Source organism: Phyllobates terribilis, unplaced genomic scaffold (genome assembly GCF_046119375.1).
Source record: "Phyllobates terribilis strain yellow unplaced genomic scaffold, ASM4611937v1 Scaffold_1__5_contigs__length_1240528914, whole genome shotgun sequence".
Taxonomy (NCBI): domain Eukaryota; kingdom Metazoa; phylum Chordata; class Amphibia; order Anura; family Dendrobatidae; genus Phyllobates; species Phyllobates terribilis.
The window spans coordinates 352,548,057-352,692,235 of record NW_027362761.1 but is presented as its reverse complement, the minus strand read 5'-3'; the positions used below and the strand labels follow the sequence as shown (position 1 = coordinate 352,692,235).

Here is a 144,179-nt window from a genome sequence, read left to right as displayed (position 1 = left end):
ATCCTCTGTAATCCCCTGCTGTAATATCTGTATTGTCTTTTGCTTCCTCCCCTGCCCAGGAGCTGTGGTATGTTCTGTACACGAACAGACACAGACAATTTTTAAAATTAACTTTTGTTCATTGCAAAACCCCTTTAAAGGAGTTGTGGGGACTAACATATTGATGACCTATCCTTGGTGGGCATCCGACAACCGGCACTTCCACTGATTAGCTGACATGGGAAATAAATTACAGTACTCAGTTTCAGCCATTAAACTATATATTGAGCTGCAGTGTTCATCTCTTTACATTGCTGATAATCAGAGATAGCTGACAATCACTGACTAGGGCCGCCCACTGAACTCGGGTGTACAGGGTGGGCCATTTATATGGATACACCTAAATTAAATGGGAATGGTTGGTGATATCAACTTCCTGTTTGTGGCACATTAGTATATGGGAGGGGGAAAACTTGTCCAGATGGGTGGTGACCATGGCCCTACAGCCAGGCATGGTCGTGTGTGACAATGGCTGAAATCAGGTGGTGGCTCTGAGGCGAGGCGAGCTCACACAAGTACCATGCCTGGCCTATGTGCTTAACCTCGTGGTTCAGCGGTTTCTCAAAACCTACCCGGATCTGTCGGATCTGCTTGTCAAAGTACGCCGCCTGTGTGCCCATTTTAGAAAGTCAGCTACAGCTTCCACCGCCCTTGCCGTGCTTCAGCAACATTTGCAGCTTCCAGCTCACCGACTGGTGTGTGATGTCCCCACTCATTGGAACTCTACATTGCAAATATTGGAAAGGATTTGTGAGCAGAAGAGGGCAGTTGTTGACTACCTGCATCAACAAGGCCGTCGGTATTCAGGTCAGACTCCACACATAAAACCTCAGGAGTGGATACGCATGTCAGAGATCTGTACCATCCTCCAAAATTTTAAGGACTCCACCAAGATGGTGAGCGGCAATGACGGCATAATTAACATCACCATCCCGCTTCTCTGTCTTCTGAAACGCTCTCAGCGCTCAATTAAAGAGGATGCATTGCAGGCGGAGCATGATGAGATGGAGAAAGGAACCATACAGGGTGATTACACACAGCCCAGCCTCATCTCATCCCAACGTGGATTGGGTGACAATGAGGAAGAGGAGGAGGAAGAACAAGAGCTAGTTTCCTGTGCTATAGACGGTACTACTGTTAGAACCCTCCTGTTTGTTTTATCCATCTTGTGTTTTGCGGTCACGTGACCATCTGCCTTTATATTCCAGTTCCGCCCTTCTGGCTGTGCTGGACTTCAGTGTTTGACTGTTTCTCTAGCCTGGTGCTTCGGTGCCTTTCTCTGTCAGTTCGCTTGGTCCTTCTGGGACCTCTAGTACCTTTTGGTCAGTTTGTCTTTTTGTGTTCTGCAACAACTTCTCTGTTTAGGAGGTGTCCCATTTTGTCCCAGTCCTTAGTTCTTTTAGGGACCCCTCCCTTAATGCTATAGGTCTTCGTTCAGACTAGCCGAGGACTAAGGCAGGTCTGTTCGCTAGGAACATGCAGCCCGCTACATCGTAGGGATTCAGCTTAGTCTTACTGTAGGGACAGCTTTCCCCTTTCTTTCCTTAGTACATGTTGCAGATCATAACAGTAATCCCAGCCCAAAAAACTAAAAGGAAAGAAATTCGGGGATCAGTATGGTTTCCGTCCAGGATTTGGCTCAATGCCTGCAGGGATGGTCTCTGGAGGTGGCCGAGCTTCAGCAACACATGAGTAGCTGTTCTGGAGCGCATTTTGTTGAACCCAAGGTAGGACTGCCTGATGTTATTTATGGTAAACAGCAAGATTTTTTTTCCTTTAAAAATGCTTGTTTGTTATATTTTCGTTTCAGACCAAGGTCCTCTGGGAATGAATCACAGCGCATTGGTTTTATTATGGCACTTTGTGCAATGAACCACAGGGGTGGGTCTTTTCTCTCCAACCTAATGATCTGTGTTTAAGGTATGTAGAAAAAAAAATTTCTGCTATGGGTCTATTATATGATGAACCTGACCAAGTCTCATCTGCTGAGGCAGAACTCAGGCGTTTGAATCAGGGGTCAGGTGATGTTGAAAATTATTGCACACACTTCAGGAGATGGGCTTCAGAAGTCTTATGGAATGATCCTGCGCTGAAATGTTTATTTCTTGCTGGTCTGAGTGAAAGGGTTAAGGATTTGCTAATTGCATTCCTCACACCTGAGACTCTGCAGGATGCCATGCAGTTAGCTGTTCCTGTGGACAGGAGACTGAGGTCCAGGGTGAAGGAGGTAATGTCAGGTTCTAGTCCCCAGAAAATCTGCTCTGATGGCGGAGAACCGATGGAGGTGGGGGCGAAGTTGCTCTCCTCTCAGGAAAGAGACCGGAGGTTCGCTGAGGGATTGTGTCTTTATTGTGGTAAAGCTGACCATTTGATTAAGTATTGTGAGCTTCGTTTAAGTAAAGAAAAAAAAAGTCAGTTACGCCCGTATAGCTTGTTTACGCTCTGCAGGAGTATTTATTTCTGGAAGTACTACTTTGCAGGAAAATTTGATTGAATTTCAGGTATTTGTGGATTGTGGTTCAATACTTAATGTGATTGATAAAGGGTTTTTGGAAAACCTTAAATTGAAATCCAAACCTTTGTCATCACCTATTTCTGTGATTGCAATTGATAACACTCCCTTGAAATGTATTACTCACAAGGTTGCTGCATTTCCCCTCACTATCAATGGAGTTCACCAAGAAATTTTTTGGTTGTATTAGATAATTTACCCTCTCCGGTCGTTTTAGGTTTGCCTTGATTAAAACTGCACAATCCTTTACTGGACTGGTCTACTAATGTGATTAAGTCTTGGAGTCCGAAGTGCTATGATAATTGTTGTAATGGTCGCACTGCGGCTGTGGAAAAAAGGGAATTACCTGTACCTATTCAAGATTTTTGGTTTTTTTTCAGAGGAGGAGTCGCAAGTTTTACCTCCTCATAGGGATTATGATTGCGCCATTGAGTTTGTTCCTGGAGCTACTCTTCCCAAGAGTCGCTTGTTTAATCTGACTATTCCTGAAAGAAAGGCCTTGGAGGATTACATACAGACTAGCCTGGCTGCTGGTCACATTAGACCTTCTAAGTCGCCAGTGGCAGTTGGATTTTTCTTTGTTAAAAAAAAGGACGGGGGTTTACGTCCATGTCTGGATTTTCGTAAAATTGATAAGATTACCGTATGCAATTCGGGGCCAAGTGGTTCTCTAAAATTGATCTCCGGGGGGCATACAATTTGTTACGAGTGAAGGAGGGTGATGAATGGAACACTGCTTTTAACACTCCGGTAGGTCATTTTGAGAATCTGGTGATGCCTTTTGGTCTTACCAATGCACCTACATTTTTTCAGAACCTTATTAATGACATCCTGAGACCTTTGATTGGTAAGAATGTGGTTGTGTATTTGGATGACATTTTGATTTATTCACCAGATTTAGAGTCCGATTGGCAGAGTGTACGTGAAGTTTTGCAGTTATTGAGTGATAATTCACTCTTTGCAAAGCTGGAGAAATGTCAGTTTGCTGGGCAGAAAGTTCGTTTTTTGGGCTACATTGTCTCCAGCGAGGGCTTTGAGATGGACCCGGCGAAGGTTCAGGCTGTGCAGGAATGGCCTAGGCCTATTGGTTTGAAATCTATACAGAGATTTTTGGGTTTTGCCAATTATTACAGGAAATTCATTAAGAATTTTTCTATAATTGTTAAACCTCTAACCAATCTCACCAGGAAAGGTGCGAATATGGCCCAGTGGACTACTTAGGCCATTGAAGCGTTTGAGTATCTCAAAGAGAGGTTCAGTTCTGCCCCTATCCTTATGCAGTCTGATGAGACCAAGCCTTTTTTGGTTGAGGTCGATGCTTCATCGGTGGGGGTCGGAGCAGTTTTGTCTCAGGAGAACAAGGGTGGAGTACATCCTTGTGCCTTCTTTTCGAAAAAAATTTCGGAAACCGAACTGAATTATGATGTTGGAAATCGGGAGTTGCTGGCTATTAAACCCGTGTTTGAACATTGGTGTCATTTTTTGGAAGGCGCTAGATTTCCTATTCAGGTTTTCACAGATCATAAGAATTTGATCTATCTGGATGCTGCCAAGCGCTTGAATGCCCGTCAAGCTAGGTACGCACTTTTTTTTTCTCGGTTTCATTTTTCTGTTACCTATATCCCTTGTACTAAGAATGTTAAAGCCGATGCTTTATCTCGCAGCTTCTCTCATACCGTCGGTGCCGAGGAGGAGGACAGCATTTTACAGAAAGGAGTTGTGGTGGCGGCATTGGACTCCGTTTTGGAGAATGGGATTCTGAAAGCTCAAGATGATGCTCCATCTAACACTCCCCATGGGAGGTTGTTCGAGCCTAGAGCCATTAGGAGAGATTTGTTTGTGGAGTGTCATGAGTCTCGGTTGGCAGGTCATCAAGGAATTTTGGAGACTAAGAGACTTATCAGTCGCAGTTTTTGGTGGCCTGTATGGCAGAAGGAAGTCATCAAGTGGGTGCGTCAGTGTATTGTGTGTGCTAGGTCAAAGGCTTCACATACTCCTGCTGCGGGGTTGCTTTGCCCTCTGGAGGTTCCTAGTGTGCCTTGGACGCATCTCACAATGGATTTTATTACTGATCTTCCTGTGTCCGAGGGTTTTATTGTCATCTGGGTGGTCATGGACCTTTTTAGTAAGATGTGTCATTTGGTTCCATTCATTAAGTTGCCCTGTGCCAAGACACTCTATAAGGCGTTTGTTAAGGAGATTGTCAAGCTCCATGGTGTTCCTACGGATATTGTTTCTGATAGAGGACCTCAGTTTGTGGCTCGCTTTTGGCGTGCTTTTTGTGACAGGTTGGGAGTCCATTTGTCAATTTTTTCTGGTTATCATCCTGAGTCTAATGGACAGACTGAAAGAAAGAACCAGGATGTTGAACAGTTTTTGCGTTGTTTTGTGGCGGACAATCAAGAGGTGTGGTCTGAGCTTCTGCCTCTCGCAGAATTTGCTCTTAACAATCATACATCCTCCTCTGCTGGGTGTTCTCCTTTTTTTTTTGTACTGGGAGACATCCGTCTTTTTGTTTGTTGTCCAAATTGGGGTCGGCCGTGCCGGAGAAAGAGAATTTTTCCGGTGATTTGGAGAGAGTTTGGACTAATGTACGTTGCAACTTTCAAGAGGCTAACAAGAAGTCCAAGAAGTATTTTGACAGGAAACGTAAGGAGGTTTTGCTTACTGTGGGTGACATGGTTTGGTTGTCCTCAAAGAACCTGCGGTTGAGGATTCCCGCTAAAAAAATGGGTCCTAAGTTTGTGGGTCCATTTAAAGTGCTTCAGGTTGTTAACCCGTCTGCTGTTAGGTTGGATGTCCCTACTTCTTGGAAGATTAATCCTGTGTTTCATGTTTCCTTGTTGAAAAAGGCTGATGTATCTGATAGGGATGCCACTGTCACAGTTCCTCCTGTGGTGGAAGACGGCGAATATGAAATTTCTCGTATCTTGAATTCTAGATGGCATAGAGGGAGATTACAGTATCTTGTCTCCTGGAAGGGTTTCGGTCCCGAAGACAACTCCTGGGTAAGGACGGATGATGTCTCTGCTCCTAGGCTTGTTAAAGCTTTCCACAGGAGGTTTCCGGATAGGCCTGGGCCTGGAGGATCCGGAGGATCCTCATAAAAGAGGGGGTACTGTTAGCACCCTCTTGTTTGTTTTTTCCGTCTTGTGTTTTGCGGTCACGTGACCATCTGCCTTTATATTCCAGCTCTGCCCTTCTGGCTGTGCTGGACTTCAGTGTTTGACTGTTTCTTTAGCCTGGTGCTTTGGTGCCTTTCTCTGTCAGTTTGCTTGGTCCTTCTGGGACCTCTAGTACCTTTTTGTCAGTTTGTCTTTTTGTCTTCTGCAACAACTTCTCTGTTTAGGAGGTGTCCCATTTTGTCCCAGTCCTTAGCTCTTTTAGGGACCCCTCCCTTAATGCTATAGGTCTTCGTTCAGACTACCCGAGGACTAAGGCGGGTCTGTTCGCTAGGAACAGGCAGCCCGCTACATCATAGGGATTCAGCTTAGTCTTACTGTAGGGACAGCTTTCCCCTTTCTTTCCTTAGTATATGTTGCAGACCATAACAACTACCTGCACAACTGTCATACCGTCTGTTCAGCATGGATGGCCTGAGAACAGGGAGGAGGAAGAGGAGGAGGATGAGGAGGAGAGCATGGTCAGTCGTCCTCTTGATGAGGACACGGAAGTCTTGCCTCTTTGCAGTCTGGCACACATGGCTGAGTTTATGTTACGCTGCCTTTCCCGTGACCCTCGTATTGTCCAAATTTTGGGTGACAGTCATTACTGGTTGGTGACGCTTCTAGACCCACGCTACAGGGAGAACTTTCTGTCTCTTATTCCCTTGCAGGACAGGCCTAATAAAATGGTAGAAGGCCCTTGTTGCGGAACTATTAAAAAAATTCCCATCTGAAAACGCTGGCGACAGTGGTCACAGTTCGTTGGATAACCAAGCAGTAAACACTATGGGAGACCCACTTCCTGATAATGGGAACATTGTTTTTAGGAGGCTCTCTGACCTCTACGTCTCTTGCAAAGGGCATTGGAGTGCCTCCAAATTTTTGGCAGCCGTTGCTTCACTGCATAGGAAAACAGTATGGGAGACACGCTTCCTAATAATGGGAGCATTCTTTTGCAGGAAGCCCTCCGACCTTAACGTCTCTTGCAAGGGCATTGGAGTTCCTCCAAATTTTTGGTAGCCGTTGCTTCACTGCATAGGCAAACAGTATAGGAGACACTTCCTAATAATGGGAACATTTTTTGCAGGAGGCCCTCCGACCTCTACGTCTCTTGCAAGGGGCATTGGAGTTCCTCCAAATTTTTGGCAGCCGTTGCTTCACTGCATAGGCAAACAGTATGGGAGACACACTTCCTAATAATGGGAGCATTTTTTGCAGGAGGCCTCCGACCTCTACGTCTCTTGCAAGGGGCATTGGAGTTCCTCCAATTTTTGGCAGCCGTTGCTTCACTGCATAGGCAAACACTATGAGAGACCCACTTCCTAATAATGGGAACATTGTTTTTAGGAGGCTCTCTGACCTCTACGTCTCTTGGAAGGGGCATTGGAGTGCCTCCAAATTTTTGGCAGCCGTTGCTTCACTGCATAGGCAAATACTATGGGAGACACACTTCCTAATAATGGGAACATTGTTTTTAGGAAGCTATCTGACCTTTACATCTCTTGCAAGGAGCATTGGAGTGCCTCCAAAATTTTGGCAGCCGTTGTTTCACTGCATAGGAAAACACTATGGGAGACCCACTTTCTGATAATGGGAACATTGTTTTCAGTATGCCCTCTGACCTCTACGTCTCTTGCAAGGGGCATTGGAGTTCCTCCAAATTTTTGGCAGCCGTTGCTTCACTGCATAGGCAAACAGTATGGGAGACACACTTCCTAATAATGGGAGCATTTTTTGCAGGAGGCCCTTCGACCTCTATGTCTCTTGCAAGGGGCATTGGAGTTCCTCCAAATTTTTAGCAGCCGTTGCTTCATTGCATACGCAATAACAGTATAGGAGACCCACTCGTTAATAATGGGAACAACAAAGCATAGCCGGCTGATGGCTCTCTAACAATAGCGAGGGCCGACTGCTGTCCCTTTAAGAATAGTAAGGGCCGCCTGATGGCCCTATAAAAATAGTCTTTGTGACTTTCAGAGTCCCTCCATCATAAATGAAACAGGATGTTTCTGATGATGTGTCATACACCACATGACCAGATATGGTAGTAAAATGTTAACCCCTTAAGGACCTTGGGTTTTTCCGTTTTTGAGTTTTCGTTTTTTACTCCCCTTCTTCCCAGAGCCATAGCCTTTTTATTTTTCAATCAATATAGCCATGTGAGGGCTTATTTTTTTTGAGGGACGAGTTGTACTTTTTAACGCCATCACTGGTTTTACCATATCATGTACTGGAAAACGGAGAAAAAATTCCAAGTGAGGTGAAATTGCAAAAAAAATGCAATTCCACAGTTGTTTTTTTTTTGTTTTTTTTACCACGTTCACTGAATGCTAAAACTGACCTGCCATTATTATTGTCCAGGTCATTACGAGTTCGTAGACTCCAAACATGTATAGGCTATTTTTTTATTTAAGTGGTGAAAATAAAAAACCAAAGTTTGCTAAAAAAGAAAAAAAAATGGTGGCATTTTCCGAGACTCGTAGAGTCTCCATGTTTCGTGATTTGGGGTCGGGTGAGGGCTGATTTTTTGAGTGCCGAGCTGACGTTTTTATTGATACCATTTTGGGATAAATCCGATGTTTTGATCGCCCATTATTGCCTTTCATTGCAATGTTGCGACGACCAAAAAAACGTAATTCTGGAGTTTAGAATCTTTTTCTCGTTACGCCATTTACCGATCGGATTAATTCTTTTTTTATATTGATAGATCGGGCGATTCTAAACTCGGCGATACCAAATATGTGTATGTGGGAATTTTTTATTATTATTTTATTTTGAATGGGGCGAAAGGGGGGTGATTTAAACTTTTATATATATTTTTTTAAATATTTTTAAAACCATTTTTTTACACTTTCTGCATGCTTCAATAGTCTCCATAGGAGACTAGAAGCTGCAGTTTCCTGATCATTTCTACTGCATACAGGCGACGAGCAGATTGCCTGTATACAGGAGAAATGCTCCTGTGCTATGAGCACCGATCACTAGGTGGCGCTCATAGCTAGCGAGACATGACAACCACAGGAGTCTGTTGCAGACCCCGGGTTGCCATGCCCACCCATCAGTGACCCGCGATCACGTGACGGGGTTACTGATGTGCGGGGCTAAGGTCGCTCTTTAGGCGCGGCGCTGTTAAATGCCGCTGTCAGAGATTGACAGCGGTGTTTAACTGGTTAGCAGCCACGAGTGGATCGCGATTCCACCTGCGGCTGTTGCGGGCACATGTCAGCTGTAAGAATCAGCTGACATGTGCCCGGCTCAGTGCGGGGCTCAGCACCGGAACCGGTGCTGAACCGGGGGTGGTGGCCTGGGGCGTACTAATACGCCCCAGGCTTTAAAGGGGTTGAAATGACATTTCCTGGTGAATGAATTTGTCTTGGTTGAAAGCAATGCAAAAGTGCAAAAACTCATCAAAAACGCTATGTGTTAATATAGCCCAAGGTGTGGAGGAGCATTTTTGTTTTTGGTTATTTATTTTGCCTTATATACAAGTCATTACCCTGGAAAGGATGTTCCTTAACATATTGCCCAGGAAAATCCATTTTGATTTTGTTTTTGTATGTTTTATTGTGAGTCCGCAAAAGTGGCGTAACACCTCTGACAACGTTGTTGACAGCAGTGACCTGGGAATCAGAAATGCTTCCAGGGGTCTTCCCCATGTTGTTCCTATGTCATTTGAGCACTGTTCCCATCAATTTGGGCAATTTTTAGGCCCTCTACAGACCGCCAGGAGGAGCCGTCGGAAAAATGCTCGAGTTTCCCATAGACATTGGGCTCGTTACTCGGACCGAGCACTCGAGCATTCCAATTTGCTCGACTCGAACAACACGTACCCGAGCATTTTATTGCTTGCTCATCACTAATGTGGACAAGTGCTTGTGGGCAGGGACAGTACATCTCGCTGATGTCACACTGGCAAATTGTTATTGGGGTTTTTCCCAAATTTTGGCAGCCATTGGACTCACTGCATACCCTCTAACTGTATAGCAGACCCGCTCCTTTCTAATGGGAACATGTCATTACTGTGGCCCAGCTGTATGTGTCTTTAAATTGTTATTGGGGTTTTTCCTAAATGTTGGCAGCCGTTGGACTCACTGCATACCCTATAAATGTATAGAAGACCCTCTCCTTTCTAATTGAAACATGTCATTACTGTGGCCCAGCTCTATGTGTCTTTAAATTGTTATTGGGGTTTCTCCTAAATTTTGGCAGCCGTTGGACTCACTGCATACCCTATAACTGTATAGCAGACCCTCTCCTTTCTAATGGGAACATGTCGTTACTGTGGCCCAGCTCTATGTGTCTTTAAATTGTTATTGGGGTTTTTCCCAAATTTTGTCCGCCCTTGCATTCACTGTGTGGGCATTACCACTATAGGAGACCCACTCTTTAATAATGGGAACAAAAAAGCATCGGCGGCTGATGGCCCTCTAACAATAGTGAGGGCCGAATGCTGGCCCTTTAAGAATAGTAAGGGCCGCCTGATGGAGCTATAAAAATAGTCTTTGTGACTTTCAGAGTCCCTCCTTCATAAATGAAACAGGATGTGTCTGACCATGTCTCACACACCACATGGCCAGATAACGTTGTAAAATGTTAAAATGATATTTACCGGTGAATGGATTTTTCACCGTTGAAAGCAATGCAAAAGTGCAAAAACGCATCAAAAACGCTATGTCTGAACATAGCCCAAGGTGTGGAGGAGCATTTTTGTATGTTTATTTTGCTTATAGACAAGTCATTACCCTGGAAAGGATGTTCCTTAACATTTTTCCCAGGGAAATCCATTTTGGTTTCGTTTTTGTGAGTCTGTAAAAGTGGCGTAATACCTCTGACAACATTGTTGACTGCAGTGACCTGGGAGTCAAAGATGCTTCCAGGGGTCTTCCTCATGCCACTATTATGGATTTAAAATGAAACAACTCAGATGCAATTGAAGTGTAAACTTTCAGGTTTATTTAACCTCTTCACTTCCCAGCCTGTTTTCACCTTCATGACCAGGCTAAAATTTACAATTCTGACCAGTGTCACTTTATTTGGTAACAAGTCTGAAATGCTTCAATGTATCGAAGTGATTCTGAGCTTGTTTTTTGTGACACATTGTACTTTATGTTAGTGGTAAATTTAGGTCAATAATTTTTGCGTTTATTTGTGAAAATATCAGAATTTTGGTGAAAATTGTGAAAATGTTGCACTTTTCAAACTTTTCACTTTTATGCCCTTAAACCAGATAGTTATATCACACAAAATAGTTAATAAATAACATTTACGACATGTCTACTGTACAATTTTTGAAACATAATTTTTTTTTATAGGAAGTTATAAGGGTTAAAAGTTGACCAGCGATTTCTCATTTTTCCAACAAAATATACAAAACCATTTTTTTAGGGACCACATCACATTTAAAGTGACTTTGAGGGGTCTATATGACCGGTCAAGATGCTCAAGAATCACATTCAAAAGTTTATTAACCATTCAGGTGCTTCACAGGAACTGAAGCAATGTGGAACAAATAAATGAACATTTAACTTTTTTTCACAAAAATTTTACTTTAGACCCATTTTTTTTTATTTTCACAAGGGTATCAGAAAATGGACACCTAAATTTGTTGTGCAATTTCTCCTGAATATGCCGATACACCATATGTGAGGGAATACCACTGTTTGGGTGCACGGCATGGCTTGGAAGGGAAGGACCGCCATTTGACTTTTTGAACGCAAAATTGTCTGGAATTGAGAGCGGACGCCATGTCGCGTTTGGAAAGCCCCTGATATGCATAAACAGTGGAAACCCCAAACAATTGACAGCATTTTGGAAACTACTCCCCTCAAAGAATTTGTTTAGAGGTGTGGTGAGCACCTAGGACCCACAGGTGCTTCACAGAATTTTATAACGTTGAGATGTCAAAATGACATTTTTTCCCACAAAAATGTTGGTTTTGCCCCATTTTTAAATTTCACAAGAATAACAGAAGAAAATAGATCATACAATTTGTTGTGCAATTTCTCTTGAGTACATCAATATCCCATATGTGGTGGAAAACTACTGTTTGGGTGCATGGAAGGGCTCAGAAGGGAAGCAGCGCCAATTGAATTTTTAAGTGCCATTTTGGCCGGAATATAAAGCGGACGTCATGTCAAATTTGAAGAGTCCCTGACATGCCAAAACAGCAGAAACCCCCACAAGTGACCCCATTTTGGAAACTATACCTCTCAAGAATTTCATCTAGGTGAGTAGTGAGCATTTTTAAACCTCAAGTGATTCACAAATTGTATAACATTGGGCTGAGTAAAAGGAAAATCACATTTTTACACAAAAATGTTGTTTATTCCCAAAGTTTTTAATTTTCAAAAGGGATAATAGGAGAAAACAAACTTTACAAGTTGTTACGAAATTTCTCTTGAGTACGCCAATACTCTATATGTGGTCAAAAACTACTTTGAGGCACAGCGCAAAGCTCAGAAGGGAAGGAGCGCCATATTGGAGGGCAGATTTTATTGGAATAGTTTGAGGGTTCCATTTCACATTGGCAGAGCCCCTGACATGCCAGAAAAGCAAACCCCAACATGAGTGACCCCACCATGGATGTGTCACAGAATTTTACACCATTGGGTGGTGAAGAAAAAATAATTACATTTTTACCACAAAAATGTTGTTTTAGCCAGAGATTTTACATTTTGACATGTGTTAATGGGTAAAAATGGCACCAAAATTTGTCACACAATTTCTGCTGACTGTGGCAATACCCCATATGTGAAATCCTTCCCTCCCGAGTCTCTCTGTGTAACTAAGCATACTGCTTAGTTACACAGAGAGACTCGGGAGGGAAGGATTTCTGTTTGACAAGTTTTCATAGAATAATTTGCGGACTCCATATACAGGACCCCTAAGTGCCAAAAGAGCAGAATTCCTCCCTCAAGTGACACTATTTTTGAAATTACACTCCTCTGGGAATTTATCTAAAGATGTAGTGCCAATTTTTACTCCATGGGTGTTTTCCAGAAACAAGTAGCAATGGATGTTGCTGAGTGAAAATTGCAAATCTGCCACGTACATTGTGCCAGCTTGTGTTTCTGGAGACATTGACCCCATAAACATAGCTCTCAACCGTCCCGGATTCGGCAGGACTGTTCCGATTTGAGGGCTCAGTCCCTCGTCCTGTCACGTCACTGCTTTTTTGCTAGCTTCTATATTCACCTCTCCATAGCTCCTATTCGGGGGCAGGGCTGCTCTCTGTATAAATTAAATTGTATTATTCCCTTCTTCTCCCTCCTGTGATCAGATCTCTCCAGACTTGAACTTGCTTCATGCTCGCAGGCTGTTGCTCTACCCACGAGCCACAGCCCACAATTATGTAGATAGCCCTCACTATAACCGCCCCTCTGACAACTTCGCCTGCCAGGGGAAAAAGAAATGGTAAATTGGCGTGGATTGGGTGTGGCTAGAGGCATGGCCAAAATTTGCTACACGCTCCGCATCATCTGTCCCTCTTTCTGTTCTTCAAAAGTTGGGAGGTATGATATAGTAGTTGTTACGCTCGCACCCGGACTGATTGGCGTGAGCGTGATTAGTGATCCCACTGTACCATGAACAGAGGAGTGCCTGGAGGGGCGCAACTAAGTATCAACCTGGTCCGACCAAGGTTGCACGGCGGCTCAGTCGACTCCGTGAACCAGGGAGGAACCAAGCAGAGGGACCAAGTGCTACTCCAGGTCAGACCCCGGTCACAGCTGTTGACCCACACCGGGGAATGCAGGAACAGGCAGGTTAGCTGGTATGCAGACAGGTGGGTACTGGCAGGTACGGCTGGTATGACGGCAGGTGGGTACTTAGCAGGCACGGCTGGTATGTAGGTAGGTGGGTACTGGCGTGCGCGGCTGGTATGCAGACAGGTGGGTGCTGACAGGCACGGCTGGAATGCAGACAGGCTAATACTGGCAGGTATGAAAGCAGGCTGGATAGGGACCAGTACAGACTGGGATACAGGAACAGAGCCGCAGGTGCGGTGGACTAGCAGAGCAAAACCGCAGGAGCGGTGAACAAGCAGAGCGGAGCGGTGAACAAGCAGAGCGGAGCAAAACCGCAGGTGCGGTGAACGAGCAGAGCGGAGCAAAACCGCAGGAGCGGTGAACAAGCAGAGAGGAGCAAAACCGCAGGTGCGGTGAGCAAGCGGAGCGGAGCAAAACCGCAGGTGCGGTGAACAAGCAGAGCGGAGCAAAACCGCAGGTGCGGTGAACAAGCAGAGCGGAGCAAAACCGCAGGTGTGGAGAACAAGCAGAGCGGAGCAAAACCGCAGGTGCGGAGAACAAGCAGAGCGGAGCAAAACCGCAGGTGCTGAGAACAAGCAGAGTGGAGCAAAACCGCAGGTGCGGTGAACAAGCAGAGTGGAGCAAAACCGCAGGTGCGGTGAACAAGCAGAGCAGAGCAAAACCACAGGTGCGGTGAGCAAGCAGAGTGGAGCAAAACCGCAGGTGCGGTGAACAAGCAGATCAGAGCAAAACCGCCGGTGCGGAGAACAAGCAAAGCGGAGCAGAACCGCAGGTGCGGTAAACTAGCGAAGCAGAGCGGAACCGCCAGAGTGGTGAACAAGCAGAGCAGAACAAAACCGCAGGTGCGGTAAACAAGCGGAACAGAGCGGAACCGCCGGAGCGGTGAACAAGCGGAGCAGAACAGAACCGCAGGTGCGGTAAACAAGCGGAGCAGAGCGGAACCGCCGGAGCGGTGAACAAGCAAAGCAGAACAGAACCGCAGGTGCGGTAAACAAGCGGAGCAGAGGGGAACCGCCAGAGCGGTGAACAAGCAGAGCAGAAGGTGAAGGCAGACAGGACAGGGCTTTGTTCACATGGAACAGACCGGAAAATACAGGAAGATGGTTAGAACACAGGAGGTAGATATGGGGGCAGGGAAAGGGGACAAGCAGAACCAGATACACACAAGGTACTTACAATGAAGTAGCGAGTGGACACAAAACTCACAAACAGAAGTACAGAGACAACGAGTTGGAGTTAGGTGCGGGTTCAGACACTGCAGGCAAAGGGAAGGTACGGACATAGAGAGAAACAAGTAACGGGCTAGGACACTGCTCAGACAGGAACTGAACTGGGAACAAGAAACAGGAACGAGCCAGGGAACTCAGCCCACAGGGTGGCGGAAACAGACTAGAAGTCAGAGATACAGGTAGCGGCCCTGGGTGCTCGGCCCCCAGGGTGGCAGAAACAGACTAGAAGTCACAGGTACAGAAAAAGGCCCGGGGTACTCAGCCCCCAGGGTGGCAGACAGACTAGAGTCAGGACAGGACCTCGCACCTCAGTTGCAAAAGACAAACTGAGTGAAAGTGTTGCTCAGGCACCTCCTACTGGGTGGAGGGGGTTTAAGTATCCAGTGACTCACAGCAATAGGCTGGGGATGCATTAGGACTGTGCACACAGTAGCTATAAGAAACAAGCAGAAAGCCGTGCCGACGCCCTAAGCAATCAGACAAGAGACATGGACAGAGCAGGTACTGGAGCAAAGAGTGCAGCATGGACTGACAGGTAAGATTGCGGTCTTGCATGGTGGGAGTTGGTGCACCATGCAAGCATGTCGCCAGGGATGTTACAGTAGTCATCTGACAGTAACTTCATATATGCATTGCCCAATGGCCCCAGCCCAAGTTGCTTCATAATTATACCTGTAATTGACACAAGATGGAAAGCTTTACAATGGAACCATGATGGAAAGAAAAAGAGAAAAAATAATGGTTTGAAAACAAGGTTGTAGCATATTAGAGAAAAGTTCACAAGCAGAAGATAAAAATGTACTCACTGTCTCTCTTTCTGATTTTCAAAAGTTGGGAGGTATGCATAAATTAAGCGGGCTCTCATCACTATAGAAATGCCAAACTATAGCTAACTGCGGTTTAGGCACACTGTGAGGCTCAGAAGGGAGAGGGGGATTTGAATTTGGGAGTGCAGAATTCACTGGATTTCTTACGGGGGGTGAGGAGCCATTTTGCTTTTCCAGAGCCTTTGTGCTATCAGTAACGTAGAAGCCCCCTATACTTCCATTGACAGATGACGGACATGAGTGGGGACTTTTTTGTGGATTGAGTGAAGCTTTTATTGGGAACATTTTACATAACATTTAGGATGACATTTATCCTGTGCTCTACGCTGAGCACTTGCATTGGGGTTTCCATCTAAATCTCCAAATAAGATGATTCAGATGAAATCCTGGAGAGATTAATTTACTATAATGAGCCAGCAGAGTTACTCTGGACTCCATCTGGCCTCTGTTTAGCTGTGTCCTTCTTTTCACAAGTACGCAAAACTGTGGTCGACCACGCATTTGTGCACGCCTAAAACGACGGACACCACCGGATGATAGACCAGACTGCGTCCACAGTGCCCCCATCTGCCTGATTATAGTGAATTTTCCTTTGGGGGTTCTGTCTAAATCACGTATTCATAGAGTTACACAGAAATCTCGGTGTAAGCGCTGAGCATAAAGCACAGGGTTGATGTGAGCCAAGTCTTACTGTGATTTTGGGAAGCAGAATAAACAAAATTTAACAGCAGGTCAAGAATTGGTTTTATTTTTTTACACTGTTCTTTGTGCGGTTTAAGTGATTAGACAAATGTATTCTTTGGGTCAGTGCTAGTGTTGAGCGAGCACTAAAATGCTCAGGTGCTCGAAGCTCGGGCCGAGCTCACTGTGATACTCGGGTGCTCGACCCGAGCAACGAGCCCAATGTTAGTCTATGGGAGACCCGAACATTTTTGCGGCGGCTCCCCCGGCAGTCTGTAGAAAGCCTAAAAAGTGCCCAAAACGATAGTGACAGTGCTCAAATGACATGGGGACAGCATGGGGATCGCCCCTGGAAGCATTTCTGACCCCCAGGTCACTGCTGTCAACAACGTGGTCAGAGATAGCCACTTTTACAGGCTCACAATAAATCGTTCAAAAACGAAAGTGAAAGTGCTTTCCTGTGAAATATGTTAACCCCTTAACCAGGGCCGGCGTCAGCACCCGGCGCACCCGGGCAAATGCCGGGGACCTGAGCAGGCAGAGGAGCCCACTGGGGGTCGCGCACCCCGCTGGACTATGGGCGGAGGAGAGCGGTGTCAGCGCCCGCCCTTCTCCGCCGCTTGCTCAGGGCCCCGGCAGCTGGATACTTACCTCTCCCCATGCCTCTGCAGATCAGCTGTCTTCCTGCTCTGTGCTCCCTGTGACGTCTCAGGTCAGAGGGCGCGGTGACGCCTTTACACCGTGCCCTCCCCTGAGCCATAACAGGGAGCGCTGAGCGGGAAGACGCCGACAACGCTGGAGACCGGACCCGAGCAGAGGGCAGCAGGCAGCAGGTAGCAGGTAGCAGGTAGCAGGTGAGGAGAAGGGAGGTGAGTATTTGATTTTTTTTTTTTAATGTATGGAGGCATGGGGCAGTATAAAGAGAAGGGGGGGGGCATCCTGCATGGGGCATTATAAAGAGAGGGGGGGACATCCTGCATGGGGCATTATAAAGAGGAGGGGTGACAGCCTGCATGGGGCATTATAAGGTGGGGAACAGCCTGCATGGGGCATTATAAAGAGGGGGGGGGACATCCTACATGGGTCATTATAAAGAGGAGGGGTGACAGCCTGCATTGGGCATTATAAGGTGGGAAACAGCCTGCATGGGGCATTATAAAGGGGGGGGCAGCCTGTATGGGGCATTATGTGGGGGGTAACAGCCTGCATGGAGCATTAAAAGGGGGGGGGCCTGTATGGGGCATTATGTGGGGGGGAACAGCCTGCATGGAGCATTATAAGGGGGGGGCAGCCTGTATGGGGCATTATGTGGGGGGTAACAGCCTGCATGGAGCATTAAAAGGGGGGGGCCTGTATGGGGCATTATGTGGGGGGTAACAGCCTGCATGGAGCATTATAAGGGGGGGACAGCCTGTATGGGGCATTATGTGGGGGGTAACAGCCTGCATGCAGCATTATATGGGGGCCAGTATCCTGTATGGAGCGTTATAAGGGGACCGGTATCCTGTATGGAGCGTTATATGGGGGCCAGTATCCTGTATGGCGTTTTATAAGGGGACCAGTATCCTGTATGGAGCGTTATATGGGGGCCAGTATCCTGTATGGAGATTTATAAGGGGACCAGTATCCTGTATGGAGCGTTATATGGGGGCCAGTATTCTGTATGGAGCCTTATATGGGGGCCAGTATTCCGTATGGAGCCTTATATGGAGGCCAGTATTTCGTATGGAGCCTTATATGGGGGCCAGTATTCCGTATGGGGGCCAGTATTCCGTATGGAGCCTTATATGGGGGCCAGTATTCCGCATGGAGCCTTATATGGGGGCCAGTATTCCGTATGGAGCCTTATATGGAGGCCAGTATTTCGTATGGAGCCTTATATGGGGGCCAGTATTCCGTATGGGGGCCAGTATTCCGTATGGAGCCTTATATGGGGGCCAGTATTCCGCATGGAGCCTTATATGGGGGCCAGTATTCCGTATGGAGCCTTATATGGGGGCCAGTATTCCGTATGGGGCCTTATATGGGGGCCAGTATTCCGTATGGAGCCTTATATGGGGGCCAGTATTCCGTATGGAGCCTTATATGGGGGCCAGTATTCCGCATGGAGCCTTATATGGGGGTCAGTATTCCGCATGGAGCCTTATATGGGGGTCAGTATTCCGCATGGAGCCTTATATGGGGGCCAGTATTCCGTATGGGGCCTTTTATGGGGGCCAGTATTCCTTATGGGGCCTTATATGGGGGCCAGTATTCCGCATGGGGCCTTATATGGGGGCCAGTATTCCGTATGGAGCCTTATATGGGGGCCAGTATTCCGTATGGAGCCTTATATGGAGGCTAGTATTTCGTATGGAGCCTTATATGGGGGCCAGTATTCCGTATGGGGGCCAGTATTCCGTATGGAGCCTTATATGGGGGCCAGTATTCCGCATGGAGCCTTATATGGGGGCCAGTATTCCGTATGGAGCCTTATATGGGGGCCAGTATTCCGTATGGGGCCTTATATGGGGGCCAGTATTCCGTATGGAGCCTTATATGGGGGCCAGTATTCCGTATGGAGCCTTATATGGGGGCCAGTATTCCGCATGGAGCCTTATATGGGGGTCAGTATTCCGCATGGAGCCTTATATGGGGGTCAGTATTCCGCATGGAGCCTTATATGGGGGCCAGTATTCCGTATGGGGCCTTTTATGGGGGCCAGTATTCCTTATGGGGCCTTATATGGGGGCCAGTATTCCGCATGGGGCCTTATATGGGGGCCAGTATTCCGTATGAAGCATTATATGGGGGCCAGTATTCCGTATGGAGCCTTATATGGGGGCCAGTATTCTGTGTGGAGCGATTCACCGGTTTCTGAGCTATTGTGGAATTTACAATAGATATCACTCATGTAATGTAAGAAGTGAAATCTTTGCATTGTACTATATATATATATATATATATATATATATATATATATATATATATATATATTTCTCCGCCGTATCTCTGCATCATGAATCGTGGTATGTGTTAAAGGGGCCCACTGAGACTCTTTCGCCGGGGGCCCAGAAAAACCTGGAGCCGGCCCTGCCCTTAACGACCATGGGTCTTTCTGTTTTTGTGTTTTCCTTATTTGCTCCCCTTCTTCCCAGAGCCAGAACTTTTTTAATTTTCGTTCAATATGGCCATGTGAGGGCTTATTTTTTGCGGGACGAGTTGTACTTTTAAACACCATCACTGGTTTTACCATATCGTGTCCTGGAAAATGGGAAAAAAATTCCAAGAGCAGTGAAACTGCAAAAAAAATGCAATTCCACAGTTGTTTTTTGGGTCCTTTTTTTACCACGTTCACAGATTGCTAAAACTGACCTGCCATCATTATTTTCCAGGTCATTACGAGTTCATAGACACCAAACAAGTATAGGTTCTTTTTTATTTAAGTGGTGAAAAAAAAATCCAAAGCTTGCTAAAAAAACAAAAAAAAATGACGCCATTTTCCGAGACTCTTAGCTTCTCCATTTTTCGGGATCTGGGGCCAGGTGAGGGCTTATTTTTTGCGTGCCGGGCTGACGTTTTTATTGATACCATTTTGGGGTAGATCCGATGTTTTGATCGCCCGTTATTGCATTTTATTGCAAAGTTGTAGCGACAAAAAAAACTTAATTCTGGCGTTTAAAATTTTTTTCTCGTTGCGCCGTTTACTGATTGTATTAATTCTTCTTTTATATTGATAGATCGGGCGATTCTGAATGCGGCGATACCAAATATGTGTATGTGGTTTTTTTTTTATATATATATATATATTTTATTTTGAATGGGGCGAAAGGGGGGTGACTTAAACTTTTATATATTTTTTATTTTTTTTATTTTTTTAAAAACGTTTTTTTTACACTTTCTGCTTGCTTCTATAGTCTCCAGAGGAGACTAGAAGCAGCAGTTGTCTGATTGCTTCTACTGCATACAAGCGATGAGCAGATCGCTTGTATGCAGGAGAAATGCTCACTTGCTATGAGCGCTGACCACTAGGTGGTGCTCATAGCAATTGAGACATGACAACCACAGGCATCTGCTGCAGACCCTGAGTTGTCATGCCCACCCATTGGTGACCCGCGATCACGTGAAGGGGTCACTGATGGGCGGGGCTTAGGACTCCCGGAAGCGCGAGTTAAATGCCACTGTCAGAGATTTAACATGTTAACAGCCGCGGGTGGATTGCGATTCCAATAATCAGCTGACATGTGCTCGCTTCAGTGCGGGCTCACCGCCGGAGCCCCCGCTGAACCGGCCTTCCCGACCTGGTGCGTACTATTACTGACCAGGTCGGAAAGGGGTTAAGGAACATCCTTTCCAGGGTAAAGACTTGTGTATAAGGTAAAATAAATAACCAAAAACAAAAATACTCCTCCACACCTTGGGCTATGTTCACAAGTAGCACTTTTTATGCGTTTTTGCACGTTTGTATTGCTTTCAACCATGACAAATGCATTCACCGGGAAATGTCATTTTAACATTTTACAACCTTATCTGGCCATGTGCTGTGTGACACATGCATACAGTGCTAAAAAGACATGGGAACAGCATGGGGAAGACCCCTGGAAGCATCTCTGACACCCAGGTTACTGCCTAAAAGTGTGCCCATCAGAAGTGATCCTTGCCGCATCAGAAGATGCAGACTTGCAACTATCCCCGTGCAAGTCCTTGTCCCAGGGCAGTGTTCAATTGTACCTCCTACATAACTTGCAATACAAGCGCAAGTATGCAGCCTGCCACCCACCCACCCCCAGGCTGCAATACCATACTGCTAGCTTGCTTGCACTTGAAATTGGGCCTTTTAGGCATGTGGAGGTGGAATCTGGCCACCACGTCATGGCTGCGTCGGTAGCCTGGTATTCATACTCAGTCCCCAGCCGCCCGGCGGCCGGGTGTCCACGCTTGGTCCCCAGCCGCCAGGGGGCGGCCGGGTGTCCATACTCAGTCCCCAGCCGCCCCACGGCCGGGTGCCCACACACAGTCCCCAGCCGCGTGGGGGTGGCCAGGTGTCCATAAACGGTTCCCAGCCGCCCCTATTTGTCCCGGTGCGCCTTATACACAAGCGCGCATACCAAAACATTACCTGTGCCCTCCCCAGTGCATTTAGTGGGAAGGACAGCCTAACCACAAACACGTGGACAAGTGAATGTGGCCAGGAATGGTCTATCTCACTGACGCCTTCACACTGGGTTAATATTGTGGAAGCCGGGACACAGTTGGACACTGGGATGCAACACGTCCTCCAGACATAGAGGATTGCGGGTCCTGGGTCAATCAGGCTTCAGCACAAAGTTCAGAAGGTAGACAGCAGCAGTGGTCGGCCTCCTACACAACGAGCAAATTATTCATGATCATGAGGCCATCCACCTCCTTAGCTTTCTGTTCCTTGGAATGCAAGCGCATGTATGTAGTAGCAGCTAGGCCTGAGGTGGTCAGCGTTTTGGCGCATATTCTACCTCCTTCGAGGATTGCTGGATGTTTTCCTGCTACTATCCCAGTTCTATGACTCCCGTTAAAACAAAGCTTCAGGTGATGAATGATGGATGAGGTGGTGGCAAAGGAGAAAGAGCAGGAGGAACAGGGACCATTCACATCAATATCAGGCCAGCCAACCACACATGTCTTGTAGGATATGTTTCTGTACCAAAAGGAGCGGTTCAGCTACACAGTTATAAGGCATACAGTGAATGCAATACCTACCAAAAATTTCGAGGCACTCCAATGCCCCTTGGAAGTGACATGGAGGTCAGAGGGTCTTAACTAAACCGTTTTTTCCATTTATAGCAACTGGGTCTCCTGTACACTGTTGGCCTAAGCAGGGAATGGAAGGCTTTCCAAAAATTATTAGGCACTGCAATGACCCTTGAAACAGACGTGGACTACAGCGTATTAAAAACCTTCTACCCATTATTGGGGAGTGGGTCTCCCTTAGTGTTCGCCTATGCATTGAAAAGCAAAAGCTGACAAAAATTAGGAGGAAATGCAATGCCCGTTGCAAGAGTCGTGGAGGTTAGAGGTAATTAAAAACAACATGTCAATGCCCCTTGGAAGAGCTGTGGAGTTCAGAGTGGTTTAACAAGACGGTTTTAATGCCCCTTAGAAGAGATTTGGAGTTCAGAGTGGTTTAACAAGACAGTTTTAATGCCCCTTGGAAGAGATGTGGAGGTCACAGTAGCTTAACAAGATGGTTTTAATGCCCCTTGGAAGAGACGTGGAGTTCAGAGTGGTTTAACAAGACAGTTTTAATGCCCCTTGGAAGAGTGGTGGAGGTTACAGTGGAATAAAAAGACAATATCAATGCCCCGTGAAAGAGACGTGGAGGTCACAGTAGCTTAACAAGACGGTTTTAATGCCCCTTGGAAGAGTGGTGGAGGTCGCAGTGGAATAAAAAGACAATATCAATGCCCCTTGTAAGAGTGGTGGAGGTTACAGTGGAATAAAAAGACAATATCAACACCCTGTGGAAGAGACGTGGAGGTCACAGTAGCTTAACAAGATGCTTTTAATGCCCCTTGGAAGAGTGGTGGAGGTCGCAGTGGAATAAAAAGACAATATTAACGACCCTTGGAAGAGACGTGGAGGTCACAGTAGCTTAACAAGACGATTTTAATGCCCCTTACAAGAGCCATGCAGTACAGCATATTAAAAACATTATTCCCATTATTGGGGAGTGGGTCTCCCATAGTCTTTGCCAATGCCTTCCAAGCAAAAGCTGCCAAAAATTAGGAAGGGGGAACTTGCAATGTCCCTTACAAGAGCCATGCAGTACAGCATATTAAAAAGATTATTCCCATTATTGTGGAGTGGGTCTCCCATAGTCTTTGCCTATGCCTTCCAAGCAAAAGCTGCCAAAAATTAGGACAGAGGAACTTGCAATGCTGGCAACATGGACCACGGTCACCCTGGTGGTATAGTGGTCGTGGAGGCTGAGGATAAGGAGAAGAGCAAAAAACAGCCGAAATGAGGAAGCGTATACCCATGTGTGGGTGTGAAGCGATGCATGGGAATACACCTCCCGAAATAACACAGTGGATTTGACTTTATGTTACTCTGCTGTCATTTGGTGTTGATGAGAAGTCTGGCCCAATCCAGCCCTTGTTCATTTTGATAAGGGTCAGCTTGTCAGCATTGTCAGTTGACAGGCGAGTGCGCTTATCAGTTATAATTCCCCCAGCGGCACTAAAAACACGCTCCGATAACACGCTAGCGGCAGGGCAGGCCAGGACCTCCAAGGCATACAGAGTGAGTTCATTCCAAGTGTCCAGCATGGATACCCAATAATTAAAAGGCACAGAGGAATCACGGAGGACGCTGGTACTCCCTCACCATCTTTTGAAACTTTCCACTCCTTGTGAGAGTACCCTGCGCCTCAGGGCCTGTAAGCTGGGCAGGTCTCAGAAAACTGTCCTAGAACATTGACAGGTTCCCCTGCCTCTGCTGGATTGGAGTTGCGTCTCTCTCGCCTGTATGCCTTAGTTGGGCAGCGAACTGTGACCTCTGCCGCTACCGTGTTCAGATGGGAATTTTTTTAATAGTTCTGCAGCAAGGGCCTTCTGGTACTGCCCCATTTTTGTAGACCTCTCCAACTCATGAATAAGAGAGTGAAAGTTCTCCTTGTAGAGGGGGTCTAAAAGTGTCATCAACCAGTAATTACTGTCACCCAACATTTTGACAATGCGAGGGTCACGGTTAAGGCAGCGTAACATAAAGTCAGCCATGGGTGCCAGACTGGAACGGGCAAGACTTCCGTGTCCTCACCAAGATGACGACTGATAGTGTTGAGCGATCACTAAAATGCTCGGGTGCTTGAAGCTCGGGCCGAGCTTACCGTGATACTCGGGTGCTCGACCCGAGCAACGAGCCCAATGTTAGTCTATGAGAGACCCGAGCATTTTTGCGGCAGCACCCCCGGCAGTCTGTAGAAAGCCTAAAAAGTGCCCAAAACGATAGTGACAGTGCTCAAAAGACATGGGGGCAGCATGGGGATCGCCCCTGGAAGCATTTCTGACCCCCAGGTCACTGCTGTCAACAACGTGGTCAGAGGTATTAAGCCACTTTTGCGGGCTCACAATAAAACGTTCAAAAACGAAACTGAAACGGTTTTCCTGTGAAATATGTTAAGGAATTTCCTTTCCAGGGTAAAAACTTGTGTATAAGGTAAAATAAATAACCAAAAACAAAAATACTCCTCCACACCTTGGGCTATGTTCATAAGTAGCATTTTTCATCCGTTTTTGCACTTTTGTATTGCTTTCAACCGTGACAAACGCGTTCACCGGGAAATGTCATTTTAACATTTTACAACCTTATCTGGCCATGTGCTTTGTGACACATGCATACAGTGCTGAAAAGACAAGGGATCAGCATGGGGAAGACCCCTGGAAGCATCTCTGACCCCCAGGTCACTGTCTAAAAGTATGCCCATCAGAAGTGATCCTTGCCGCATCAGAAGATGCAGACTTGCAACTATCCCCGTGCAAGTCCTTGCCCCAGGGCAGTGTTCAATTGTACCTCCCCCATTTCTTGCAATGCAAGCGAAAATATGCAGCCAACCACCTACCCACCCACAGGCTGCAATACCATACTGCTAGCTTTCACTTGAAATGGGGCCTTTTAGTTTGGAGGAGGCCGAAGCTGGCCATTACCTCATGGCCGCTTCGGCAGCGAGGTATTCATACTCTGTCCCCAGCCGCCCGGCGGCCGGGTGTCCACGCTCGGTCCCCAGCCGCCAGTTGGCGGCCAGGTGTCCATACTCGGTCCCCAGCCGCCCTGATTTCTCCTGTCACCTTCCCCCACACTTTTCTTAGCCTGGCCTGCTTTAGGGCAGCATTGGACGAGCCCACCAGAGAACCAGACTCCTCCGGTGGGCCCTGGCTTCTCCATCAGGGGAGTTGAGAGTGCCAAGGTGAGGAGCATGATGATGATGATAGAAGTTAGCATCTGCTTTGTTTTCTTGGAATGCAAGCGCATGTATGTAGTAGTGGCTAGGCCTGAGGTGGTCCACTTTTTGGCGCATATCCTACCTCCTCCGAGGATTGCTGGATGTTTTCCTGCTACTATCCCAGTTCTATGACTCCTGTTATAATAAAGCTTCAGGTGATAAATGATGGATGAGGTGGTGGCAAAGGAGAAAGAGCAGGAGGAACAGGGACCATTCACATCAATATCAGGCCAGTCAACCAGATATGTCTTGTAGGATATGTTTCTGTAACAAAAGGAGTGGTTTGGCTACATAGTTATAGGGCATACAGTGAGTGCAATGCCTACCAAAAATTTCGAGCCACTCCAATGCCCCTTGGAAATGACATGGAGGTCAGAGGGCGTTAACTAAACCTTTTTTTCGATTTATAGCAACTGGGTCTCCCGTGCACTGTTGGCCTAAGTAGTGAATGGAAGGCTTTCCAAAAATTATGAGGAACTGCAATGCCCCTTACAAGAGCCATGTGTGGCACCCCAGGGGTCTGGTCACCACAGTAATAGAGATATTACGTAGGAGAGCAAGTGGGAGGTTTCCTGGTCAGGATCCCTTAAACATGCAACATCCTCCTGCCCCAGTCCTGGGAGGGGAGAATTCTGCCCTTAGAATCTGGATCTGGGGCAGGGTTGAGTGAGTCAGAGAACAGTCAGAGTCAGAGTGAGAGCAAGGGAAAGTAACAGCAAGGAGCTCTGTAGGAGCTAGGAGCTAAAGACCAGGGGCTGGAAGCTGAGCAGAGCTCGCCCTGGCAGAAGACAATAGGAACCGGACACAGGAGTCCGAAGCTGTGAGGACTTATATATCCAGCAGCAGAAACCAGCCGGCAGGGGATTTCAGGTCCTCTGGCCATAGAAGCCCGGAGGCTCAGTCACAAGCAAGGGACCAGCACCGCCGTCGTGGAGCGGAGGCTAACAGAAGGCCCCAAGTCACCAGCCATACGGGTGAGCACTACACGGTACACTCAGGGACGTGGGCTACTTCTGCCCGCTTACAGCAAGGTAGCCAGGAAGAGTGCAGACAGACGGGGAGGCCTACAACTCCACCTGGCCAGGGGAACTCCTGCTTGCTCACAGACTGACCAGGCCTCTTATGCTAGCCAGTACTTCCGGGAGTGTCTACCTTATAATCATCAGTAAAGACCCTGAACTGCACTGCAAAGACTCTGAGTCATTCCTGCTGCGCTCGTGCACCATTACCCCCATCATCCACACTCACTGCCCTGAGGCTATACTCCTCCCGAGGGGAGTTATCCCATTCTATGCTGCGCACACAACACCAGCCTCAGCGGTCTGCCTCGCAGCGGTGGTACTCCCTTACCGCAATCCACGGGTGGCGCAGTCGGACAATTAACCTCAAAACCTAAGAAAGACTGCCACTGGTTTGACCAGCCTGAGCCACGGGACCAGGTCACCGCCACGGAGACTACAGACCCCAGAGACCCGGCACCGGGTATCCCACACACGTGTACACACGGCCCAGGGGGCGCGTCACATGCAGTACAGCATATTACAAACATAAGTCCCATTATTGGGGAGTGGGTGTCCCATAGTATTTGCTTATGCCTTGCAAGCAAAAGCTGCCAAAAATTAGGACGGAGCAACTTGCAATGCCCCTTACAAGAGCCATGCAGTACAGCATATTACAAACATAAGTCCCATTATTGGGGAGTGGGTCTCCCATAGTATTTGCTTATGCTTTCCCAGCAAAAGCTGCCAAAAATTAGGACGGAGCAACTTGCAATGCCCCTTACAAGAGCCATGCAGTACAGCATATTACAAACATAAGTCCCATTATTGGGGAGTGGGTCTCCCATAGTATTTGCTTATGCTTTCCCAGCAAAAGCTGCCAAAAATTAGGACGGAGCAACTTGCAATGCCCCTTACAAGAGCCATGCAGTACAGCATATTACAAACATAAGTCCCATTATTGGGGAGTGGGTGTCCCATGGTATTTGCTTATGCTTTCCAAGCAAAAGCTGCCAAAAATTAGGACGGAGGAACTTGCAATGCTGGCACCCTGGTGGTATAGTGGTGGTGGAGGCTGAGGATAAGGAGAAGAAGATTAAACAGCCGAAACGAGGAAGCGTATACCCATGTGTGGGTGTGAAGCGGTGCATGTGAATACACCTCCCGAAATAACACAGTGGATTTGACTCTATGTTACTCTGCTGTCATTTGGTGGTGATGAGAAGTCTGGCCCAATCCAGCCCTTGTTCATTTTGATAAGGGTCAGCTTGTCAGCATTGTCAGTTGACAGGCGAGTGCGCTTATCAGTTATAATTCCCCCAGCGGCACTAAAAACACGCTCCGATAACACGCTAGCGGCAGGGCAGGCCAGGACCTCCAAGACGTACAGAGCGAGTTCATTCCAAGTGTCCAGCTTGGATACCCAATAATTAAAAGGCACAGAGGAATCACGGAGGACGCTGGTACGATCGGCAAGGTACTCCCTCACCATCTTTTGAAACTTTCCACTCCTTGTGAGAGTACCCCGCGCCTCAGGGCCTGTAAGCTGGGCGGGTGTCAGAAAACTGTCCCAGAACGTTGACAGTGTTCCCCTGCCTCTGCTGGATTGGAGTTGCATCTCTCTCACCTGTACGCCTTGATTGGGCAACGAACTGTGACCTCTGCCGCTAGCGTGTTCAGATGGGAATTTTTTTAAGAGTTCTGCAACAAGGGCCTTCTGGTACTGCCCCATTTTTGTAGACCTCTCCACCTCAGGAATAAGAGAGTGAAAGTTCTCCTTGTAGCGGGGGTCTACAAGTGTCACCAACCAGTAATGACTGTCACCCAACATTTTGACAACGCGAGGGTCACGGTTAAGGCAGCGTAACATAAAGTCAGCCATGCGTGCCAGACTGGTAACGGGCAAGATTTCCGTGTCCTCACCAAGATGACGACTGACCATGCTCTCCTCCTCCTCCTCCTCCTCTTCCTCCTCCCCCCTGTCCTCAGGCCACCCACGCTGAACCGACGGTATGACACTTGTACAGGTACTACCGTCTATAACGCATGATAGCAGCTCCTGTTCTTCCTCCTCCTCCTCCTCCTCTCCCTCATTGTCCCCCAATGCACATTGGGATGAGATGAGGCTGGGCTGTGTGTAATCGCCCGCTACGGCTTTTTGATCCATCTCATCATACTCTGGCTGCAATGCCTCCTCTTTAATTCTCTGCAGAGAGCGTTGCAAAAGACAGACAAGTGGGATGCTGACACTAATGATGGCGTCATCGCCACTCACCATCTTGGTGGCCTCCTCAAAGTTTGTCAGGATGGTACATATGTCAGACATCCAGGTCCACTCCTGAGGTCTTATGTGTGGAGTCTGACCTGAATATCGACGGCCTTGTTGCAGCTGGTACTCCACAACTGCTCTCTTCTGCTCACAAATCCTTTGCAACATGTGGAGGGTAGAGTTCCAACATGTGGGGACATCACACACCAGTCGGTGTGCCGGAAGCTGCAAACGCTGCTGCAACACAGCAAGGGCGGCGGAAGCTGTAGCCGACTTGCGAAAATGAGCTGACAGGCGGCGTACTTTGACGAGCAGATCTGGCAACTCGGGGTACGATTTAAGAAACAGCTGAACCACGAGGTTAAGCACATGAGCCAGGCATGGTACGTGTGTGATCTCACCTCGCCTCAGAGCCGCCACCAGGTTACGGCCATTGTCACACACGACCATGCCGGGATGTAGGTTCAGCGGTCTCAGCCACAGATCTGCCTCTTTCACAGCTGTCCACAACTCACAAGCAGTGTGAGGTTTATCACCTAAGCTTATGAGTTTCAGCACAGCCTGTTGCCGCTTGGCGGAGGCAGTACTGCAATGCTTCCAGCTTGTAACTGATGTGGTGATATCTGAGATGGAGGCTGAACATAAGGAGGAGGAGGAAGAGGAGGATGCGCAGGAGCTGTACACTGTGGGGGCAACTCTGACTGACATAGGGCCCACAATCCTCGGTGTGGGGAGGATGTGTTCCTTCCCAAGGTCTGACTGGGTCCCAGCTTCCACTATGTTTACCCAGTGTGCCGTCAGAGAGATGTACCGTCCCTGGCCACAAGCACTTGTCCACGTGTCCGTTGTCAGGTGGACTCTCCCAGTAACTGCATTGTTGAGGGCACGGCAGATGCTTAGGGACACGTGCTTGTGTAGTGCGGGGATGGCACACCGGGCAAAATAGTGTCGGCTGGGGACCGAGTACCGAGGGACGGCCACCGCCATAAGATTGCGGAAGGATTCCGTCTCCACCAGCCTAAGAGGCAGCATTTCCAATGCAAGCAGTCGTGAAATGTGCGAATTTAGGACTGTGGCCTGTGGGGCGTTAGCTGCGAATTTCTGCTTTCGTTCAAAGGTCTGGGATATGGACAATTGAACGCTGCGGTGGGACGTGGACGTGGACGTTGATGCTGTTTCTTGAGAAACTGCCATAACAAGTGAAGACTGAGAGGAGGGGGCATCTTTGCATGCAGTATGGACAGGGGATTGCCTTGCACACACAACAGGGGGTTCTATTGCACGCACAACAGTGGAAGAAGCAGTGGTGACACCCGCTGACACTGGTCGTGGACCCTGGGTTTCGCCCCACAAAGTCGGGTGCTTTGCTGCCATGTGCCTGATCATGCTGGTGTTGGTCAGGCTGGTAGTTTTGTCACCCCTGCTGATGCTGGCATGGCAGGTGGAACATATGGCCTTTTTGGGGTTATCAGCAGAGTCTTTAAAAAAATTCCAGACTCTGGAAGACCTACCGCTTGTACTGGCAACGTCCCTCGTGTTGGTGTTACGGGGAACGGTTGCCTGCCTTCTGTCTGCGGCCACCCCACTGCTTCTTCCTGCCTGTTGGGGTACTCTGCCTCCCTCCCCCTGTGTGCTGCTGGCCTCACTCTGCATGTCCTCCTTCCACGTTGGGTCAGTTACTAGATCATCCACCACCTCCTCCTCTTCCACTTGCGCACCACGATCCTCCTCCTCCCTTCCTGGCAATTGTGTCTCGTCATCGTCCACCTCTTGTGACAGATTGCCAACGTCGACTTCCTGTGGCCGTGGCTGTTCAAATATTTGGGCATCGCAACATGGGATCTCCTCTTCCACCACTTCAAGCGTATCAGGCTAGGGGCCCAAATATGGAAATGTACCAGTGAACAGCTCTTCAGAGTGTCCAAGTGTGGGATCACTTGCTGTCTGACGACACTCGGCATAGTGGGAGGAAGGAGCATCAGGGTGAGGAGGAGTATGCGGTCGAGACTCACGGCTACTAAGAGTTGACCGTGTGGAAGACAGACCGGAGGTGGTGGTGCCCAGGTAACTTGAAGTATTGTCTGCTATCCAATTAATAACCTGTTCACACTGATCAGTTCTCAATACTGGTGTTGTTCTGTGCTTCCCTAGTAATTCGGTCAAGAAGTGGGAGCGAGAAGATGTGGCTGTTGGTTGCTGCACATTTTCACCTTGGCCACGGCCCCGTCCTCTGCACGAACCATCACCAGAACGTCCACTTCCACGTCCCTTGCCACGAGCCTTGCACATTGTAAATGAAGTAAAATAGCTTACACTTGCACTATCAATGGAAAAAGGGTAATAAAGAGTAGATTAGAACCGTGGAAGAGGAAAACCACAGTTATTGTTTACTGGGGTATACCACACTTTTTTAAATAGAGATATTTGTGGCTGAACAGTGAGCGACACACTCAAACTGCTTTTTTTTTAGATACCAAAGGCCCAAAACTGGATAGTACAGCGATTTGACCCGTGGAACTGCAAAACCACACTGGGATGTCGGGCCTACACAAGACTATTTTCAACAGATATATTTTTGTGTCACAACAGTCAGGAGACACTACTGTTTTTCTTTACGGAAAAAACTACCAAAACCTGAATAATAGAGATTTTTTACCGTGGGATGGCAAAACCACAGTTATTGTTTACTGGGGTATACCACACTTTTTTAAATAGAGATATTTGCGGCTGAACAGTGAGCGACACACTCAAACTGCTTTTTTTTTAGATACCAAAGGCCCAAAACTGGATAGTACAGGGATTTGACCCGTGGAACTGCGAAACCACACTGGGATGTCGGGCCTACACAAGACTATTTTCAACAGATATATTTTTGTGTCACAACAGTCAGGAGACACTACTGTTTTTCTTTACGGAAAAAACTACCAAAAGCTGAATAATAGAGATTTTTTACCGTGGGATGGCAAAACCACAGTTATTGTTTACTGGGGTATACCACACTTTTTTAAATAGAGATATTTGCGGCTGAACAGTGAGCGACACACTCAAACTGCTTTTTTTCTAGATACCAAAGGCCCAAAACTGGATAGTACAGCGATTTGACCCGTGGAACTGCGAAACCACACTGGGATGTCGGGCTTACATAAGACTATTTTCAACAGATATATTTTTGTGTCACAACAGTCAGGAGACACTACTGTTTTTCTTTACGGAAAAAACTACCAAAACCTGAATAATAGAGATTTTTTACCGTGGGATGGCAAAACCACAGTTATTGTTTACTAGGGTATACCACACTTTTTTAAATAGAGATATTTGCGGCTGAACAGTGAGCGACACACTCAAACTGCTTTTTTTATAGATACCAAAGGCCCAAAACTGGATAGTACAGCGATTTGACCCGTGGAACTGCGAAACCACACTGGGATGTTGGGCCTACACAAGACTATTTTCAACAGATATATTTTTGTGTCACAACAGTCAGGAGACACTACTGTTTTTCTTTACGGAAAAAACTACCAAAACCTGAATAATAGAGATTTTTTACCGTGGTATGGCAAAACCACAGTTATTGTTTACTAGGGTATACCACACTTTTTTAAATAGAGATATTTGCGGCTGAACAGTGAGCGACACACTCAAACTGCTTTTTTTATAGATACCAAAGGCCCAAAACTGGATAGTACAGCGATTTGACCGTGGAACTGCGAAACCACACTGGGATGTTGGGCCTACACAAGACTATTTTCAACAGATATATTTTTGTGTCACAACAGTCAGGAGACACTACTGTTTTTCTTTACGGAAAAAACTACCAAAACCTGAATAATAGAGATTTTTTACCGTGGGATGGCAAAACCACAGTTATTGTTTACTGGGGTATACCACACTTTTTTAAATAGAGATATTTGCAGCTGAACAGTGAGCGACAAACTCAAACTGCTTTTTTTTTTAGATACCAAAGGCCCAAAACTGGATAGTACAGCGATTTGACCCGTGGAACTGCGAAACCACACTGGGATGTCGGGCCTACTTAAGACTATTTTCAACAGATATATTTTTGTGTCACAACAGTCAGGAGACACTACTGTTTTTCTTTACGGAAAAAACTACCAAAACCTGAATAATAGAGATTTTTTACCGTGGGATGGCAAAACCACAGTTATTGTTTACTGGGGTATACCACACTTTTTTAAATAGAGATATTTGCGGCTGAACAGTGAGCGACACACTCAAACTGCTTTTTTTTTAGATACCAAAGGCCTAAAACTGGATAGTACAGCGATTTGACCCGTGGAACTGCGAAACCACACTGGGATGTCGGGCCTACACAAGACTATTTTCAACAGATATATTTTTGTGTCACAACAGTCAGGAGACACTACTGTTTTTCTTTACGGAAAAAACTACCAAAAGCTGAATAATAGAGATTTTTTACCGTGGGATGGCAAAACCACAGTTATTTTTTACTGGGGTATACCACACTTTTTTAAATAGAGATATTTGCGGCTGAACAGTGAGCGACACACTCAAACTGTTTTTTTTTAGATACCAAAGGCCCAAAACTGGATAGTACAGCGATTTGACCCGTGGAACTGCGAAACCACACTGGGATGTCGGGCCTACACAAGACTATTTTCAACAGATATATTTTTGTGTCACAACAGTCAGGAGACACTACTGTTTTTCTTTATGGAAAAAACTACCAAAAGCTGAATAATAGAGATTTTTTACAGTGGGATGGCAAAACCACAGTTATTGTTTACTGGGGTATACCACACTTTTTTAAATAGAGATATTTGCGGCTGAACAGTGAGCGACACACTCAAACTGGTTTTTTTTTTAGATACAAATGGCCCAAAATGGATAATACAGAGGTTTGAACCGTGGAAGTGCAAAACAACACTTCTGTTTCTCTAACCTACACCAGACTATTTTCAACAGTTATATTTGTGTCTGAAAAATCAGAGACACGCTTTTTTTTGGGGGGGGGGGGGGGGACACACCAAAAGGTTAATAAGACGGGTATTTGTACAGTGTGAAGGAGGAAAAAAAAAGGAGGATTTAGATGGAAAAAAAAGGATTTTTCCTGGCCCCCGACACCTGGTGCTAAGTCCAGCAATTTGAGCAACAGGAGCACACAGGACTGTAATGCAGCGTTTGCTGGTATAACCACTGTGTCTCCTATACAGCCTGCCTGCCTGGTATCTGGGATGGATATTAGTCCTGAAAAGGACTGTTTGTTTGTTCTAGCAGCCTTTACAGACCCTACACTAACTATTTTGCAGTTTATATCTCTCCCTAAATCAGCAGCGCTGTCCCTACACTGTCTAATCCGGAGCGACTGTGTCCAAGATGGCGGCGCCCAGTTTTAAATACTCGAGGTGACGCTGTGCGGCCAGCCAATCACTGTAATGCCCACAACCAATATGGCTGCAGCATTACAGTGACTGGCTGGCAATCCCTGCATGTTCATTGGCTCTGTAAAGAGCGCCAAACATGCAGGGCGGAGACCCAAGCTCCCGCCCGAGTAACCCGGAAATGCTCGGTGCTCGCCGAACATCCCGAGTAGCATGATGCTCGGGCGAGTACCGAGCAGTGTCGAGCATGTTCGCTCAACACTAGTCAGTGTTATTACAGAGATACCAGATTTATATAATTTTTTATGTTTGGCTGCTGTCACACACTAAAAGACGCTTTCTTTTTTTACAAAAAAAAGTTTGTGCATTGCCATATTCTGAGAGCTATAATTTTTGTATATATTTCTGCCAACAGAGTTATGTCACGGTTTGTTTTTTGTGGGATGAGTTGACGTTTTTAGTGGTATCATTTTCGGGCACATGACATTTTTTGATCGCTTTCTATTCCAATTTTTGGGAGGCAGAATGAACAAAAACCAGCAATTCAGGAATTGTTTTTGGGGTGGGGTTTTATGCCATTCTGCGTGTGGTAAAAGCGATATGACAGCTTTATTCTTCGGATCAGTACGATAGCATCGATACCACATTTATATCATTTTTTAAACAATTTTTTAATTTTTTAAGAATTGTTTTTGCATCGCTATATTCTGACCTGACAACCCTATACATTCTCTGAAATATTCTGCAATGACCAAGTAAATCACCAGAGGGTTGTCTGGTCAGAATACATAGGGTTGTAGAAATCAATCGCAGCACTACTGGACCAATGTGCACGAGTAGGGTCCAAAACCGTAGTGTAATAAGAAAGAACCTCAGCACTCAAAGGAGATACTTATGCAAAGAAATTTAATTGCAGTCCACAGCAATAAATGTTTAGGGCTGCATGACCTTCATCAGTGTGCTGCAGTTAAGTGAAACAAAACACAAAACAAAATATTCAATAGACATCACAATATACATATATACAAAATGGTCAAAAAGTGTCATGATTAGTAGGTAATCATAAAATTTTTGAGAAGGAATTCATAGTATCAAAAACTACTACAAATTGCTAGGCGTGATAGTAAAAATAGGGAGGTAAGGACGCATTGTCTAAGGTACTTTGATTCCAGGTGATAGAGCAGATTCTACCACCATGCCGGGGGCGTGACCGGGTGCTCATTCTTAAGCGCAGAGAAGCTGCTAAAAATCTAAGGCATCCTCTATAATCCGAACCTCCCACTCCCGTCTGCAAAACTTCTCTCATGCTGCGCCATTTCTTTGGAATGCACTACAATAGACAATCTGATAGTGTCCACAATTTTAAGTATGCCCTAAAAAACACATCTCTTAGGACAAACTTAGCACATCATCTCACTAATCTAACGGTTCTGTTTTTCCTTAGTAACTTTTCTTCCGAATTGGGTCTTTTTTATCAACTGTTCTTATATCCTCCATACACTCAGTAACACTTCGTATCTGGACATACAAGTATACAGATACTGGCTGATGACAGATTCATACAGCTTTCCATGAATACCTTTACTTATTATAAAGATGTCTGGACCATACAGTGCAAGCATTTTTTACCTTTTGTGTCCCCCCTGATAACTCTTAGATTACAAGCTTTTGTGAGCGGGGCCCACACTCCTCTTGTTTGAATTGGGGAATTATGTGTAATGTTTGATATTGTTTGTACTTGTACCCTCTAATTGTAAAGTACTGCGGAATTTGTTAATGCTATATAAATAAAATGAATATTAATATTATTTACATAAGACACTTAGATCCTATTTGTCTTCATGAAAGTGTAACATAACCACTTGCATGGACTCCTATCCTCTTTCTTGGTTGACTCCATGGTCATTGTAAAAGTCATTTGTTTCATTATTTCTTAGTGACGTCTATCGTTTCAATGTTCCCTCATATGCATATACAACTTTTGTTTTATGCTGTGTGCCAATGATGAGTTTTTGATGCTACGTACTGAGACTGTTTTTCGTGACATATTGTACTTCATGATAGTGGTAAAATTTGTTCTATAGGGCTTGTATGGATTTGTGAAAATATAGGAAAGTTGGCGAAAATATTGAAAATGTAAAAATTTTCAAACTTTAAATTCTTATGCCATTAAACCAGAGTCATGTCACACAAAAGAGTTAGTAAATAACATTTGCCACACGTCTACTTTACATCAGCAAAATTTTTGAAACATTATTTTTTTTGTTCTTTTGTTTGGAAGTTATAAGGGTTAAAAGTGGATCAGCAATTTCTCATTTTTCCAACAAAATTTACATTTTTTTAGGGACCGCATCGCATTTGAAGTGACTTTGGGGGGCCTATATGACAGAAAATACCCCAAAGTGACACCATTCTAAAACCTCTAAAAGTCCTCAAACCCAAATTCAAGAAGTTTATTAACCCTTCAGGTGCTTCACAGGAATTAATGCAACATTTTACTTTTTGCACAAGAATTTTACTTTAGCCCCAATTTTTTTATTTTCACAAGGGTAACAGAAGAAAATGAACCTCAAAATTTGTTGTGCAATTCCTCCTGAGTAAGCCAATACCCCATATGTGTGGTAAAACTACTGTTTGGACACATGACAGGGCTCTAAAAGGAAGGAGCACCGTTTGACTTTTTTAATTCAAAAATGGCTGGAATCGAGAGCGGATGCCATGTTGCGTTTGGACAGCCCCTGATGTGCCTAAACAGTGGGAAAACCCCACTAGTGACCCCATTTTGGAAACTAGACCCCTCAAGGGATGTATCTAGATGTGTGATGAGCATCTTGAACCCCCAGGTGCTTTACAGAAGCTTATAACGTAGAGCCATGAAAATAAAATAAAAAAAACAACACATTTTTCCCTCAAAAATATTCTTTTAGCCCCAATTTTTTGATTTTCACAAGGGTAACAGGAAAAAAGGACCCCAAAATTTGTTGTGTAATTTCTCCTGAGTGCGCCAATAACCCATAAGTGATCAGAAACTACTTTTGAGGCACAGTTCAAAGCTCGGAATGGAAGAAACGCCATATTGGAGTTCAAATATTGCTGGAACGGTTTGAGGGTGCCATGTCATATTGGCAGAGCCCCTGATATACCAGAACAGCAGAAACCTCCCATAAGTAATGTCATTTTACAAACGACACCTCTCAATGAATTCACCTAGGGGTGCAGTGAGCATGTTGACACCACATGTGCTGCTGACCTGAAATCTGACCAGTGTCACTTTATGTAGTAATAACTCTGGAATGCTTCAACATATCCCAGTGATTTTGAGTGATGTTTTAAAAATTGCAATTTTCAAACTTTGAATGACTATCCCTTTAATCCCAATAGTCATACCACACAAAAACATTAATAAATAACATTTCCCTCATGTCTGCCTTACATCAGCTCCATTTGTAAAGTGTTGTTTTATTTTGTTAGCATTTTAGAAGGTTTAAAATTATAGCAGTAATTTTTCATTTTTTCAAGGAAATTTACAAAAATTAATTTTATAGGGGCCTGTTCAGTTTTGAAGTGACTTTGGGGGTCCTATATGTTGGAAACCACCCAAAAGTGATACCATTTTAAAAACTGCACCCCTCAACGTATTTAAAATTGCTTTCAGGTAGTTCATTAACCCTTCTGGTTGTTTTCAGGAAGTAATGGAAAGTGGCATGACAAGAATAAAAAAGTTTTTTTTACCACCTAAATTTTGATAACTTCTGAACAGGCCGTTGTGCCCACGATGCAGAAATGCTGCATATTTTTTACGCTTCTCCCTGGCAGGAAAAATGCATGTAGTTTTTACATGCGTTTTTCCTGCCAGGTAGAAGCGTTTGTCAAGCGTTTTTGCATGCATTTCTGCATGCGGGTTATAAAGCGCTTTTCCAAGCGATTTTAGCATCACTTGGAAAAGTGCTTGACAACTTGTTCACACTATATAAATCCATGCAATCAGCATGGATTTATAGTAGTGTGACCAAGTTAGTTAAAAAAAAAAGAATAAGAATGACTTACCTTCCGATGTCCTCCCAGTGTTATCTCTGCCGCGTCTGGTGTCTTGCATTGCTCGCGGTGGTGTGAAGGACCTGCGGTGACGTCATTCAGTCATGTGTCAGGTCACATGACTCAATGACGTCATGGCAGGTCCTTCACAACAGCGCGAGCAATTCAAGAGACCGAACGGAGCGGACAAAACACCGGGAGGACCTCGGAAGGTAAGTATAATCTTTATTTTTTATTTTAAATTCTTTTTTTCACAGTTTCTATGGTACCCAGGTCTGGATGAGAGTCTCCTCTCCTCCAGACCTGGGTACCATCCTCACATTGAACTGTGTGATATCCGCTTATCCACATGTAGTGATGCGGATGTCACGCGGTCCAATGCAAGTCAATGGCGGCGATTACGCTGCGTGTCCGCAAAATTAATGGACATGCTGCGGATTTTTGAGCGCAGCATAAATGCTGCGGAAAAATCCGCAGCATGGGCATTGACATTGCAGATTGTCATTGGGGACCATGGGGGCGGATTACCAAGCGTTTTCGCTGCGTAAATTCCGCAGCATAAACGCTTGGAAAATGCTTCGTGGGCACACAGCCTTATAGCTAGCAGACTCTAAGGACGTTATTTGGCCATTACCAGCCAAGGCAAACATCAGGGTGCCAATGAGGTTAAAGAGGGAGCCCCCACACTCTGTTAACTATTTAGATTCTGTAGTCACTATTGACAGCATCAATATAAGGGGTTAAACGTCCATGGTCGGTGCCAACACTTATCATGGCTGATGCAGCAAGTTGTCAGCTATAGTGTACAGGTGACAGTTACAGGATTGTCACCTGTCGGGGAACGCTAGTCTCTTATATTGCAGGTCAGTAAAAGACATCTATTGGTCACTAAGAGGTTAAAGTCATGACAGACATAGCATGTCATGGTGCGGGAACTGAAACCCTCTCATGACGTGCTATGTTCATCATTGGTCGTAAAGGGGTTAAATATGACATAGCCAAAAGACACAAGAAATGCAGGATCAAAAACGCATGTATAAAAATCGCACTTAAAAACGCAATGAAAAAACGCAAATAACCTAATTAACTTAAAGGTGTTTTCCCACGAACAAAAGTTAATTTTAAGAAATGGCTATATCTAACCGTGTACGGAACATATCACATCTCCTGGGCAGGGGAGGAAGCAAAAGACTGGGGTCCCCCTGTAATCTAGCCAGTAAAGGCTAAACAAACAGCTGTGGGCTGTTATTAATAGCCAGGGAACATTGTGGGCTAATGGCCCCTTCCCCGGCTACTAATATCAGCCCCGCAGCGGTTGGCTTTTCCTCTGCTGGTTATAAAAATGATGCGGAAGCCCACGCCATTTTTTTAAAAAAAATGTAGGCTCTGTGCCCCCGATCCGGACATAGCAGCGCTTTGGATGCATATATTTTGTTGCATCCAAAATGCTGCATTCTATTGAACACATGTAAATTCACATGTGTTCACTGAACCATGTGGATTTATCGCACTCAATACCTTCTAGTGGTCAAATTTCTGTTGCGGAGACTAGCGACTCCACAAGAGAATTTGACATGCTGCGGTCCTGAAAGACGCGATGCATGTCAGTGTCCACGGGTGATTCGCAGCCTCTAATGCACGCATAGTGGACATGGGATTGCTAGAGATTCTATCCACTGTACTGTAACATCTGGATGCTGCGGGTTTGACACTGTATAAACACGCAGCGTCAAACATGCAGCGGCTCCTGACAGGGGCCACATACCCAAACTCACCCGCAGCATGTCAATTTCTGTGGCAGACACGCTATTCTCCGCTGCAGATTTTGACTGATTGAAATGTCATTATATGCGGTGGATTCACATGTCCGACAACAAAAGTGCGGCATTAGAACCCTGTGTTTGGGCGCAGCACAAATACACTGAGTCCAAATCGCTGCTTCTTGCTGTTCGTGGGAACGTAGAGGCTAACGAAACAGCTGTGAGCTGTTAATAATGGCCAGGGACCATGTTTGCCTAATGGCACCTTCCTAGGCTAAAAATAGCAGCTCACAGCTGCCGCATAAATTACGTGAATAGAAATGGTAATGAAGATTGGGTGAATGGACTAGCTGACACCTAGCTCTTTTGTTTGGTGGTGAGAAGGTGTCAATCAGACCCTTTCATGGCCAAACCTAATTAAAGTAAAGAGTTAAATAAACACACAGACAAGAGAGCAAACACTTTATTTGAAATACAACATTTAATCATTTAAATTTACCAATATACTCACCCCAGTTCTGACAGTAATCCAAGCGTTTAAGCAATGTCCCACCAAATAACTTTATTTAGCTCCAAAAAGCATTCATGGATGTACAAAAACGTTTAAAAAAACGCTTGAAAAAAACTGCATCAAAATCCGCGTCAAAATCGCAGCAAAGCCGAGCTGTTTTTCCGCAGCGTTTTTCCTGCCAAGGAGATGCAGAAACGCTCAGGAAAATTCTGCTTCAAATCCTGATTGTGCGCACATAGCCTTAGAATTTCAAAGCAGTCAGAGTAGCATGGTGGGTGGGCAGCACATCTCCTGCAGTACCCATGGGGTCTCCAGTTGACCTTGAGGCTGGATGGGCAGGCATTTTTAGAAACTGAATGTTCAGAAATGTTTTGATGGTATAATATCATCCAATAGTTTCGATAGTCTGACATGCTCCTGACATTCCGGATTAATGATTTTTAACGGATTTAGGGCACTATAAAACATTTAATAGGGTAAGCAGTTGCACATCTGGTTGCTGGGATGCTTTTAGTCTGGAACAAATGATAATTTTTTACATTTCCTTTTTTTTCCCTTATATTTTGCATTTTCCCACTTTTGACATGGTCAAACTGTTATGAGTAAGAACACAACATTATGGGGTTTTCCACAACATCAATATTAATGATGTATCCTGAGGATAGGTCATCAATATCAGATTGGTGGGGGCATCCCCAGTGATCAGCTGCTAGCATCAATGGCAGTGGGTCATGTGGATAGTGCACAGTCCGATTCACCACTGCTCCATCACACTCTTTAGGGTTTGCTCCTGGGCACTTCATTCAATAGAATAGATCTGATAACAGTACAGTGGCACTGAGCAGTGGTGCTCCAATCTTCACACTGCTTACATCAGGCCACCGCTGCTGGAGAAGATAACAGCTGATCTGCGGAAGTGCGCTGGGTGTCAGCTCCCCACAGATCTGATATGAATGACCTATCCTAAGTAGGTCATCACTATCAGTGTAATCAAAAGCTCTTTAAGACACCTATACACATTAAATCAGGGGTCCTCAAACTACGGAGGATTTTTATCCGGCCCGCCGGGCTGTGGGCGGAGGAGAGCGGTGTCAGCACCCGCTCCCTCCCGCTTACTCAGGGCCCCGGAAGCCGGATACTTACCTCTCCCTGTGCCACTGCAGATCCGCTGTCTTCCTGCTCTGCGCTCCCTGTGACGTCTCAGGTCAGAGGGTGCGGTGACGTCTTTCCACCGTGCCCTCCCCTGAGCCATCACAAGCAGCGCAGAGCGGGACGACGCTGGAGTCCGGACCCGAGCAGCGGCTGCAGGTGAGAAGTGAGGTTTTTGTTTGTTTTTTTTAATGTATGGAGGCATGGGGCATAATATTAGGGGTGACATCCTGCATGGGGCATTATATGGGGGAGTGACATGCTGCATGGGGCATTATAAAGAGAGGGGGGTGATATCCTGCATGGTGCATTATAACGACAGGGGAGTGATATCCTGCATGGGGCATTATATGGGGGGGGTGACATTCTGAATGGGGCATTATAACGACAGGGGAGTGATATCTTGCATGGGGCATTATATGGGGGGTGACATCCTGAATGGGGCATTATATGGGGGGGTGACATGCTGCATGGGGCATTATATGGGGGGGTGACATCCAGCATGGGGCATTATATGGAGGGGTGACATCCTGCATGGGGCATTATATGGGGGGTGACATCCTGCATGGGGCATTATAAAGACAGGGGAGTGATATCTTGCATGGGGCATTATATTAGGGGTGACATCCTGCATGGGGCATTATATGGGGGAGTGACATCCTGAATGGGGCATTATAAAGACAGAGGAGTGATATCTTGCATGGGGCATAATATTAGGGGCGACATCCTGCATGGGGCATTATATGGGGGAGTGACATGCTGCATAGGGCATTATAAAGAGAGGGGGGTGATATCCTGCATGGTGCATTATAACGACAGGGGAGTGATATCCTGCATGGGGCATTATATGGGGGGGGGGTGACATCCTGAATGGGGCATTATAAAGAGAGGGGAGTGATATCCTGCATGGGCATTATATGGGGGGTGACATCCAGCATGGGGCATTATATGGGGGGGTGACATCCTGAATGGGGCATTATAAAGACAGGGGAGTGATATCCTGCATGGGGCATTATATGGGGGGGTGACATCCTGCATGGGGCATTATATGGGGGGTGACATCCTGCATGGGGCATTATAAAGACAGGGGAGTGATATCTTGCATGGGGCATTATACGGTGGGAGAAAGGGACATCCTGCATGGGGCATTATATGGGGGGTGACATCCTGCATGGGGCATTATAAGGGGGGAACAGCCTGCATGGGGCATTATAAGGGGGGAGCAGCCTGCATAGGGCATTATAAGGGGGAAACAGCCTGCCTATTGAGGACCTATGCTGCCTATTGGGGACATTTACCTGCCTATTGGGGACCTATGCTGCCTATTGGGGACATTTACCTGCCTATTGAGGACCTATGCTGCCTATTGGGGACATTTACCTGCCTATTGGGGATATTTACCTGCCTTTTGGGGACCTATGCTGCCTATTGAAATACCGGTTGATTTAACTTTACTTGTTCTTCATTTTAAATATTGTATTTGTTCCTGTATTTTTTTTTACTTCAAAATAAGATATGTGCAGTGTGCATAGGAATTTGTTCATAGTTTTTTTTTTTAAATTATATTCCGGCCCTCCAATGGTCTGAGGGACAGTGAACTGGCCCCCTGTTTAAAAAGTTTGAGGACCCCTGCATTAAATGGATTGTCCCTTGTCAACAACCCTTTGTCCATAGGCTCAGTTATGTGTAAAAAAACAATCTGAACTTGCTTCTGTGAGAGGTGGCATCAGGTTAAAAACTTATCCTCATAAAGAACATAAAGAACAGTCTATGAGAAAGCTGCATAGGGATATTTCTGTTTGATGGGGGGTGTGAAGATCAATCAGTGTGAGGGAATGGGAAGCAGTCTATGAGAGCGAGGGAGCATAGAGAGACATCCATGAGGAAAGGAGAGCATGCAGAGTAAACTGTGTGAGAAAGGGACCGTGAGTATAAGGGGCATGGAGAGCAGTCTGCAAGATATGGGAGCATTCTGTGTGACAGATGGGACTCGGAAGCATGGGGAGCAGTCTGCGTGACAGATGAGACTTGGAGCTTGGGAAGCAGTCTGACAGATGGGACTCGGAAGCATGGGGAGCAGTCTGTGTGACAGATGGGACTAGGAGCATGGGGAGCAGTCTGTGTGACAGATGGGACTAGGAAAATGGGGAGCAGTCTGTGTGACAGATGGGACTGGGAACATGGGGAGCAGTCTGTGTGACAGATGGGACTGGAAACATGGGGAGCAGTCTGTGTGACAGATGAGACGGGGTGCATGGGGAGCAGTCTGTGTGACAGGTGGGACTGGGAGCATGGGAAGCAATCTGTGTGGCAGATGGCACTGGGAACATGGGGAGCAGTCTGTGTGACAGATGGGACTGGGAGCATGGGGAGCAGTCTGTGTGACAGATGGGACTGGGAGCATGGGGAGCAGTCTGTGCGACATATGTGACTGGGAGCATGGAGAGCAGTCTGTGTGACAGATGAGACAGGGAGCATGGGGAGCAGTCTGTGTTACAGGTGGGACTGGGAGTATGGGAAGCAATCTGTGTGACAGATGGTACTGGGAACATGGGGAGCAGTCTGTGTGACAGATGGGACTGGGAGCATGGGGAGCAGTCTGTGTGACAGATGGGACTGGGAGCATGGGGAGCAGTCTGTGACAGATGGGACTGGGAGCATGGAGAGCAGCCTATATGACAGATGGGACTGGGATCAAGGGGAGCAGTCTGTGTGACAGATGGGACTGGGAGCATGGGGAGCAGTCTGTGTGACAGATGGGACTGGGAGCATGGGAAGCATTCTGTGCAACAGATGGGACTGGGAGCATGAGGAGCAGTTTGTGTGATAGATGGAAGCATGGGGAGCAGTCTGTGTGACAGATGGGGCTAGGAGCATGGGGAGCTGTCTGTGTGACAGATGGGACTGGGAGCATGGCAAGCAGTCTGTGTGACAGATGGGACTGGGAGCATGGGGAGAGCATTCTGTGTGACAGATGAGACTGGGAACATGGGGAGGAGTCTGTGTGACAGATGGGACTGGGAGCATGGAGAGCAGTCTGTGTGACAGATGGGAATGGGAGCATGGGGAGCAGTCTGTGTGACAGATGGGACTGGGAGCATGGGGAGCAGTCTGTGTGACAGATGGGACTGGGAGCATGGGAGGCAGCCTATGTGATAGATGGGACTGGGAGCATGGGGAGCGGTCTGTGTGACAGATGGGACTGGGAGCATGGGGAGCAGTCTGTGTGACAGATGGGACTGGGAGCATGGGGAGAAGCCTATGTGACAGATGGGACTGGAAGCATGGGGAGAATTCTGTGCGACAGATGGGATTGGAGCATGGGGAGCAGTCTGTGTGACAGATGGGACTGGGAGCATGGGGAGCAGTCTGTGTGACAGATGGGACTGGGAGCATGGGGAGGAGTCTGTGTGACAGATGGGACTGGGAGTGTTGCACCCCCGGTGGGGCCTTACTGTCTGGGGCAGTATATATGTATATCACGGTGGCTGGCCCAGGGCGGACAGTGCACCAAAAAAGGGGGGTTAATAATATGAAAATAAAAGTTCGTGACGCCACCTGTGGATTCTGGTAAGAGGTTACCAGCGCTGCGACAGTCGACTGACGCTAATGTTAGGGGCAGCTTTGATGGGACGGCTCCCCACAGGTGGAGCAGGCCTCAGGGAAGTGTAGAATGAATGGAGGTGGGTGCGCTGGGCATTGTGGTGCTGGTAGGGAACGATGGCGCAGCCGGAGTAACGGACAGAGACAGGGGGTTTTGCTTCGTTACCTTTACTGGTACAGCTGGTAGATATGGTCCAGGGTACTCTAGGTGAAGGGTGCACTTTTGGACTTCTCCCCAGTGGCGGGTATAAGGCCTCCTGTTCTGTGTCTGTCTCTGTGTAAGCTCCTGGCCAGCCTACAACTGTGCCTAGCTTATGTGTCTTGCTTTTTCTACTCCACCTGTTGCTCTGAAGTAGGACCTCTGGTTGGTAACCACTTTCCCTGGACGTCGGGGCCTTCGTGGTACCTGGTCCTGTGAGTCTAGCTTCAGGTCTGCCAGGGACTTGTAGTCCTCCTGGGATTCCGGTTAACCCTACTGGGTGTGAAGGGTCCCTTTAGGCTCGAACCCAGTGTCCTTTAAATATACTGGGGTGAGCCTGGTATGCTCCTCGGCCCCCTTTATCACTCCTTCTCTCCTCGCCGTCGGCCACGCTCGGGGCCTTCACTACAAGGCAACTGGTGTACTGCGTCTTCACCGCTCTCTGAGCGTCGGCACGCTCTCTGTCTGGCTTCAGAGCTGCTGGAGGCCTAGCTTGCCTCTAACAGCAGCCTGTGTGCTGCTCACAGTCTGAGCACACTGCAACACTATTCTCCAACTAATCCCAGACTAAAAACTCCAATCTGAGCTGCCTGGCTCCACCTTCCCTTTATATATCCCTATCAGGGCTCCCTCTGCTGGTATGAGGTGGAAGGTGGAGGTGTTTGCATGTAGTGAGGGCCTCTTGTGGAGAAATCCAGCCATGCAACCTTCTGGGTTCTGTGGCACCAAGCGCAGCAGGGCGCCACAGGAGCATGGAGAGCAGTCTGTGTGACAGATGGGACTGGGAGCATGGGGAGCAGTCTGTGTGACAGATGAGACTGGGAACATGGGGAGGAGTCTGTGTGACACATGGGACTGGGAGCATGGAGAGCAGTCGGTGTGACAGATGGGACTGGGAGCATGGGGAGCAGTCTGTGTGACAGATGGGGCTAGCAGCATGGGGAGCAGTCTGTGTGACAGATGGGACTGGGAGCATGGGGAGCAGCCTATGTGACAGATGGGACTGGGAGCATGGGGAGCAGTCTGTATGACAGGTGGGACTGGGAGCATGGGGAGCAGTCTGTGTGACAGATGTGACTGGGAGCATGGGGAGCAGTCTGTGTGACAGATGAGACTGGGAGCAAAGGGAGCAGCCTATGTGACAGATGGGACTTGGAGCATGGGGAGCAGTCTGTGTGACAGATGGGACTGGGAGCATGGGGAGCAGCCTATGTGACAGATGGGACTGGGAGCATGGGGAGCAGTCTGTGTGACAGATAGGACTGAGAGCATGGGGAGCAGTCTGCGTGACAGATGGGACTGGGAGCATGGGGAACATTCTGTGCGACAGATGGGATTGGAGCATGGGGAGCAGTCTGTGTGACAGATGGGACTGGGAGCATGGGGAGCATTCTGTGCGACAGATGGGATTGGAGCATGGGGAGCAGTCTGTGTGACAGATGGGACTAGGAGCATGGAGAGCAGTCTGTGTGACAGATGGGACTGGGAGCATGGGAAGCAGTCAGTGTGAGAGATGGGACTCAGAAGCATGGGGAGCAGTCTGTGTGACAGATGGGACTAGGAGCATGGGGAGCAGTCTGTGTGACAGATAGGACTAGGAAAATGGGGAGCAGTCTGTGTGACAGATGGGACAGGGAACATGGGGAGCAGTCTGTGTGACAGATGGGACGGGGAACATGGGGAGCAGTTTGTGTGACAGATGAGACGGGGAGCATGGGGAGCAGTCTGTGTGACAGGTGGGACTGGGAGCATGGGAAGCAATCTGTGTGGCAGATGGGACTGGGAACATGGGGAGCAGTCTGTGTGACAGATGGGACTGGGAGCATGGGGAGCAGTCTGTGTGACAGATGGGACTGGGAGCATGGGGAGCAGTCTGTGCGACAGATGTGACTGGGAGCCTGGAGAGCAGTCTGTGTGACAGATGAGACAAGGAGCATGGGGAGCAGTCTGTGTTACAGGTGGGACTGGGAGTATGGGAAGCAATCTGTGTGACAGATGGTACTGGGAACATGGGGAGCAGTCTGTGACAGATGGGACTGGGAGCATGGAGAGCAGCCTATATGACAGATGGGACTGGGAGCATGGGGAGCAGTCTGACAGATGGGACTGGGAGCATGGGGAGCAGTCTGTGTGACAGATTGGACTGGGAGCATGGGGAGCAGTCTGTTTGACAGATGGGACTGGGAGCATGGGAAGCATTCTGTGCAACAGATGGGACTGGGAGCATGAGGAGCAGTTTGTGTGATAGATGGAAGCATGGGGAGCAGTCTGTGTGACAGATGGGGCTAGGAGCATGGGGAGCTGTCTGTGTGACAGATGGGACTGGGAGCATGGCAAGCAGTCTGTGTGACAGATGGGACTGGGAGCATGGGGAGAGCATTCTGTGTGACAGATGAGACTGGGAACATGGGGAGGAGTCTGTGTGACAGATGGGACTGGGAGCATGGAGAGCAGTCTGTGTGACAGATGGGACTGGGAGCAGGGGGAGCAGTCTGTGTGACAGATGGGACTGGGAGCATGGGGAGCAGTCTGTGTGACAGATGGGACTGGGAGCATGGGAGGCAGCCTATGTGATAGATGGGACTGGGAGCATGGGGAGCGGTCTGTGTGACAGATGGGACTGGGAGCATGGGGAGCAGTCTGTGTGACAGATGAGACTGGGAACATGGGGAGGAGTCTGTGTGACACATGGGACTGGGAGCATGGAGAGCAGTCGGTGTGACAATGGGGAGCAGTCTGTGTGACAGATGAGACTGGGAGCATGGGGAGCAGCCTATGTGACAGATGGGACTGGGAGCATGGGGAGCAGTCTGTGTGACAGATGGGACTGGGAGCATGGGGAGCAGTCTGTGTGACAGATGGGACTGGGAGCATGGGGAGCAGCCTATGTGACAGATGGGACTGGGAGCATGGGGAGCAGTCTGTGTGACAGATAGGACTGGGAGCATGGGGAACATTCTGTGCGACAGATGGGATTGGAGCATGGGGAGCAGTCTGTGTGACAGATGGGATTGGAGCATGGGGAGTAGTCTGTGTGACAGATGGGATTGGAGCATGGGGAGCAACTCATCCAGCAAAAATCAAGCCCTCACACTGCTCCATTGATAATATAAAGTAAATAAGTTATGTCCCTGACTAAGGCGACACAAAAATATGATTGTTCTATAAGTGTTTTTAGAATTGGAAAAGTAGGAAACATAGCTAAAAAAGATAAATTAGGTATCGCTGCAATCATTCCGACCCACAGAAAAAAAGTTAACATGTCCCGTATTCTCCATGACGAACACTAAAAACAACCCCCTCCCCCCACAAAAAAAACAATTGTGAGAGCAGAATTTTTTTCACTCATATAAAAAAATAATAAAAGCTATACAATATAATGTATGTGCCACTTGAAAATACAACTGATACAGAAAAGAACAAATCCTCATTCATACGCCTATGTTAGCGGAAATAAAATAAAATAACAATATTGGCAAGATTAAAAAATTAAAAATCGCTAAGTCATGAAGGCTAAAATTAGATTTGTCTTTAAGTGGAGAAATTCTGCATTCTTAAGAAAAAAATTACTTCGCATTTAGTGATGGATAAAGGCAGAACAACAGAACTGTGCTGGAAACGTGTCATCCATGAAAAATCCAGGACTTTCCAGGGTCAGAGGGTTCCAGGCACATCTGGGAGACCCCCGGACAGAGGGCAATCACTGGCACTTGTCAGCCTTGATGTGGCACTGTAGGGAGCACACTGGGGGTTGCTCTCATTGAGCTCCACATCACCTGGGCAGCGGACGTTGGTGGCCTGTGCCCGCTGCCCACCCGCCTTCAGCTGGTGACAGGCTGCTCCTGACATTTGCAGATCAGCTGTGCTGCCTCCACCTCTGTCCCTCCCTCAGCAGGGCAGCCTGGAGTGGAGGCTGGATTCCCTCCAGATCTGAGAGCAGCAGCTCCAGGGAGCACTCTCCTCCAGCTCTCAGCTCCCAGCTGCCTGCACCGACCCCTGGAAGGAGAAGCCGGAGCCCGGTAAGTGCTCTGCACCCTCTCTCCCTGCTGCCTGTGCCAGCCTCTGCATGTTCTGTGCCAGTCATACTTCCCGCTTTCCTTCTGCACAATGCTGTGTATAGTATTCTGTAGCCTGATTTAGCAGAGCTGAGTGTGTGCTGCATTAGAAGTACCTTGTGATTGCTGTGTGACTTGTGATTTCCTGCAGTCCCATGTAAAAAAAAATCACACTGTAAGTCGCATGCATGTAACGGATGAGGTATAGCGACAAAGTCAGCTCTGCTACATTGCAAATAGGGGTTTATAGGTTGTTCCAGTCTTCCCCAGTACTAATGATTGTGAAATTCTGTAAGATGCAATAGGCTGTGGTGTGGCAGGGGGAGAGTTAAAGGCATATATTGTATACGTTACTGATGTTAACATTATGATAGATAAAGGATATAATAGAAGCAGAGAGTTGGTACAAGGTGTAAAGGAAACCAGAGAATTAAAGGGGCTTTCCAGGCGAACACTCAGACATGACAATCAGACTTGTCATAAACCACATAAACCAGTTTCTCAATGCCATGAATTCAGGTGGGCATGAATAATTTTTGAAATATGCTTTCCAATCATTTTTTTAGACTGGTAACCCCGTAGTTATCAACCTGACCCAGTCCTATCAAGTGGCACCACAGTAAGCCGTACTCCTTTCCAGAATGTCCCCTCCATAGAGTTGTTTTCTTTAGAATACTTCTCTTCTTCACACCTTTATCCTTTACATATGGGCGCTCTAGCCCGTACCCCTTTTTTCCTGCTGGTTGTGGGAGAGAATGAGTTAAGTAATGGATACAATGATATTCTTTTTCATATGGTTTGAATTGATGTACTGTAAAGGCAGTTTGTGTTAAAGAGTAGAATGGGGGCATTGATCCCGCGCTGGAATTCCCATTTGGTCTACCTATGTTTACAGTACACTGCTTCCCTAACATTGCACAAGCTCAGGTTACTGGTCCTAGAGATATTATACCAAGTTAACCTCTTACTGGCACAGTACTGGATCACCTGGATCTCTTCACAGTAGAAAAAATAGAGCACCTGCATAATAAGTTCCTACAGCAACCTGTACAGTCACAGAGGGCAATTCAGTTGGAAAAGACAATTTGTATTATGGGGAGTAGCAGTTTTATTTTGCTGTGAGTTGAACAACTTTTTCAATTTATACTACTTTTAGATAGTCTAGAGAACGGCAGAAAATACAAACAAATGACAAATTGTTACAAATGTACAAAAACGGCTCAACTCACAACTTGGTGTACACACTTCTCTTCCTACAGTCATACCTGTAAGTTTATAAGAAGTTTGGCACAACCATTATAAGTTGTTACTTGTCTATCAAATGTCAAAAAAGGGAATGTGTCATCACAAAATGACCTCTTGTTTAAATCATTTAAGTTTTTGTGTTGCATAATTTTTAATATTTTTTCCATATCATGGTCTTTAATAAAATCAAGATCACAATAGCCCCCAGGGATTTTTTTAGACTCATACTTCCTTTCCTGTCAAGAAGAGTTTTCAGTAGACTCATTTTCATCAGAGGCAGGATTACACTTACAGATAACACCTCTATACACAGCTAACAATGGATCCACCAATCCCAATAGGTGATGTTACTGCTGACCCTGCTCACCCTTCCTTCACAATGATATTAGCACACACTTATTAAACACTTGAAAAAAAGATAAGATCAGAGACTGTTCAGTGCTGCTAATGTACATGTAGATATCATGAAACAACAGGACATTAGAGTCTAAAAAGCCCCAGTGGCCAGTGTGAAAATTGCAAGATTTCTTATTTTATTTTTAATAAATACTGTGATATGGAAAAATAATATACTGCCTTAAAAATACATTTAATACAATAACCTGATTTAAACAATAGATCTTTTCCGATGACAATTCCCTTTAAAAATGCATTCATAAATGTGTAATTTGCATTAAAGAAATGGTGCAAATGACAGATGACATAACTTCTCTGGTATATTTCGTTCAACTGACATGTCCTAGTGGAAAATGAGGCAATCATCTCTGACAGCCATTATACATCTAGTTAGCCACAGGAAAATTGTGATGGGGTTAGGCATAAAGGGGCACCTGTACTTCAACGTATTGAGGAGCTGAGTAACGAGGATCAGTTAGAATTGGTGTTATCAGTAATGGGTCAGTATTCATAGTTACAGTATGTTCAACAATTCAAGGGAATACAGTTCCACTTTGCAGTCACTTAAGGCTACATTCCCACGATGAGCTTTTGGTGAGTTTTTGACGCTGCACCCATTATTTCAATTATGCTATTTGCATTTTTTAATTGTGTTTTTGTGTGTGTTTTTTAACATATATTTTTATTGCGTTCGTCTCTTTTTGATGAGTCATGTTTTAAATAAAGCTTCTTTGTTTCTAATACTTCCTGGCTTGTTTTTGATATTTGGCTTTGACAAAACATTATTGATATATTTAGGTGAGGATTACATGCGTTTTTGATGCGCTGTCGCTGATTTTCGGCACTTAATGCATGTCTATGGGGAAAATCCACACCGAAAAACTTAGCGTACCCACAAGAGAACTTGAAATGCTGTGGATTTGAAACACACACCGCAGATCAGTAAAATAAAAGCACAGTGGGCACAAGATTTCTATAAATCTCAGCCACTTAGCTAGAACTGTAAGACGCTGCGTTTTTGCCGCAGCAAAAATATGCAGTGTCAAAAATGCACCAAAAACTCATCGTGGGAACATAGCCTAATAGTGTCCTGTTTGCTAAATCAGTAAATCAGCACAATGCTATTATCAGCTGTTTACTACTGGAAATGTCCTTTAGGAGACCTTTACTTGCCTCTGTCTGTGTATAGTAACCAGTAGCTCTCGGTGCGGCGAGTCTACGCATGCACGGTTTTACCATCCTCACTGCACAGGGCAAACATGCGCTGTCTAGACCGCTGTCATATTTCTGTGTATGCAAAAGAGTATCCACTGTAACCACCACTGAAAACATTTCTATAAAATGTAGCTCATAAATATTTAGCAAAACCATCAACGTGAGCAGTACAAGGGGAGGACAGAAGGTGCGTGCAGCGTTAAGGAGATGCAATGCGCTTCTGAGAACTGTAGTTTCTTAGAAGTCAAGTGGGCTGAGCTGCAGAACAGCCCAAAACTCACCGTGAAAAGCATTTCTAGAAATGAAGAACCTTTGTAAGATGACACACCATGAAGGAAATTATGTTTTTACCTGAATGAGGACCAAATCGCTCATTGTTAAAATATAACTTAAAGAAAACCTATCACGTGCAGATATGGGGTTAATCTGCAGGTTAATGGCGTCCTGAACCTGTCCGGTGCCAGCACTACGACCCCGCTGCCAGGAGAAAATGAACTTTATTCCCCTCAACAGAGTTCGGATTTCAGTCACGGGGGAGGCGCCTGCGCAGGTTCAGTAATCGCTCTGTGCATAGAGAGTGGTGGCTGTAACTGACTGACAGCCAGCACTGACTGACAGCCAGCTCTAACCTGCAGATTAACCCCATATCTGTAGGTGAATAATGTTTTTTCATGTGACAGGTTCCCGTTAAATAAATTGTCCAGTTAATACACCACACTCCTAAAATAAAAATGTGTTCATCCTTACCTTTACTCTTGGTTAATGGGAACCAAGGTGAGTGGAGTATGTGTTATAATAGTGTAGCAACTAACTCAGGAAAATAGGTAACACACTGAAAACTGAAACTGCCCCTCCCGGTTCCTGTACAGACTAGAGATCCTGACCCCGCTAGTGGTTCCAGCGTGAGCTGAGATAGCCCTAACCACAGTCTAGATGATGGCAACTCAGACCTATGCTGCCTGTAAGGTCGTGGAGCACTTAACGTTCCTACTAAAGAACTGGAGGGCAGAGCAGAGTGCAGATTACCTACAGAAGAGAAAGTGTGCTGAAATAGAAAGAGATCCAGAGTGAGTAAAACAAACCACGAAATATAAAATAAAGGATTAAGTACATACTGTTAGAGAATATGCCGCCTACTTCCTAAAAAGAAACAGAAGATAGGTTCAGGGTAAAGAACATAAACTGCAGAGAGGTAAACCCTAGCTGGTCTTTCACTGTCTGGCTTAAACTACAGCAGTATGGCTGGACATCCAAATGAGACTATCAACAGCAGGAAATACCAGCAGGGGGAAAGCTTATAAAGCCACACCCGAAAGGTGATAGGGCAGACAAATAAGTAAATGAAGAAACCTGTTACTCTACAAAGAATGAAGCAAAGATAACAGAAACTAAACAACCGGAGAAAAGATCTATCTGCTGTGGCTCGGCGGACAGAGAAGCCGACCACAAAGCACAAGCTCAAGGGTTCAAACCCAGACGCATGACAGTGTGATGACCAGCTAGGAAAAGAAAAACTCTTGAGTTGCTCATGATGTTTGTCAGAATAGTGGAAAAGGTTTTTTTCTTTAAAAATAAATGATCATCTAATGCTACTTATCTTTTGGATATAATAGGAAAGTATGGAAGTACACAACTGCACATTCACCTTTCTGCAACTTGTGGATATTATCGGTTATTTGTCAGAGGATGCTGCTGGTCCCTCTTTGCTGCAATCAATGGCTGACCATGTAAAAGCCTCTCAGAGAGCGGGATCCTAAGATAATGTATAACAAGTGTTGTCCTGCAAATCCTATCTGCCTGTATGCATCACATAGGGACTGCTTACTCCTGATCAAGTAATTTAACACCTTCATGGTACTCTATATATGGCAATTAGGGCTTCAGGGTCTAAGTGTTTAGCCTGAAATTTCCAGTGCCCCTAAAATTGGAATGTACTTCCGATTAGGAGCTGATGCATATTTGGTGTGCTTAAGTGTTATCAAAATGAGTCCAAGAGAGTTGGAATACTTATAGCATAGATTATTTTTCCAAAAGTCCGCTTAAAGATGAGAGTGGCAATCTGATTGGCCATTAGGTTGCCAACTACTACAGTTTGGCACTTGTTTTATCAAATCTTCCCCCAATGTCTTAAAACGCAAGTAATATTAGTACTTTGTGTAAAGTAGAAACAGCAATTCTACATTTAGAATGAATATTGATCCAGTTATATGTTTGTATGTATTCATAGACCAAACATATTGTATTGATTCTTACTATATGTGACGCATGATGCACATGACGTTCTTAAAGTTGTTTTACCTTTACTGCTATAGAACTCTGGGCATCATCATTCATGGTGGTGTATTAAAACACAAAACAGTGCAGTGATCTGATTTGTATTAATTTGAACCATAGAAGTAGAAGGGGGAAGAGAGATGAGAGGCAAAACAGCTGGGTTTATGTGTTTCCATGAAGTCTTAGTGACTATATGACAAAATTGTAGTAGTTCCAAAGATTTTGTAGTAGTTCCATAGATGCAAAAATTATTGTTGCAAAGTAGCAACTTCCTGTACTCAGATGCAAGAATATGTGGCCAAGAGCATAACTGGTTAACACCAGAAGAAGAGTTCTCTGTACAGTGTAAAGTTTCATTTTTGAGTAAAGATGTGCTTTAACTGCAGATGACTTTTGACCATAGAGCAGGACAATGTATAACTTGTTCTTCTGAGCACTGAGCTGCCACCTAAATTTCAGGCCCTGTAGGGCTTCCGGCACTGGCGCTAAAACAGGGATTCTACAAATACCAGAAACCAGAATAAAGATATATGTCATGTAGTGTTTGTATATTTGCTAGACGGATTAGCAAAGTCATCTCTGAAAGCACACGTTCTTCCCTGGTGGTGCCCTCAGAACATCACACTGCTTTGGGATAGAAGTATTCAAATAAGGGGATTTCTTTGACTTTGAACTCTTTCCTAAATGCCTTTTCGAGAAGCATTTCATTCATGGTGAGAGCAGAATTATTTGGTTGCAGAACAACATGTAGCTTATAGAACAATACAGCCACATTGTTACACTACTACCACTCCTGCTGAGTCAAGCACTACGGTATAGCTGTACAGAGGTCCATGCCTCTTGTAGATTGACAAATGTATATAAACAGTTATATGATTGATAAAGTATCTTGGATTTTAATATTAATTTTTCCTTAACCTAGGGCCTGATCTTAGGGTGGTCTGCATGTGCACGGTGGGAAGATCCCAGAATTGCGTCTGATCTGTGAATCCATCGTGTGGAAGAAATAAACAGAAATTGGATCAGGTTTTCCTGGGAGTTGACCGAGGCTTTGCCAGACATGGTAGGACATCTGAATTTGCAAGGGATGGAAGACAGTTTAAAGGACAAGAATCGGGAAGGGTTATTGGATAGTCCGGATTCTGGCCTCCCACCAAGCCCCAGTCCTCCTTTTTATTCTATCTCTCCTGGCATTACTGAGGGCAGAGCAGAGGGCAGCATTACACCAACACAATACCCGGGATATGCCTACAAGAAGGAGACCAGAGAGGGGAAAGTGGTACGTACTTTATTCTTGCTTTCCTAACTAAACTGTTTATTTGACTGCAGTTGCATTCCTCTATTCCAATATTCTAAGGATGCGTCTTGTGATAACTTGTTCATAGCTTTTCAGCTTGTATCTATTGTGTTTACACCCTATTAGAGCATGTTAATGATCGCAGGGTGGGGTGTAATGTACGCCATAGAATGCACTTGAGGTTTTAATGTAAAAAATAAGTGGTTTACTAATCTTTCAGTTTTTTCTTAATCGTAACTTCTTTCTGTAATGTACTAAAATAGTAATTCGGATGTTTCTGACCAAAATCTGTCTTCTTTTACTGCCATGCATATGCTGCTATTTCTTGTATTGATGAGAAACAGATTTGTATCTCTCGTATATTTGTCCAGGACATATGGACGGTGAGAAGAATGTCAGGAGCTTAGTGTTAATAGTTTGTAAATAATTACTGCGGCTAGGAAAAGTATTAAAGCTTATTTGTAGCCTGGCAAGTTTAGTACCAGGAAACATCAACACCTGTAGTAAAGAGTACACCCATAGATTGGAGCCACAGAAAAGGGAACCACATAAATAACTCAAAATAGAGATCCTGTCCTAGTGCTTCTTTAAATCAAAACATTTCCTTGGAACGCTTCCTTCCCGTTCTGCCTTTTGCAGGAGAGAAATATAACTGTCATTTGGGCTGATTTAAAGGGGTTTTCCCACGAGCAAAGTTAATTATAATCAACATTTTAATCAATAGATCTTGGAATAATAATACGTTCCACAATTGGATATGTTTAAAAAAAAATGTTCCTGTGCTGAGAATCTTATAAATGTGCCCCTGCTGTGTACTGTGTAATGGCTGTGTCTGACCATACAGGAACATGATCTGATCATATCACAGCTCCTGGGCAGGGGGGGAAGCCAAAGAGTGTACAGATATTACAGCCAGCATGGGATCACAGCTGAGTCTTTCTTTGAGGTAGAACATTGCTTATAAGCAGGTTGGGAAATCTTTTGCCTCAGAAAAAGAATCAGCTGTGATCGCATGCTGTAATGTCTGTATACTCTTTTGCATCCTCCCCTGCCCAGGAGATGTGGTATGATCAGACCATGTTCCTGCAGGGTCAGACACAGCCATTACACAGTACACAGCAGGGGCACATTTATAAGATTATCTCAGCACAGGAACTTTTTTTTTTAACACATCCAATTGTGGAAGTTATTATTCCAAGATCTATTAATTAAAATGTACTTTGTTTGTGGGAAAGGCCTTTTAATCCCATCTCTTTATATGCTAATATTGTGTTAAACAGGTTGTCTATGCATACAAAGTTGATGATATATCCTAGGATAGGTAATTAATATCAGAATGTTAGTTCTACACCCGTCACACCCAGCAATCAGCTGTTATAATCTCATGTGACTCAGTGATGTGTAAAATAGCAAACTGAGCTTTACTTACCCTTTGTGATTCCAAGGGTCCAATGCTGTCTCTCCGCAGCTGCCCCAATCTTTGTTGTTTGGCTGCACCCAATCATTAACGTAGCCAATCATTCAGCTTGTCACATCTACCGTATATCACTAGAGATGTTGAGCTTAGTGACTGGATGTAGTGCTATCAGCTTGATGTTACCGCTGCAGCCGATCAACAAAGCTCGGAGCAGCCGCGGGTAAGCAGCATTAGACCTGAGGAGAATAAGCACAGCTCAGTTAGTTACTTAACACATTGCTGAGTCTTTAATGTGTGCTGAGAACTACAGATCAGCTCCTACTCTCAGAGGTGTTTCATTTACACTTTTTCAGACGTATTCTTCTTTGTATTGGTAAAACGGAGTAAGCAGTAGACTGAGATGTTCCTCTTGACTTTATAATGTAGGGACTGAAACTGGAATTTCTCTAGACACATGGTTGCAATTAACTGTTTCATTACAGCAGTTATGGACTAGGTTGTCGGTACACCAGGTGCCCTCTCAAGGCCACATGGCTCCTCTGCTTTATCTTCTCTGTACTAGGTATGTCCTTCTCTTCAGAATCTGCCTGGCCCTCTCTCTTAATGGATATCACCTAAGTTCAGCCCGCTTGGGGATGCTGCAGGAAGTCGCTAGTTGCTGACACTTTACATAGCAGGTTCCCGGAGACTCTCTCCACTCTGCTCATATCATTGAGCTGTTTTCACTTTGTCACCTTTTTCCCTGCTGCTCCAATTCTCATACAGTGCACTGACTACACAATGGAGCCAAGCACATACTGTAGCTCTCCGCTCTTCTTCTGGTCCTTCCAAATCTCTTCACCGGGAAACAGCTCTCCAGTTAACCTCTTTAATAGGTGTTTGATGATTGATGTATGTTTAGTTTTACTGTATGTTCAGAGCGAGCATACAGACTGTGACACTATGCATTTCGTATTTTATTATCTGTCTTTTTGTTATAACTGATTATTATTTTCTGGCTGCTTTACCATTATATATGATGCTTTTAAACTAACATATTATGAATATGATAAATATTGACTTAACCCCTTCGCGACCTTGGGATTTTCCGTTTTTGCATTTTTGTTTTTTGCTCCCCTTGTTCCCAGAGCCATAGCGTTTTTATTTTTAAGGCAATATGGCCATTTGAGAGCTTATTTTTTGCGGGACAAGTTGTACTTTTAAACGCCATTACTAGTTTTACCATATCGTGTACTGGAAAACGGGAAAAAAAATCCAAGTGCAGTGAAATTGCAAAAAAAATGCAATTCCACAGTTGTTTTTTGTTTGTTTTTCTTTCCACATTCACTGGATGCTAAAACTGACCTGCCATTATTATTCTCCAGGTCATTACAAGTTTGTAGACACCAAATACGTATAGGTTCTTTTTTATTTAGGTGGTGAAAAAAAAATCCAAAGTTTGCTTAAAAAAAAAAAATGGTGCCATTTTCCAAGACCCATAGCGTCTCCATTTTTCGGGATCTGGGGCCGGGTGAGGGTTTATTTTTTGCGTGCCGGGCTTACGTTTTTATTTATACCATTTTGGCGTAGATCCGATGTTTTGATTGCCCGTTATTGCATTTTATTGAAATGTTGCTGCGACCAAAAAAACGTAATTCTTGCGTTTGGAATTTTTTTTCTCGTTACGCCGTTTACCGATCGGATTAATTCTTTTTTTATATTGATAGATCATGCGATTCTGAATGTGGCGATACCAAATATGTGTATGTGGGGTTTATTTTTTATTATTTTATTTTGAATGGGGCAAAAGGGGGGTGATTTAAACTTTTAGTTTTTTTTAGTTTTTTTTAATTTTTAAAAACTTTTTTTTAAAAACTTTTTGCATGCTTCTATAGTCTCCATAGGTGATGAGCCTCTATGTAATAGCAATGCTCCTGTGCTATGAGCGCCGACCACTAGGTGGCGCTCATAGCGAGCAGTACATGACAACCACTGGGGTCTGCTGCAGACCCAGGGTTGTCATGCCCACCCATCGGTGACCCGCGATCACGTGACGGGGTCACCGATGGGCACGGTGACGCGCTTGATGACGTGATGACGTAAGTGACATGATGACGTAAGTGACGCGCTTCCGGCGCGACGCTGTTAAATGCATTGACAGTGGCATTTAACATGTTAACAGACGCGGGTGGATCGCGATTCCACCCGCGGCTGTTGTGGGCACATGTCAGTTGTAAGAATCAGCTGACATGTGCCCGGTTCAGTGCGGGCTCACCGCCGGAGCCCGTACTGAATCGGGGGTGATGGCCTGGGGCGTGCTAATACGCCCTGGGCCATTAAGGGGTTAAAAAGTTGAGCAACTTTGCAAATACCTTACATTAATTAGCTTTTATATACCCAGAATTGATTATATTCCAGAGCTGCATTCACAATTCTACAGGCTTCAAACCTAAAATCTCCAACATTCATTGCTTGTTTGGTATCTGCACAGTTTGCTATGGCGATTTGCATTTTGAGAAGTGTAGCTTTCATACTGAGGAGTGTACAGTAATTTGACTTTACACAAGATAATGTGCTGTGGAAAACAATGATTATTAAGATGACGTAAAAATTAGAACACTCAACATACGAGCGCTTTGCTGATTCCTGGAGAGACAGGCCGATCACTGGGAATGAGTGCTTCCCTACAGTGTCCATTAGAATCACTTGTCAGAATCACTTGTCAGAATCACTTGTCAAAATTACTTGTCAAAATCACTTGTCAGAATCACTTGTCAAAATCACTTGTCAAAATCACTTGTAAGAATCACTTGTCAAAATCACTTGTCAGAATCACTTGTTAAAATCACTTGTCAGAATCATTCGTCAGAATCAGTTCTCAGATAGGGTATTTAGACTCAAAGTGACATCATTCTGATGTTTGATTTTGATATCTGATCATGTCCTAAAATGGACACTGTACTCCCCAATTTTTAGACTTACCACTGTAATCAGGGTCTCTCTCCCTACTTTAAGCTGATGGGGCAACAGAAATCTGACCACAGATCCTCTTTAAAGTAAGCGTAAAAGCTAAAAAGTACTTTAAGTCCAAGTTCATATTTTGACTTTTCTTGCTGCGATTCCGCTGCATTTGATTGAAAAATGAGCCTCTATGTTATATTAATGTAAATAAGATTTGTCACAATTTTGCATTTGGAAATCATACATGAGCTGCGTTAAAGGAAACGAATCAAATATATTCTGCACTTGTTTTTTATTTAATTTTCTAAATTGGGCAAGAGATATAAGAAGCGCTGTCTAATTCTGTTTCAATGATATTTTCAATATCTATTTATATTCAGGCTGAATTGCACATGGCTTTGAAGCAAACGTCTGTCCCTTACTGGTGTTAACCAGAATCGAGCAACTCAGGCATTTTAACTCATTTTCTGAATTTACAAATAAAGTAGTTAATGATGTCCATTAGCGGACCTTGTGCAGCCTCTACTGAACGCCTGGTTACTGTTAATATCTTACAGGCATCCATGAGGCACAAGATGAAAAGGAGATGGAGATTTAAGATGAGACACATGGGGAACGTTTATGTCTGAAATGTACGGTATCTGTATATCATACTCCTGTGTTGGCAGCAGAGTAGACTAGTGGAGAACTAGGTGAGGTGGTTGTTTAGTAGTCTAGTGTATATTGTATGCCTAAACATAAAGTTCATGACATACCATCAAGATGTGGTACAATTCCTCATAGCTTTATCTTTCTTTACATGTTGCAAATATTTTTTTTTACAAATTCTGAGTATTTGTAGTGTTAATATCTAAAATGATTAATAATAAATGGTTAAAATATTGCTAAATCGATGGAGAAAACATAGCATCTCTTCTAACTTTTTGGATAGTTAAAGAGGGACAGTTATGTTTCATTGCGTGAAAGATCCACTTATGGTTCACATGCTCGAGTGGTTTTTCATTTAAACGTAACCGCAGCGCCCACGCTTGATTGACTGTTTCTGTAACTCCCGTAGAAAGGGGAGTCCCAATCTTGGTGGCACATTTACAGTCACTCTCCACCTTGATGCCGCAGCTGGTGAATACCTCAACATTTGTATCGGGGATCGTAGGACCCATATTATCCACATTGGTGTGTAACCCACGGGTGGATGATTTGCCTCCAATGTTTGTGATGCAACCCCTTTAATTACAACCTATTTAGCATTTAAAAAAGAAAATATAAGAAGTGTGGAAATGCTGAAGGATTCAGGTTAACAGAAGCATTGTCCTACCAAGGTCTGTGTTATAATATTAATTTCATCCAATATATGAAATCATTCATAAAAAGGTATCATATTTATAATGCTGTAAGTGTCCATGTCATGCACATGACTATATTAACAAACATCTAAGGGATAATGTCTCTCCTTGTAGAGAGTGACATGCCTGACATGACAGTGTATGGAGACTTATAGGCCATGCAATGCTTCTCTGGGAAATTAAATATGCAAATTTCCTCTTCAGAGAGGAAGAAGGCTTGAACTCTAGTGCCACCTATTAGAAGTAGCAATCATAAACGTCAATATTGCCTCTTTAACGATCCTTGCCACATGACTTAGGATAAAGTCAAAGCAGATTCTCAATTTGCAGATATGTGTTTCAGGGTGTTGCCTCTCCTCAGTGCAAAGCATGAGATCTGATTTGACTGTATGATAGGCCTCTGAATGAGGTCTGAGGTGTAAGGTTTCTCCTTGTGGAGAGTGACATACCCGATATGCCAGTGTAGGTGGCATTAGAGTTCAAGGCCTTTTCCTCTCTGAAGAGGAAATTTGGTTATTTAATTTCCCAGAGGAACATTACATGGTCTATATGTCTCCTTACACTGGCATGTCAGGCATATCAGTCTCCACAAGGAGAGACGTTACCCATTAAACTTCAGTCAAAGGCCTCTCATACAGCTTAATTAGACCTCATGCTTCTTACTGAGAAGGGGCAACACCCTGAAATATGTGTCTGCAACTTGAGAATCTGGTTTGGTTTTATCATAAGTCATGTGATAAGGCTCATTAAAGGGTCAATATTGACTTTTAGGATTGCTACTTCCAATAGGTGGCACTAGAGTTCTAGTCCTCTTCCTCCCTGAAAAGGCAATTTGCATATATTAACAGAGAAATATTGTGAATGAATGGTAAAAATTGTAATGTTTAAATGTATCATTTGTGAGCTAACCTCGTTGTGTTTCCTACATTTTGGCAAATGGGATAGATTTGCATAACAAAATGAAATGAATCTTACACGGAACAAGAACTGTTCAGCTATGCTGGTATATGTAGAGCTGTCTTCATTTCTTGCCCATGGTGCTTACAGTGTTAATTTTTGGATATTTTTGCATAGAGTTGGGCAAGTCATCGTGGAGATTAGTTGCCTCTTGACCCCACTTACCCAAATGGGAGTGCTTTATGGTCACAGTTTCACCAACACATTAAAGTGGTTGTCTGCCACCAGGGCCGGCTTCAGGTTTTTGTGGGCCATGGGCGAAAGAGTCTCGATTCATGATGCACAGATACCGCAGAGAAATATATATATATAGTACAATGCCAAAGATTTCACTTCTTACATTACATGACTGATATCTTTTGTAAATTCCACAATAGCTCAGAAACCGGCGAATCGCTCCATACAGAATACTGGCCCCCATAAAATGCTCCATAGCGGATACAGGCCCCCATATAATGCTCCATACAGGATACTGGCCTCCATATAATGCTCCATACAGAATACTGGCCCCCATATAACGCTCCATGCAGGCTGTGCCCTCACATAATGCTCCATGCAGGCTGTTCCCCCCCACATAATGCCTCATGCAGTCTGTTCCCCCCACATAATGCCCCACGCAGGCTGTTCCCCCTTATAATGCCCCATGCATTATGTCACCCCCCCATATAATGCCCCATGCAGGATCACCCCCCCTCCTCCCTTATAATGCCCCATGCAGGATGTCATTTCCCTCCCATATAATGCCCCATGCAGGATGTCAATGCCCCCCCTTTTAATGCCCCAAACAGGATGTCACACCTCCCTCCCTCCCTTATAATGCCCCATGCAGAATGACACTCCTGCCCCCTTATAATGCCCCATGCAGGATGTCACTCCCCCCCTTTTAATGCCCCATGCAGGATGTCACATCTCCCCTCCCTTATAATGCCCCGTGCAGGATGTCACTCCCCCCTTTTTAATACCCAATGCAGGATGTCACATCCTCCCTCCCTTATAATGCCCCATGCAGGATGTCACTTCACCCCCCTTTTAATGCCCCATGCAGGATGTCATCACCCCCCCATATAATGCCCCATGCCTCCATACATTAAAAAAAAAAATCAAATACTCATCTCACTTCGCACCTGCTGCCGCTGCTCTCGACTCCTCACTTGCGTCGCCGGCGTCTTCCTGCTCTGCTCTGTGAAGGCTCAGGAGAGAGCGCGGTGGAAAGACGTCACTGCCCCCTCTGACCTGAGATGTCACAGTCAGAGGACACGGAAGAGACCGGAGCTGCTGCGGAGGCACGGGGAGTGGTAAGTTGTAATGCACACGCCCGGACTGACTGGCGTGTGCGTGTTTAGTGGTTCCACTGTGCCATGAACCAGAGAGTGCCTGGAGGGGCGTAACTAAGTATCTGCCTGATCCGACCAAGGTCGCACGACGGCATACGACGCCAGTGCACCAGGGAGGAACCGAGCAGAGGGACCAGGGTCTACTCCAGGTCAGACTCCGGACACGGCTGTTGACCCACACCGGGGAATACAGGAACAGGCAGACTAGAGCGCAGGCTGGGTAGGGTCCAGTACAGACTGGGAGACAAATTCGGAGCCGCAGATGCGGTAAACAAACAGAGTAAAGCGAAACCGCAGGTGCGGTAGTCAAGGCAGAGCAGAGCAGAACCGCAGACGCGGTAGACAAGGCAGAGCAGAGCAGAACCGCAGACGCAGTAGACAAGGCTGAGCAGAGCAAAACCGCAGACGCTGTAGACAAGGCTGAGCAGAGCAAAACCGCAGACGCGGTAGACAAAGCTGAGCAAAGCGAAACCGCAGACGCGGTGGACAGGGCTGAGCAAAGCGAAACCGCAGACGCGGTGGACAGGGCTGAGGAAAGCGAAACCGCAGACGCGGTGGACAGGGCTGAGCAAAGCGAGACCGCAGACGCGGTGGACAGGGCTGAGCAAAGCGAAACCGCAGACGCGGTGGACAGGGCTGAGCAAAGCGAAACCGCAGACGCGGTGGACAGGGCTGAGCAAAGCGAAACCACAGACGCGGTGGACAGGGCTGAGCAAAGCGAAACCGCAGACGCGGTGGACAGGGCTGAGCAAAGCGAAACCACAGACGCGGTGGACAGGGCTGAGCAAAGCGAAACCGCAGACGTGGTGGACAGGGCTGAGCAAAGCGAAACCGCAGACGCGGTGGACAGGGCTGAGCAAAGCGAAGCCGCAGACGCGGTGGACAGGGCTGAGCAAAGCGAAGCCGCAGATGCGGTGGACAGGGCTGAGCAAAGCGAAGCCGCAGATGCGGTGGACAGGGCTGAGCAAAGCGAAGCCGCAGATGCGGTGGACAGGGCTGAGCAAAGCGAAGCCGCAGATGCGGTGGACAGGGCTGAGCAAAGCGAAACCGCAGACGCGGTGGACAGGGCTGAGCAGGCAAGAACCGCCGAAGCGGCAAGCAAGGCAGAGCGGAGGGTACAGGGCTCTGTTCAAACGGAACAGACTGGAAGGGAAAGGCAGAACCAGGTACACACAGGATACTTGCAATGAAGTAGCGAGTGGACTCTAAACTCACAAACGGGAGTACAGAGACAACGAGTAGGAGATAGGTACGGGATCAGATTCTGCAAGAAAAGGGAAGGTACGGACATGGAGAAAAACAGGTAACAGGCTAGGAGAGTATACAGACAAGAACAGGCAAGATACAGGAACAGGTCTAGGTATGCGGCCCCTAGAAGGCGGAAAGAACAGGCTAGGAGCGTGTTCACACTGGCCTGGAAATACAGCCTCCAGGATAGGCAGAAGACAACAGGCTAGAGAGCGTGTACAGACTGCAGGTTAGAGTACACAGGTAGGACACACGGAAACAAATACTGCAAGACAGTTAACATACACAGGACCTGGCATGTCAGAGACAAAAAGCCAACTGACAGGGCAAGATGCTCAGGCATGGGTTAATTGGAGCAGCTGGTTTAAATACCAGGTGACAGACAGCAATAGGCTGAGGACGCACAAGGGGTGTGCTTGCAGCAGGTACAAAAAGCAGGAAGTGATCGGGCGCCGCCCTTAAGCAGCAAAAACAGAGGCAAACAGACAGCATGGAGGGAAGCCAGAGAGACATTCTGGATTGGAGATCAAGTGCGCGCTCTTGCACAGTGGGAGATGGACCACTATGCAAAGACGCCGCCAGGTATGTTACATAAGTATTGTGCCGCCGGCTGCCGGGGCCCTGAGCAAGCGGTAGGGAGTGGGCGCTAACACCGCTCTCTTCCGCACATGGGTCCCATAGCGCGGCGGGGTGCCCGATGGCGAGTGGACCCTCCCGGCTGCTCAGGGCCCCAGCACTTGCCCTGGTGCGCCGGGTGCTGATGCCGGCCCTGTCTGCCACTTTTGAATGTCCTCAGAGTGTTGTACAAAATAAGAAAAAAGTATATTTACCTTCTGGACCAGCGAAGTTCCTCTACTTTGAGCTGCTTTGTTCCCTGGCATTCTTATGACATTTTTTATGCCACATGAGCGCTATAGAATATCACTGGCCATTGATGGGTTTCAGCCGATGGGCTGCAGCCTTCACAATTCCATCAGATGGAACAGTTTCCCTGATAGTCTATGCTATGTCAGGAGATTGCTAGAGGACACAGTGCTTGGTGAGGAGCTGGCCAAGAGAGAAGTATGCTTTTTTCTAATTTTATTCGGCACATTGCTAGCATTCAAAAGGGGTTGTCCATTACCAGACAAACTCCTTTAAAGCCTCGCTAGCCAACGATATGAAATGAAACAATGGTCACCTAATATACACTGCTCAAAAAAATAAAGGGAACACTCAAATAATACATCCTAGATCTGAATGAATGAAATATTCTCATTGAATGCTTTGTTCTGTGCAAAGTTGAATGTGCTGACAACAAAATCACACAAAAATCATCAGTGGAAATCAAATTTATTAACCAATGGAGGCCTGGATTTGGAGTCACCCCCAAAATTAAAGTGGAAAAACACACTACAGGCTGATCCAACTTTGATGTAATGTCCTTAAAACAAGTCAAAATGAGTCTCAGTATTGTTTGTGGCCTCCACGTGCCTGTATAACCTCCCTACAACGCCTGGGCATGCTCCTGATGAGATTGCGGATGGTCTCCTGTGGGATCTCCTTCCAGACCTGGACTAAAGCATCCGCCAACTCCTGGACAGTTGGATGGAGCGAGACATGATGTCCCAGATGTGCTCAATCGGATTCAGGTCTGGGGAACGGGAGGGCCAGTCCATAGCTTCAATGCCTTCATCTTGCAGGAACTGCTGACACACTCAGCCACATGAGGTCTGGCATTGTCCTGCATTAGGAGGAACCCAGGGCAAACCGCACCAGCATATGGTCTCACAAGGGGTCTGAGGATCTCATCTCGATACCTAATGGCAGTCAGGCTACCTCTGGCGAGTACATGGAGGGCTGTGTGGCCCTCCACCCCACACCATTACTGACCCACTGCCAAACCAGTCATGCTGAAGGATGTTGCAGGCAGCAGATCACTCTCCATGGCGTCTCCAGACTCTGTCACATCTGTCACATGTGCTCAGTGTGAACCTGCTTTCATCTGTGAAGAGCACAGGGTGCCAGTGGCGACTTTGCCAATCCTGGTATTCTGTGGCAAATGCCAAGCGTCCTGCACAGTGTTGGGCTGTGAGCACAACCCCCATCTGTGGACATCGGGCCCTCATACCACCCTCATGGAGTCAGTTTCTAACCATTTGTGCAGACACATTCACATTTGTGGCCTGCCGGAGGTCATTTTGCAGGGCTCTGGCAGTGCTCCTCCTGTTCCTCCTTGCACAAAGGTGGAGGTAGCGGTCCTGCTGCTGGGTTGTTGCCCTCCTATGGCCCTCTCCACATCTCCTGGTGTACTGGCCTGTCTCCTGGTAGCACCTCCAGCCTCTGGACACTACGCTGACAGACACAGCAAACCTTCTTGCCACAGCTCGCATTTATGTGCCATCCTGGATGAGCTGCACTACCTGAGCAACTTCTGTGGGTTGTAGAGTCCGTCTCATGCTACCATGAGTGTGAAAGCGCAACCAACATTCAAAAGTGACCAAAACATCAGCCAGAAAGCATTGGTACTGAGATGTGGTCTGTGGTCCCCACCTGCAGAACCACTCCTTTATTGAGTGTGTCTTGATAATTGCCAATAATTTCCATCTATTGTCTATTCTATTTGCACACCAGCATGTGAAATTGATTGTCAATCAGTGTTACTTCCTAAGTGGACAGTTTGATTTCACAGAAGTTTGATTTACTTGGAGTTATATTCTGTTGTTTAAGTGTTCCCTTTATTTTTTTGAGCAGTGTATATAAAGTTCACCTGGAAAAATTTCTGAAAAACTTTGAGTACAATAGGATAGTATCTGTAATATGGCATCTATAGAAATGTATATTCTCATATTGCTTGCCTCCAGTTCAGCGTGAATCACATAAGGGTTTTTTTTCCCATGGCTTTATGCAGAAACAATAAGATCCTGATCTAAGGATCTCGGCTTTTAGTTGAGATGAATCTGTGCTGCTCTTTATGTACACGCTCAGAAATGAGGCAGTGCTGTGGAGTCAGAGTCGGAAGTCAGGGAAATTGAGGAGTCGGAGGCAGAGTTTTGGTTTACCGACTCCACAGCCCTAGTGTAAGGCTGCATTATTTTCTGCACAAGCGTCTCATGTACAGCGTATTAATGTTATAGAATGGGCTAAGACTCAATAAGTTTTCTTGATGAGTGTTCAAATCCCTGATTTCTTAAGCAGAATGTAAAGTATCATCTTTCAGTTATTTTTTGGGAAATGATTACCGTATATTAGAGTTTTGCAATTGAAGTTCTTTGGAAAACTTAATTGGAATTTATTCCATAAATAGACTTTTCTTACGTGCGGATCCTTATTTCCCATTGGACTACTGAGAAGTACATGTCGTTTTCTGACCAAGTTATGTGTTCTGAATTGTTTGCACCGTGATAACATGTCCTGTGAAGAGCTAGGGTGCTTCTTTATACATTGACCTTCTCTGAACTCTGTCATTGGGAAGAGCAAAGAAACAGGAAGACAAGAGGTGAAAATATGAAAAGTATGCGATCACGATGGCAAATGCAGACATGTGATATTTAAATCTAGTTTGATGACATTTCCATCACTTGATTTCAGCACTATTTCTGGTCTTGTCTGTGTGGATTGTGTAGTTTAGGAGCACATCATATGAGAATGTAATTGTAAATCAATGTAGTAAATCTATTCTAAGAGCAATTTATAGAGATTATTCATTAACACACAGTGGTGTGAAAAAGTGTTTGCCCCCTTGATGATTTCTTATTCTTTTGTATGTTTGTCACACTTAAATGTTTCAGATCACAAAACAAATTTAAATATTAGACAAAGATAACACAAGTAACCACAAAATGCAGTTTTTAAATGAAGGTCTTTATTATTAAGGGAAAAATAAATCCAAACCTACAGGGCCCTGTGTGAAAAAGTGATTGCCCCCTAAACCTAATAACTGCTTGGGCCACCCTTAGCAGCAACAACTGCAATCAAGTGTTTGCGATAACTGGTAATGAGTTTTTTACAATTCTCTGTAGGAATTTTGACCTACTCATCTTTGTAAAATTGTTCTAATTCAGCCACATTGGGGGGTTTCTGAGCATGAACCGCCTTTTTAAGGTCATGCCACAGCATCTCAATCGGATTAAGGTCAGGAATTTGACTAGGCCACTCCAAACTCTTAATTTTGCTTTTCTTAAGCCATTCAGAGGTGGACTTGCTGGTGTGTTTTGGATCATTGTCCTGCTGCATAACTCAAGTGCTCTTCAGCTTGAAGTCATGAACAGATGGCCGGACATTCTCCTTCAGGATTTTTTGGTAGGCCGCAGAATTCATTGTTTCATTTACCATATCAAGTCTTCCAGGTCCTGAAGCAGCACAACAGCCTCAGACCATCACACTACCACCACCATATTTTACTGTTGGTATGATGTTCCTTTTCTGAAATGCTGTGTTACTTCTATACCAGATGTAATGGAACATGCACTTTCCAAAAAGTTCAACTTTTGTCTCGTCAATCCACAGAGTATTCTCCCAAAAGTCTTGGCGATCATCAAGACTGACCTTAACTGAGGCAAATGAGGCCTGCAGTTCTTTGGATGTTGTTGTGGAGTCTTTTGTGACTTTTTGGATGAGTCGTCTCTGCATTCTTGGGGTAATTTTGGTCGGCCAACCCCTCCTGGGAAGGTTCATCACTGTTCCATGTTTTTGCCTTTTGTAGATAATGGCTCTCACTGTGGTTCACTGGAGTCCCAAAGCTCTAGAAATGGCTTTATAACCCTTTCCAGACTGATAAATCTCAATTACTTTGGTTCTCATTCGTTCCTGAATTTCTTTGGATCGCAGCATGATGTCTAGCTTTTGAGTAGGTTTTGGTCTACCATCCTCTGTCAGGCAGGTCCTATTTAGGTGATTTCTTGATTGAGAACAGGTGTGGTAGTAATCAGGTCTGTGTGTGGCTAGGGAAATTTAGCTCAGCTTCCCAAAGATGTGATTAACCACAGTTAATTTATGTTTTAAAGGGGAGGGGGCAATTACTTTTTCACACAGGGCCCCGTAGGTTTGGATTTCTTTTTCACTTAATAATAAAGACCTTCATTTAAAAAGTGCATTTTGTGATTACTTGTGTTATCTTTGTCTAATATTTAAATTTGTTTTGTGATCTGAAACATTTAAGTGTGACAAACATGCAAAAGAATAAGAAATCAGGAAGGAGGCAAACACTTTTTCACAACACTCTAGATCATACAGTGCTTTCCCTAAACCATCCGAGGTAATACAGAATTTCAGTGAATAGTAACTGCTAAATAGTGACATATGTACCAAATTAGTACACACCATCATGGCTCATAGAAAGTCAAGTATCTAATCACTGCCCATTTTCTGGTAGCCAGTAGTGCAAGCCCTACTTGGATCATGTTGGCAGTGTTATTATTCTGAGAGTCAGTGGTACAGTAAGCAATTGAACCTTGTGGTCAGGGGTACAATATGCATCGGGGTACAATATGCATCCCCTGGAGGTCAGTGGACAAACGCTTTTTTAAATATACTAGTCCCCCTTATAAAATAAAAATTACATACCTCTAGCATCAGCACCCAGTCTCCCCGAGTTCACGTGATATTGTGATGTCATGTGAGCACTAAAACCAGCAGCGACCGCTATTGAGCTGCTGTGCTCTTACTTCCTTTGGACAAACCTAGGGCAAGGAGAATAAGTGAGACCCCAGTAGCCTAATAGTAGCCGCTGATTGCCTGCAGGGCTCACATGTGAGCCCTAGGAGACCCAGTGCCAACAAACACTCGAATGGTGCCAGTGCAAGAGGTGAGTATACAATTAGGTCCATATATATTTGGACAGAGACAGCATTTTTCTAATTTTGGTTCTAGACATTACCACAATGAATTTTAAACAAAACAATTCAGATGCAGTTTAAGTTCAGACTTTCAGCTTTCATTTGAGGGTATCCACTTTAAAATTGGATGAAGGGTTTAGGAGTTTCAGCTCCTTTACATGTGCCACCCTGTTTTTAAAGGGACCAAAAGTAATTGGACAATTGTCTCCAAGGCTATTTCATGGACAGGTGTGGGCAATCCCTTCATTATGTCATTCTCAATTAAGCAGATAAAAGTCCTGGAGTTGATTTGAGGTGTGGTGCTTGCATTTGGAAGGTTTTGGTGTGAAGTAAACATGCGGTCAAAGGAGCTCTCCATGCAGGTGAAACAAGCCATCCTTAAGCTGCAAAAACAGAAAAAACACATCCAAGAAATTGCTACAATATTAGGAGTGGCAAAATCTACAGTTTGGTACATCCTGAGAAAGAAAGAAAGCACTGGTGAACTCATCAATGCCAAAAGACCTGGGCACCCACAGAAGACAACATTGGTGGATGATCGCAGAATACTCTCCATGGTGAAAATAAACCCCTTCACAGCAGCCAACCAAGTGAACAACACTCTCCAGGAGGTAGGCGTATCAATATCCAAATCTACCATAAAGAGAAGACTGCATGAAAGTAAATACAGAGGGTTCACTGCACGGTGCAAGCCACTCATAAGCATCAAGAATAAAAAGGCTAGACTGGACTTTGCTAAAAAACATCTAAAAAAGCCAGCACAGTTCTGGAAGAACATTCTTTGGACAGATGAAACCAAGATCAACCTCTACCAGAACGATGGAAAGAAAAAAGTATTGCGAAGGCGTGGTACAGCTCATGATCCAAAGCATACCACATCATCTGTAAAACACGGCGGAGGCAGTGTGATGGCTTGGGCATGCATGGCTGCCAGTGGCACTGGGTCATTAGTGTTTATTGATGATGTGACACAGGACAGAAGCAGCCGAATGAATTCTGATGTATTCAGAGCCATACTGTGTGCTCAGATCTAGCCAAATGCAGCCAAACTGATTGGTCGTCATTTCATACTACAGATGAACAATGACCCAAAACATAAAGCCAAAGCAACCCAGGAGTATATTAAAGCAAAGAAGTGGAATATTCTTGAATGGGCAAGTCAGTCACCTGATCTCAACCCAATTGAGCATGCATTTCACTTGTTAAAGACTAAACTTCAGACAGAAAGGCCCACAAACAAACAGCAACTGAAAACCACCGCAGTGAAGGCCTGGCAGAGCATCGAAAAGGAGGAAACACAGCGTCTGGTGATGTCCATGAGTTCAAGACTTCAGGCAGTGATTGCCAACGAAGGGTTTTCAACCAAGTACTAGAAATGAACATTTTATTTACAATTATTTAATCTGTCCAATTACTTTTGGTCCCTTTAAAAACAGGGTGGCACATGTTAAGGAGCTGAAACTCCTAAACCCTTCATCCAATTTTAATGTGGGCTGGGGTTGATGTCAGCTTATAATGCCAGCTGACATCAAGCCCAGGTTAGTAATGGAGAGGCGTCTATAAGACACCCCCATTACTAACCCCATAGTGAAAGTTAAAAAAAAAACACAAACACCCAGAATAAAGTCCTTTAATTGAAATAAACACACAATTCTTTATTGTTCTAAATTAAACCATACTTACCGTCACGCCCATTCCAGCTGAAGCCAACGATCTCCTGCAATAAAAGAAAAATAATAAAGCAACCTCATCCTTACCTTTCCATGGTTCCCACGACGGCTCCAGCTCTGCTACATCGAGATGACAGGCTGGACCGCAGCAGAACGCTGCCATCCAGCCTGTCATCCCACAGACACTGAGAAGCGCAGGCTTGCTTGCGCTCCTCAGTGTCTCTCTGTGACGGCATCCAGATGAGCCGACAATGAACTCGGCTCACCTCATGCACGTCACTGACAGCGTGGGAGAATTCTCACGCTGAAGCGCTGAGTGCAGGAGAATTTTCCCACGCTGTCAGTGACGTGCATGAGGTGAGCCGAGTTCATTGGACATGACCTCACCTCATTCACGTCACTGACAGCGTGGGAAAATTCTCCTGCACTCAGCGCTTCAGCGTGAGAATTTCCCCACGCTGTCAGTGACGTGCATGAGGTGAGCTCATGTCCAATGAACTCAGCTCACTTCATGTACGTCACTGACAGCGTGGGAGAATTCTCACGCTGAAGCGCTGAGTGCAGGAGAATTTTCCCACGCTGTCAGTGACGTGCATGAGGTGAGCTGAGTTCATTGGACATGAACTCGGCTCATCTTTATGCCGTCACAGAGAGACACTGAGGAGCGCAAACATGCCTGCGCTTCTCAGTGTCTGCGGGATGACAGGCTGGATGGCAGCATTCTGCTGCGGTCCAGCCTGTCATCTCGATGTAGCAGAGCTGAAGCTGTCGTGGGATCCATGGGAAGGTAAGGATGAGGTTGGTTTATTATTTTCCTTTTATTGCAGGAGATCGTTGGCTTCAGCTGGAATGGGCGTGATGGTAAGTATAGTTTAATTTAGAACAATAAAGAATTGTGTCTTTATTTCAATTAAAGGACTTTTTTCTGGGTGTTGTGTTTTTTTTAAATACTTTACTAGAAATTCATGGTGGTCATGTCTAATATTGGCGTGACCCCATGAATTTCGGGCTTAGGGCCAGCTGATAATGCCAAGCTGGCCTTAACCCCTTTATTACCCAGTGAGCCACCGCACCAGGGCCCTGGATGAGTTGGGTACAGCGCCAGAAGATGGCGCTTCTATGAACGCGCCATTTTCCGGGGCGGCTGCGGACTGCAATTTGCAGCGGGTGGGGCCCAGAAAGCTTGGGCCTCCCTGCGCTGCAGATTCCAGCCCCCAGCTGCCTAGTTGTACCTGGCTGGACACAAAAATAGGGCGAAGCCCCACGTATTTTTTTTTTTTAATTATTTCATGAAATTCATGAAATAATTTTTTAAAAAAAGGGCTTCCCTATATTGTTGTGTCCGGCCAGGTACAAATAGGCAGCTCGTGGTTGGGGGCAGCCCGTTCCTGCCTGCTGTACCTGGCTGGACCCAAATATAGTGCAAAGCGCCACGTCAATTTTTTTTTAATTATTTCATGAAATAATTTTTTAAAAAAAGGGCTTCCCTATATTGTTGTGTCCGGCCAGGTACAAATAGGCAGCTGGTGGTTGGGGGCAGCCCGTTCCTGCCTGCTGTACCTGGCTGGACACAAATATAGGACGCAGCCCCACATCAATTTTTTTTTTATTATTTCATGAATTTCCTGAAATAATTAAAAAAAAATTGACGTGGGGCTTTGCACTATATTTGTGTCCAGCCAGGTACAACTAGGCAGCTGGGGGCTGGAATCTGCAGCGCAGGGAGACCCAAGCTTTCTGGGCCCCCCCCCCCCCGCTGCAAATTGCAGTCCGCAGCCACCCCGGAAAATGGCGCGTTCATAGAAGCTGGATGCTGTACCTGGCTGGCATACAAAAATATAGCAAAGCCCACGTCAAAATTTTTGGGAAAAATTTATTAAAAAATAAATAATAATTTAGGGACTGCATCTTTATTAACTCCTCAAATGTCATTTAGTGTTAAAATAAAGGATTTATTTAAAAAAAAAATTGGCGTGGGATCCCCCATAATTTTAGTCTCTAGCGGAGGTTAAGCAGACGGCTGGGGAAGATGGTTGAAGCCTGGGAAGGGGGTAATACCCACGGAGCTTCCCAGACTACTAATATCAGCCCCCAGCTGAATACCTAGCCTTTACTAGCTATTAAAATGGGGGACCCCCCCAAAAAAATGACGTGGGGTCCCCCCTATTTTAATAGCTAGCAAAGGCTAGGCAGACAGCTGGGGGCTGATATTAATAGCCCAGGAAGGGTGCCATGAATATTGGCCCCCTCCCAGGCTAGAAACACCAGCCGTCAGCCGCCCCAGAAATGGCACATCCATAGGATGCACCAATTCTGGCACTTAGCCTCGCTCTTCCACACTGCCCTGGTGCGGTGGCAGTGGGGTAATAGGGCTGGGGTTCATGTCAGCGCCAGCTGCCATGAAGCCCAGGTTAGTAATGATGGGCGTCTATAAGACACCCCCATTACTAACCTACAAAGTGTTAAAAAGAAAAAACACACTACACCCAGAAAAAAATAATTTATTTGAAATAAAACACACAATTTTATTTAATTCTTAGTTTACTAAAAAAAAATTGTTACCTGTCCACGTTCCTGCGCTGATCTCCCATGCACAGCTGTCACATCTGGAGATGGTGACAGCTGTGCATGGCTGCTGTAAGCTCACGCTGCCGGGAACACGTCCGCTCCCGGCAGCGGGAGCCACTGACTGAGGTCACCGGAGTGCATTCAGGCAGCGCAGCTCTGGAGACCTCCTTTACGGCACTGCTGTACCGTGGGAATTTCTCACGATACAGCAGGGCCGTAAAGGAGCTGACCGGAGCAGCGCTGCCTGAACTTCGGTGAACCCGCTTATGCAATGACGGGGCTGCTTTACGGCCCCGTCATTCTAGCGGCGGCAGCGGTTCAGAGCGGTCACATTCTATGTGGCTGCTGTGAACTGGAGATCTTCGTGGGACACTCGTGGACTACCACGGAGGGGTAAGGATAAGGTTGTGGTTTATTTTTTTATATTTTATTACAGGAGATCGATGGCTTCGGGGAATTAGGTGTCTAGGTGAGTATAGGTGTAGTTTTTTATTTTTTACTTTATTTTAGGTGGCGATCGGCGGGGACAGGTAATGTATGAACTAATTTATTGTAGGTAACCACTGGCCACCAATGACATGTATTTAACATTTATTGGAGACACAGTAGGGCAATTTATATAGCAGGATCAGACTGATGGGAACTACTGTTCCCATCAAGCTGATCCTGCTGGCACGAGTGGACGGGGGACAGACATAGGCCGATGGGAGTAGTAGTGTCACATCGGCCTATGTCTGCCTGCACGCACACACCCGCACACATCACACAGACACCGCGCACACCCGCACACATCACACAGACACCGTGCACACCCGCACACATCACACAGACACCGCGCACACCTGCACACATCGCACAGACACCGCACATACCCGCAGACACCGCGCACACCCGCACACATCGCACAGACACCCACACACACCAATCATGACGGGTCTGGGAGGTGAGGCTGACCTGTGAGACCGTGGGAAAGTTCATGTGAGTTCATGCAATGCAGTCAAGCATGAACTCACATGAACCCTCTGAGGGCACCGCGGCGACTTCAAATGAACAGCTGATCGGCATCACCTGATACCGCAGCTGTTCATTTGAAATAACCGGCGGGAAAGCGCAGCACAGAACGGGAAAGCCGGCGGTGAAGTCTTTTCACTGCCGGCTTCCCCGCCCGGGTCCTTCGCTCCCCGCTCCTTGGTGCTGTGCTCCCCGCCCGGTCCTAACTTACGATCGGGATGGGAGGTGGCGAGGGGAGTGGAGGATCGGGGTGGGAGGCTGCGGGGAAGCAGTATGGGGTTGTGTGATTGTTTAAAAGCCGGCGGCTTTTTACCGCGCGCCGGCTTTTAAACAATCAGGAGAATTCTCACACGCTGGGATGGCATTCTGATGACAGGCTGGATCGCAGCTGAGCGCTGCCATCCAGCTTGTCATCCTTCAGAGAAACGGCAGAGCGCAGGCATTATGGGAACTTCCGATTCCGGTATTCGATATTGTAAATGTATCGGAATTAAGTATCGGAATTCCGATACCGCGAATATCGGCCGATACCCGATATTTCAGTATCGGAATGCTCAACACTATCTGTCACCCTTACAGTAGGGAAGGCAGATTAATTCCTGTCTGCCAAAGATGCCTGTCAAAACAGTCCATGAATCCCGGCCAGAATTTAGCACTGAACTAGAATGATAGAATGCCTTCCCTCGCCTACAGGATTTTTTTTATATCTTTATTGGAGAAACATAAATCAGTACACTAGGCAGGTACATACATTTAATGTAGAGTGCATATGTAGGATAGCTATTATAGTGATCTAGGACAGTCATTATAATCTTGTTACTGTGAAGAAAGCCTTGTAAGTTTTTTACTTAATTTATCATTTCCCCTACTGTGAAGATGCTCCATAGGACATGTCCGGTAAGTCATACATCAGCATAGCTGGGAGCAATCCTGCCCTAAGCAATCCCTGTAATGTGCCACAATGCCAAGTGAAAAACGTTAGGATCTATTTAAAGGAGATCTTTCATCAGTTTAAGCATGTTAATCACGCCCCCACTATAACTTAAAGCAGGCTTGTCAGCGTGAGACATGTAAGGCTGTGTGCCCACTATGCATCTTTTAAGCGTTTCCACAGTGGCAATTCCGCTGCAGAAACGCTTATAAAATGCATGGTAGAAGGTCTGCAATGTTCCCCAATGATAATCCGCATGTGCTGTGCACATGCTGCGGAAATTTCCGCTGCGGATTATCATTGCGGAAAAATACGCTGCACTACCAATTATTTTGCGGAATCACGGCGTTTTCGCCGTCATTGACTTGCATTGAATCGCTTAATATCCACATGACTACATGTGCACATGCAGATATTAAGCGATTCAATGTGCGGATGGTACCCGGGTCTGGAGAAGAGTATACATAAGTATTATTACATAGTGTCAGGAATAGAGAAGATATAAGTGTGATTACATAGTACCGGGAGTAAAGCAGACATACACTTTTCAGCTTTCATTATGGCAGCCAGTGAAATGGAGAGGCAGTACAGCAGAGCTGAGTTTTGTCTCATTACAAACACTTCTAGCAGCTCTCCTCTCACAGTACTGTAAGCTCTGCTGTACTGACCTGCACGACATTTTACTCAGCTCTGCAGCCACTATTCCATAATGTGGCCAGATTTACATGCTCAAGGACCTCTTTAAAAGTAATATTTTATTCAGATGTAGTTTTCACTTCCAATTGGCTACTCCAATTGGCTATTGGGGTAGTCGCCATTTTAGTCTTTATTTATATTGTTTCATTGCATGCTTGTAGCATGGTTAATGTTTGTATCTATGCAGGTAGACTAGCATTGATTGATATATTTAATAAGATAATCACTGTGCGGTGGATGCACAGTATGTACATTTTTAACCTTATCACATTTTTAAAGTGTATGGACCTAGGCTCTTCCACTTTCTGTGTGTGCACTATCCATTTTATTTTTTGTGTTTATCATTTTTGTTATTGTAATATACATGTTATTATTAGTAAATAAATAAATATATACATGTATATATATTATATGTCAAGTTGTGTCTCATCAATAAACTTACAAGATCAAAGTACACATAGTTAAGATCCACCTATGCACAATTTTTGCTCAAGCTTGTCCTTTCTTTAAATATGCTCCCAATTTATAAATCAGATGTGAGAAGGGCCATGACAGGAGGGGTTGCAGAGGCTGCATTTGCACACTGTGCGACAGTATGTTGGGTCAGATTTCACCTTGATTTTGGCATGGACTCACAATGTGAAATCCATATCCTGTGCATTTTAACCCCAAATCATTGGAAAATGATCTCCACTGATTTGGTAGATTTTGGTTATTTCCATTTATCTGTTTGAAGTTCTGCTACCTGTTCATTTCATATATTGCAAAAATCACCCTTTGTCTTCATTTATTCTTTAGTAAAAGACTCTGCAAATGTTTAGGGACTATAACAGTGAAGTCTGATCCTACAGTGTTAGAACGGCCATATGTGACAGTCTGATAGATCAACTGCATTGCCAGTAAGAACCCTGGGGCAGATTCTGATGAATGGCTTATGTCTCCATCTACTGGCTACATCCATATCTCAGACATAGAACTTTACCGATAGCTTTACAGCCCAGCGAAAAACAGGAGCTGAAGTAGCAAAGAAAAGCAAATGATTATTCTATCCATGTAAATATAATCCATGGCCATTACCCCTGTGAGCAGTCGGGAGGAAGAGAGTAAGCTTAGAATGCCACATATGAAGGATCATCTTTCTGTGTCAATCTCTTTCTGTGATGAACCTGTAGCCGCCATCTTGGTAATGATAAATCATATCCAGGGATGGCCACACTTGAGCAGCCCCCACCCTTGGGACCTTCTGTTAAAACGTCAACTAGATAGTTTCCCCCCATCCAGGCTCCTGTAAGATAAGAAGCCTACTTAACACTTGAATGCTAGGAGCTTCAAAGACTTCGAGAGGAAACACAGCCAGCAGGGGGGGGTGCTTCGTCTATCTGTACCTGACCATTTGTCCCATAGGACTAGTTTCTTGGTCTGTCACAAGCATGGAGGCATAAGATATAGAAACATGAATAGTACACGCATGTTGCGTGGGATGGGCCAATAAAAAAATATCACGGCGTCCCGGAGCCATTGCGCACACAAGCCTCCGCGGTAGACGTTTGTACGTGCTCTGGAAGCCAAGATATAGCGCGGAGCCATTCCTGAGGACCGTATGGTATCATAATTGATATCAAAAGGTCGGTTACGGCGGCCCGAATCCATGGGAACCCCTGGGGGTATCATGAGACCATCCCAGAAGAAGTTATTGGGTTCCATAGAATTTGGGCTTCTGATCGAAGTTAGACCTGAGGGTGGAGACTGAGCCAGCTGACCTCACCAGCAGTGGGCGGGACGGGGCAGGTAAGATAGCAGGACAGACAAGAGACAAGTCAGTTTTTGACCCAAGAGTGGTGTGCTGAACATCTGAGCACCAGCTGAGGCCACCAAGGGGAGGAGCAGTTTGACCATGCGGTGGTAGGCCTCAGCCTGTAACAAAGAACCGTGCCTGCGACCGCAGAATCCTCTCCCTGCGTCACAAGAAAATCAAGAAACCGGTAACTGATATGCTGTGGTGATTCTGTGTGTTGTATTCCATTGTTGTATAGTTTAGCCTGACCTTATACCTGTGTATATTTAGTTGTATATCGTGTATCTAGTGTATTATTATAATCAATTACCTCAAGTAATTGTGGGCCTGCCTTTTATTCTGCATAACGAACGCACGTCCGTGTGAGCTCGGCTCAAGCCAAAAACGCTACCCAGGGTTGGTTCCTGACCCGATATAGGCCCATTCACGGACTGGGCGTATATCTAAAATAGGGACTGGTGGCAGCATACCAACTGGGGATTGGGGAAGGCTGGTAGTGACGGTCGGAGGTTCAGATATATATATTCCTGGCGCGGCCAAGGAAGATATATATACCGCCCTCACTACCGAGGGCCCCGATACCCAGTAGGTTACAGGACAGTCTCCCTGGCGACCGCTTATCCTAGGTGCAGTTCCTTGACTGACCGGAGGCTAAGAGGGCGCTAGCGAGTTGTGCTGTGTAGTGACGTTACGGTTTAGTGACGTTGAAGGGATAACACACTACCGTGTTCCCTGCGCTGGTTGCAGCTTCCTGGCACTACTTTCTCTAGGTGCAGTACCTTGACTGACCTGAGAGGTAAGGGGGCGCCAGAGAGCTGCACCCACCGGCCGGCTTTCATCACATTGGTGGCAGCGGTGGGATTGCAGAATAATAGTGTTGTGGGACCCCTACTCCCAGGCACTAAAGACTGCCAGTGGTAACTTCCACTGCTGGAGTCTTAAGGTCAGCCCAACGTTAGACGGTCAGGCTAAAAGTATAACAAGGTGTGTGCAAACTCAGGGTTGCAGCGGTGTCGGTTACCAAGATGGCAGACGGCACCAGGAGCAAGACCCTGCAGGAGGCTAATGCTACGGTCCGTGTGGCAGGAGGGGAGGACATTGTTACTCATGGCGAGGAGGAGTCCAGCCCGGGCACCTCAGGGAGCCAGTCCCCAGTATACGGTCCCGCAGTGGGCTGCCCACCACCTACCCAGCCCAGCCTGTCCAGATCACAAGCCCTTTTACAAGCGGCTATGGCAAGTCTCCAGTCTCATGGCGATGCCGTCTACAAAACCCTCCTGGCAGCATCAGAGAAGGCAGCGGAGGAGGAGCGCGAAGCTGCGGAGCGCCGGGAGGCTGCGGAGCGTGAAGCTGCAGAGCGCCGGGAGGCTGCGGAGCGTGCAGAGCGAGCTGCGGAGCGCCAGCACCAACTGGACCTGGCCCAGCGGGGGCTTCCGCTAGAGCAACCAACCCATCAGGAGACCAAGTCGTCCAAAGTCCGAGCTGAGGACTTCCCTCTACTGGAGAAGGATGGGGACCTGGACTCCTTTCTGGTGGCATTTGAACGGACCTGTCTTCAGCACCATCTGGCCCGGGATCAGTGGGCCAGATACCTGACCCCCCGTTTGAGGGGTAAGTCCCTGGATGCCTTGGGGGACTTACCTGCCGGGGAGGTACAGAACTACGACTGCATCAAGCGGGCCCTGATCCGGCAGTACAACCTCACTCCTGAGTCGTACCGCCAGAAGTTCCGGAGCCTGCTGCGTGGCCCCAAGGACACCTGGACCGATCATATGCGGGCGCTGTTGAGAGCCGCAGAGCACTGGACCTCGGGTCTAGCGCTTACTACCCGCCAGGAGGTCCAGGAACTGTTCGTCACGGAGCAGTTCTTGTGGAACTGCCCAGAGGACCTCCGACAGTTCCTCCGTGACCGAAAACCAACAGGGGCTTCTGCTACAGCCGCCCTGGCAGACGAGTATGCCAATAACAGGGCGCCTGAGCTGAAGAAGTCTGCCAGCAGCACCTGGAGAGGGGGTAAGCCCAATCATGCCCCTGTTTCCCCGGCCCCTAGAACACAAGGGGTGTATCCCCCTGTTGCCCTCTCCAGGCAAGGACCAGACGTAAGACGTTGTCATCTATGCAACAAACCAGGACACTTTAGGGCTGAGTGTCCCCAGCGCCAAAAGACCCCATCCCAGTCCCAGAGAGCGCCCAATGTTTTGTGTGTGGGAGGGGGTGGTGGTAGGTCCCTGGACAACATCCAACCCGTCACCATAGGCCGTTCTGCGGTCATGGGACTGCGGGACACGGGCGCTGAACGAACACTGGTACGGCCTGAGGTGGTGTCCCCCCAGGACTTGGTACCAGGAAAGACTCTTTCCGTCTCCGGGGTTGGAGGCGTGGAGCCGGCACTTCCCGTTGCCATGGTGTATTTGGACTGGGGTGCCGGAAGGGGGATGCGGGAGGTGGGAGTAACGCCAAATATTCCCGCAAATGTTTTATTAGGGACCGACTTGGGGCGTCTAGTATCGCAGTATGTACCCTCTGAACCCCCAAGTTCGGCCCCCCAAGAGTGTATTGATTTGTCTGCTGCTAATGCCAACCATGTTGTATGTAGTGTGTGTCCTGCTGAGGAGGAGGGAGTGAAACCTGAGGGTAACACCTGCACAGACACAACACAAACAGGGTTAGTGAAAGCAGGTGGGGAGTGTGGGGATGCCCGCAGAGGTGCTCAGCCGGCGTGCCGTGACCTCTTGTCCTCCGGTGAGGGAGGGGGCGGGCAGGATTCTGTAGAGGGAAGCTCAGGGATGGAGAGGGGGGCAGCTACCGGCAGTGTAGGGCTCCCAGGGGTATCCAGGCTGCTGAGTATAGGCCCACTGCAGGGGGAGGAACAGGCCATGGGAGGTGGGGGTGTCCCAAGAGAGGAGCCGCCAGGTAAGACCCCAGGGCAGGAGTTCCCCACATCCGAGATGTCCAAAGGCCTAGGAAGCCTGCCTGATCGGGCGGCTTGGTCAGAAACAGAGGGGAAGCAGGCACTACCCACGGTCACAGCGGTCATAGCCGCTGTCACCAGGAGTGGGAGCGCCGGAGCCCAAGGAGCCTTGCAGAGGTCCGACGGCTTCCCCACTTCTGACCAAGTGTCTGCCGGGTCAGACAGCGGCCAGGTGACATGCCCGGAGGGGCTGACGGAGGATGTGGCAGTTTCGTCGATTCTGGCCACATCAAGTCAGGAATTTCAGGCTGCGTTGGAAGCAGACGACAGCCTGAAAGCTCTCAAGGAACAGGCGGCACAGCCTCCCATGGAGTCAGACTGCGAGCGTGTGGTCTGGGACCAGGGACGGCTGTACCGGGTAACGGTCCAGCAGGGTTCACCGGAGGCGTGGCCCAGGGACCGACAGTTAGTGGTACCCTATCCGTTCAGGGCGGAATTGTTGCGGATCGCACACGAGATTCCGATGGCCGGACACCTAGGGATCGCTAAAACCAAGGCCAGGATAGCTCAGCATTTCTACTGGCCTGGGATGGGAGCCGCGGTGGGTGCCTACTGCCGTTCGTGTGACACCTGTCAGAGGGTGGGGAAGGCGGGGCCGCGCCCCAAAGCCCCACTGGTAACTCTGCCAATCATCGAAGAGCCTTTCTCGAGGGTCGCTGTGGATCTTATTGGACCTCTGTCCACTCCCAGCCACTCCGGGAAATGCTTCATACTCACGGTAGTGGACTATGCCACCCGGTACCCGGAAGCGGTAGCTTTGTCGTCCATTCGGGCCGACAAGGTGGCTACCGCCTTACTGGAGATCTTCTCCAGAGTGGGTTTCCCCCAAGAAATGCTCACCGACCGAGGGACCCAGTTCATGTCGCGGCTGATGGAGTCCCTCTGTAAGCAAATGCAGGTGCAACATCTGGTGGCCAGCCCGTATCACCCACAGACTAATGGCCTGTGTGAGCGGTTCAATGGCACCTTAAAGCAGATGCTTAAGATGTTGGTCGACTCCCACGGGAGAGACTGGGAGCGTTACCTCCCACACCTCCTATTTGCTTACCGGGAGGTTCCGCAGGCCTCAACGGGGTTCTCCCCCTTTGAGCTCCTGTACGGGCGACGGGTACGGGGCCCCCTGGCTCTGGTGAAGGAAGCATGGGAAGGGGATTTGGCCACCCCCGAGGTGTCGGTCATCGAGTATGTCGTGCGCCACCGGGACAGGATGATGGCCTTGGCAAAGCTGGTGCAGGACAATATGGCCCAGGCCCAGGCCGACCAGAAGCGGTGGTACGACCAGAATGCTTGTGAGAGGACCTACCAGGTGGGTCAAAAGGTGTGGGTACTGGTCCCCGTACCACAGAACAAGCTTCAGGCAGCCTGGGAAGGTCCCTACTTCGTGCACCAGAAACTCAATGCCGTCACCTATCTGGTCACCCTGGATCACGCCCGTGGAAGGAGGAAGGCCTTCCACGTGAACATGATGAAGGCTCATCATGAGCGGGAAGCGACTGCCCACCCAGTGTGCAACCTTCCCGAGGAAGGAGAGGTAGAAACCCTCCTGGATCTGCTCACCCAAGCCAAGGCGGGTGGGTCCATCGAGGATGTGGGGGTTGGCCACCAGCTCACGGAGGACCAACGGTCCCAGCTGGGGACCACCCTGCACCCCTTCCGGGGGCTGTTCAGCAGCCTGCCCGGAAGGACTGAGATGGCTGTCCACGACGTGGACACTGGCGATCACCCGCCGATCCGGCGTTCAGCATATCGGGTCTCTTTCGAGGTGCAGGGAAACATGCGCCAAGAGATAGACGAGATGCTGAAGCTGGGGGTGATCCAGGCATCCAGCAGCGCGTGGGCCTCGCCTGTAGTCCTCGTACCAAAGAAGGACCGAACTACACGGTTCTGCGTGGACTACCGGGGGCTCAACGCTGTAACGGTCACCGATGCGTTCCCCATACCACGCATCGATGACCTGCTCGATCGGATGGCCGGGGCTAAGTACCTGACCATCATGGATCTGAGCCGGGGGTACTGGCAGATTCCTCTGACCCCCGCGGCAAGGGAACGCTCTGCCTTTATCACCCCTTTTGGACTGTACGAGTCCACAGTGATGCCATTCGGCATGAAGAATGCCCCTGCCACTTTTCAGCGGATGGTCAATACGCTGCTTGAGGGACTTGAAGGGTACGCGGCTGCGTACTTGGACGATATTGCAGTCTTCAGTCCCACTTGGGAGGATCACCTAGAGCACCTGCGGCAGGTGCTCGGTCGGATCCACCGGGCAGGCTTGACCATCAAGCCGGAAAAGTGCCAGCTGGGCATGAGTGAGGTCCTCTACCTGGGTCACCGGGTAGGCGGGGGGGTTCTGAAGCCAGAACCGGGGAAAGTGGATGCCATCGCATCCTGGCCCACTCCTAGGACCAAAAAGCAGGTGATGTCCTTCTTGGGGACCGCCGGGTACTATAGGAGGTTCGTCCCACACTATAGCACCCTGGCCAAGCCCCTGACGGACCTCACCAAGAAGAAGCTGCCCGTCGCAGTCGACTGGACAGTCGCCTGCGAGACAGCTTTCGGGGCACTCAAGGCCGCCCTAAGTAGCTCCCCTGTACTGCAAGCTGCCGACTTCGACCGGCCGTTTGTGGTACAGACCGACGCCAGTGACTTTGGCCTCGGTGCTGTGCTAAGTCAGGTCAACACGACAGGCCAGGAACATCCTGTCTTGTACCTGAGCAGGAAGCTACTGCCCCGGGAGGTGGCTTACTCCACGGTGGAAAAAGAATGCCTGGCAATTGTATGGGCCCTGCAGCGTCTGCAGCCCTACTTGTACGGGAGCCATTTCACCGTGGAGACGGACCACAACCCCCTCAGCTGGTTACACACGGTCTCTGGGTCGAATGGCAGGTTGCTACGCTGGAGCCTCGCTCTCCAGCAGTACCACTTCTCCATTCGCCACAGAAGAGGCCGTGACCACGGTAACGCTGACGGGTTATCCCGGCAAGGGGAGGGTGCAGAAGGACGCACGGGGGAACACAGGAATGTGCTACCCCCTCGCGCCCTCGTATAGGGGGAGGTGTGATGAACCTGTAGCCGCCATCTTGGTAATGATAAATCATATCCAGGGATGGCCACACTTCAGCAGCCCCCACCCTTGGGACCTTCTGTTAAAACGTCAACTAGATAGTTTCCCCCCATCCAGGCTCCTGTAAGATAAGAAGCCTACTTAACACTTGAATGCTAGGAGCTTCAAAGACTTCGAGAGGAAACACAGCCAGCAGGGGGGGGTGCTTCGTCTATCTGTACCTGACCATTTGTCCCATAGGACTAGTTTCTTGGTCTGTCACAAGCATGGAGGCATAAGATATAGAAACATGAATAGTACACGCATGTTGCGTGGGATGGGCCAATAAAAAAATATCACGGCGTCCCGGAGCCATTGCGCACACAAGCCTCCGCGGTAGACGTTTGTACGTGCTCTGGAAGCCAAGATATAGCGCGGAGCCATTCCTGAGGACCGTATGGTATCATAATTGATATCAAAAGGTCGGTTACGGCGGCCCGAATCCATGGGAACCCCTGGGGGTATCATGAGACCATCCCAGAAGAAGTTATTGGGTTCCATAGAATTTGGGCTTCTGATCGAAGTTAGACCTGAGGGTGGAGACTGAGCCAGCTGACCTCACCAGCAGTGGGCGGGACGGGGCAGGTAAGATAGCAGGACAGACAAGAGACAAGTCAGTTTTTGACCCAAGAGTGGTGTGCTGAACATCTGAGCACCAGCTGAGGCCACCAAGGGGAGGAGCAGTTTGACCATGCGGTGGTAGGCCTCAGCCTGTAACAAAGAACCGTGCCTGCGACCGCAGAATCCTCTCCCTGCGTCACAAGAAAATCAAGAAACCGGTAACTGATATGCTGTGGTGATTCTGTGTGTTGTATTCCATTGTTGTATAGTTTAGCCTGACCTTATACCTGTGTATATTTAGTTGTATATCGTGTATCTAGTGTATTATTATAATCAATTACCTCAAGTAATTGTGGGCCTGCCTTTTATTCTGCATAACGAACGCACGTCCGTGTGAGCTCGGCTCAAGCCAAAAACGCTACCCAGGGTTGGTTCCTGACCCGATATAGGCCCATTCACGGACTGGGCGTATATCTAAAATAGGGACTGGTGGCAGCATACCAACTGGGGATTGGGGAAGGCTGGTAGTGACGGTCGGAGGTTCAGATATATATATTCCTGGCGCGGCCAAGGAAGATATATATACCGCCCTCACTACCGAGGGCCCCGATACCCAGTAGGTTACAGGACAGTCTCCCTGGCGACCGCTTATCCTAGGTGCAGTTCCTTGACTGACCGGAGGCTAAGAGGGCGCTAGCGAGTTGTGCTGTGTAGTGACGTTACGGTTTAGTGACGTTGAAGGGATAACACACTACCGTGTTCCCTGCGCTGGTTGCAGCTTCCTGGCACTACTTTCTCTAGGTGCAGTACCTTGACTGACCTGAGAGGTAAGGGGGCGCCAGAGAGCTGCACCCACCGGCCGGCTTTCATCACACTTTCTTTAAAGTAGATAGTTTAAATATGACAGCTGCCTCTGCGCCAGACCTCGGGGAGCCAAGTCTTGTTTACAGCCGCACTCTTAAAATGCAACCCGATATATTGTGATGTCAGTGTGTGAGCTATTTGTATAACATTGTAGTGGTCGGAGAAGGGTTTTGTATTATTGGTCTTATCAACCTAGCAATCCAGAGATCAAAAGTACACTTCTTCATAAAGTGCTGTATGTAAAGGAGGACTCCATTCATATTTAATAAAGGTCTCACTGCTGTATCATCATTGCTTACTGTCAATGAATGAAAACATTTTGTTTTTCAATGAAAGGTTGAACATTTTCCTAAACTTGTCCTCCATACGACAAAGGATTTATTGAAACATATCAAATTGAGCAATCCCTAAAGGGTACCTATTATTTTATTTTTCTCTTTATTATACTGTCCCTTTCTAACTGTTGCATATTTCAGCTTTCAGCAGAATTATTCAGCACTAAGACATTGTGAGAGATTGAACTGAGACATACAGCAATCATTATATTCATCACCAATAACAGAGGATACAAGAAAAAAAATGCCACAAACAAACCAGAGGTCATACAGTACAATGTAGAAGAACTATACAAACTCTAAAATATTTAGATTTAAGAGTCCTCAGTGGTTGATACCTTTTAATGGTTAACTGAAAAGGTGGTAACAAATTGCAAGCTTCCAAGACTACTCAGGTCTCTTCATCAGGCATGATACACAAAATCTGAAGAGTCACATATTTATGTCATTCTACATCAACTAAGGAATGTGCTTCTCAGACCTGTGGGGGCGTCACAGCCCCGGACCAGACTTTAATCACAGGACAATAAAACTTTCACAATTCTTATCTACGAACTATTCCAATATTTACGGACACAACTGTTTATCCCTCTCCCATAGTAATACTTCTGCTTTATATCACTTGTCTCATATACTGCATTATTTCTGTGTCTTGCTGTGTATAAATATGTGACTCTTCAGATTTTGTGTTATAATATGCCTGATGAACAGACCTGAGTAGTCTCGAAAGCTTGCAGTTTGTTACCATCTTTCCAGGTAGCCATTAAAAGGTATCAACCACTGAGGACTCTCAAATCTAAATATTTTTCTATCTACTGGCTAACACGGTACAAAGATATGTATTTTTACAGTATACAAACTCTAAAAGTTAACAGAGCACCATCTGCTGACTGTTTAATATAGATTCTCTAGGACATGCTTCAGACATTGTTATGGTTCCATTATTTTTATGAAAGAAGAACTCACATCAAAGTTTTTATCTTAATATATTGCAGTCATCATATTATATAGCACTGTGGACTTACCATTGTTCATTTTGTCCTTCTACCCAGTTAATTATTCTCCTTTCCATTAGGTCTATGTGATTAAAAACTGACTAGCTGAATCTTTCTAAGCTCTATGTAGAAACAGGAGGTCAATTTTCCCTTCATGAGTCATCACTATAAAAGTCTCTGGCGGAGGCGGGGGGAGCAGAGCAGATGGGTCAGGATGACTCATGTCATGCAAGATAAAGAGCGCTATTAAACAGCATTATAGAAGACACATACAAAGAGTACATAAAGCAACAAGTCAATCAGGATGACTAACAACGTACTAGTTAGTATTTTTATAAAACAAGTATTAATGAAGAAAAAGAAAGAAAGAAATTGAAAAGGAAGAAAAAGGAAAGACGAGAGGGTGGGAAGTAGAGGAGGTGGTGGTTACTACTTACAGTCTTGAATTGGTTTGGTTATCTAGCCAAGATAAGAATTCTTCAGATTCCTTAAACCAGGGATATCAAACTCAAATACACAGAGGGCCAAAATTAAAAACTTGAACAAAGTCGTGGGCCAACCTTGATATTTATTAAAACAATGTCTACAATTAAAAAAGTTTTACCTTATCAAATATAACTATTAACTTGTTAATGAGAAAAGAATTTTGGTGAGTCCCAAAAATAATTAAAATCCTCAATTTATTACAAAATAATTTAAAAGATCATACTGGTTGAGTCTGGCACAGCAGACTCGTTGTAATGACGTAGAAGGGGAATGATGATGGATGAAGGAGTGTCAGCTGACGCTCCTTCCTCCATCATTGCTTTTAACTGTATCGGCATCTAGGATGCCGATATAGTTGAAAGTGTGATGGGACCCACATGGGCCAAATATACTCACCGACGAGCCAGAGTCTGACATACACTATGTGCCTTAAACAGGAACCAAGGGCTCCATTTTCTGAAGAACTAATCAGTCCCAAGGATGAGCTCCTCCTTCCTAGAAATGTCCAGAAAGTTATCTAGCCACTCCACTCCAAAAGAGAGAGACTGCAAGGTTTTCCAATGGCTTAGGATAACTAAACGAGCTGTTTGTATGAAGAGCACATTAGACCTTTTTGCAGAGAAGAGAGTGAGCTTGGTATAATAGATAACAGCTATCGCCGGGGACCACTGGACTGAATCTGAAAAAACTTTACTTTAAAGATCATTAATAGCTGACCAGAAGGGAGAGATTTTTTCACAGCTCCACCTGGTGTGTATGAGTACGCTTCTCTGCAGGCGTTGCTATATTGTTGTATTCTAGTAGTAACATGATATAGAGCAGATTGTTGGGATCCAGATTCGGAGTCTTGTCCAAACACTCAAAAAACTCACCCAGCAGCGCACTGCTCAGCAGGTAGAGATGCCGAGTTACTTCATGGGCTGCTCTCACAGCAGTTTATAGGCTCAAGAAAAAGCCTATGAGACTGATTTCTACTCTTCACTTTTTTGTGTGCGGTAATGCAGGAGCTCAGTTGAACATCGAGCTGCAGAGTGGGGGTCTCAGTGTCAGACCCCAGTGATCAGCAAGTCCTATGGATAGATCATACCTTGCCAAGTGGGGAATAACCTTTTAATTCTAGTAGGAGGCCAAACAACTTGGGAAAATGTTCTACTGACAATCATTGCTCACTGTTTTTACTCTATCACAGCACCTTATATAATAGCAAATACCGGTTCCAACCATTAAAGGAAATCTGTTTGCAGGTTTTTTCTATGTAATCTGAGAACAGCATGAGGGAGGGGCTGAGACCCTGATTTCAACAATGAGTCACTTTTTCAGGCTGTGTACTGTTGTTTACTTGCAATGAAAATTTTATAACCTTGTGATTATCATTGTCCGGACTACTTGCTAGTCCGACCATGGCCCCTCCTGTGATAAGCAACTCACTATTGACAATGTACGTAGAGAGCCTGGTGGGGGCAGGGTTAGCTTTCTCAGCTATGCTTCATGCTATATCTAAGAACTCTGTGTCACAAGTAACTGCTGCACTCAGTAAAATAAGTGTTTCACTGTTGGAATCAAGGTCTCTGCCCCTACATCAGCCTGCTCTCAGATGAGGTAGAAAAAACCTGCTGACAAATTTCCTTTAATCATAGCTGTATGTAAATAATTGTCATGTGCACTATTTGTCACTAACTTTCTTTCAATAGTTAAACTGAACCTGTCAGCACATTTTTGCCACTCCATCTGAGAGCAGCATTGTGTAGGAGAAGAGACCCTGATTCCAGTGATGTATCACTTACTGGTTGCTGTAGTTTTGGTTATAACCTGAATTCTCTACTGCAGATCCCAGTTCTCTGAATGCTGAGCTCTGTATAACCTTTCCCACACCACTGATTGGCATCTTTTTGCCAATGTACAGTGTACACAGAAAGCTGCCAATCAGTGGTGGGACGTGGTTGGACTAGCTGGAAGCAGGTTTACTAGTCCTCTAGTGATAATCTCCTGCTGATTAAACAGTGATCCTATAAAAACTACAGCAAGCAGCCCAGTAAGTGACACATCATTGGATTTGGGGCCGGTGCCCCCTACATTATGCTGCTCTGAGATTAGCTAGCAAAATAATATCTGTAAAGCCCTGTGCAAATTAATGGCTCTATATAAGCAAGTAAAATATATATGCATATGAGGATGAATGCTATGATGAATTTGAAGCCTCTGTCACTTCAGCTCTATTCACTGCCCACTGCTTTGCCTGTAGTCACACAGTACAGAAACTGTCAGTCACGCAGGACGATGCAGCGCTGGGTGGGAATAGAGCTGGAGTGACAGAGGCTTCAGATCTACAATAGCTAGTCAAACTCATTTGCATATCAATTCAAACACTGATTTTTCAGTAACGGAGGAACGGACCGGCCATGTAAAAAGTATTACTGGATTTGTCTTTGAAAGAACTAAATGCGCATATAAATAGTTTGGGTGGGTGAAATCCCGCTGACAGATTCACTTTATGAAAGTATACTATTCATCTTCTGTTGTCTCCATTTGGCTGCCATCAAAATTTGTTCAGCTCTGCAAAGCGTAAAGTTTGTTTTTCAGCAGAGTCAATGGAGTCCGTAGCTTGATTTTGGCAGTAACCTCCCTAGCTACCCTCAGTTAAGCTTCCCGAGACTGTCCTTTGTCTTCTTTCTGTTGCTGTCAGGGACAGAGCTGCTTATCTTGGCTCAGGCAGCTTGATGAACCTGCTATTTTGTCAGTAAATGATGGAGTAATTATTTAATGCTAGGTAGTATTTTGAAATGTAGTCTGTAATGTTAATATTTATGTGAAAATTATTAATATTTTACACGAATAGATGATGGAAAGAAATCAAATTATACCGCAGTTTTGTCAGAATTTTTTTTTACGTTTGGTGATAATGCCTTTTTGAGCCTTTATGGTAATTAGTTTATAAACCACATTTTAAAACTTTTTGACTGCAATAAACATATTTCCGTATACGAAAGAGGGTATCAGAGTACCGTACACATTTAGTAGATGAAAATATATCAATTTAATATTAGATGCATTATTTTCTGATCCAACACTAACGTCATTGTTCAAACATTGCTCGCTTAGCCATGTTTGCATAAATAGGCTGTTCAAGGCTGAAACACATATAATATTCCAAGGTAAATAAGGCAAGCAACACTGCTTTTAGTGGCACTATTGACATCTTGTTCCAGCCGAACGATACGTTTTATTGGTATCAAACTACAATCATTGTTTCTATTGGAACAGTGTGCTTGGCCTTACCATAGCATTGCACTTAACCCTTTCCTCCAATGCGCACACATTGTGTTATTCGTCAATGAATCAGATAAACAGAATAGATTTTAGGAATTTCAGATGTGCTTCTCAAGCCATCTCTGATGTTTTCTGTTCAAAATTGTTTAATAAAGACAATAATTGCCAGTTCATCTGATGGTAGTAGTCCAGTATTGAGCAAATAAGCCACAATGCCAAGGTCCAACCTGGCTTTGACTGTAGCCTACAATAGATTAGATCATTCAGACGTCCATGATTCTTCACATGCGCTGAAAACGGTCTGAGTTTCATCAGTATTTTGGATCTGAGTTTCATCAGTGTTTGGTCAGTTTTTACCATCAGTGTTTCATCAGCGATTTTCATGGGCGTGTGGAGCACTGAATATTCATTCTCATTAATAGCGCACATTGTAGCCGCAGCCGTCAGCTTCCTGCAGTGGCTCGGCGGTCACGTGTGCCCTCTATTAAAGCACATGGATATTCACTACTTCCCACTCCCATGCTCTTTAATAGCAGGCACATGTGATCGCCAGCCGCTGCAGGAGGCGGCGGCTGGGATGACACTGTGCGCGCTGTTAAGGAGAGTGAATAGTCACTGCTCCCCACGTCCATAGTCCCGGCGTGGAGAGTAGTGACTATTCTGGCAGCTGATTTCGGCATCGGAGGGTGCATGGCAGTGATGTTATGCACAGCTCACACGCTGAGATCAGCTGTCGGTAGAAGAACAGGACGCGGTGCTGGGGCAGAGGGAAGGAAGGTGAGTAGAATCCTTTTATTTTTTTCTTGTGTGCACGGTGATGGGGATGCCATGCATACGAGGGTGAGGGGTGCCATGCATACCAGGATGAGGGGTGCCATGCATACCAGGATGGGGGTGCCATGCATACCAGGATGGGGGTGCCATGCATACCAGGCTGGGAGTGCCATGCACACCAGGATGGGGGTTTCATGCATACCAGGATGGGGGTGCCATGCATACCAAGCTGGGGGTGCCATGCATACCGGGATGGGGATGAGGGGTGCCATGCATACCAGGATGGGGATGGGGGTGCCATGCATACCAGGATGGGGATGGGGATGCCATGCATACCAGGATGAGGGGGGCCATGCATACCAGGATGGGGATGAAGGGTGCCAGGATGGGGATGAAGGGTGCCATGCATACCAGGATGGGGATGGGGGTGCCATGCATACGAGCATGGGGATGGGGGTGCCATGCATACCAGGATGGGGATGGAGGTGCCATGCATACCAGGATAATAATAATAAGAATAAACATTTCTCAAATCAAAAGGAGTGAGGGCCCTGCTCGCAAGCTTACAGTCTATGAGGAAATGGGGGAGACACAAAAGGTAAAGTGTACATATATTGATAATGCAGCCTTGATATACTAAATAGGATAAATAATAATACATGGACTGGTCGCCAGCCAGTATGTGTACAGTCCTGACCGAGGCTATTAAGTACATGGATGGTATGAACCTGAAATTGAAGAAGATTTTAATATGGATGGGGATGAGGGTGCAATGCATACCAGGATGGGAATGGGGGGCCACGTATAACAGGAAGGGTGGCCATATATACCAGGATGGGGGGCATATATATATACTAGGATGGGGGATATAGATACAGAATTGGGGGACATTACTCCTATAACAGTGTCAGCAGCAGACCCTCTCCCCCATAACAGGGCATCATGACCACATTTTTTGCTTTCATTTTTTTTTCTATTTTCCTCCTCTAAAACCTAGGTAAGTCTTATTGTCCGATGCGTCATATAGTCCGAAAAATACGGTATTTAAATTAGGTTACTTGTGTTTTTTTTATTGTGTTTTTGTGTGCATTTTTTTTACATGCTTTTTTATTGCGTTTTTGATGCTGCGTTTTTTTGTCTCTTATTGGTGTGTCATGTTTTAAATAAAGCTGCTTTGTTTTTGATACTTCCTAGTGTTTGGCTTTGATAAAACTTGTGTGGATAACATGCGTTTTTGATGCATCTACGTTGTGGAAACACACTTAAAACGCATTTGCGTTTTTTATCTGCGGAATTTACCACCTAATACAAGTCTATGGGGAAAATTCACACAGAAAACTCAGTGTGCAAGAGAAATCGACATGCTGCGGATTTGAAACACGCACCGCAGGTCAGTTTACACTGAGTTAAAAAGAAGCACAGGAGATTTCTATAAATTTCATCCACCTTGTTGGAATTGCGAGAAGCAGCAAAAATATGCAAAAACTAACCAAAAGCTCATCGTGGGAACGGAGCCTTATTACATTTCTGCTTCTCCTCTGAGTAATCACATTTTTTATTAAATACGCCATACGTCTCCAGAGACATTTGCCTTTTTATCTATTACTAATTTTTATGTTTTTTACCTAGGAGCTTTTTGTCACGAGGTAATTATGCAAAGCAGCCTATTTACCCTTAGTAAAGACTACAAAACTTAGTATTAACTAAGAAGACCCATATCTTTGGAATCCTGTGGCAGGGGAGCATTAGAAATTAAATAAAAAGCAAAAACTAGGCAATTTTGAATTGGTCACAGGCTTCATTTCAAAATATGACATACAGATACTCAAAAAAACAAATAAGTGAGCCAAAAACAGAACTAATGGTTCAAAGCTATAAATAATTAATACATCACATGGTGCATAGAGACAAATTATCCAGCAAATCTATAGAAACTTGTAAAATAGCTGTAAGCTATCATGGAGAAAGTAATAAAGTTTCAATAGAAGAAAGGGCACAAGATAGAGGCAAGCACCCCCCAACATTTTAAAGGGAATCTGTCAGCAGGTTTTTGTTACCCCATCTAAAAAAAAGAATAAAATAAGGGCCGAGACGCTGATTCCAGTGATGTATCATTTACTGTGCTTTTTGCTACAGTTGTGATAAAATCATTGCTTTCTCTCACTGTTATCTAGCAGTTCTCTGAATGCTGAGCTCTGTGTAACCCCGCCCTCACCACTGATGGCAGCTTTTTGTGTACACTTTGCATAGGAAGAAAGCTGCCAATCAGTGGTCGGCCAAAAAACCTGGTGACAGATTCCCTTTACTCCTAGAATACAAGAAAAATATTCAGGGTCCAGTGCCGACATTGATTTCATGGCTCACCCACCAAACCCGACATGCATTTCACACAGGACTTCTTCAAAGGCATCAAAATTTCTAAAATGATATACAGAGAAGCCAAAAGTACAATACAAATAAGACATTGGGGGAAAATAATTAAGATTATCATTTTGCTCTCCAGCCTTAATAAAAAAGCCTGCTGTAAGAACAAAAGTAACCTAATTTAATAAGAGGTGCACACCTGTTAATGAACATATCAGGCACATCAGATATGTGCTATAATTTCCACCACTTTCTTGTGTAAATTATAGTAAATTATTGGGGTGGCTTAGCGCCACTCCCCACTTCCACCAAGCTAAACCCACTTTTTACAGGAAAAAACTAAAATTGCTAATTGATACTCAAATACATGGTGTGAATATGATTAGACACGAGAAGGGAAAATGATCAATTCCCCCCAATAGGTGGGTACAAAAGGGGGAAATAAATTAGGGAACAAATGTTAATAATAGCAGCAATCTTATTGTTAGAACTCTCCTGTTAGGTTTTTTCTATCTTGCTGGTCACATGACCTTTTATGCCTATTTAATCCTGCTCCGCCCTCCTGGCCTTGCTGGACTTCATTGTAATTTCTACTCTTAAGTTAGCCTGGTGCTTAGTTACCTTTCTCAGTCAGTTTAGCTAGGTCTTCGGACCTTTATGTTCTATGTTGTGTGTTTGTCTTTTACTGCTACAATTTCTGCTAGGAGGTGTCCAACTTTATCCCAGTCCCTAGTTCTTGTAGGGATCCCTCCCTTGCATCTATAGGTCTTCGTACAGACTAGCCGAGGACTTTAGCGGGTCTGATCGAAGGATCAGGTTCCCCTTTACATCGTAGGGATCTAGCTTAGTTCTATTGTAGGGACAGATCTCCTTTCTTTCCTTAGTGCTTGTAGCAGATCATAACAGTAAGTCCAGCCCAAAAATATCTCTAAGGAAAGACTTCCAGTTTCCATCATGGTGTCGGTTCAGGATTTGGCTCAACGCCTGCAGGGACTCTCTCTGGAGGTGGCCGAGCTCCAACAACACGTGAGTAGCTGTTCTGGAGCACATTTTGTGGAGCCAAAGGTACGTTTGCCTGATTTATTTTTTGGTGATCAAGAAGAATTTTTTTCCTTTAAAAATGCTTGTTTGTTGTATTTTCATTTGAGACCCAGATCCTCTGGTGATGAATCACAGCGCATAGGGTTCATAATGTCACTTTTGCGCAAAGAACCTCAGGGATGGGCCTTTTCTCTCCAACCTAGTGATCCATGCTTTAGATCAGTGGATAGTTTTTTTTCTGCTTTGGGTTTGTTGTATGATGATCCTGATCGTGTCTCCTCAGCTGAGACTGAATTGAGACGTTTGAGGCAGGGATCAGGTAATGTGGAAAAATATTGTTCTCACTTCCGTCGGTGGTCTGCCCACGTGGGGTGGAACGATTCAGCTTTGAAAAGTTTGTTTCTTGCGGGGCTAGGTGAAAGGGTTAAGGATTTGCTGATTGCTTATCCCACACCTGGAAACTTGCAGGAGGCAATGCAATTAGCTATACGGGTGGATAGGAGACTGCGTGCAAGGGTTAATGAGAGCAAATCCTCTGCCATATCAGCTCCGAGTCTTGAGAGGGTCTGTACTGACATTGGAGAGCCGATGGAGATTGGGACGAAGGCACCCCGCTCTCAGGAAAAAGACCGCAGATCTTCTGAAGGTTTGTGCTTTTATTGCGGGAAATCTGACCATTTTATTAAGAACTGTGTGCTTCGTATGAACAAAGAAAAAAAAAAGGTCAGTTACGCCCGTATTGCCTGTTTAAATACTAAGGGGGTATTTCTTTCTGCTACTACTGCTGCTCAGGAAGAATTAATTGAATTTCGGATATTTGTGGATCGTGGTTCTACTCTGAATGTGATTGATGGGGGATTCTTGGAAAAACTTAAATTAAAACCCAAACCTTTGTCATCCCCTATTGCTGTGGTTTCTGTCGATGGCTCCCCCTTGAAGAGTGTTACTCACAAGGTCTGTGAATTTCCCCTCACTATTAATGGTATTCACCAAGAAAATTTGGATTTGGTGGTATTAAATAATTTGCCTTCTCCAGTAATTTTGGGGTTACCCTGGTTAAAATTGCACAATCCTGTACTGGATTGGTCTACCAATGAAATTAAGTCCTGGAGCCCTAAGTGTTATGACAAGTGTTGTAACGGACGTATTGCTGCGGTGGAAAAAGGGGAATTACCTGTACCTATTCAGGATTTTTGGAGAGTTTTTTCTGAGGAGGAGTCACAAATTTTGCCTCCCCATAGAGACTATGATTGTACCATTGAATTTGTCCCTGGAGCGACTCTTCCTAAAAGTCGTTTATTTAATCTTACTATTCCTGAGAGAAAGACTTTGGAGGAATACATACAGACAAGCTTGGCCGCCCGTCACATTAGGCCTTCCAAGTCTCCTGTGGCTGTTGGATTTTTTTTTGTTAAAAAAAAGGACGGCGGTTTACGTCCTTGTCTGGATTTTCGTGAGATTAATAAAATTACTGTACGCAATCCTTACCCACTGCCATTGATTCCTGATTTGTTTAACCAGTTAGTGGGGGCCAAGTGGTTCTCTAAAATTGATCTCCGGGGGGCATACAATTTGTTGCGCATGAAGGAGGGTGATGAATGGAAGACTGCTTTTAACACTCCTGTGGGTCATTTTGAGAACCTGATTATGCCTTTTGGTCTTACCAATGCTCCAGCATTTTTTCAGAATCTTATTAATGACATCCTTAGACCTTTGATCGGCAAAAATGTGGTTGTGTATTTGGATGACATTTTGATTTATTCACCGGATCTGGAGTGTCATTTGCGGAGCGTACGTGAGGTATTACAGTTATTAATTGACAATTCGCCTTTTGCTAAGCTGGAGAAATGTGAGTTCGCTGTACAGAGAATTCGTTTTTTGGGCTACATTATCTGCAGCGAGGGCTTTGAGATGGACCCTGTGAAGGTTCAGGCGGTTCAGTAATGGCCTAGGCCTATTGGTTTGAAATCGATACAGAGGTTTTTGGGTTTCGCCAATTATTACAGAAAATTCATTAAAAAATTTTCTATTATTGTCAAACCACTGACCGATCTCACCAGGAAAGGTGCTAATGCGGTTCAGTGGACTACTGAGGCCATTGAAGCTTTTGTGTTTCTAAAGGAGAGGTTCAGCTCTGCTCCCATCCTTATGCAGCCTGATGTGACTAAGCCGTTTTTGGTTGAGGTTGATGCTTCTTCGGTGGGGGTCAGTGCGGTGTTGTCTCAGAAAAACAAGGATGGAGTACATCCCTGTGCTTTTTTTTCCAAAAAATTTTTCTGAGACTAAACTTAATTACGATATTGGTAATCGGGAATTGCTGGCTATTAAACTCGCATTTGAACACTGGCGTCATCTCTTGGAAGGTGCTGAATTTCCCATTCAGGTTTTCACTGATCATAAAAATCTGATCTATCTTGATGCTGCCAAGCGCTTGAATGCCCGTCAGGCTAGGTGGGCACTTTTTTTCTCGCGGTTTAATTTTTCCGTTACTTACATCCCGGGTACCAAGAATGTTAAAGCTGATGCTTTGTCTCGCAGCTTTTCTCCCATGGTCGGTGCTGAGGAGGAGGGGAGCGTTTTACAAGAAGGTGTTGTGATTGCTGCATTGGACTCCGTTTTGGAAGATGAGATTCTTAAAGCACAGGAGAATGCCCCATCTAACACTCCCCATGGGAGGTTGTTTGTGCCTAGGACCTTTAGGAGAGATTTGTTTGTTGAGTGTCATGAGTCTCGGTTGGCAGGTCATCCAGGAATTTCTGAGACCAAGAGACTTGTGGGTCGCAGTTTTTGGTGGCCTGGATGGCAGAAGGAAGTCATTAAGTGGGTGCGTCAATGTACGGTGTGTGCTAGATCTAAGTCTTCACATACTCCTGCAGCGGGGTTGCTTTGCCCTCTGGAGGTTCCTAGTGCACCTTGGACACATCTGGCTATGGACTTTATTACTGACCTTCCCCCCTCTGAGGGTTTCACAGTCATCTGGGTGGTCGTGGACCGTTTTAGCAAGATGTGTCACTTGGTTCCTTTCATCAAACTGCCCTGCGCTAAAACACTTGCTAAGGCCTTTGTCAAGGAAATTGTCAGACTACATGGCGTTCCTACTGACATTGTTTCGGATAGGGGACCTCAGTTCGTGGCTCGTTTTTGGCGTGCTTTTTGTGACAGGTTGGGAGTTCATTTGTCGTTTTCATCCTGATATCATCCTGAGTCTAATGGCCAGACAGAAAGGAAGAATCAGGATGTTGAGCAGTTCTTGCGTTGTTTTGTGGCAGACAATCAGGAGGGGTGGTCTGAGTTTCTGCCACTTGCTGAGTTTGCTCTTAACAACCATACATCCTCTTCTGCTGGGTGTTCGCCTTTTTTTGTTGTTCTGGGAGACATCCGTCTTTTGGGTCATTCTCCAAATTGGTATCGGCTGTGCCTGAGGAGGAGAGTTTTTCCGGGATTTGGAGAGAGTTTGGACGGATGTGCGTGGTAATCTTCAGGAGGCTAACAAAAAATCTAAGAGGTACTTTGATAGGAAATGGCAAGAGGTTTTGTTTGCTATTGGTGACATGGTTTGGTTATCCTCTAAGAATCTGCGGTTGAGGATTCCTTCTAAAAAATTGGGTCCCAAGTTTGTAGGGCCCTTTAAGGTGCTTCAGGTAGTTAACCAATCTGCTGTTGGGTTGGAGGTTCCTACCTCCTGGAAGATTAATCCGGTGTTTCATGTTTCTCTGTTGAAAAGAGCTTATGTGTCGGATGGAGACGCCTCTGCCACTGTTCCTCCGGTGGTGGAGGACGGGGAATACGAAATTTCCCGCATCCTAAATTCTAGACGGTATAGAGGGAGTTTGCAGTATCTCGTCGCTTGGAAGGGTTTCGGATCCAAGGATAACTCATGGGTGAGGGCGGATGATGTTTCTGCTTCCAGACTTTTCAGAGCGTTTCACAAGAGGTTTCCTGATAAGCCTGGGCCTAGGGGATCAGGAGGATCCTCATAGAAGAGGGGGTACTGTTAGAACTCTCCTGTTAGGTTTTTTCTATCTTGCTAGTCACATGACCTTTTTTGCCTATTTAATCCTGCTCCGCCCTCCTGGCCTTGCTGGACTTCATTGTAATTTCTACTCTTAAGTTAGCCTGGTGCTGAGTTACCTTTCTCAGTCAGTTTAGCTAGGTCTTCGGACCTTTGTGTTCTATGTTGTGTGTTTGTCTTTTACTGCTACAATTTCTGCTAGGAGGTGTCCAACTTTATCCCAGTCCCTAGTTCTTGTAGGGATCCCTCCCTTGCATCTATAGGTCTTCGTACAGACTAGCCGAGGACTTTAGCAGTTCTCTGAATGCTGAGCTCTGTGTAACCCCGCCCTCACCACTGATGGCAGCTTTTTGTGTACACTTTGCATAGGAAGAAAGCTGCCAATCAGTGGTCGGCCAAAAAACCTGGTGACAGATTCCCTTTACTCCTAGAATACAAGAAAAATATTCAGGGTCCAGTGCCGACATTGATTTCATGGCTCACCCACCAAACCCGACATGCATTTCACACAGGACTTCTTCAAAGGCATCAAAATTTCTAAAATGATATACAGAGAAGCCAAAAGTACAATACAAATAAGACATTGGGGGAAAATAATTAAGATTATCATTTTGCTCTCCAGCCTTAATAAAAAAGCCTGCTGTAAGAACAAAAGTAACCTAATTTAATAAGAGGTGCACACCTGTTAATGAACATATCAGGCACATCAGATATGTGCTATAATTTCCACCACTTTCTTGTGTAAATTATAGTAAATTATTGGGGTGGTTTAGGGCCACTCCCCACTTCCACCAAGCTAAACCCACTTTTTACAGGAAAAAACTAAAATTGCTAATTGATACTCAAATACATGGTGTGAATATGATTAGACACGAGAAGGGAAAATGATCAATTCCCCCCAATAGGTGGGTACAAAAGGGGGAAATAAATTAGGGAACAAATGTTAATAATAGCAGCAATCTTATTGTTAGAACTCTCCTGTTAGGTTTTTTCTATCTTGCTGGTCACATGACCTTTTATGCCTATTTAATCCTGCTCCGCCCTCCTGGCCTTGCTGGACTTCATTGTAATTTCTACTCTTAAGTTAGCCTGGTGCTGAGTTACCTTTCTCAGTCAGTTTAGCTAGGTCTTCGGACCTTTGTGTTCTATGTTGTGTGTTTGTCTTTTACTGCTACAATTTCTGCTAGGAGGTGTCCAACTTTATCCCAGTCCCTAGTTCTTGTAGGGATCCCTCCCTTGCATCTATAGGTCTTCGTACAGACTAGCCGAGGACTTTAGCGGGTCTGATCGCAGGATCAGGTTCCCCTTTACATCGTAGGGATCTAGCTTAGTTCTATTGTAGGGACAGATCTCCTTTCTTTCCTTAGTGCTTGTAGCAGATCATAACACTTATGACTTGTGACCTGTTCTAGTGTATTACACCGTATAAAAAAGATAGCTGGGGATCTGGAGCACGGCTTTTACTCAAGTTAGGCTTCATTTAGACATCCATGCACATCCATGTGGTATCCGTTTTTTTTAACAGATACAACACGCACCCATTATAACCTATGGTGCTATTCACATGTTCGTGTTTTTATATGGACCGTGTGTCCATGCAAAACACAAGGAGACATGTCCATTTTTTTCTGGCAGCGCGGATGACAAGGGCCAAAATAAGTCTACGGGTCCGTGAAAACACGTACAGCACATGGATGGCATCAGTGTACAGTCTGTAATTAACATTGTAAAGTATAGGAGAAGCTTTGTAACTTCTTTCTATTTTTATCAATATCGGAAAAACATTGATGACCACACTGATGGTAAAAATCGACACACAGGTGACACTGATGGTAAAAATGGACACAAGGATGGCACACTGATGCACAACAGTGATGACACTCATACCATTTTTTCACGTACATGTTTAAACATAGACGTGTGAATGAGGCCTTAGGCCATGTGCCCACTATGCATTTTTTAAGCGTTTCCGCAGTGGCAATTCCGCTGCAGAAACGCTTAAAAAACGATTGGTAGAAGTTCTGCCATGTTCCCCAATGATAATCCGCATGTGCTGTGCACATGCTGCGGAAATTTCCACTGCGGATTATCATTGTGGAAAAATCCGCAGCACTGCCAATTATTTTGTGGAATCGCGGCTTTTTCGCCGCCATTGACTTGCATTGAATCGCATCACTACATGCGGATATCATGCGGTCCAATGTGCGGATGGTACCCGGGTTTGGAGAAAAGGAGACTCTCCTCCAGACCCTGGTACCATAGTACCTGTAAAAAAAAGAATAAAATAAAAAATATATATTATACTTACCTTCCGATGGCCCCCGGTCTTCATAGCGATCCGTCCTGGCTCGCCGTCAGCTCGCGATGGTCTAAAAGGACATGCCATGATGTAATTTAGTCATGTGACGGGTCACGCGACCGCTGACGTCGGCGGTCGCGTGACCTGTCACATGACTTAATGACGTCATGGAAGGTCCTTTTAGACCACTGCTAGACACCGGGGACACCGGACGGATCGGATAAGGACATCGGGGGCCATCGGAAGGTACAGTTATATGAAAAAGTTTGGGCACCCCTATTAATCTTAAGCTTAATATTTTATAAAAATTGGTGTTTTTGCAACAGCTATTTCAGTTTGATATATGTAATAACTGTTGAACACAGTAATGTTTCTGCCTTGAAATGAGGTTTATTGTACTAACAGAAAATGTGCAATCTGCATTCAAACAAAATTTATACAGTATGTACTGGTGTACAGTATGTATGTTTATATAGTATGTGTACTTATACAGTATGTCTCTTCCCTGTGCCACTCATTGCATTGGTTACCCATCCAATATAGAGTTCAATTTAAACTTATCACGCTTACCCGCAAAGCGCTCCATGCTTCAGTACCCCCCTAAATCTCCTCCCTTGTCTCAGTCTACCACCCTACACGTGCCCTCCATTCTGCCAGTGACTTAAAACTAAATTCCTCCATAATCCGAACTTCCCACTCCCGTCTCCAAGATTTCTCGCGTGCTGCGACAATTCTTTGGAATGCACTACCCAGGACAGTTCGATTAATTCCCAATACCCACAGTTTCAAGCGAACCCTAAAAACCTATTTCTTTAGACTGGCGTATCGCCTCCACACACTATCTGTCCATCCCAGTTGTCCGTCCCAGTTTTCCCCCATATTAAAATCTTCTTCAATTTCAGGTTCATACCAACCATGCACATAATAGCCTCGGTCAGGATTGCACACATACTTGCAGGCGACCAGTCCATGTATTATTTATCCTATATAGTATAGCAAGGCTGCATTATACAATATATGTACATTCTACCTTTTGTGTCTCCCCCATTTCCTCATAGACTGTAAGCTTGCAAGCAGGGCCCTCACTCCTTTCGATATGAGATATGTTTATTCTGTATTGTTTGTATAAGTCCCCCCTAAAATTTGTAAAGTGCTGCGGAATATGTTGGCGCTATAAAAATAAAAATTATTATTATTATTATGTCCAGTATGTGTTTTTATACAGCATGTACAGTATATGTTTACACAGTGTGTACAGTATGTGAGTATTTATACAGTATGTATAGTGAGGGACTTTATACACAGTTTTCAGTATGTGTTTTATATAGCATGTACAATATGTGCGTTTATACAATATGTGCAAATGTACAGTAAGTGAATTTATACAGTGTGTACAGTATGTGCGTATGTATAGTGAGTTTATACACTATTTACAGTATGTGCTTTTTTCCAAATGCATAGTATGTGTATTAAAACTCTACATACAGTATGTGTTTATACAGTATGTACATAGCTTCCAACCATCCCGTATACCCTGGGACTGTCCCGATTTGAGGGCTCAGTCCCGGGTCCCATCATGGCTCAGCTGTTCTCCAGGCAGGGGCATCGCTAGTGTGGCGCCGCTGCGGGTCCAGTCGCCACAGAGGTACTACATCTCAGCCAGAGGTGTGGTACCCCACTCTCGGGTAAGGAGGGAGCACTACCCGGGACCCAAACACCCACATCCAACACCACATCACTCCAGTAGGGAAGGGCGAGATTGCTCCTGAGGGGAACACAGTCCCTGTCCCTGTCTGGAGGAGGGAACTAGGTAGAGGAAGTGGGTGGAAGAAGTAGTTTAGGGGAGCACACAAGGAGTGAAGGTAGAAGAGACCACGTAGAGTGACAGTTAGTGACGTGGGTCACATGACAGACAGTATAAAAAGACAGGTAGAAACATCTAGAAGAGCCAGTGAGTGAGGACCATTGAGGAGTAGGGTCCAGACAGAGTGAGGGCCCAGTCAGAGGGGCCCAGTAGGAGAGAGAACGAGAGGAGCGAGGGAGTCAGAGAAGGGCTCCAGAGACAGAGAAGGGATCCTAGGGGCACGGGAAGTGCGGAGTCCACCAGTGCGCCCGAATTCACGCCGACCGTATTCGGGAGAAGAGATCAGGTCGCAGTAGGGGACCGGCCCCAGACTAGTGGAGGACTGCAAGACTCAGCTAGCAAACCGGAGGCTGCGGTATCTCTACGTGCCGTAGCCAAAACCACACACATTCGCTGAAAAGGTGGCCATATAGGACCAAGGGGAAAGAGAGGACATCGCCTGACAAGGCCCGCGGCCACTGGCTTGGGACACTGTGTGTGAGGCGCAGGGCAGGAGGGCGAGAGCCAGCGCAGAGAGAGACGACACGGGAAAGGTACACAAGAAGGGGGTCCCGATCAAGTGCACCCAAGCTATCTGAGAGTTGGCTGGATCACTTCCCCGGAGGACACAGGACTCGGTGGGCTGTTATAACCTGCTGGCAGTTATAACCTGGAACAACATAAGAACTGTGAGTAAAAACTTGAAGACTGCACCCCGCTGTGTCCTTGACTTAATTGCTGCTTCACCTGCCTTGCACTACACCAACAACAATGCTACCTCTTTAACTGCCCTGGGGTCTAGCTCTGCCCATGGAGAGCGTCACCAGCTGCCCCAGTGGATCTGAACAGCAGCGGCGGCCACCTATAGCCGCATACCACAGGTGGCGTCACGAAACGTTATCCCTAAAACTTTATTCCCCTCTGTTATTGACCGCCCGGGGCCACGGACCGGGTCACGCCACCGTGACTATCCTAAAAGAACCGACCGGCCCGCCGCCGAGTACTCCACGGCCCCAGGGGACGCGTCACTAGGCACTTGTTTTTGTTTTTGTGAAGGGACTGTGGGCGGGGCCAAGTCTGTGGAGGACATGACAACAAGCTGCCGGCCCTGAGGTGAGGAGAGACCTGAAGCCTCTCCCATCTGTGGCTGCTTTTATTATAGGAGGAGGTGGGAGCACCAGTGTTATGTCACCAGCAGCTCAGCAGTCGGGACTAGGGGGAAGGGGATTTAGCAGGGACAGTGCAGGGCTGACAGCTCTCCAGTATTTGGGCAGCCCACTCTCTGCTGCTGATTGCCAACACCAGGCCCCACCACTGCCACTGGATACAGGATGGAGAAGAAGTGAGTATATACATGTCATGTGTATGAATAATGTGTAAGTACATGTATAATGTGTAAATGTGCAGATCCCATGTCTCTGTACCCAGTGTGTATGATGTCCATGTGATGGTGTGCCCAGTGTGTGTATGATGTCCATGTGATGGTGTGCCCAGTGTGTGTATGATGTCCATGTGAAGGCGTACCTGGTGTGTGTATGATGTCTGTGTGATGGCATGCCCGGTGTCTGTGTATGATGTCTGTGTGATGGTGTGCCCATGTGTGTGTATGATGTCCGTGTGATCGTGTCTTGCCCATGGGATGGAGATGACTCGGCGCCCGGGCCTTGTTGTTAGTTTTGGGGGGATGTCGCGGTAGTCGGCTCTCAGGCCCGTACCCTGGGCCTCTCTTTAAAAAGGGGTGATTGGATAATTATGTGAAAGTTCGTGACGCCACCTGTGGTGTCTGGTGAGGATCACCAGCGCTGCGGCAGCCGGTGTAAAGGCAGCTTGGGTGGTATAGCTCCCCACAGGTGGAGTTAGGCCTCAGGGCAGCGTGGATGAAAGGATGCAGGACAGATGGGACCCAGCCGGGCCAGAGCAAGAACAGGGACAGACACGATAGTCACTTCAGTACCTTTTACTGATGATATTCAAGGCACAATCCGGAGCCCTGTAGGGTGAAGGGTGCATTTCAGGATTCTCCTGAGTGAGCGGGTGTAGGGCCTCCTGTTTCTTGCCTTTGTGTAGTAAGTTTCTGACCTGCCTGGAGCTAGGCCTAACTTTGTCTCTGTCCTGCACCAGCTAACTTTGTGGTAGGGCCTTCTCTTGAAGTACGCGCTCCCAGCTTGCGGGGCCTCCGTGACTCCTGGCTCTGTTACGTATCAGCTCTTGGGTGATCCTGGGACTTGAAGTCTTCCAGGGGTCTCTGGTTGTCTCTACAGGGGGGTATACGGCCCTGTAGACGCGGACCCGGTGTCTGGTATATGTTTTCTGGGGTGAGCTTGTACAGCTCCTCTGCCCCCAATGCTACTCACTCCTCTAGCCTTCGGCCTCGCTCGAGGCCCTCACTAGACTATACACACTAGCAGCAGCTTGCCGCGCTTCACCGCGCTAATGGCGTCGGCACGCCTTGGGCTCACTAACCTGAGCTCCCTCTGGGCTGAGCTCCACTCTGTATTCAGACCAGTACTTGCTGAACTCTCCAGAGGAACTACCCTGCCTAGCTCCACCTTCCCTATTTATATCTCTAACGGGCTCCCTCTGGTGGTCTGAGGTGGAAGGTGGAGGTGTGTGTGTGCTATGAGGGCCTCTTGTGGAGGAATCTGTCCATGCACCCTTCTAGGATCTGTGGCTCCAAGCGTAGCAGGGCGCCACAATGGCATGCCCGGTGTGTATGATGTCCGTGTGATGTATAATATAGCGCTATATGAAATACAGCAAAGGTGGGAGATTCATTTTCCAAAGGGGCCACATGAGAGACCATAACTGTTGTGGAGACCAAACCTAAAGGTTCAAATTAATTCTGCTCAATATTAATATTAACATATTAATTATAATTTTTTAGTATATTTATATTATCACTTAATATTGAGCAGAATTAAGTGTACTGACATCCTCCTATATACAGTATGAGCCCCCACACAACCCCGTACATACAGTATTAGTACACACCACCACTACCTACTGTATGAGCCCTCACATAGCCCTCAATATACAGTATGAGCCACCACATAGCTACCTAGATACAATATGAACCCTCACATAGCCCCCTAGATACAGTATGAGCCCCCACATAGCCCTCAATATACAGTATGAGCCCCCACAAAACGCCAGATGTCGTATAATGAAGCTACATAAAGATGAGAAAGTTCTGGCGGCTCCGACTGTGAATGAGGGAACAAAATAATAATCCTCAGGTCCCAAAGAGAGATGAGAAGGATGCATAGATTACGTCGCGCTGCCCCGGAAGGTAAGAAATTTGCAGCCTCCTGTCCAGCCACCAGGTAGCACTGATCTGCACCCTGGACTGGAGACCTAGGAATCCATCCGCTCATCTCTAGTCCCAAGTGTTCCGGATACAGCGGACAGTCCTGGATTTGGGTCTACGCCCTGCAGTCTCAGGCATTTCCCTCACTGCCAGCCCCCCTCTGACAACTCCTCCTGCTGGGGGAGAAAGATAATGGTAAATGGGCATGGATTGGGGTGTGGCTAGGGGAGGGGCCAAATTTTGCAACGGCGCACGCTTAATTTGTCCCTCTTTCTGTTCTTCAAAAGTTGGGAGGTATGAGTATGTATACTATAGTATGTTATTATACAGTGTGAACAGTATGTGAGTTTATACAGTATGTGTGTTTCTTTAGGTCACAGTCACACAGAGCAGTTTTTATGTATTAGTTTGTTTTCTAATCCAGAATATATAGGAAATACTTCTACTTCTCTTGTTGTTTGTATCTGACCTAATGAAAAAAAGAACCTTAAATTTTACACTAATCCAGTTTTACTTCTCTTAAAGCCAGGAATTAAAAACTTCCTGAATTTATTTCAGTAGTTTGGAATACCTACATTAATTGAGTTGTCTTATCACAACTAAGCCCTTTTATAATGAAGCTGCCACCACAATGAGCAGATATTGCTAGAGGAAGATGCAGCCGGCCAGATAATGTCCCCACAGTGGCCTGTACATGGATAATCTAGTACGATCTGGTGATCATTCACATGAGTGTTGTGCATGGCTATGTTCAGACAAGTGCTGAATTTATGGGACTAGTAATACACGCCAGATGCGAATGTGACTGGCTCTGTGTGCTCATCTGCATAGTGGATGGGTGCGGGAGCTGCCTGATATGTACATACACTCGTCTGATCCATAAATTGGACCATAAATCCTACATGCTGTGTTTTTTTCTCCTCACATATCTGAGGTGTATGTGGAAAATCTCCCATGTATGCTAGCACATTGATTACAATTGGTCCATGTCCTGTCTGTGTGCAGTCTATTATACACAAGGACAGCACACAACTGAAAAAAAACATTTGTGTGAAAGTGTCCTTAGGGATCCTTCACACATCAGTTTTTCACATACATGTTCTATCAGTGCCTACTATTTAAAAGGGCTAATCAGATATTTTGGTTTTTTTTTACGAATGCTTTGCATTAAAAAAACAAGATATGTCATACTCTGGTCAGTTTTGGGGACAGAACTTGACCATTCAAGTGAATGGTTGAGTGAAAGACAAACTGACAATACACCGATGGTGTCCTAGCTGCATCCCAGTGTTGTCTGGATGGCATGGATGATGTTAAAAACATACTGACGGACCGAGATCAGATGAAAACTGGATCCAGAACACTGATGAAATGTTGTTTTTTGAATATGAGAAAAAACTGATGTGTGATTTATGCCTTACATTGACTGCTTGAATCCGCCAGAATGGATGCCACTCTTTCATGCTTGTAGAAGGGGATCTGAGCAGGACATCCTAATGCCTAAATCGGGAACATGGATGGGTTAATGAGACAATTGTGTAATAAATGGTTTATCTGTCAGATAAGTTGAATTGAGATGTCCAAATGTAGAGTTAAGCTTGTCAATTGCAGTAGTGTATCGTATCTATATGTGTAATTCAACTGTAAAGTGCGCAAAAGCGGTAGTCATGACCGAGCTGCTGTCTGGTTACGCTCTGGCACTTTACAGGAAAACAGTGTTCCAGTCCCAGTGTGCTGTGAGATGTGGGGTGCATCACACTCGCTTGTAGGCCGCAGGCCTCCACTGTCTCCAGACCTTTAACCTCAGGAGTCTCCGCACACAATTCAGGGGACACCAAGTTCATTGCAACAAGCAAACGTTTACTAGTCATTTCAATTTCATCAGGTTGTAACATGTGGGATAGGGCACAGCACTTCATATTCCTTTACTTTCTTAGCACAATACACCTTCAGCCCTACCATTCGTTCCTTCTTGAGCATTCCTTCGTCCACTGGCTCTGTTAGCCCCAAAGATCTCCCTTCCAGTTCGGCAGTTCACCCAGGATCCATTACCTTCCATCTTGGCATGTCCCTATCCATCTTCCCTTGTACGCCAAGGGACACAATATGACCAGCAGCCCCTATGCCAGACCTTGAGCTCAGGGTGCGACCGGAGAGTCTGCTCTGGATTCTAGTCCCGCTTCTTATTCGAAAGGTAGACACATGCTGACCCTAGCAGCTCACTGGACCTGAACTTGGACTTGTTACTACACTTCTCTATCTCCCCCACTATCAGGAAGTGCCCACTTTTTATTAAGACTAGTTCCCACCCACTGGGCTAGTTCTATCATTAACTATGTCCTTTCCAATAGACTAAACCTATTGTCCTTATCTTAAGTCCTATGCCGTTAGTAAACCACTTACTGTATAAATCGTACCTATGCGTTCCCAAATCTAATCCTTATAGTTACCCTGCACTATGCACTACTCACATTATATATTAACACTTTACATTACTTACATGCAGTACATTACCATAACACATTATATAAGAAGCACATCATTATTCACATTAAATGTAAAACCGCATAACACTGAACACACAGCGCGATTATTGTCTTCAGGGGTAGGAACGCTGCGGAGCAGTCCATCATTTTTGCAGAGCAAATGATCTTTAGTTTTGCACAGGACTGCTTGTAAACCATGCAATGCGAAAATGAATGGGTTAAATGAGATAGAAAATATATAAGTAGCAAGGCTGTATAAGTGCACATTTGTCCTGGTTTATGCATGGTGACAAGTAGACGTTTTGTGTGTTCCCTATCCTTTCTATGCTTTATATGTAATAAGAGAAAGGCCAAGAGGAATTAAGGGTAAAATCTTCTGAGGTGCATTGCCGATTTCAGGAGAAATGTGACACTGTGCAAGAGCTTCAGTTCCATTCTGGTTGGAAAGTGAATTTTTAATGCCAAGACTTGTGCTTTCATGGCTGTCAACAGCAGTCTCATTGCCCAATATAAAGAAGTCTGGCAGTTCCATAACCCATGCTGATTTTAAATTGAGAATAACAGTATGCAAATATGCGCCGGGGGTTTTCATGCAGAGTTTTTTTTGGCTGTACACAATATTTTCTACCTTCTATGTGCACATATGAAATGGTATATAATATAATGCTATATTACTATATTATATTATGTTATACTATAATATACTATATATACCATACTATATAGTATGCTATATACAGTATATATAGTATATGTATAGACTATATATAGTATATAATATACTATAATATGCTATATTATATATTACTATATTAATACTATAGTATGTGATGTATGAGATGCATTAACCATTATTTTGCTGAAACAGACGACAGTATAAATTATTTGGGCAATAACTTAAAGACAAAGAACTAAGTGTTGTATTATGTAGAAGTATATTAAAGCGTACCTAGACTTTTACCAGAAAATTATTATAGTGCCGAACTCTGCAGTATAATAATATTTAGAAATCATTCTATTAGCGATTTTTGCTGATAACCTACAGTACGGACCTCCCAAAGTCTGTGCTGCAGGATGCACTAAACTATGCAGCGTCCCGCTTGTCACTTGTATTCAGTGCAGGAGTGAGCGCTGTAAAATCCTATGATGCTTTCTCGCGCATTGAAGACGGTGGCCTAGCAGCACAAGGAGGACACTGCCTAGTTTATTGCAGCCCGCTGCACGGACTTCGGTTGGTCCATAACACGGGTTATTAGCAAATATCACTAGTAGAGTCATTTTAAAAAATGATTATACTGCTGAAATCTGCCTTAAAATCATTTTGTCTTGAAAGTGTAGGCATTGGCGTATACTGAGGTCACGGGGCCACATAGCAAGAGTCCTATTTGGGCCCCCCTTAGCCTTATGCTGCTACAGTGACCCCACCACAGTATAATACCTCCCACTCATGATGCCCCTAAAGTCCCCCCCACATGGTATGATGGTCCCCACAACCCTTCTATACACAGTATGATGGCCTTACAGCACAACATGATGACCTAATAGTCCTCACAGTCAGTATGAAGGCCCCCACACACAGAATTATGTCTCCCACTGGCACTATGATGGTCACCACAGGCAATATAATGTCCCCCACAATGCCCAAAATGGTATTATGTCCTCCACAACCCAAACAGACAGTATGAAGAATGAGGGCCCTATTACACAATATGATTTCCTCCACAGACCCCCTACACAGTATGAGGGCCCACACTCACAATATGATGTGCCCCCAAAGCCTTAACAGGCAGTATGAAGATTCGCACACACAATATGATGTCACCTGACAGCCCCCATAGGTAGTATGAGGACCCTCACAGGCACGACCCACATAGTAAGAGGGCTCCTACACACAATTAGATGTTGCTTACAGCTTCCATAAGAGCACTCACAGTCCCACACACATTATGAGGACCCACACACACAATATGATGTCACCCACGGCCCCCAGGAGGTTCCCACAGCCACCAACACATTAAAGGGGCACCCACAAACAATATGTCCCCCACATTCAATATCACTCAGTATGAGGGCCTCCATTGCCCCCAACTTAATGTGTGAATCTACACACACAGTATGAAGGCCTTGCCACCCACATCCCACACAAACACAGTATGATGCCCCCACAAGCCATCATGTTCCCCCACAAGTATTGACAATAGACAAAAAACAATACAAACTACTCACCTTTTGCTGTTCCCCTGGTGTCAGCTCCAGTGAGTGCACTGTGCAGACTGAGACTCTGTCCACACGATCTAATGGAGTCATCTGGCCTGACGTCAGAAGGCAGAGTGCTGCAGCTGGCAGCTAACAGCCCCCTACTGCACCACTTTATTCAACGGTACATGCATTCAATATCATAGAATCATAGTAGTCTTCATATTTTTCAGCATGGTCCCTGGCAAAATGTAGGTGGGATTTTTTGAGTATGGACTTTAGTCGAGGCTTTCTTCATGAACACCCATGCATGCCATTCCTCTGCAGGGTACACTATATTGTGTCACGGGAAACACCCTGGTTTGGCTTTCTACTTCTTTAGCTAACTGCAGTCAACTTTCATGTCGATTTTCTTCAGTCTTCTCATCAGAAGATGCTCCTGTTTAGGTGTTAACTTCCATGGTCGGCCTGGATGTCTCTGTGAGATGGTTACAGTTCCATCTTTGTTAAATTTTCGTATCACTTTTGCTACAATATTCTGGCTGATAAGTAAGGCTTTGCTGATCTTCTTGTTGCATTCATTTTTCTTATGTAAATAAAAACTATTTTCTTTCTCATGTCTTGTGACATTTCTCTTCCATGTGGTGCCATTATTGATGGCATGAAATGGGAAGTGGTTTTCTTTGTTTAGTAATGGCCTATTATTTTCAACTGTCTGCTTGACATCTATTTAATGAATAATTAGACTTACTTGTGATTGAATTTTTGTTAATTAGAAAGTCTAAACTTTATCTTTGCTGCCAAGACTTTCTTTACAGATTGCAACATGGTCTTGAATGAATTTGTTAGGAAAATTACTTTTTTGAGTGTGCAAAATACTGTTTGCAATCAATGGCCCACATTTGTGAGAGTATTTTGTAGTATGGTATCTAGGGAGCCAGAACTGTACATGAACTTCAACCAGAACCCGAACCCCATTGAAAACAATAGGGATCTGAACTTTTGAGCTGGAAAAATTCTCTTTCTCTCTGCAACGGACTATCCCTGGAACTCCAAACGTTGCAACGGACTTCCGGGAGACATCCATTTTCGGCGTTTAGCACCAGACACTAACTGTCCAGTATGAACCCCAAACTTTTAAATTCGGGTTCACTCATCTCTTATGGTATCCCACATACAGTGTGTATATATATATATATATATATATATATATATCTGAAACATGAATCACAAGTAAATGACTGATTATAGACTAACTACAATGTGTGTATATACACAGGTGCTTCTCACAAAATTATAATGTCATCAAAAAGTTAATTTATTTCAGTTCTTCAATACAAAAAGTGAAACTCATATATTATATAGAGTCATTACAAACAGAGTGATCTATTTCGAGTGTTTATTTCTGTTAATGTTGATGATTATGGCTTACAGACAATGAAAACACAAAAGACATTATCTCAGTAAATTAGAATACTTTTTAACAACAGCTTGAAAAATGTTTTTTAAATCCGAAATGTTGGCCTACTGAAATATATGTTCAGTAAATGCACTCAATACTTGGTCGGGGCTCCTTTAGCATCAATTACTGCATCAATGCAGCGTGGCATGGAGGCGATCAGCCTGTGGCACTGCTGAGGTGTTATTGAAGCCCAGGTTGCTTTCATAGAAGCCTTCAGCTCATCTGCATTGTTGGGTCTGGTGTCTCTCATCTTCCTCTTGACAATACCCCATAGATTCTCTATGGGGTTAACGTCAGGCGAGTTTGCTGGCCAATCAAGCACAGTGATACTGTTGTTTTTAAACCAGGTATTGGTACTTTTGGCAGTGTGGACAGGTGCCAAGTCCTGCTAGAGAATGAAATTCCATCTCCAAAAAGCTTGTTGGCAGAGGGAAGCAAGAAGTGCTCTTAAATTTCCTTATAGACGGCTGCGCTGACTTTGATCTTGATAAAACACAGTGGACCTACACCAGCAGATGACATGGCTCCCCAAACCATCACTGATTGTGGAACCTACATACTAGCCCTCAAGCAGCTTGGATTGTGTGCCTCTTCACTCTTCCTCCAGACTGTGGGACCTTGATTTCCAAATGAAAATTGGAACTCTGGGACCTTGTGGAGTGTGTCAATGACTGCCTTCTGGACTTCTGTCAAGTCAGCAGTCTTCCCCATGATTGTGGAGCCTACTGAAACAGACTAAGGGACCTTTTTAAATGCTTCGGAAGCCTTTGCAGGTGTCTTTTGTTAATTATTTAAATTTACTGAGATAATGACTTTTGTGTTTTCATTGGCTATAAGTCATATTCATCAACATTAACAGAAATAAACACTTGAAATAGATCACTCTGTTTGTAATGACTGTATAATATGAGTTTCACTTTTTGTATTGAAGAACTGAAATAAATTAAATGTTGATGATATTCTAATTTAGTGAGATGCACCTGTATGTACATAAGTATTCTGTAATCAGTCTGTAATCAGTCATTTACATGTGATCTATGTTTGTTATAAAGATTCTTCTATCATTTAAGGTAATTCTCACTTGAAATATCAGGTCTCCAGCCATTAGCACACTTAAAGAGGTTGTCCACTACAAGGACAACCCCTTCTTGAACTAAATATTTGGCCCCGATAAAATAAAAAAAATTATACTCACCTCCCATGCTGACGTTCCACTGTTGTTTTGACACGTGACCCCAGTTGCTGATGATCTCTGACTTCTTCTTCACGTTCAATTCGAAAGGAGGCGGGGACAGTTACGCCAGCGCTGATTGGGCGTCGTAGTCACGTGTCACAACGACAGCACGGCAGTCCCAGGCAAAGCAAGTGCCAACACCGCGGGAACGGCGCTGGCACAGGAGGTGAGTATAAGCTTTTTTATTTTATCAGGGCCAAACGTGGGGGACAACAAGGAGTTGTTCAAGTAGTGGACAACTTCTTTAACTGTGTGTAAGATGTTATTGCAGAAAGCCACTGATGTGTATGAATAATAGTGCCGATGGTATTTCCTTCTTCAGAAGACAAGTCAACATGAAACACTGCATTCATTTGTAAGGATATTTTGCAAGATAGGCTGGAGGCCATTTATATGACTAGAGTCTAGAACTGGGAAATGCTAAAACATGTTAGCCTGGTTCTAATTTCTGAACTGCGGATGTGGGAAGTGCCCAAGCTTCAGGCTTTTTTCCATCTGCAAATAACAAGGAGCTCAGGGCTCATTTCATTATTACAACAAGTCTTATAACATAACAAAACATTAATGCTGTTGAAGTTATCACAAATGTACTTTCAGAATTATTAGTGTATGTGGAAAGTGTGTGTGTGGGGTGTGTGGGTGTGGTGTGTGTGTGGTGTGGGTGTGTGTGTGTGGGGGGGGTGTGTGTGGGGTGTGTGTGTGGGGTGTGTGTGTGGGGGTGTGTGTGTGTGTGGGGGGGTGTGTGTGTGTGGTGTGTGTGGGGGGGGTGTGGTGTGTGTGTGTGGGGTGTGTGCGTGGGGTGTGTGTGTGTGGTGTGTGTGTGTGTGTGTGGTGTGTGTGTGGTGTGTGTGTGGGGGGGGTGTGTGTGTGTGGTGTGTGTGTGTGGGGGGGTGTGGTGTGTGTGTATGTGTGTGGGGGGGGGGGGTGGTGTGTGTGTGTGTCGTGTGTGGTGTGTGTGTGTGGTTGTGTGTGTGGGGGGTGTGTGTGGTGTGTGTGGGGGGGGTGGGGGTGTGTGTGTGTGTGGTGTGTGGGGGGGGTGTGTGGTGTGTGTCGTGTGTGTGGGGGGGGGGGGGAGGGGGTGGGGGGGTGGTGTGTGTGTGGGGGTGTGTGGTGTGTGTGTGTGTCGTGTGTGTGTGTGGTGTGTGTGTGTGTGGTGTGTGTGTGTGGTTGTGTGTGTGGGGGGGGTGGTGTGTGTGTGTGTGGTGTGTGTGTGTGGGGGTGTGTGTGTGTGGTGTGTGTGGTGTGTGTGTGTGGTGTGTGTGGGGGGGTGTGTGTGGTGTGTGTGGGGGGGGTGGGGGTGTGTGTGTGTGTGGTGTGTGGGGGGGGGTGTGGTGTGTGTCGTGTGTGTGTGTGTGGGGGGGGAGGGGGTGGGGGGGATGGTGTGTGTGTATGGTGTGGTGTGGTGTGTGTGTGTGTGGTGTGTGTGTGGGGGGTGTGTGTGTGCGTGGGGTGTGTGTGTGTGGTGTGTGTGTGTGTGTGGTGTGTGTGTGTGTGTGTGGTGTGTGTGTGGGGGGGGTGTGTGTGTGTGGTGTGTGTGTGTGGGGGGGTGTGGTGTGTGTGTATGTGTGTGGGGGGGGGGTGTGTGGTGTGTGTGTGTGTCGTGTGTGGTGTGTGTGTGTGGTTGTGTGTGTGGGGGGTGTGTGTGGTGTGTGTGGGGGGGTGGGGGTGTGTGTGTGTGTGGTGTGTGGGGGGGGTGTGTGGTGTGTGTCGTGTGTGTGTGTGTGTGGGGGGGGAGGGGGTGGGGGGTGGTGTGTGTGTGGGGGTGTGTGGTGTGTGTGTGTGTCGTGTGTGTGTGTGGTGTGTGTGTGTGTGTGGTGTGTGTGTGTGGTTGTGTGTGTGGGGGGGTGGTGTGTGTGTGTGTGGTGTGTGTGTGTGGGGGTGTGTGTGTGTGGTGTGTGTGTGTGTGTGTGGTGTGTGTGGGGGGGGTGTGTGTGGTGTGTGTGTGGGGGGTGGGGGTGTGTGTGTGTGTGGTGTGTGGGGGGGGTGTGTGGTGTGTGTCGTGTGTGTGTGTGGGGGGGGGGGTGGTGTGTGTGTATGGTGTGGTGTGGTGTGTGTGTGTGTGGTGTGTGTGTGGTGTGTGTGTGTGTGTGGTGTGTGTGTGGTGTGTGTGTGTGGGGAGGGGGTGTGTGGGGGTGTGTGTGTGTGTGTGTATGGTGTGATGTGGTGTGGTGTGTGTGTGTGTGCCAGTGGCATTTTTTATACACACCACCCCAAAATATATGCTTTGTTGTCTGAGATGTCCATTTTTTGTCTTTTCTACAAGTTTTTAAAAGGATTTGCCAATAAAGATTGTTGAATTTTAATTAATTGCCCGATGTGTTGAGCTGGATCCATCTTCACTTTCTCAAGGGGTCTAATGTACCTTATATAGAATTCTGAATTAATAGATGGAGCCCCAAATTAAAAATTTCCCCCATGCTAGAGAGGATAATAGCTACTTATCATAAATACAGCAAATTGAATTAAAGGGAATATGTCAGCAGGGTTTTACTATGTAATCTGACAGCAGCATCAGAGACCCTGAGTCCAGCAATGTGTCATTTTTAGTTTACTGGGTGTAACAGTTGTGATACAATCACAGTTTTCTCTGCAGCAGATCTAGCAGAAATTTGAAATTTGAACTCTGTATAACCCCGTCCACAACACTGATTGGCAGCTTTCTGTGTACACTGTATATTGACAGAAAGCTGCTAATCAGTGCGAGGGGTTGGACTATGAGGCATGAGACACCTAGTCCAGTAGTGAAAATCTCCTGCTGATAAAACACTAATTTTATTGAAACAAAAGTACACAACCTAGAAAGTAACACATCGCTGGAATCAGGGTCTCAGCCCATACATCATGGTGCGCTCAGATTACATATCAAAAACCCTGATGACAGATTCCATTTAATGTGGAACTGTGTAATCCTTCTTTTCTTCTATGGGGGCACGCTAGCAGAACTAGTAAGCAATACCTCTGACAAATTACTGATTACTGCTGATCACTAGGGTCCCAGGAGCACGACATCCTGTAATCAGGTTATCATTGGGGACATCTTCTAAAATAAAAGGTATCCACGGCAAATTAATCTTTTTTTATCAGACAAACTGACAAATAAGTAGTTAAGAAATGCAGCAGGTAAATAAGAAATATTCCTAGCAGTCGGCAAGGAGGGTTTGGCTGCCTGAGTGCACTTTTATTATTTTGACTGCAGGAAAGTAAGCTATTACTCAAGCTGTCACCCTAAAATAAGAAGTTAGTCTGGAATTTATGCTTAAAGTTATTTGGAATAGCGTCTGTCATTAAACAAAGCTGCTACTGCTTGCCTTGTAACTATGAAGTTTCAGCTTAATTAAAATGTTGTCGTTTATCTCTACAAGAACCAGTTAGGCATAAAATATTGTGTAGCGGATCAGCTGCAATCCTCCAAATCGTGCTGACTTATTAAAGGGGTTTCCCAGCCCTTCAACATTTATGGTTTATATTTAGGATTGGGCGTCAATATTGGATTGGTGGAAATCCCATCAGCATCCCCACTGATCAGCTAATTGAGGGTGCTCTGGTTTTCCCCTTCATTGTTTACCAAGAACAGCTCCATATTTTTCTTAATGGCCGTGTCTGGTACTGCAGCTCTCTTCAGCTCAATGCTGAATAAAACTGAGCTGAAATACCAGGCACAGCCACCACAAAAAAAGTCTGGAGCCTCATCAGTCAGGTGACCAGCGGGAGTCCTAAGAGACAGACTCCACTGATCTGATATTGATGGCCTATCCTAAGTCTTTGAGCTATGATCCAAGATGCCGAACATCAAAAGTACTGTATTCTGAGGATGAAAACACATTGGCCCAATTCATCGCTTTTCATGCTTGTCTTGATGAGGTGGAAGGGTGGAGTGCGAGATGTCTGCTTCATTAGAAGACGCACACCCATTAATGAATCAGGCAACTGGAGTAAGACTTTTGGCGTGAGGAATGTCCTTCAAAAACCATCCAATGTCACCCTGGCTCTACCTACTTTGTCAGAGCTGGGTGATTTTTAAGTTAAAATGCCAAAAGTCACACAATTTTTCCGCAGTTTCGCGTTGCTCAGAAATCTTTTGCTTTTCAAAGCTCTTTACGCAAGAATTCTTGTGTAAAAGCTTTGATGATTTGGGGCCATTGACTTCTTGGATGAAAATAGGCATGAAAGCAATGGGTCCACTTACATAGCCCTCTTATAAGAAACTGTAATGCGGCCAGTAAATGTGGCCAAAGGGATATTGTAATCCTAAAACTATTCACCTTTAGGTATCTCAGCTATCTGGAAAATAGAAGACTGATGACCCATGTTTGTCGACTCCTATCCATGTATATTTGTATTGTGTATTGTCCGTACATCTCAGTGCAGAGATGGCTATGCATGGAAGCACTTTCCACAGTAAAGTTATGGAAAGACCTGAATTAAAAGCACAGGTGTGCAAGGAAAAATAGGAACATATCATAATAAATGGGGAAAGAAAAAAATCAAGTCTGGCAAATAAAGTATATTGTCTAAGCTAATAGTTATGTTTATTGGTGGGACGATAAGGATTACACCTTCTAGTTGCTAAAACTAAATTCTAGAAGGTTTTGTTTTTGGATATGACAGGGACCTGCCCACTAATAAAATCAGCATACAATTGCTACTGGTGACAGATTATTAAGCACAACCTGAACATTAAAATGAAAGTTATTAATAATTGAGTAGAGATGAGCAGACCCATGTAATTCGGGTTCTGGTACCCAACCTAAACTTTATTGGAAAGTTCTGTTCGGGTACAAGAATTGTACCTGAACTTGAACCAAAACCCTAATCCCATTGAAAACAATGTGGACCCTGAACTTTTGATCTGGAAAATATTCTCTCTCTCTCTGGACTTCCCCCAAACTCTGAACATTGCAACGGACTTCCGGGAGAAGTCCATGTTCGGCGTCTAGCACCTGACAGTAACTCTCCGGTACCAACCCTGAACTTTTAAGTTCGGGTTGTCTCTTCTCTAAAGCAGAGCAATACAATGATCAAAATCCAATTTTTTAATTTATAATGTAGAGACAGAGCTCTTGATTCCAGTGATGTGTAATATACTATGCTTCTTAGTTTTGATAAAATCATTGTTTTATCAGCAGGAGATTATCATTAATTAGAGGACTAGTAAACCTGCTGACAGGTAGTCAAGCATATTCATGAGCTCTGTATAACCCCTCCCCCACCACTGATTGTCAGCTTTCTGTGTACACTGTGCATGGGCAGAAAGCTGCCAATCAGTGGTGTGGGTAGAGCTCAGCATTCAGAGAACTGGTAGATATGTGACTCGCCCCCTGGGCCGTGGGGTACTCGGTAGGCGGGCCGGTCGATGCTGGGGGATGTCACAGTGGCAGTGACCCGGTCCATGACCCAGGGCGGTCAATAAAAGGGGATTTATAGAAAAGGATTATAGTTTTTATAGTTTAAAGTTCGTGACGCCACCTGTGGTATGTGGCTAAAGGGAGCTGCCGCTACGGAGCAGGTCTTCTGGAGCTGATGTTAATGCAGCAGAGTTGGTTTAGCTCTCCACAGGTAGAGCTTAGCTCCAGGGCAGTGTAGATGTTGTATGAGGGTGAGGTGTAGTGCAGGCAGGTGATAGCGCAGCAATTATTCACAGAGACAGTGGGGTGCAGTCTTCAGGGTTTTACTCACAGTTCTTAAGTTCCTCAGGTTACACTTTCCGGATTATAACCACCCACGTCGTCCTGTGTTCACCAAGGAAGGGGTTCAGCAATCCCTCAGGTAATTCAAGAGTACTTAACAGGACCCCGTTCTATGTACCTTCCTCGGTCGTCTTCCTGCGCTGGCTCTCACCCTCCTGCCCTGCTCCTCACAATCAGTGTCCCAAGCCGGTAACCTCGGATCTTGTCAGGCGATCTGCAGTCCCCTGAATCCTATATTGCTACCTTTTCGGCGATATAGTTGCGGCTGTGAGCAACTGCACCCTGAAAGTACAGAAGCCTCCGGTTTCTAGCTGAGCCTTGTAGTTCTCCACTAGTTAGGGGCCGATCACCTTTGCAGCCTGATCCCTCCATGTTCCTGCCGAATCGGGCGCACGGGTGGCTTCCGCACTTCCCGTGCCCCTGGGATCCCTTCTGTTCCTCCTCTCTTCAGTCAGTCTCATCTCCTGGGCCTCTCTCTAGGTCCGCTCTTCTGAGCAGAGCTCCTGTAGAGCTCCTGCTCCCACTCACTGTCCTCCTTTGACTGGCCCCTTCTAGATGGTTCCATCCCTTCTTATACACCTACTGAAGTGCTCCCCTAAAATACTTCCTCCACCCACACCCACTACATGGTTCCCCCTCTCTTGGTTCCCCCCACTCCAGCCAGGGACAGGGCTCAGCAGAGGAGCAGCGCATCTTGCCCCTCCTGCTGGTCTGGAGTAGGGTAGTGTTGGATGCAGGTGTTTGGGTCCCGGGCAGTACTCCATCCTTACCTGAGGGTGAGATACCACACCTCTGGGTGAGATGCAGTACTTCTGTGGCGACTGAACCCGGAGGGGCGCCACATATGCACCAGGTAAAACAGTGATTTTATGAAAATGAGACCAAGCCGCTCAGTAAGTTCCACATAGCTGGAATCAGGGTCTCTGACCTTACATTATGCTGCTCTCAAAAGGGGTAGCAAGAACCTAGTGACAGATTCCCTTTAAGAGCATCAAATGTTAAGCTACAAAGCATTGTAAAACACAGACGCAGAGTTCAATGTTGTCTTTGTTGCTTTTATTAATAAACCTATAGGCAATATTTTATGCACTTTGATAAAGATCTCAGCAGAATATATCATTCTTCTCCTCTTCAGATTCCATATCTTCTACTTAACAACTCCCCTCCAGAGGCAAGGCCAAGGATGCACCCAGTTGTGTTTGGGGAAAGCATAGAAGTAAATCCAGAGCCAGTCCAGGAAATCAGGTAAATTACAATTGGATTGTTTTATCAGCCCCCAGCCTTGTATGCCGTTCGAAGGAAAAAAACAACATGATGCACCTAATATTTTTAAGATGATATGATAAATGGATGAGGATGTTTATCTAAACAAATGTGATCTTGTTTATTTAAATATTACATTTAGATTTTTGTCTTATTCCTGCTGACAAATATTTTCCTAGAGACAGATGAACTCCATAATTTCCTCGAATTAACCCATGCTGTACAAGTGTACCTTACACGATGATATGTGTCAAATATGTTTCAAATTTTACTCTATGAATATGTCAACAGGAATACCTGCCCATGGATTCATCTTGTTCCCACTTCTATTTCCAGATGCAATTCAGAAATCAAGTATGATTCAGAGAAGCATTTTCGAGATCACGTGTTTTATGCCCCAATTCCAACCGTCACTTCTTTTAGTGAAACAATCATCTCCACCCCAAACTGCACGTGGAGGAATTACAAATCTCAGCTGGTTTTTGAGCCACGTAACAAGCCTCTGAGGTTTGAAAGCACAACTATCATCTACCCAAAACATGCCAAGAATATTTACAGAACAACACTCAACTACAACTGCGGGGGACCAAAAAAATGGTTTGCCTCCAGTGTACATCTGGAACTGTGTGACGAAACAAGCCCTTGTATGATATACACAGATGATCTGTAATCCAGCTCCAGGTTTATCACAACCTCTTCGGAGAGCCTAAATCTTAACAATGCAAACATGGAAGAGAGGATCTGCAGTCTGGATCTGGAATTGATTGAACTTTTCGGACTATAAGTGAAATTGAAGAGTTTAACGCTGGAACTGTGTTGACTAGTATCATTCTTATTGATAATTCTTCTTGTTTTTTTTCCTGCGCTATTGTATCTAAAATCATTAAGGATTTCATTATAATCAGAAAGGATTTACTATGAGATTTATTGTTCAATCTTGGATGGATCATGAAGTCTCCTTGGCTTTACAGATAATGTTGTGTGCGATCATCTACCCACCACTGGTGTGTCCTGGGTGAAACTGAGCAGTTATTCCGTTGAGGGAATATTTCCTTAAAGTTCTGTTATCTTTTAGGGATACAAATGTGTACAAGAGAAGCAGGTCGGGTGGTCAGCTCTTATACAGAGGGATCTGTGCAATGGGTGGCTTGGCTTATGTAACAGCTACCAAAAGTTTTGAAAAGTTGGAAAGTTTTGAGAAGTTTTAGAATTTACTTAATGAAGGTTGATATAGGGAAGGAATGACATGGCAACTGCAATTATAATTTCCTTTAGTGATTGAAAACTGTGTTGAAAGCAACAACTGATGTTTGGATCAGATAAGCTTTGGTTACACATTTATTTATGGGATTATATCAGTAACCTGAAGGCTGAAGCTAGGATGGTATACAGTAAGTTGACTTATTATGGGCTAAGTAGTATCAATGATGTACTTCCCTATTGAAATGTGAGATGTAAAATGTAAGCAACAGTAATGTAGTAGGTGAATCTCCACCTTTTATCATCATGTCATTTTTAGTTCTAACATTCCGTACTGATTCATTTCTCCATACTTTGGAGCAGGGCTGTGGAGTCGGTAAGCCAAACCTCCGACTCCTCAATTTCCATGACACCGTCTCCAACTCCGACTCCCTCATTCATGGCTCATGTTTAAGTGATACATTTACTGTAGCACAGATTCATCTCAGCTAAAAGTCTAGACCCTTAGATCAGGAATAGGACAGACATTTATAGGACATTTAATAACTTTCCCAAATTCTTCTGAAAAAATATTCCCCACAAACTGCATTGAACTACTGTAGTCAATTTATTATATATTTTATGAGTCGGTGTTGGTCCATTTTATACCGACTCCGACTTCACCAAAATGGGCACCGACTCCGACTCCACAGCCCTGCTTTGGAGGGTGAGGCTATGTGCCCACGTAGCAGATTTGATGCAGAGCGTTTTTGCCTCTCTCTGGCAGAAAAAAACGCATGCAGATTTACATGCGTTTTTTCTGCCAGAGAGAAGCGTTTTTTCAGCGTTTTTACAGCGTTTTTACATGCGTTTTCTCATGCGTTTTTTCAAGCACTTTTCCAAGCGATTTTGAGCATCACTTGGAAAAGTGCTTGACAAATTGGTCACACAATATAAATCCATGCAACCGGCACGAATTTATATTGTGTGACAAACTTAGATGCTTTAAAGCAGCATCTATAGTAAAAAAAAAATAATTAAAAAGTTAAAAATAAAAAAAAACTGTATACTCACCTCTCCAGTCTCATCCCGGCGGCTCCCGGTCAGTCCTCTCTCGTCGGCGTCCCGCAGTGTACTGTCAGGACCTGCAGTGACGTTATTTAGTCAGCTGATGGTCACGCGACCATCACCTGACCGCTGACGCCATCAGCTGACTAAATGACGTCACCGCAGGTCCTACTAGTACACCGCGGGACGCCAAGGAGAGAGGACGTGACCGGGAGCAGACTGGGGGCTGCCGGAGAGGTGAATATACAAGTTTTGTTTATTTTTAACTTTTTTATTTCTTTTTTTCACCGCGTGGTAGCCGGGATGAAGAGGAGTTGTAGTCTCCTCTTCATCCCGGGTACCACACGCACCGCGATTACGCTGCAAATTCGTGGCCATTGAATTTAATGGAAACGCAGCAAATCCACATATACCTGCGGGTTTGCTGCGTTTCAGTGTTCCTCAATGGCCGCGAATTTGCAGCGTAATCGCGGTAGAAATGGTCATGTTGCGTTTTGCAACGCAATGCGAATTTGGCGCGCTAATTAGCGCATCATGTGCACAGCACATCCGAATTCACATTGCTTTACATGGCAGATGGTTTTACAAGCGTTTTCGCGGCCGTAAAAATGCCGCAAAAACGCTACAAAAATGCTATGTGGGCACATGGCCTTACATGTCGAAAGGGACCAGGAAGCAGGGACCCAGGGAGTATAGAAGTGAGGGCAGCAGGGAATTAGCAGAGGAGGTTATTATCTGTAATTTTTTTTTAATGCCAAATAATGATTAGTCAGACACTCCCTGTACGTAGTTAAATAAAAAAAAAACTGCCTGCCTGTAGCCACTACAAAAGAGGCCTATGAGCATTCTGTCTTATTATTCAGGTCAGTGTATTACCAGTGTGCAGAAAATTGCCCCTAAGCGTGGATATATAGGACAGAGTTAAAAGGGTTATATGAGTCTGAATTATTGATGACCCATCTATAGCATAGATCGTTAATGTGAGATCAGCGGGAGATCGAAAATCTACACCCCAACGGATCAGCTGATATGTGTTCTGGTAGTTGCCGGATGTAAGCAATGTACAGCACGGAACAACACAGCTCCGTACATTGTTTTGCTGTTGAGAACTGCAGTTTATCACCATTTCAAATGAATGCAGTATTCGGCAGCACATAACCAAAAAAAGAGGTGAGGGGGACAGAACCCAAGTGATAAAATACCCCCAGTATCCGGCAGCAGTTGCTAAATAATTCCTCTCCCTACATTGCTTACATCCAGCGGCTGATATCAGCTGATCACTGGGAATATCAGCTGTTGTACCCCCATCAATCTCATATTAATGACCTATATCTGCAGATAAGTCACCAATATGTGAGTCCTGAACAAACCCTTAAAATAATAAAAAAGCTGTCAGAAATCAGTTTTTTTAATACAAAACTGTAAATCCCCTGCATTATTTAAAGAAATAAATCATCACAGAATGTTAGACTAATCTAGATGAACAAAAACAAAAGGGCAAGTAATCACTTTTGGGAAGGGTCTTTTATGTCACTTTGTTTGGCTTGACTTGTTCTATCTTACATTCCTCTGGGGAAAGGTCTATAATTTTGTACACATGGGGATTTGTATGTACATTTGGTATTTATTTAGTTCCTCAGATTGGATATAATAAAATTTAAAATATTCTTGTTCTGTATTTTACTATTGTCTATATGTGTGGATACTTCGAAGGTTTTCATTGTTTAATGGTTTATTATTATGAAATGTACAGAATGTTAACAAGTACTGCCCAGAAATGCTAAGGAAGAGGACAATGCCTCGTGACTGGTGTTTAAAACCTACCGAAGATGGTACTTTTCAGAATCACTGATGAATAGTCAGTGGATGAAATAACTTTCAAAAGTAAAATTTGATATCAACAGCATCTAGTCATAATAAATAACAATTGAGATTTTTTTTCGTTTATAAAAAAATATGATTTTTTTTAGTAATGGCCATTTGTCATTCTGTAAAATAGATTTTTTTTGTCTGTTTTATGTCTATTTTATTATAGGGCAGACTATGGGGGGAGAATTATGAATATTGGTGCCCTGTGCATTGTGCTAAAAATACATTAATAAATTTGGTCCTGTGTTTTGAAAATTTGAACCAACTGTTATTATGACGATGTACATATGATTATTTCCTTTTTGCTACATTTGGTGATAAATAGGCTTATATAAATGTGTTCCTAATTTATGTTTGTAGATTGGAGATTTTCATTGGCATGTATAATCACTGCTTAAATATACTACAGCCTGTGCTCTTACGTCACTTTTCATTATTCTTCCGTAACTTATTATATTTATTGTATATTCGTTTTGTGTTTCCTTCTTTTTGGTTATTTAATTTGTAGCAATTAGTGATGAGCGAGTATGACTCATTAGCCCTTTCGGCGAGCACGCTCGCCGAGTATTTTGCCGTGCTCGGCATTTCATTCATTGTCGCTGAGCCTGTAAGTGTCACGGCTGTTAGACAGCTGTGACACATGCAGAGATAGCCTGGCGAACAGGTTATCTCTGCATGTGTCAAAGCTGTCTAACAGCCGTGACACTTGCAGGTGCGGCGACAATGAATGAAATGCCGAGCACGCCAAAATACTCGGCGAGCGCCCGAGTGTGCTCACTGAAAGGGTTAATGAGGCATACTCTATCATCACTAGTAGCAATCTAACAAAGTCACAACTTGCCAGAATGTCTGTTTTAGTGAGTTGCATTATTACAGCTATGGTAGGTTTCTCCTTAGAATTTATAAGAGATAATGATGCCAGAGTTAATATCACACATAGTACTTCTATAGTGTATGATCTGGTGTACATGCTGTAGAGGTTCATTGAATGCTTATCAATAAGGTCAGAGATATAAGGTTTTTTATATTCCCCAACAAATTCTAAACTGCTGAGCTTCAGATAGACTTCAGAAAGGACACTTACTAACTAAATTGGTAGAGCTAGAAGTCAACCTCCTTTTTCCAGGCAAAGCTACAAACTACTTTGTGTCTGTAAAAATGATAGGCTGTTCTTTATACATATGTTTTACGTGGCAAACAGATAACTTGTATAAGGTCACATTCACACTTCGAGTATTTGGTCAGAACTTTACATCAGTATTCGTAAACCAAATCCAGGAGTGGGGGAAAAAGGCAGAATTGGAGCATTTGTTTCTATTATACATTTCCTCTGATTGTTCCACTCCTGATTTTGGCTTACACATATTGATGTAAAACACCGACCAAATACTGAACAAATGAACATGGACTAAGGATAATACATAACCAATAACATTAAAAATATTCAAGCAGTCAAAGAGAGTGTGTGTGTGTGTGTGGGGCGGTGATAGTACTCTCTAGTCTGACCCCTGTTCTTTTTCCTACCAGACAGCGGAGTTTGGCACCCTCTTGATACGCAAATGGCACCCCCGCTCCTCGTCAGCTCACTCTTATGTCCCTAGTAGGCCCTATATGTAAATAAAACAATTGGTGATATTACATCTCCAAGGTTCATATTTTGTTCTGATCACACAAGGATTAGTGCATTCATAACACTTTCCATAGCACATAACCTGTCAATGGGTAGAATTAAACTCAGATCAATCACTGCACACTCCTGAGTTGCTTCAATAGATTACATGAACAAAAAATTGTTCCTAGGCCACATATTTAGGGCAGATGTGCAGCCATATTAAAATAGTCAATGAACAGCCAAAGGTATTGGCTAAAGTGTGCCAAGACCCAGAGGAGCCCATATAGTGTGGTATAGCCAATAGGTGTATAACAGATAAATATCGTAGTATTTTTGGCTATATTAGGCCCTCTCACACACAGTATATACAAGTAGGTGTTCTATACCAAAAGGGTATAGACAGAGTACAAAATATGTATAGCTCCAGACTAGTGTACTATGCAAGAACATGTAGAAAAGTACATATTATGTTTAGCAGGAAGCGTTTCTCCTTGACAATCCGCTGATCATGAGCACATACTGTGTAAGTTCCTTTGGAAACCATTCATTCAGAATACTTTAAGACTCATGGTACTTATCTTCTGGGAATGATGATGACCCCGTCAGTAAAGTCCCTCGTGCAAGACTCGGGTATCCCATCCAGCTGTGTGGAGACCTGTTCAATAGCAGGTTAGGCGATTAGTTCCACCATATCAGCGGTATGTGCATCAAGGGGAAATCCAAGTATGGAAAGGTCTATTCAGTGATAAATGATCAGGCTGTCCCCACCATATTGCTTGTAATAATGAGAAATGACACAGTGAAAAAGTATTGAACACGCTTACTGAAATTTAATACTTCATACAAAAGCCTTTGTTGGTGAGGATAGCTTCAAGACACCTACTGTATGGAGAAACTAGTCACAGGTGTGATTTTGGCCCATTAGTTCCACACAAACACTCTTCAAATCTCGTGGGCTCCTTCTATGGACTCTGAGCTTCAGTTCCTTCCAGAAATGTTCTATTGGATTCAGGTCAGATGAATGGCCAAGCCATTCTAGCAGCTTTATTTTCTTTCTCTGAAATCAATTGAGAGTTGCTTTGGCTGTGTGTTCAATACTTATTTCACCCCTGTATATCAAATAGGATACACTGAGGGTATGTGCCCACGTAGCGTTTTACAAGCGTATATGCTGCGGAATTTCCGCAGCATAAATGCTTGGGAAACGCTTGGTAATCCGCCCCCCATGGTCCCCAATGACGAGCCGCAATGTCAATGCCCATGCTGTGGATTTTTATGCTGCGCTCAAAAATCTGCAGCATGTCCATTAATTTTGCGGACACGCAGCGTAATCGCCGCCATTGACTTGCATTGAAACGCATAATATCCGTGTCAGTACATTTGTACACACGGATATTATGCGTTTCTATGTGCGGATGGTACCCAAGTCTGGAGGAGAGGAGACTCTCATCCAGACCTGGGTACCATAGAAACTGTAAAAAAAATGAATTTAAAATAAAAAATAAAGTTTATACTCACCTTCCGATGTCCTCCCGGTGTTTTGTCTGCGCCGTCCGGTGTCTTGCACTGCTCACGCTGTTGTGAAGGACCTGCCATGACGTCACTGAGTCATGTGACCCATCACGTGGCTCAATGACGTCACCGCAGGTCCTTCAAACCACCGCGAGCAATGCAAGACACCGGACGGCGCAGACAAAACACCGGGAGGACACCGGAAGGTGAGTATAAACTTTATTTTTTTTTTTTTTACCATTCTTATTCTTTTTTTTTAACTAACTTGGTCACAGTACTATAAATCCATGCCGATTGCATGGATTTATATAGTGTGACCAAGTTGTCAAGCACTTTTCCAAGTGATGCTAAAATGGCTTGGAAAAGCGCTTGATAACCCGCATGCAGAAATGCATGCAAAAACGCTTGACAAACGCTTCTACCTGGCAGGAAAAACGCATGTAAAATCAGCATGCGTTTTTCCTGCTAGGGAGAAGCGTAAAAAATATGCAGCATTTCTGCATCGTGGGCACATAGCCTCAGTCTCTGCTATATACATCACACAGGAAATAATGAGACATTGCTGTATAAATCACATAGGATACACTGTGACATCAGGAGACAGTAGCTCTAGGTCACTGATCTATCACTGGTAACTAGAGATGAGCGAACTTGCTCGTTTAACCCTTTAAACGAGCACGCACGGGTACTCGCCGAGCAGTTTCGGCGTGCTCGGCATTTCAGTTTCAGCCGCCGCGGCTGCATGTGTCGTGGCTGTTACACAGCTGTGACACATGTAGGGGTTGCCTGACAAACAGGCCATCCCTACATGTGTCATAGGTGTGTAACAGCCGCGACACATGCAGCCGCGGTGGCTGAAACTGAAATGCCGAGCACGCCGAAACTGCACGGCGAGTACCCGAGCGTGCTCGTTTAAAGGGTTAAATGAGCACGCTCGCTCATCACTACTGGCAACCATTAGATCGGAGCAAGAGCAATATGATGAGACACTGACATCATGGGCCACTAAGGGAACTGTATCAGAAGGGAACTAAAAATCAAAACAACAAACCACCCAGTTATGACACCACCTAAAACAGGTATAAACAAGTGATACACAAGAGCCTCCCCATTGTTCTTATAAAATAGACCATGCTGCACTTTATAGATAGAATTTTCAGATGGAATGCTACTTTAAATGACATCTATCACTTTCTATCTTCATTAACAAAATAAAGGGGCCACAAGGAAGTTGATTTCCCAACTGCTAGTTTCTCTTATCAACTATCATCTGTTTATCTGTTTACCTGTAATCCTATATACGACCATGTATAATACATGGTGATTTATAATGAGCTATGACAAAGTTTTACATCTTTATATAAAATACACAATTTTACTTTGCATTATTAAACGGCCTTGGGACTTGACTGCGGATGAAGCAAACAGCTGCTGTAAATAGTCTGCGAAGGAGCACAAAATATAGTAACAGCACAACACAAAAAGCTAGTGGAGCTGGTGATCACAAGTACAACTATGACTTGGAAAAGAAGGTAACTTCCAGATCATTATCCTGGGAGGCATAATAATAGCCTTTTATTTATGAGATGACAGGATGTTTAATCAAACACACACACTCTTATGTACACAGTTTAGACTTCCTATCACTTTGCATTTCACCGTGAAGTCAATACCACCACATTTGTTAGAATTTGATGGATTTATGTCTAGCTTTTTTTATTAAGTTTGAAAAAAATCTTTCTGGATCTCTATACTAAGCTCAAAAGACAAAAATTTTGGCTCAAATTCAATTTTCACATACTGTATTAGAGCAATCTGAGTTAAAAGCGTTTTCTCATTATCATTAATGGGTAAAATTGCAAAAGTGTTTGTAACAACAAGCAGCTTTGCAATTTACCTCCTACTAAAAATTGCCTTAGTTCTCAAGTATGGAGGGATTTTAAAATTCTATTGTGCACTGCTCATTGTATTGCTTTCTGGACAACTACAGTGTAGCTGGCGCTTACAAACTCTTTACTGGCTCCGGCCAGCTTCAGTGCCCCTGCAAAACTACCTCTGCTTATAGCATCTGAGTGTACAGTATGGGACATCAGTGCGACAATGCCGCTGCTCCAATCTGTCAATAATTTGGAGCTCACCACCCCCAAGAAGCCGCAAGCCGGGAGGCCGGGAAGCAGTGTGCTTCTGAAGAGCAAAGAGAGACAGAGAAAGAGAACCAACCTTAATGTGAGGAGTCATCATGGATACTCATTTCTTACACATATTGGGGAGCAGTTTCACATAATGTTTCTGGAGGAACTGTCCTGTCCAACTGCGCAATATTTAATTTCTCCTGTGAAGGTACTGCAGGGAAATGTAACACTTAGGGCTTGTCTACACTGAATGATTTGCTGCGTTAAATGACCACGGATCTGCTTCATTTGTGTTGATCGGCAGTCGTTTAATAACTTGTTTAGTCCAACCAACTGCACTTACGATGCGTACAGAACTATCGGTAATATATTGGTCTGTACACATAGACTGCTAAGAACAAAGTCTAAAAATCATTTCACAAGGCGAACAAGTGTTTCGCTCATTCATCAAGTGATCGGTTGTTTGTTTACACTGCATGATTATCAGGAACAAGCATTCCCGGTAATCATGCAGTGTGAATGCACCCCTACTGTCAGATTTCCCCAGAGATTACAAGTGATTGCTGTGGGTCCCACAGGAAGACAATTTATGATAAGCTTATCTTGAAGGCACTCTTCTAAGGGTGCTTTCACATTGCATTCAGGCTCCCATTTGGTGACTCCATCGGGGCTTACGTCTGAATGCCCCCCGCAAAACGGTATTCAGAAGTAAGTGCCTACAGAGTCATAGACTATAATGGTGCATGTAGAGCGAAAGTGTGCTCTGCCGTGCTTCATTTTCTTGAGGCGGACACTCAGATGCATTCCACTACGTCTGAGTGTCCGCCTCCAGTATGCTTATGACGCGCCCCGTGGGGTACGTGGGTCCATGGCCCCGGGCGGTCAAATAAAATAAAGAAAAGGAATAAAGTTTTTGGGGATAATGTTCGTGACGCCACCCGTGGTATGCGGCTATATGCGGCTATGCGGTGCAGATCCACTGGGGCTGATGGTGACGCAGCAGAGTTGGTTCAGCTCTCCACGTGCAGAGCTAAGCTCCAGGGCAGTATATGGTGATTTTGTGAGGTAGATGTTGTCGGTGCATTGTATTGCAGGGCAGGTGACGCAGTGATTAGTCAAGGACACAATGGGGTGCAGTCTTCAGGTTTTACTCACAGTTGTTAAGTTCTCCAAGTTACAGTTACCGGTTTGTAACCGCCCACGTCGTCCTGTGTCCTCCGGGGAAGTGATCCAGCCAACTCTCAGATATCTTGGAAGCACTTGAACAGGACCCCTTTCTGTGTACCTCTCCAGGTCGTCTCCCTGCGTTGGCTCTTGCCCTCCTGCCCTGCGTCTCACACCTAGTGTCCCAAGCCAGTGGCCGCGGGCCTAGTCGGGCGACGTCTGGTCTGTCCCCTTCGTCCTATATGGCCACCTTTTCGGCAATTGTGTGTGGAATGTGGTTGCAGCACATGAAATACTGCAACCTCCAGTTTGCTAGCTGAGCCTTAAAGTACTCCAGTAGGCTGGGGCCGGTCTCCTACTGCGGCCTGATCCCTCCACGTCAGCATGAATTCGGGCGCACGTGTGGCATCCCGCACTCGCCGTGCCCCTGGGATCCCTTCTCTCTCTCTTTGGAGCCCTCCTCACTGCTCCGGTCTTCTCTCCTCACTCCTCACTTGGGCCTCTCAGAACTGTACTCCTGCTCCAAGCACTGGAACAGGAGACTGGCCTCAGCCGGAACTCTCCACTGAACAGCTTTTACAGTGCATTGTGAAAGTATTTGGCCCCCTTGAACTTTTCTACCTTTTGCCATATTTTTGGCTTCAAACATAAAGATATAAAATTCTATTTTTTTAGGGAAGAATCAACAACAAGTGGGACACAATCATGAAGTAGAACGAAATTTATTGGATATTTTAAACTTTTTTAACAAATTAAAAACTGAAAAGTGGGGCGTGCAATATTATTCAGCCCCTTTACTTTCAGTGCAGCAAACTCACTCCAGAAGATCAGTGAGGATCTCTGAATGATCCAATGTTGTCCTAAATGACTGGTAATGATAAATAGAATCCACCTGTGTGTAATCAAGTCTCTGTATAAATGCACCTGCTCTGTGATAGTCTCAGGGTTCAGTTTCAAGTGCAGAGAGCATCATGAAGACCAAGGAACACACCAGGCAGGTCCGAGATACTGTTGTGGCGAAGTTTACAGCTGGATTTGGATACAAAAAGATTTCCCAAGCTTTAAACATCTCAAGGAGCACTGTGCAAGCGATCATATTAAAATGGAAGGAGTATCAGACCACTGCAAATCTACCAAGACCCGGCCCTCCCTCTAAACTTTCATCACGAACAAGGAGAAGACTGATCAGAGATGCAAACAAAAGGCCCATGATCACTCTGGATGAACTGCAGAGATCTACAGCTGAGGTGTGAGAGTCTGTCCATAGGACAACAATCAGTCGTACACTGCACAAATCTGGCCTTTATGAAAGAGTGGCAAGAAGAAAGCCATTTCTCAAAGATATCCATAAACAGTCTCTTTTGAAGTTTGCCACAAGCCACCTGGGAGACACACCAAACATGTGGAATAAGGTGCTCCTATCAGATGAAACCAAAATCGAACTTTTTGGCCACAATGCAAAACGATATGTTTGGCGTAAAAGTAACACAACTCATCACCCTCAAAACACCATCCCCACTGTCAAACATGGTGGTGGCAGCATCATGGTTTGGGCCTACTTTTTTTCAGCAGGGACAGGGAAGATGGTTAAAATTAATGGGAAGATGGACGGAGCCAAATACAGGACCATTCTGGAAGAAAACCTGTTGAAGTCTGCAAAAGACCTGAGACTGGGACGGAGATTTATCTTCCAACAAGACAATGATCCCAAACATAAAGCAAAATGAACAGTGGAATGGTTCAAAAATAAACATATCCAGGTGTTAGAATGGCCAAGTCAAAGTCCAGACCTGAATCCAATCGAGAATCTGTGGAAAGAGCTGAAAACTGCTGTTCACAAACGTCCTCCATCCAACCTCAATGAGCTTGAGCTGTTTTGCAAGGAAGAATGGGCAAGAATTTCAGCCTCTCGATATGCAAAACTGATAGAGGCATACCCCAAGCGACTTGCAGCTGTAATCGCAGCAAAAGGTGGCACTACAAAGTATTAACTCAAGGGGGCCGAATAATATTGCACGCCCCACTTTTCAGTTTTTAATTTACTAAAAAAATTTAAAATATCCAATAAATTTTGTTCCACTTCACAATTGTGTCCCACTTGTTGTTGATTCTTCCCAAAAAAATTAGAATTTTATATCTTTATGTTTGAAGCCAGAAATGTAGCAAAAGGTAGAAGAGTTCAAGGGGGCCAAATACTTTCACAATGCACTGTAGATCTTTCGTTCTTTCTTTTATACTCCTAGTTCAGTGCTCCCCTAAACTACTTCCTCCATCCACCTCCTCTACCTAGTTCCACCCTCCAGACAGGGACCAGGGACTGTACTCTCCCTTAGGAGCAATCTTGCCCTTCCCTACTGAAGTGGAGTTGTGTTGGATGTGGGTATGTGGGTCCCGGGTAGTGCTCCCTCCTTACCTGTGAGTGGGGTACCACACCTCTGGATGAGACACAGTACCTCTATGGCAACTGGACCCGCAGGGGCGCCACACTTACACGCTTGAAAATAAAGAACGTCAGAGCGCACGTTTGCCCTGCCAGCACCATTAAAGTCTATGACCCCATAGGCCCATAAGTCCGAATCCCGTTTTGTGGGGATTTCGGACGTAAGCTCCAACGGGGCCACCAAACGGGTGCCTGAACACAATGTGTAAGCACCCTAACAAGTAGAGATTGCTCAAAGAAGACAACCACGTCCAGCTCCAAGAGATCTATCCAGCGATGTATGAATTTTGAAATTTGGTGATGGATCCTCTTTCAGGTTTGCTGTATCATGGTATGTAATGATTTGAGTGTCAATTTAATGCGTGCTATATCTGTATGCTATATGCTATGTCATGCTTGTCATCAAATGTAAAAAAAAAATATAATTGAAGGATTCTTTGATAGTGGCCTAATGCATTCCTTAAATTAGCGCTCAAGTTTTATTTTTGTATTATTGAGCCTTTCACTAATCCACCAAAATATATAATTCAACTAGTATTACCTTTTTAGTTGTTCTTTTCTATGTAAACATTTATGGTATACATCTCTTCAGTTGGATCATGACATCTCATAGTAACCTCCTGAGAATTTATGGCTTTATGTTCTCTGAATTGGATCACCATCTCAGTCACCAGATCTTTCTGTCTGATGTATTTGCATTGATAGTGCCACTGATATTTTCTACAGGAAGGTAAGTGGGGGAACATAAACAACTATCACAGTTACTGATGATGACTGCACAATTATAGTGTAGGAGATGACAATTCAGCCTCCCTGTCTGTATGATTAAGGGTCCAGTCATCAAGTCCAGTATCTTTTTATGCCAGTCTTGATACATAGTTCACTGAACTAAAATGCGCCATTTTTTTAAGAGGCGTGCTCTTCTTAATCAATATGACACATCTTTCAGCTGCCATGTGCTAAAGATAGAAATGTGCTCCAGTTATGAAATGAGAGTACATTTTTGCTATAATTAATGTCACTTCTGGGGTGTAATTTATAATGAATTTGTCAGGCAGTGATAGACCATACCCCTCTATCTAAATCCTGCCCACTTTTCAAAAATTGGGCAGTGCTCGTGTAAAAGTGATAAAAGTTTTAATTTGTATTTATTTATTTTTCTAACAGTTTTATCCTAGCTTTGTGGTACAAAATGTTTTATTAATTAATAATCTTTTAGCTTACTTAGTGGAATATGGAGGGAAGAGCAACCATAAGGTGCTCTCTCCGCAGACAGAGATAGTACAGCAGAACATAGAGGAATAATATGCAAATGAGAGCGAGGAATCAAGATCTAAAGTGAAGAAAAAAGGAGGCTTCACTGAAGAGAAATAAATACACCATGCGATAGCACCATTTATTTTTAACTGATGTCGAGTGAGAATGAGCTTCCTCAATTTACTCAAAAGGTAGACTGAGAGAGATATAGCCTTCTTCTGTTTTTTGGCTGCAAGATATTTCCCAATAGCAATGAAGAGAATATTGCTCCATTTACACTGAGAGATTATCGTGAATTAGCGTTCCTAGGAATTCTCAATCATGAAATTGCAGTATAAACGGTGCTGATCACCAGATGAATGAGAAAAATGCATGTTCATCAGGTGAAATGATCTTTTGTGCTGCAAAAAAAATCATCATTTTCGGCACTGCATCATCTTGTGCAAACAGGAATGCAGGGCATAGACCCAAATCAGGGACTGTCCACTGTATCCAGCATGGTTGGGACTAGAGATGAGAGGATCATTTTGTGGGAGTCCGGTGCAGCGTCCAGGACAGTGGTACCTGGCAGCTGGATGGGAGGCCCACAAATCTCTTACCGCCTATCGTCCACGACCTATGGATTCATTTTCTATTCATTCATAGTGGTAGAAGCCATAACTTTCTTAATTTTATGTAAGCTTCACTATATTAGGTCTTGCTTTTTTGTCTTTAAGGCCGTGTGCACACATTGCGTAAATACTGTGGTCTTTTTTTCGTTTTGTGCACATTTTTTGCAGATGTCCGCAACAAACTATGCAGTAACAATCTTCTCTGGTTATTGCATTTTTGCTAAATGTTTTTATGCATATTGCCCATTATATGATGTGTTTTCGGTGCAGATGTGTGGTAATGTTTTTAACGTGTTTTTTTATAGTGCAGAAAAGTTTTGATTCTGCACTTAAAAATGTAATTGCAGCTTTTTAAATTCACTTTTTTAGGCTCTGCATGGAAGCCTATGGGTTTAAAAAAATCAGTCTTACCATATTTCTACATCATTAACTGATCACCTTTAATCTGATCACTGTATTGTGCTGGTTGTTATGATTACAGAGACACCAAATATGTCCAAGTTATTTGCTGATTTGTGATGTTTTTCATTATTTTTTAGTAATTTTACAGGAAAAAAAAATCTTACTTTTATTTTCCCTCTAGAATACAGGTATACAGAAATACACTGGTGCATAGAGAAGTATCTCTTTGTAGCAATACAATCTGCCTGTGATTTCACAGTCTCAAATGCATATTCCAGTATAGAAAAGGTCATATCTATCCCAAAATGGTATCAATAAAAATATAGCATTGCACTGCAAAAAATAATCTCTCACACACCTCTAAGCCAAAAATGAAAACATTACAGGTCTTGGAAAATGGCAACACAGTCAGAATTTTTTTTTTTTTTTTTTTATAAATTTCTGATTTTTTTCACCACTAAAACATTAGTATCGCCATTACTATACTGATGAGGGGAATCATATTACCAGGTCATTTTTCCCACACAATGTACACTGTTAAAACAATTCCCAAAAACAATGGCAGAATTGTGGGTTTTTTGACAATTTCATTACACTTGGATTTTTTACCCATTTTCCAGTATACTAAAATGAATAGTGTCATTCAAAAGTAGAATTCGTCCCTTTAAAAAAACAAGCTCTCATATGTATATGTGTAGCAAAGTCTAGATCACTGTTGCTTAGGGCCTTTGTATGGTCCAGGTTAAATTTCAGTCATAAAGATATTTTTTGTACAAGGTTATGGTCTGAATCTCATTGATGGTGTCTGCTGCTACTTTTTGAATTGCTTTTAGAAAGCTGAAAGGCTCATCTATATAAGCCCAACGGCTAAGGTTATATGTCATTGTTATTTAAACTTGTAATTTACATTGTGTACATGGTGAATGCTGGATGTCTTACAACAATCTTCATGGGAATATTATATGCCTCTCCAAACTGTTTATATCTGTTAATACATGTTTTAAGAAGCTGTTAAGCCATACAATCCTTGTTTGTATTGTTTTGCCACAGTCAGTTCATAATAAAACCCTTAATCCTTTAGTGACAGAGCCAATCTTGGCCTTCGTGACCAAGTCTCATTTTTCAATTCTGACATGTGACGCTTTATGGGGCAATACCTTTGGAGAACTTCTACCGCTCCAAGTTTTGTGAGACTGATTTTCATGACACATTGTACTTTATGTTAGTGGTAAAAATAGGTCAATATGTTTTGAGTTTATTTATAAAACATCAGAAATTTGCAATTTAGAGGGATGTTAGAAGGGTTACATTTTAGCAGTATTTTTTCAAAAAAATTTACACAACTTGTTTTCTAGGGACCTATTCACATTTGAACTGTCTTTGAGGGGCCTGTATACTGAAAACAAGGTGATACAATTGTTTAAATCCACACTCCTCTATGTGTTTAAAAATACTGCCAGGAACCTTCTAGGTGCTTTATATAAATGAAGTCAAAGAATGAATGGAATGAAAAATTGCATTTTTTCACAGAAATATTGCTTTAGCACAATTTATTTTTTATTTTTAGAATACCCCAAAACGTATTATTGAATTACTCCCAAATGCAGAAAAATTCCATACGTGGTGAAAAACGTATGGGCGTGACGGGGCTTTGAAGGGAAGGAGCACCATTTGGTTTTTGGAGTTCAAATTTGTCTGGAATAGATTGCAGACTCCATGTTGCATTTACAAAGCCCCTGAGGTGCCAAAAACACAACAGAAACCACTGACCCTATTTTGCTGACTAGACTGCTCAAGAAATTTGTCTATGGGTGCGGTGAACCTACAGGTTTGAACCTACATTCATAATTTTGGGACATGTGTAGCGCCCTGAGGGTTCGGCCGCTACAGGGGTATTGCACCTCAGACCAGAGGTGTGATATTCCACTCCCAGGTAAGGATGGAGTGTGGACCAGGGCTCAGTTAGCTGCATACAGCACACACACCCCATTTCCGAGGGACAGCTCAACGGTGCTCCCACTAGACAGAAGTGCAGGCACGACCGACTATGTCCCTGCCTGGAGTGGGGAGGGGGGTGGAACACCCAGTGCTGTAGGGGCAGATAGGGGGTTGGTTCCTGAGCGTAGATAGGAGCTCATTAGTTGCTGGTCACCTGGGCTCATGGTCAGAGGGAGGTATAAAAGGTGGGCACCATCTTAGAACAGTGTTCAGTCTGTGAGGAGAGGAGAGCTGACAGGGAGCAGCAGCTCAGGCTGAGTGCTGCTCCAAAGGCAGGCCTAGAGAAGAGGCCGGAGCCTGAGAGGAGAAGGAGAAGTGGGCCTGGAGAAGAGGCCAAGGGAAGGAGGAGAAGACAGAACAGGAAAGAAGGAGAAGAGAGAGAGAAACAGAAGGGCTCAGGAACAAGAAGGTGGAAGGGACCCTAAGAACCCACGAGAATCCAGGGTAAAGGGTCAGGCAGATTAAGGGTACCGGATCCCAAGTTGGTGGAGGAGAAACTCCCCTCAGCCAAAGACCGGTCGTCGTGATCATTTATTGGTGCGACACCTCATCAAACCTGCTAGGAAGGCACCATATAGGACAGCGGAGGACGGTGCCCACGTTTACCCGCACAAGTCCGCGGCAGCTGGACAAAAGTGGGTCACTGGTGAGGCAGGCCAGAGAAAGGATTAAAGGGGGTCCTGTGCCATGCTCCTGAACTGCCTGGGAGTTGACCGAGCCCCTCACCTGGTGGACGCAGCACGGCTCGGGCAGTCATTCCCTGCAGAAGTGACTTGGATATTAACCATGAGTAAAGACCCTGGACTGCAGTACGTTGTCTGTGTGCTTTTTCGCTCCTCCGGCACTACCGGTACTGGGACTCTCACCACCATCACTCCCACCATCCACTACACTGCCCTGGGGCCGCACTCTTCCCGTGGGGAGTCACACTACCCCAGCTGCACACCTCATCAGCCCCAGCGGTCTGCATGCAGTGGCGGTTCCTAATAACCGCAATCCACGGGTGGCGTAGTCGGACATTATCTAAAGTACGGTAGCAGACTACCATTGGTCTGACCACCCTGAGCCGCGGGACCAGGCCACCACTACTACTCCCAGCGTCTCCCTATTGCCCGGTTCCGCGTGCCCCACGGCCCAGGGGGCGAGTCAGCTTTGGCGTAGTCGGCAGGATCGTTACCCACCCGCCACAAGCGGGTATTGCGCGCCTGAAAAGAGACTGTTTTATTGTACCAAAGATGGCGCCCGCCCCAGAAGAACGAGCGCCATAATGTGCGTGCCAAAAGACAACAGGAAGCCACCTCCCATCGTGGGCCAGGTCCCAGAATGACGCCAAAGAAAGAGCCCACCCCTAACAGCCATGAGTGCGGCTGTGGAGATGTCTGTCAACGTGGGGGGGCTGCCCCTGAGAGTGATTGTCAGCAGAATGCCCCAGGACCACCCGTCATGGGGGCGGAAAGAGAAGAAAACTGTGGGGCAGGGCGCGGTCTGGATCAGTCTGGCCAGGCCGCACCCGAAGATAGAGACAGGAACCAGCTCCAGCGCCCTGGTGCGTGGCCTGCTGCAGGCCGAATTCCCATGCAGCTTCATGGAGCTGCTAACACACCTCCCCAAGGAAGACCCCGAGTATGTGCGGGCTGCGCTGGAGGAGTTGGACCGGAGGATGGTCCGGGCGCAGCGGGACGTGATTGCTGGGTGGAAAGAAGAAATGGCCCTGCGGGCCGTGATCCTGCAGCAGGAGGCGCCGTCGACATCCAGCGGCACACCAGCCACCGAGGGCAGTGAAAGCAGAGCGGAGGCCGAGAACGACGCCACGGAGGAGGCCGCGACAGCAGAGGCAGGTAACGGAGACGCCCCTACCCCGAACCCTGGGGCCGCCGACCTGCCCCTGCACCCTGTTGCGGAGCCCAACGTACCTGAACCCGCCGTCGACACTGTGCCTCCACCGCTACCAACCGGTTCCCAGGCCATCGACACTGCCAGCGAGCCCCGCCCCACGCCGTGCCCTCTGACCCCGGGCGTGATCAGCAGACCACAATCGCAGGCCCGGTCGCAAGGCCTAGCGCCCCCGGACGCCGCCCGTCGACGGGAGTACTGCCGCCAACAGCTGGAGATGTTCGAGAGGGAGCAGAGGGAGCGGCGCATGAAACGGGAGGAGCTGCAGGTCCAAAGTGCGGAGCAGAAAATGAAGGCCCGGCGAGATCCCCGAGCTGCCCGCAGTCCCCGAGTCACCGGGACTGTTGTGAAGTTCCAGATGGAGCGCGGCTGGGGTTTCATCCGAGACCCTGAGACCATCAGCGACGTGTTCGTGACGAGGAGGGATGTGGAGAGCCACCTGCCAGATGGTCATCGAGGGCGGGATCTATTTCCAGGGGATGTGGTGTCTTACACCCGACACCAAGGCGTGAAGGGATGGTACGCCCTCCACGTCCACAGAGTAGTAGAGGAGGAGGAACAGCACTACTCGGACTCTGAGTACCAAGAGGGCCCGGACGGGCCTGAAGATTATGAGGAGCAAGGAGCGGCTGGAGGGTTATCGCTACCAGTAAACAGTAGCATACCAGTGTAAATAGTTACCCGTCAGGGTACAAAGGAACTGTTTGGGACTGTTTCAAATTGAGTGTGGTCCCCGTTGGGACTGATATAGGACTGTTTGATTGTTGCCCTATCCCCTAAGTAACCTGGCTGAGGACTGAGAGCAGCCATCCCTCTTCCCCTAACAGGCTGAGGACTGTGAGCAGCCATTCCTCTCCCTAAAACCGGCCGAGGACTGGGAACGGCCAATCCCTCGTACATAGTTGCACTTCCTAAAGCGCCCCCTACTGGTTTTATAAAAAGGCTGCAACGTCTACCTCAAGATAAATTGTTGCACCTTTAAGAGGGAAGAACACCTGGTCGCAAGTTGCACCGCGGCCATGATCCAAGAATACAAGAATGTGTCTTGCTTAAAAATGTGTTACCTGAGAAAGTTTTATATGCTGCTAGGTGATAATGCAAATGTTTTACAAGATGTTTTATATGACAAAAGAGTTCCAGAGGCATTAGCAAAGTGTTTTATAATAGTGTGACAAGAAAAGAAAAGCGTTTCCCATAAAGGGAATTAAACCATGTTGCCTGTTTTCTGATGTGAAAAGTTTTAAAAAAAGTTTTGCATGTCCTGTAATCAACTGTTTTTGCTCTTTTCCAGCCCGAGGACGTGCTGTGCTTTACCAGGGGGGAATGTAGCGCCCCGAGGGTTCGGCCGCTACAGGGGTATTGCACCTCAGACCAGAGGTGTGATATTCCACTCCCAGGTAAGGATGGAGTGTGGACCAGGGCTCAGTTAGCTGCATACAGCACACACACCCCATTTCCGAGGGACAGCTCAACGGTGCTCCCACTAGACAGAAGTGCAGGCACGACCGACTATGTCCCTGCCTGGAGTGGGGAGGGGGGTGGAACACCCAGTGCTGTAGGGGCAGATAGGGGGTTGGTTCCTGAGCGTAGCTAGGAGCTCTTTAGTTGCTGGTCACCTGGGCTCATGGTCAGAGGGAGGTATAAAAGGTGGGCACCATCTTAGAACAGTGTTCAGTCTGTGAGGAGAGGAGAGCTGACAGGGAGCAGCAGCTCAGGCTGAGTGCTGCTCCAAAGGCAGGCCTAGAGAAGAGGCCGGAGCCTGAGAGGAGAAGGAGAAGTGGGCCTGGAGAAGAGGCCAAGGGAAGGAGGAGAAGACAGAACAGGAAAGAAGGAGAAGAGAGAGAGAAACAGAAGGGCTCAGGAACAAGAAGGTGGAAGGGACCCTAAGAACCCACGAGAATCCAGGGTGAAGGGTCAGGCAGATTAAGGGTACCGGATCCCAAGTTGGTGGAGGAGAAACTCCCCTCAGCCAAAGACCGGTCGTCGTGATCATTTATTCGTGCGACACCTCATCAAACCTGCTAGGAAGGCACCATATAGGACAGCGGAGGACGGGGCCCACGTTTACCCGCACAAGTCCGCGGCAGCTGGACAAAAGTGGGTCACTGGTGAGGCAGGCCAGAGAAAGGATTAAAGGGGGTCCTGTGCCATGCTCCTGAACTGCCTGGGAGTTGCCGAGCCCCTCACCTGGTGGACGCAGCACAGCTCGGGCAGTCATTCCCTGCAGAAGTGACTTGGATATTACACTGCCCTGGGGCCGCACTCTTCCCGTGGGGAGTCACATCATCCCAGCTGCATACATCATCAGCCCCAGCGGTCTGCCCTGCAGCGGCGGTTCCTAACAACCGCAATCCACGGGTGGCGTAGTCGGACATAATCAATAGCACATAACGGACTACCACTGGCCTGACCACCCTGAGCCACGGAACCGGGTTGCCACTACTACTCCCATCGTTCCCTATTGCCCGGATCCGAGTGCCCCACGGCCCAGGGGGTGAGTCACATGAACACAAAGTTATTTTTTTCTACTAAAATGTTTTTGTCCCATATTTTTCATTTTCACAAGATGTAATGAGAGAAGGTGCAGGACCTTTTTCTCCTGAGTGCCGCGATACTAATATGTGAATGTACACTACTGATTGGGCACACGGCAGAGCTCAGAAGGGAAGGAGTGTCGATTTTTCATGAAAAAGTTGTGGACACCATTCCTAGTGTCCCTCAGATGCTGGAATAGCAGAAAAACCCAATAAGTGACCCTATTTTGGAAATTTCAGCCCTCAGGAATCCATCTAGAGGTGTAATGAGTATTGTGACAACACAAGTATCTCACACAATTTTATAACATTGGGGGGGTTGTCAAAATAAAAATGAATCCCAGACAGACACGATGATGTTGCGGTCAGGGCTCTGTGGGGGCCATATTGTCACTTCCAGGACTTTGTTCCTTTTATGTCACATGTCATACACCAAGGTAAGACTGAGCACAGTAGCAAGACACTAGGAAGTTATACTGGATCAGCAAACTCTCTTATAGTTAAAGATTTCAAAGGAGACTTAGGATTCAAGCTCTTTTGAAGAAGCACCAAGAAATGCACATTGAAGACCTTAGACACAGTGGTCAGCCTAGGAAACTTAGTGCAGCAGATGAAAGACACATCATGCTTACTTATCTTCAAAATCGGAAGATGTCCAACAGTGCCATCAGCTCAGAACTGGCAGAAACCAGTGG

At 45.6% G+C, this 144,179-nt stretch overlaps 1 protein-coding gene across 1 annotated transcript; it reads left to right on the top strand.

Annotated features, from left to right (window-relative positions):
* The first annotated feature begins 48,845 nt into the window (after window positions 1–48,845).
* Window positions 48,846–126,362, top strand: RFLNA (refilin A). Its single transcript, XM_073676168.1, has 4 exons — window positions 48,846–49,077; window positions 55,166–55,522; window positions 121,686–121,795; window positions 122,150–126,362. Exons 2-4 carry the CDS (start codon window positions 55,304–55,306, stop codon window positions 122,481–122,483), a joined length of 663 nt encoding a protein of 220 aa, XP_073532269.1. The 5' UTR covers window positions 48,846–49,077; window positions 55,166–55,303; the 3' UTR covers window positions 122,484–126,362.
* The last annotated feature ends 17,817 nt before the right edge of the window (window positions 126,363–144,179 follow it).

Bases quoted from the DNA above. Each gene is read 5' to 3' on its own strand.
- RFLNA (XM_073676168.1), top strand. From the start codon at position 55,304: ATGGTAGGACATCTGAATTTGCAAGGGATGGAAGACAGTTTAAAGGAC. The intron at 55,523-121,685 runs GTACGTACTTTA...TCTCCTCTTCAG, and splicing joins AGACCAGAGAGGGGAAAGTG to ATTCCATATCTTCTACTTAA. The intron at 121,796-122,149 runs GTAAATTACAAT...TTCTATTTCCAG, and splicing joins GAGCCAGTCCAGGAAATCAG to ATGCAATTCAGAAATCAAGT.